Genomic DNA, 116,742 nt, shown 5'->3' on the forward strand with positions numbered 1-116,742 from the left:
TTTGAAATGTCGAACTACAAAGGGAAGACATAAACAAAAATTCCATGTTTATTGAAATGGCTTTATGCTCATATGCTCCAAAGAACTAAGCCTTCAATAACAGACTAAGTTATTTTTAAATCAGCAGGTAGATTTGGGGGGGTCCCCATTCTCTTAGTTTCTTTTCACCACTAGAGAAAACTCAATTTCACTGACTACTATTCTACACACCTATCTCCCAGCAACAAATCCCTTCAGACTACATAGAGACCAACATACTATGCAAATTTTCCTCTACAATCTAAAGTGTCATTTTTTTCCATTCACACAATACCCACTGAGATAAAGGGAGAGTGAGGTAATCAAATAATAATAAAAAAACCAGAGATTGCCAAAAGGAAAGAAAAAGAAAAACAAGGCCTACCAATTCATCTTTGAAGTATAAACTATATACAACTCCTCCTGGGTATCAGTTTAGAACTTAATCATCTTTTTAGGAGCCATCCCTAGTCCTCTCCCTTTGTTTCTTTTTTCCTATCTGAATGATTTGTCCTCTCTACTGGTAAGTTTATATTCCAGCAATCTGTACTGTAGATTTAGCCTGTTTTGAAGTGTTTAAGAAGAAAGGAAAGAAGACTGCAGTTCACCTAAGTAGCACAAATTCTTCCCTGAGTAATAATAACAATTATAATACTTGTTAAGCACTCATTATGTGCCAAGCACTGTTCTAAGCACTAGGGAAGTACAAGTTAATCAGGTGGCACACAGTCTCTGTCCCACACTGGGCTCAAATTAACACCCATTTTTTAAAGATAAGGTAACTGAGGTGCAGGGATGTTAAGTGACTTGCCCAAGGTCACACAGCAGACATGTGGCAGAGCTGGGATAAGAACCCTTGACCTCCTGGCTCCCAGGCCTGTGAAGTTGAAAAAACATTATCATAGCTGTGGAGCAAGCTTCTGCTTCTGCAGAAGACTCAGAATGATAATACCACTCCTCAATTAGTTGATGTTGTGATGTTCAACTTTGAATAATTTGACTAGTTTTAACAATGCCTTATTGACATTTATCATTACAGTGCCTCTTACTTTCTAGAGGTTTGGGAACAGATCCTAATTCATAACACGAAAGTCTTTGGAAAACATAACACAATATTTAGTCATTCACAATATAACCCCATTTTCAAGGACTGTAATGCTGCTTTATTGTGAGGTACGCCCATACTGTATCAGAACTGTGACAGTGACTACGTGTATCCAAAGAAAACCTAAAATGAGAATCCATCACACAAGGGTATTTGTGGAATGCTATCTGTGCTCATCCTCAAGACTCTAAGCTCACTGTGGGCAGGGAATATGTCTGTTTATTGTTATACCATGCTCTCTCAAGCACTTAGTACAGTGCTCTGCACACAAAGTGCTCAATAAATACAAATGAATGAAATGTGCAGAAAACTGGGAAAGTACAACAGAGTTGGTAGATGCAATCCCTGCCCATAAGGGGCTTAAAGAATACAGGAGGAGACAGACCTTAAAATAGATTACAGATAGGTGGAATAGTGGAATATAAGGATACTTACATAAGTGCTGTATGGCTGGGATGACTATATCAAATAGGTTAATGGGTACAAAACCTAGTGCATAGTCAACTGAGATGGAGAGGGAGAATAGGGGAAATGAGGGCTTTCTCAGGGAGGGTGTCTTGGAGGAGATATGATTTTAGGAGGTTTTTGAAGGTGGGGAGAATGGTGGACTGTCAGAATAAAGGCCAAGGGAGTTCCAGGCCTAGGGAAGACATGGCCAAAGAGTCAGCAGCAGAATAAGCAAGATCAAGGTACAGAGACTCGACTGGTGTTAGAGGAGTGGAGCATGTGGGTTGGGTTGCAGTAGGTGATCAGTGTGAGGTAAGGTAGGAAGGAGAGAGCTGATGGGTGCCATAAAACAGATGGTAATGTATTCCTTTTTGATGCGGAAGTGGTTGGGTAACCACTGGAGGTTCTTGAGGAGTGGAGAGAAATGGGCTGAACTTTTTTTTAGAAGAATATTCTGGACTGGAGAAGGGAGAGACAGGAGGTAGGGAGGTCAAAGAGGAGATTGATGGAGTAGTCAAGGCAAGAAATGATAAGTAGCAGTAGTAGTAGGTAGGATTGACAGGAAAGGACAGATCCTGGAGCTGTTGTGAGTCAAAGATAATGCCAATGTTACCAGGTTTTGAGATGGGAGGATGGTGTTGCTGTCTACAGTGATAGGAAAGATGGGGGAGAACAGGGTTTGCTTGGGAAAATGTCAAATTCTATTTTTGAAGTGTTAAGTTTGAGGTGTCTGCGGGATATCCAAGTAGAAATGTTCTGAAGGCAGGAAAAAATGAAAGGCTTCAGTAAAGGACAAAGGTCAAGGCTGGAGAGGTAGATTTAGCCACGTAGAAATAGTAATTGAAACCATAGAAGCAAATGAGTTCTCCAAGGGAGTGGGTGCAGGTGGATAGAAGAGAACCAAGACTTGAGACTTGAAGTACCACCACAGTTAGAGAGTGGAAGACAGGAAAAGCCTGTGAAGGAGACTGAGAAGAATCAGTCAGAGATAGGAGGAGAACCAGGAGAAGACAATGTGAGCAAAGCCAAGGTTAGATAATATTTCTAGGAGAAGGTGGTGGTCCAGTGTCAAAGGCAGCTGAGAGCCTGAGGAGGATTAGGTTGAAGTAGTTATTCAAGAAGGAAGAAGGAAGTTATTGGTGACCTTTGAGAGGACAGTTTCTGAGGAATGAAGGGGGTGGAGGCCAGATTGCAGGGGCTAGAGGAGAGAGTTTGAGGAGAAGATGAAGACATTTTTACCAATTCCTTAAGGTTCTTGATAGACCTTGATATCTGACTCTTTAGTTAACATCTTGGAAAACTTTTTAAACAGGAAGTTGTGCAGGCCAAAGAAAAACAGAAGGGTTTGGATAAAATCAAGGACCAGCAGCTTGTAATGGGTTGCTAGAGGAAAAAAGAAGGGCTGTAGAAGGAAGTTCTGCATTAAGTGCTTGGGAGAGCACAATATAACAAGTTGGTGGACACATTCCCTGCCAAGAAGAACTTACAGTCTAGAAGGGGAGACAGACATTACTGATACATACATAGTTCTATGGGGCTGAGGATGGTGTGAAAAAAGGGAACAAATCTAAGTGCAAGGATGATGCAGAAAATATATTAATTACATCAATAATTAATAATAATATTAATAATGATTTTGTTAATGATCTTATATTCTCATTTCCTAAATGGCAGAGAACTACTAGGTGAACTTATGCAGATAGAGATGTGTTTTTTTTGGTGAGAGTAGTGGGGGGAAGTAAGGCAGAAGGGTCTAATAGAAATTATACTTTCCAAGTGCTTAGTACAGTGTTCTGCACACAGTAAGCGCTCAATAAATATGATTGAATGAATGAATGAACAGTCCAGAACATTACATGGGTAAAATGATAAATACCAGTGTATATGCTCCAGAATGAATCAAAATGGATGTTTTGGACTTTTTTCTTCTTTTCAGGAAAAGCAGATTTGGGCCTGATGAAGTACAGACCATGGCACAGATCTGGGGTGCAGTGTGCCATTCAGCCAATGGCTCTAATATAAGCCATTGGACCACCAGCAGCAACGACCACTTCTGCTGCTATGAACAAGCTTGGCATGGTTGATAGTCCGTGGCAAGCATGTGGGGACAATAACGGCATCTACTGAGCTCCCAGATGGGATGAGGAGGCTCAGGGAATTGGCTGAAAGTGTTGGGAGCTGCCGGCGGGTTTTATGGGGATCAAGCATCCAAAGGAATGTGGGCTGGCCTCTGGATGTGTAATGTTGGCTGAGGATGCAGGGTTGATTTGTGCATGTTGTTTGCCCATCTCACCTCCTCCAACAATTTTCCCTGATTAATTTCCTAGCTCCTTCAGCCATATCATCCCTTCAGCCAACTCTTAGATACTTAAGGACAAAAGTATGTACATCACTTATGGACACATATGCATCCTCCTCAGGATCCATGTCTGCTTTATTTATTAATATTGAACACTGAAATACTTTTATGTTGGCTTTCTCTATGTTGAGTGTAAGCTCCCCGAGGGCAGGGAACATGAAAATTTTTAATCTATATTTACAAGGGTCTAATACAATGGGGTATGCCAAGCAGGTGCTCAGTTATAGTACTATAATTATAATACTATTATAATTCTACTAGTTTTTTCTACCATGGCCACCCTTGGTCCAGCCTGTCCTCTCAGCCACCACCTTGACGTCCAACTGACTGTTCAGGTCCTGACTCATTGCCTGTCCCTGCCCCCTGACCTGCTTTGATCCTGTCCACTGGTCCATTGTACTGCTTCTAGGGAAAAGGAGCCAATGGTGGCCTATTCCCTCCCTCCTCTTCTCCATCAACAGCTGCTAGTTTATGCAGGACAGAATCATGTGTAGCACAGTGGTGGGGAAAGGGTGTTACAGAGAGGAGGCAATCGGAGAGCACAATCCCCATTCTATCATCTTGGCACCTATAGTTAGCTTTGCCGTGAGGAGATTCAGGCCAAAGAAGGAATTTCCTTTTGGAAAATTCTTTTCAATATACTCTGCCGAGAAGACCAGTGACTAATTTCTTCCTGACACATTGATTTTGCTGAAAAATTCTGAAGACAAATTACTTTGTTTTAGTCAAACTTGAAAATATTCTGATAAATTAAATTAGGTATAAATGGCAAGTCTCCATCAATCAATGTTAACTGATTGGAATCAGAGCTCAAATGCATTAAGGGTATATGGGGCCTTAGATTTAGAAGAGGTTTTTCTTTGCTTTTTTCATTTGTTTGTTTTATAATCCAACAACTTCCCAGAAAGGCAAGGAGGAATGAATTGGTTAGTTATCCCCTACTTTAATTTTTACCGTGAAACAATAAATAGCCTCTCACAGCTTTCATAACAAACTATAGGAAAGAATAAATAAAAACTAAATTGAACTTCAAATAAGAAACTACAGGAGTATGCTTGTCCATTTTAATAATGGATTTTTATAAGGTAAAATAGGGGAGCAATACTTTTTGATGACTGTACTGGCCAGGTTCTGAAACTTGCTCCAATACTCTGTCAAATTGCAAGCTGTCATTCTGCTTAAGTCTCTCCATTCCTTAAACACCTCCAGGTGTTGCCCATTCATGCAGACACTCCTGACCAATGAATGGGTTTAAGAAAGTTTATCAGTTCACTCCTTCTTGGGGAACCATCATGGCCTAGTGGAAAGAGCACAGGCTTAGGAGTCTGAGGACCTGGGTTCTAATACTGACTCCACCACTTGCCTGCTATGTGACCGTGAACAAGACATTTAACTTCTCTGTGCCTCAGTTCCCTCACCTGCAAAATAGGGGTTCAATACTTGTTCTCTCTCCTACTTAGAATGTGAGCCCCTGTGGGACCTGATTACCTTGTATCTACCCTAGAGCTTATAATAGCATTTAGCACATAGTAAGTACTTAACAAACATCACAATTATTATTATTACTTATCAATTCTCTTCTCATACTCCAGATCACATTCTTCAATCAATCAGTGGTATTTATTAAGCCCTTACTATACAATAAAATCAAGCCTTCAGGCTAGTGGAGTTTTCCTATGTTCTGTCCAAGAAAATCTTCCACTTCTCACACCTAAAACTGACTGCCAACCTGCCAACCCACATCTCTCTCCATCATCAAAGCCCTTCTCTTCTAGTTCCTGATTAAACGCCACCTTCCCATTTTGTATTGATCCTACAGCTACCCTTAGTGCTAATGTTTATTCTCCTACCCTCAGCCTCATACATATTCTTGGTACACTACACCACATTTATTTATCTATTTCACCTTTCATACTCCTATTAACAGCAGTAGTGTTGTTTCTTCTCCTGCAAATATTTCTAATTGTCTTGACTCTGTCAGTCTTCTCCATTATATTAATATTTCCTTGAGAGCAGGATTGGGTCTAATTCAGCTGTACTAGCTGTACTTTCTCAAACTTAGAGTACAGTGCTCAACAAAAAATAGAATTATCAATTAACTACACTTTTATTTTTGACCTAAACAGCGGAGACAATAATGTCTATATACTACTTCCTTTGGTCAAGCAATGATATGCATTGAGCATTTACTGTGTGCAGGGTACTGTACTAATCACTGGGAGAATGTAAAACAGAGGTGGTAGACATGTTCCCTGACCACAACGAGCCTACAGTCTAGAGGTGGAGACAGATACTAATAAAAATAATTTATAAATACGTTCTTTAAATGGACATTGTGAAGATTAAGGCACATTGTTTAAATGATAGTATAAATTACTGACATCAAGAAATCTGGATTATATTTACAATAATAATAATAATAATAATTTTGATATTTACTAAGCACTTACAATGCTATATTAAGCACTACAATAGATTCAAGATAATCATATTGGATGCAGTCCCTATCCCTCACAGGGCTCGCAGTCTAAGAAGGAGAGGAAACAGATATTGAAACCTCATGTTACAGATCAGGAAGCTGAGGCATGGAAAAAGCTAAGCGAGTTACCCAAGGTCACACATCAGACCTTCCTAGGTAATACTGATTAAGTCAGTTAATTGTTCAATCAATCAGTCATATTTATTGAGTGCTTACTGTGTGCAGAGCACTGTACTAAGTGTTTGGGAGAATATGGTACAACAAAATTGGTAGATATGTTCCCCGCCCACAATGAACTTATAGTCTAGAGGAACTTGCTTTTCAATGTCCTTATCTATGTAACACTACTTCCTCCCCCTCCAGATTATAAATTCTCTGTAAGGAAGGTACGTGACTACCAATCAATCAATCGTACTTACTGTTTACTTTGTGCAGGGCACTATGCAAAGCACTTGGGAGAATACAACACAATCAACACTACCAACTCTGTTATACCCTCCCAAGCCCTTAGTATGTTGCTCTGCAGATAGTAAGCACTTAGTAAATATCACTGAATGATTGATTAGTAAGCACTCAATAAATAACTTTGAATGAGTAATTAGGGAAAATTCATGTAAAATTTCAACATGATCAGCTTGATCTACATTGGATATAGTCAGTCAGTCAGTCAATTGTATTTATTGACTGCTTACTATGTGCAGAGCACTGTACTAAGCGCTTGGGAGAGTACAGTACAACATTAAGCAGGCAGATTCCCTGCCCACAACAAGCTTACAGTCTAGAGATGGGGAGAGAGACATGAATAGAAATAAATTACGTATGTAAGTGCTGTGGGGCTTGGAGGAGGGAAGAGCAAAGAGAACAGATCAGGGTGAAGCAGAAGGGAGTGGGAGATGAGGAAAATGGGGGCTTAGCCTGGGAAAGCCTCCTGATGTGCCTTCAATAAGACTTTGAAGAGGGTGAGAGTAACTGACAGATTTGATGAGGGATGGCATTCCAGGCCACAGGCAGGATAAGGGCTAGGGTTTGGTGGTGAGATAGGCCAGATGGAGGCACAGTGAGAAGGTTAGTGCTAGAGGAGGGAAGATTCCCTGCCCACAACAAGCTTACAGTCTAGAGGGGAAGATGGACATTAATATAAATGAATAAGTTACAGATGCAGAGTCAGTTGTTCCAATAGCGCATAGCATCTATCCAGATAGTGAGTTGTTGGAGGAATCTTCCCTATTTCCGTAGCATCGTTCTTTCCAAAATTAGTAGCCAGAACATTTTATTATGTCTATTATCGATGGATCAATTTTAAATAAAAGGGAGATTAATATAATAATGTTATTTGTTAAGCGCTTACTATGTGCAGAGCACTGTTCTAAGCACTAGGATAGACACAGGGTAATCAGGTTGTCCCACGTGAGGCTCAGTTAATCCCCATTTTACAGATGAGGTAACTGAGGCACCGAAAAGTTAAGTGACTTGCCCACAGTCACACAGCTGACAAGTGGCAGAGCTGGGTTTTGAACCCATGATCTCTGACTCCCAAGCCCGGGCTCTTTCCACTGAGCCACACTGCTTCTCTGATGTAGATCTCCTTTCATCAGAGAGGTTTTAAAAACATTATAAGCATTATTTCTGAGTTCATCACACTCTTTCTTGAGAGTTTTTCTGTCCATCTCATAATTCACAGATTAATACGAGAAAAAAAGAGCAAGTCATATTAACCCTGCTCCTTAGCATAGCAGTACATATTACTTTTTGAACATGGTAAAGCAAAAATTTTAAATTATTGCTAGACCCTCAAAGACAAGAACCTTTTTTTAACTCTGGTGTATGTCCCGAGAATGTAGGATGGTACTCTGTTCATTGCCATGCATAAAAGAACCTCAGTAAATGATGATGATGACAATGATGTAAAAGGAACTATATCAACATAGCAAGTTCGAGTACCAGCTCTGCCACTTGTCTGCTGTGTTTCTTTGGGCAAGTCTTTTCACTTCTCTGTGCCTCAGTTACCTCATCTGTAAAAGGAGATTGAGACTGTGCCCTACGTGGGACAGGGACTGTGTCCTACCCAATGAGCTTGTATCCACCCCAGTGCTTAGTACAGTGCCTGGCACATAGTAAGCTCTTAACAAATACCATAGTTATTATTATTAAGCCTATTTCAAAGCCAGAAATTCCTCCCTTTCATTCCCCTGCTGTATTCCTTAGTTAAATCTTTATTAAGAGAAGCTAAATACTTGGATACATCAAGCTAATTACTAAGCTATGAAAAAATATCATCTAACACAAAGTATTTTGTAGTACTCAAATTAAAAATTAAGACCTACTGGTACCGAAGTCTGAAGTTTATCCAAAACCAACTTAGCCTGAAGCAGGAAGTTTATTGCTAAACTAAGCTGCATTTTATCTTTTTCCTGGGAACAACTACTTCCTAAATCCTGATAGTTTGATAGCTGCTGTTGTTCTTATTCTCCCAATCCCTGAGCTGAAAGGCCTTGAAGATTTAGGGACCCACAGTGGAAATTTGTTTTGGACCCATCCCTACTTCCCCTCCCCTCATTTTCATAATTCAGCATGCTATTTACGAATCATTTTCATTAACACCACGGTATCTCCAAGCTAGTGGGAATCAGGAGTAAATTAGATTCCATCAAAGAGGATGGTGGGTGTGGGGCTGTCATTCTGGGTGGGCAAGCCAATTGTGGACAGGGGCAGAGGGAGAGGGGGTGTCTCTTTTCCAAGGCCTCCCTTCCTCCCCAAGCCCACCAAAGGAGTTTAGAAACTAAATTTAGGAGAAAAAATGAAGTGAAAGAATGACAGAAGAAAATGTGCTTCTGTGGGAAACCTGCAATCAACCACTTTGAGGCTGGGCCGGGGGAGGCCTGTAGTCAGGGGCGAGCCAGGGCCCAGGATTCAAGACCCTTGAGTTCCGTTCCCAGCTCTCCCCAGTAACTCATTGTCTGACCTTGTGGAAGTTACTTAACCTCTCTGCAGGCACCGGTTTACCCATCTGTGAAACAAGTCTAATGCTCCTTACCTACCTCACAGGCGAGCTGTGAGGCGTAATTGGTTCCCTAGTGTTTGTCTGGGGCCTTGGGATTCCTGTGCGAGAGGTGCCAGGCAAGTTGGTAGGCAATGTGGAAAAGAACTTCGGTCTCGGGGGAGGGTAAAACATTTGTTATATGTGCTTCTCTCAAGATGGGGAGGGAGCCGGGAACTGCCTCTTCCCTATATGTGGACAGAAGTCTTCTGGGGTGAGCGTGGAAAGGGGGTGGAAGGGGGAAACAGAGAAAGCAGCAGCAACAAATCTAAACAGGGCAGGAGTTAGCATTCTGAGCACACAGCGTGGCAGAGTATGGGAAAAGGATAGGGGAGCTCAGAGCAGCCCAAAGAGCTGGCGCCACTGACTGACGAGCAGAGCGCAAGTGATAAAGATTTACTGCGAGAGAGGAGGAAACAGTCCGCTGGCCCGATTAGAGCTGTGAATACCGAGTTGTTCAGGGAGGATTTTGCAGCCGACTGATCACAGGCTGTTGGAGCAGGCTCCGGACAACAGCTGCAAGGCTCGCTGGGTTGAGGAAACAAAGGGAGCCTAGCACAGTGCAAAGAAAGAGTTGACAGGTTGTTGTTAGCAGTGGCAAATGTGTGAGGTATGTCACTGTGTGTGAGGGGAGGTGGTGGGGGGTTGGGTGGGTGTTGTGGGGGGGAAAGGGGAGGGAAAGGGGAACAGCATGTGAGGCTATAGGCCTTGTTCATAAAAGAGAAGAGGGAGAGGAAGAGAGAGGGGGAAAGGAGACAGACACACATAGACAGGAAGAGAGAGGGAGAAAGAAGGAAATGAGAGACAGATGTGGAAATAGAGACAGGGAGAGAGGAAGAAAGAGACATGGGGGAAAGGAAAAAGTGGAGAATGGGGCAGAGAGAGAGAGAGAGAGCGTTCCCCCAAAACAAGGCCAGGATTTGAGAGGAGAAAACCATAAAATCTGCTGCCAAGTTGAATTAGTCTATCATTTCACTCAGAGGTGAATCCGGGGGTGGCAGAGAACACATATGACATTTTACTGAGTCTAATTAATTAAGAGATTCCTACAAATCTGGATTAAGATGATCATGGAAGTTCTTGTAGTGTGCACACTTGATTTCCCACCCGCCCCATTCCCTACTCATGCTCTCCCTGTCTCTTCATGATTAACGCTTAATCATCTTCTCCAATGGTTAGAGCTCCAATTAAACCCTCTTTTCCCTGACTTCCTCTCCCTTCTGTGTTGTCTTTGCACTTGGGTATTTGGTATGCATCCCACCCTCAGTTCCACAGCATTTATGTACACCTGTAAATTATTTATTTATATTTGTCTGTCTCCCCCACTAGACTGTAAGCTCGCTGTGGGCAGGTAACATAAGTGCTGACTCTGTTGTATTTTACTCTCCCAGGTGCTTAGTACAATGCTCTGCACATAGGAAGTGCCCACTGATTGATCTGAAGGGTCTCTGCTTTTTGGTCATTTGGAAGAGTTGGATAGAGCACGGGCCCTGGGAGTCAGAAGGTCATGAGTTCTAATCCTATTCTGCCACTTGCTGGCTGTTACCTTGGGCAAGTCACTTCACTTCTCAGGGCCTCAGTTAACTCATCTGTAAAATGGGGATTGAGACTGTGAGCCCCACAAGGGACAGGGACTGTGTCCAACCTGATTTGCTTGTATCTACCCCATCGCTTAGTACAGTGCCTGACACATAGTAAGCACTTAACAAATACCAGTTATTATTATGGATTATTATTAGAAGCTACATGCCGCAGCCAATTATCAGTGCTGTCTTCACTACTGGCCACTCTAGCATTTGTTCTTTGTAACTGAACAAGCCAGTTCTGTACATGACTCTCAAGCAGTTTAATTGTAGTCACTGCTCTGCACACACCAATGTTCCCAATATATATGTCTCCCTCCTATTTTGTGGACATCACTAATCCTTTTTTTCATAAATTACTCTAGCTTAGCACATGGAATGGAAAATAAAAATGGGAAAATCTGCCAAATTAGCTTCTGAGTATTTCTGGGTCTTTTGTTTGGGAATTATGCAACCCTCAAATTATATTCTTATAAAATTGTCCCAAATGCCAGGATTTGGTACAAGTGAGTTCACAGTATGTATGAAATATGCAAAACAATCTAACAAAAATTAAAGTACCTTTAAAATGCATATTTCCTGAGTCCTCCTTTATAAAACCCATCCAGCAATATTTTACGGAGTGATTCATACCTATGACGCATGCTACTCAAACCACTGGGAAAGCAATTTAATTCTGAATTTCCCTTTCGGTGTGTTCATGGGAAGGATGTTATCCCTGACCAACAAGGCTGTGAGGTAACAACAGTGTTCAGAAAGTAAGGGGAACTTAAAAGTGAGAAGCATTTTAACAGTTGAATGCACTGCTTTATTCTCTGTAGATCCCATAAATACCAGTGGGCAGAACACTCCATCTAGGGGCAGAAATTTAATCTGAAATCTACCTTCAACTTTGATTTGGAAACTTTATCCTAATAGGAGAAAAAAGCTGATAAATAACCAAGTACTTCCCGAATGTTTCAATTATTTTCTACTTGAGTTCCATGTGGAATTTTTTTTTAATTTATTTTGATACAAATATATCCCTCCAAAGAGTTTAAGCAGAGAAAGATGCAGAGTTTTCCCTTCAACATTCTTTGGGAACAGAGACAAGGAAAGCCCTTTATCTATTTAATAACAATTGATTACACTTTTAAAACATCCTTCCCGGAACTTGTATCTTATTCACATGGCCAGAATTTGGGCTGGACCAGTTTGGCTAAATATTTCCATTGGAAAGGACAATAAGAATCCTGAAGAACATTTGAGGCCATAATTTGAGGGCATAATATTATCCCAGTCTAGGACTTTTTACTGGACCTCTCTGAACAAGCCTGGGTGAAGAGATTTGACTGAAAATTCAGCCCTGTCCTATCTACATTTAGGATAAGTATATGTTTCATCTGTAAGAAATGACAGGGGGAATTACACATTTGAGGAAAGTGCAGACCACCAGATGGATAGAAAGGTTATGTATTTCAGAGTAGGCTACACATGGGAGAATCAGATGTGGGCCATTTAAATGTCGTATGTTGATAATGAAATAATGCATAATGCCATTATACCCATCCCCCTAAAATGCTTTGGGAGGGAGAAGGAGAATGAATTTTTCCACCTTCATTATGGAAAAGAGCATCCTAAATGCTATTGGGCATGTTGGGAAAGTTGCGCTGAATTTTAAAAGTTCCTTTAAGTTTACCACCTAAAGAACATCTGGAACAAGGAAGAAGTCAGAGTTTGCCCTTTGACATTTTAGCTTTCTATTTGATATCTGCCTCTGTCTTTCTCTTCCTCCTGCACGGTGGAGCTGTCCTGGAGCCCTGATGATATCCTTTACAGTAATCAATTACATCCTAATGCCCTATTCCAAAAACTGCTCTACACAAACAGCCCTTTGCTCCCCCTTGCTCTGTCTTCTCAGCCCGCTTGACGACAAACATTTTACATAAATGCAAAGGTTAGACTTTTCTAGACACCACTTTAATTTTTCAAATAGCAATCCAATTACCCAGCAAATTGGCACCCAGACATAGTTACATAGTGACTTGGCACTGGCCGCCTACACTGCTGGCAGTGATAAATGTGTTCCCCTCAGCCCTCCTCCTCTATCTGCTGCGGCCTCAGAGCCAACACCAGTGACCACATAAGGAGAGCGCCTGGCAGCTGCAAGCCCCAGATGCCAAGATGCAGATTGTATTTTTTTCTAGCAGCAGGATCTGGGTCTGGGGCTGGCTTCCTGGCCGGTCTCTTGTAGGACCTTGTGCGTGACCTTTCGTTCGGCTCTTGCTGAGCCTGAGGGGGAGCCCAAAGGCCTGGTATAAAGTGGGTTACTCGAAGGTTTAATGTGGTTTCCAAAAATGAAATGCATGCCCGTTGCCTTTGGCTTCCCTTGCCCTGTAGGTGGGGCAGATTTGCACGGCTGCTGCACGTCTGCTGCGGTAGGTAATGGGGAACAGCAGTGACTAAGCCATAGGGACCACCTGTGGGCGGAGAGCTTGGAGCACATTTGCTGATCCTGGCGCTGCTGCAGAGTAGAATTATATTGGTTCCGTCAGTGCGGCCTCACCGGGGTCTGTGTCTTTTGCAGAGCCCATCTCAGGGCTGTCAGCTGGAGCTCCGCTGAAGGGCTCACGACCAAGCTGTCCCACTATGGCATCATTTAGGAAAAGATTCTTGTTCTTTCATGTATTGACATAGATACCGGCCACAGAACTCTCTGACAGAATCCATAATAGTAGAGCTCTTATAACATCAATCAGTGGTATTTATTGAGTGTCTACTAAATGCAGAGCATGTACTAAATACTTGAAGGGTACCAAAGGACACTACAGGTAGTGAAGTATTTTTTTCCTTAGTAGTGGTCTGAGAAGTTCAGCAACAGTAGGGCCAACTATGACTTCACTAGAAGTGACATGAGTGTGTCTTACCTGGTTGGCAATCTGGTAAACTCACTTTTTTTTAATGGAATTTATTAAGCATTTACTATGTTCCAGACACTGCACTAAGTGCTGGGGTAGATGCAAGACAATCAGGTTGGACACAGTCCCTGTCCCACATAAAGCACCCAAATCTTAATTCTCATTTTACCGAAAAGGTAACACTGAGGTACAGAGAAGTTAAGTGAATTGCTACAGACAAGTGGAAACCCACATCCTCTCTGTGCTCCCTCTTCCCCTGCCCAGCCACTTCCAACTTTAAACTTTCTTTCCTTCTCTCTCCCCTTCCTCTCCTGCTTTGACAATTTTTTTCCTCTTTCCCCATGACCCCGATGGAGTCTTCAATCACCCTGGATGCCTCAACTCTAATAATAATAATAATGTTGGTATTTGTTAAGCGCTTACTATGTGCAGAGCACTGTTCTAAGCGCTGGGGGAGATACAGGGTCATCAGGTTGTCCCACGTGAGGCTCACAGTTAATCCCCATTTTACAGATGAGGGAAGTGAGGCACAGAGAAGTGAAGTGACTTGCCCACAGTCACACAGCTGACAAGTGGCAGAGCCGGGATTCAAACTCATGACCTCTGACTCCCAAGCCCAGGCAACTCTACCCCTCTGCACCACAGCCTACCCTTGCCTAACACTGCTTTCTTTTCTCCTTGTTTTTCTATAGCGGGCACTGGCCCTTACCTGGCTGCTGACTCAAAGCCAGATGGGATCTAGATGGATGAAGGGAAGGGCAGCTGGAGTCCCTTTGCAGAACCTATCCCCAACTCAATCTGGTCCCCTCAGCTATATCGATCCCAGGAGCTACAGGCAGGGAAGGAGGCTGTCAATGGCAGTGGTGAAGTAAGGGGAAGAAAAGCCCTTGAGAGTGTTGGGGGCTACCACAGGGATGAAGGGGGAGATCTGGGAGGTGTGAGAGTGGAGGAAGTGCATGGGAGCTGCAGGGAAATGGGATAGGGAGTGCCCTGCCTGGTCCCAATATGGTACCAGATGTTTCTATGTTCAATTTTTTTAAAAATCTGGGGTAATTGGATTATTACTGCTGCTAAATTCCACAGTTCAGACACTGCACCAGATTTATGGCCTGGAGTAATTGGGAGCTTCTGGGTATCCCGGAGAAACGCCCTAAATGCAGGCCAGTTAGGGCTAAATTGAGTGGATTTCTGCCAAATGGAAATCATATGATGTCATCATGCCAAGCTGCTTGCTGGCATAGCATGTGTGACATCACGAGCCTGGATGTCATCACTGGCCGCATAGTTGGAAAGAGACAGAGAAAGGGAGACTATTTAAAAAGCTGTGTGGAGAGAGGGGTCAAGGAGGCAGAGTGGGAGAGGCCAGAAGTTGAGGAAAGAGTGAGGAGAAGGTGGGTTTGCCCTGTTGCTAACTAGAGGCACCAAAGTGGAGACTGTTTTACTTCTGGAGGAGGTAAAGTTGTCCCACTGTCTTGAAACTGCCCAAGAGTCATTAGTCATAAATTATCTTCCTAATTCTATTAATTTGGCCCAGAGAGCAACCTCTCTAAAGAAGCAGCATAGCCCCATGGGTAGAGCACGGACCTGGGAGTCAGAAGGACCTAGATTCTAATAACCGGCTAATCCACTATATTCTAATCGGCTAATCCACATGTCTGCTGTGTGATCATGGGGCAAATCACTTCACTTCTCTTGCCCCAGTTACCTCATCTGTAAAATGAGGATTAAGACTGTGAAACCCATGTGGTTCAAGGACAGTGTCCAATCTGATTAGCTTGTTTTTTTCCCAATGCTTAGAACAGTGTTTGCCATATAGAATGTGCTTAATGAATACCATCATTATTATTATTACTATGGCTCAGTTGCCCAACTTGCCTCCAGCTATTTCACAGGATCATGGTATGGATTTTTGAAAAGACATCAAATGTCTGCCTCCAGTGATTCTGTAGAAGCAGTAGGAAATGACTGAGATGGAGAATATGAGTGGAAAATAAGATGGAAGAGTTGGAGTCCAGACTGGGAGACAAAGATGACTTGTGGTATGATTCATGTAGGAAACAGTGTTTTCTCCTGGAATACTCACAAACTCAGAGCAGGCGAAAGAGGAGAAAAGGATGGCGTTGGTCTGGAGGAACAGTTGCTGCCTGAAAGAAAAAGAAATGCAGTGAGAAGAAGGGTAAAAGGCATTCAATATGCTGTTGTGGTGTCTGTTCATACTACTTAATAATAATGATTTTCGTGTTTGTTAAGCACTTTTATGTGCCAAGCACTCAGATAGAGACATGGTTATTAGTTTGGACGCAGTCCCTGCTCCATATGGTGATAACAGTCAAAGAGGGATGAAGAGCAGGAATTTGTGTCCCATTTTACAGATGAGAAAACTGAGGGACAGAACAGTTAAATAACAATAAGAAGAAGAATAGCATTTATTCAGCACTTACTATGTGCCAGGCACTGTTCTAAGCACTAGGGAGATACAAGCAAATCAGGTTGGACACAGTCCCTGTACCACGTTGGGCCTACAGATTCAATCCCCATTTTACAGATGAGGTAACTGAGGCACAGAGAATAATAATAGTAATAATTATTATGGTATTTGTTAAGTGCTTACCATGTGCCAAACACTGTTCTAAACGCTGGGGTAGATACAAGGTCATCAGGTTGTCCCCCATGAGGCTCATAGTCTCAAACCCATTTTACAGATAAGGTAACAGAGGCATAGAGAGGTTAAGTGACTTGCCCAAGATCACACAGCAGACAAGTGATGGAGCAGGGATTAGAACCCACGACCTCTGGCTCCCAAGCCCATGTTCTTGCCACTAGGCCATACTGCTTCTCAACTTGCCCAAGGTCACCCAGCAGACAAGTGGTGGAGCTGGGATTTGAACCCTTCTGACTCCCAGGCCCAAGCTCTATCCACTACGCATGATGTGCCAAAGATCACACAGTGGGCAAGTGGCAAAGTAGTAATAGTATTGATTAAGCTCTTACTAAGTGCAGAGCACATGGTAAAGGCTGGGAAAGATATACAGTGGGGAATTAAACACAGACCCTGTCCCTCAAGGAACTCCCAGTTGATGAATACGGGTGGGGGAAGTAGATAGAACCTAGGTCTCCTGACTCCCAGCCCTGTGCTCTTTCCACTAGATCACCTTGCTTCTAATATTTAGGACTCAAAAAAGAAGGCCAACAGAGAGAAAAATTTACTTGCATAGGGTAACTCAGGGGAAAAGGACATCTTACAGAATCAAAGGATCAACTTGTCAGCAGGAAGGAAGCAAAAGAGAAGTCACTAAGTTCCCCTTGTAGAGATTTATGTAATGGGACCCTGATTTAAAAATCACAGGGAATATCTCAGGGCAATATTTTCATTACGATTTGAATGTCAGAAGGAAGAATGTGAGATAAGTTTTAGGAGTGGGGCAATCTGTGATTTATTCTGGAGGAAATGTATGGAGAAGAGCTGGCTCAATTTTGCAGCAATACTTGTAAGCAGGTCAGGAACTCTGTTTACACATTAAAATACTGTATTTAAAACTGAACACTGCAGGACCTGTAGTCATATGGCTAAAGACACATGCAGATTATAAATGAGCTGTTTAGGATATCCAAAATATCTGGATGTGGAGGATGTAAGGGGAAACATTAAATGGAGCTATGGCTAGCAGAAACCTGGATATAGCCCTTTGCTCAGAATGTTTTGCTTGGGCACAAAGAAAGGTTGCTAAAGATAAATGGAACAGGCACATAGCTAACATAATTATGACTCTAGAAAGTACTTAAGTGAATCATTCAATCGATAGTTTTTACGGAGTGCTTACTGTGGGTAAAGCCCAAGGTCACCAAGCAGACAAATGGTGGAGCTGGGATTAGAACCCATGACCTTCTGACTCCCAGGCCCATGCTCTATCCACTATGCATGATTTGCCAAAGGTCACACAGTGGGCAAGTGACAAAGTAGTAATAGTATTGATTAAGCTCTTACTGTGTGCAGAGTACGTGGTAAAGGCTGGGAAAGGTATACGATGGGGAATTAAACATAGACCCTGTCCCTCAAGGAACTCCCAACTGCTGTATTGTTATAGTGTACTCTCCCAAGTGCTTAGTACAGTGCTCTACACACAGTAAGCGCTCAATAAATACTATTGACTGACTGAAGCTTGAAAACTATATGGGTTCTTTGCTTCCAGTAGATTATAAATTCCTTGAGGGCAGGGATTACATCTACCCACACTATTGTACTTTCCCAAGCACTTAGTACTCTGCATACAGTAAGTGGTCTATAAATATCAGTGATTGATAGATTGATAGATAACATAGGCTTTATTCCAGACCTTTTTATGATGGTATTTGTTAAGCACTTACTATGTGTCAAGCACCATTCTAAGTGCCGGTCAGACACAGTCCCTGTCCCACATGGGACTCACAGTCTAAGTAGGAGGAAGAACAGGTATTGAATCCCCATTTGTACACCTGCAAAAACTGAGGCACAGAGAAGTTATGTGGCATCGAAGGTCACACAGCAGGCAAGTGGTGGAGCTGAGATTAGAACCCAGGTCTTCTGATTCCCAGACCCTTGCTCTTTCCACTAGGCCATGCTGTTTCCATGACCGCAGGGTTAGCCCCACCTACAAAGTCAGGCTAGGGAAAGGTGTGGCATATGGCTCCCCCCATAGCCCCATCTCAGCTGTCCATTGATCCCCAAGGTCCCGCTATGTCCTCTTTCTCTCAAGAATGCCTGCTCTCTGCTACTTGTTACCCCCCCATCCTCACCTCCCTGGGTATGCTGGATCACTTCCAATAATTTTAGTTTGTCGCTCTTCAATTCGTGAGGTTTGGTCATTCCTGGTCTGTGAAAAAGTCTTGTTATATTGCTCCCTGCACTGCTCCTCTATTGTCTTCCTGTAAAGGTCATATTTGTAGTGCCTCATTTTGTTCTGATGTCACTTTAAGATTTATTTACCAAAGACAGGGAAAAGTGAACAACTAAAATCGATGTCAAGATGGGAATAATTAAGGAGTTCTAGAATATTTCTCTCTTTTTTATTTTTCAAAGAAAAGGGAAGCTGATGAGAAAATGGGGGAAGACTTAAAATTTTCCAAGATGCAAGGGATGGAATGTATCTCGCCAAAGAATCATTCAAGAGGTTTTCAGTAGAAAAAGGGGAAATGACAGTTAGTGACACAAAACTATTTTTCATTTTGCTTATGAAAGGAAAATGAAGCAGACCAACAATAAGAGTCCCGTAATATTATTGAAAGCAAGCTCTAAAATGTTTTCAGTCACTGAATTGCAAATACTAAATAAACTCAAGTCTGTGAAGTGATGATGAAGTTAGACTTATTGAGCATTCATTTCAAAGAGCCCTGCACTGTGCTCTATGGTTGATTTGGGTTTGGAATTAATAATAATAATGGTATTTGTTAAGTGCTTACTATGTGCCAAGCACTGTTCTAAGCACTGGAGTAGATACAAGGTAATCACGTTGTCCCACGTGGGGTTCACAGTTTTAAACCCCATTTTACAGATGAGGTAACTGAGGCACAGTGAAGTTAAGTGATTTGCCCAAGGTCACACAGCAGACAAGTGGTGGAGCCAGGATTAGAACCCATGACCTCTGACTCCCAAGCCCATGTTCTTCCCATTGAGCCACGCTGCTAACACACAAATACAAATTGACAAATTCTATGCTACCTAAAAGACAGACTAGAAACATCTGAAGGGATACATATTTAAATAAAGAAATATATACTCTGCAATCTGTAGCAATTGTTGCTGCATGATCATATTTTAACCAACGTACAACTGTTCAAGACTTCTTAGATGAGGAAGAGCACATTTGCTTGGTTGGATTAGGTAGTATGGGTGAGCAGTGAATGAATATGAGTGAGTAAAATAAGTCATCTGGTAGAGGACTACAAAGTTCAAGGCCAGGATTTAGATTAGAATGATTATTAGGAGTAGTCTGATCAATATGATTGGATGATTCCTGCTTCATTATGTAGAAGCTGTTTGAGGGAAGACGGTGCAGAAGTAGGGAGGTCTTCAAAGAGACCTTTGAGCACCCTGTAGCAGCATTCTGGATATGAGTGCCTAGCTTAGGCTATGACTGACAAAAGGAAAGGAAGGATACAGCTGAGAAGCATTTGAGGAACAATCAGTAAGGTTTGCTAATGGAAAGTGCAAACTATGTGCTCTGCACATAGTAAGTGCTCAATAAATACTATTGAATGAGTGGATATGGGGGATTGAAAAAAAGAGAAGAAGGGAAGATAGTTACAAGCAGGTAGAGAGGAGGGAGACAGAGAAAACAAAGATAACTATAAGCATGGCTAAAGAAGCACAGAATGATGATGTGAAATTTTGGAAGAAAGGAGGATTAGGGGAAAATATAATGGAATTTGTATATGGTTGCTTGAGAAAAAAAATACGCTAGACCTTACTGTAACCTATGTGAATGATATCACAGTGGTGGGGTGGTCACTGATCGCAATTGAATATACCAATTGAGATGCACATGACAACACACTAATTAAACAGGGAATGCAGTTCAACACTTGATGGCGTCATTCATGCCATTTTTTGAAAATAAACTATCTTCACCTGACCCTAGAGATTTTTTCCAGGAGTAACCCTGACCCCCCAACTTGCTCCAGAGCAGATGTACTTCTTCCTTGGCCCCTCTGAACACTGTGAATGTGGGCACTGCATCCAAACCATGGAATTTGGTGGCAGGACCCAAAGTGGAGAGCAGTCTGGTGCTTAAAACAGAAATACCAGACATAAAAGGCATCCAACGCTGAGTCTATGCCAAACAGGGGACAGACAGGCTAAAAAAATAGGCTATCCAGTGTAAACCCAAGCACCTGGACACCCTACTTATTGGCTTCTGGAAACAGGAGGAGGAAATCCTTATGCTTTCAATTTTATGACAATCAGAACAATTGGGATCCAAAGTGAGATAGTACACATGCAGGCAGAAAAAGGAAAAAAAGGAATGTAATGGGGAAAGGATCCAGTATGTATTATGTATGTAAGACATATTTATGTAATGCATAATGCAATAAAACAAGGAGTGGCACGGGGTAAAGCATTCTGCTAGTAGCGGACATAATAATACAGCTATCTGTATTGAAAATTTATATGAAAAAAATCCAAAAAAATGACACAGCTGACATTAATTCTCACTGAATCAATTCATTCATTCTATCATATTTATTATGTGCAGAACACTGTACTAAGCACTTGGGAGAGTACACTACAACAATAAACAGATGCATTTCCTGCCCATAACTAGTTTACAGTCTAGAGTGGGGAAGATGGACATCAGCACAAATAAATAAATTACAGATATGTACATAAGTGCTGTGGGGCTGGGAGTGGAGTAGAGCAAAGGGAGCAAGTCCTGGCTACACAGAAAGGAGTGGAAGATGAGGAAAAGCGGGGCTTAGTCTGGGAAGGCATCGAAGTGGGAGAGAGTAATTTGTCAGATTTGAGGAGGGAGGGTGTTCCAGGCCAGAGGCAGGACGTGGGCTGTGGGTTGGTGGCTAGATAGATGAGATAGAGGCACAATGAGGTAAGTGCTAGAGCAGCGAAGTGTCCAGGCTGGGTTGTAGAAGGAGAGAAGTGAGGTGAGGTGAGGTAGGAGAGGGCAAGGTGGTGGAGTGATTTAAAGCCAATGGTGAGGAGTTTTTGTTTGATGCGGAGGTGGCTGGGCAATCACTGGAGTTTTTTGAGGCTCAGCATGATGTGAATCAATAGTTATCAAAATGTGATTTACCCAAAATAAGAGGTGCTTCAAGATAGCATCTCCCAATTTTAAGAGAAGATGGTGGAATGATATGCACATAGTAAGTGTTCAGTAAATGCCACTGATTGATTTACTGAATAATGTGAACTACCTTACAAGTTCCTGAAGTTGGAGTCGGGCTCTTGCCAGCCATTCTTCCATGATCAGTCAATCAGTGGTATTTATTGAGTGCTTCCTGTGTGAAGAGCACTGTACCAAGTGCTTGGGAGACTGCATTACAACAGGGTTAGTGTGTTCCTTGCTCACAACAAGCTTAAAGTCTAGAAAGGGAGAGAGATAATATGCAGAAATTACATTGGTGAGCCATTTTCCAGGCTTAGAGCCCATGAGCTTAAAGCTGCTCTGTGATCCCAATCAAAGGGGATTTCATGAGACAAAAACACCCGAACTTCTCTGTCCCTGCTAGGCTCAGAGTTCATCTGTGTCACTAACTTGTTCCTTTTTTGGAACCCGTAAGCCAGCAAGGACTCCTACCTCCCAACCCCCAACATGCCGAGGACCTACTGGAGAGAATCAAAACCTCATCTGACCAAGAGGACTCTGGCTCGGGCGGGGTCTCAAAAATATTTGTGTGGACTCTGATCCGCACATGTAGAATGCTTTCCAGGGCTCAGTTACTTGGACTTTACCTGGGTTTAAAGTTGTTTGTTACCTCTTGCTGGAGCTTTCTCCACTCCCTCTTCATACCGCTTAGCAGAGACCTGTTGAGAGAGCCCCCAGTTACTTTATCTATATAAGTACTGTGTGATCCATAGATGAAAGGCAATTTCTAGGTGCAAAGTATTGCATTTATTGCTTACAATGTGACAAACTCTTAGCCCTAGCACTATAGCTCTCTGTATCTATGACCACTTAGCTATAAACACACAGAATGGCCTCTAGCATTCAGCCTGAAATCTGATAACTCTGCCATCCCATAGCCCCAGCCCCAAGAGGTCAGGCTTTCTGTGGCTTCCCTGACTGTGGTTAGGTTCCCAGTAACTTTCCCGTGCTGTCAGTTGCCTGTTGCAAGTAGGTTTCGCTGTGTATAATGCCTTGGATTTAGTGTCAGGAAACCTGCTCCCCCAGCTCCCTCCTGTCCCTGGCTCTGCTATTTCTGACTTGCAGGTTGACCTTGGACAAGTCACTTCAGTGTTCCTTCCCTCCTTTTCTACTGCCCATTAAAGGGGAGTTTAATTGGTCCAGTCTCTCTCTTTTCCCTCCTCCCCCACCCCCTCCTCCCTGATGGATTCAATTTGAAAATTCCTATAAAGTTTCTGCGGTAATGACTAAAGGCTGCTCGTCGCTCTAAGATATTGTAGATACATTTGAAAGCTGCATTAACTCTGACCAGTTGGTTACTGGCCTGAAAGAAGAGGGGCAGAAGGAGGAGTTTCCTACGGTTCCAATGTAAGCAGTTCAAGCCCCAAATATGGATCATTACTCATTGAGCACTTACTGTGTATGCTTAGAGGGCTTGGAACTGCCTCCTTCCTCCCTGCCTCCGCCCCCAAGCACCCCGACTTTGTAGTGCACAAACTTCCACAGGCAGAACTCCTGCCCTCTACTGTTGTATTTTACTCTCCCAAGACTTGTGTGCTCTAGAAATAATAAATAACACTGATTGATTGAGGCATTAAGGTCTGGGAGCTTTGGCTTCCTTCCCCAGCTCTCTTTTTCTCTTCCATACTACTCTAAGAGACTCCTCAAAACAAGGAGTCCCTTAAAAACTCAACTTCTGCACCTGCAAAGTGGGTGGAGTGTGTGTGGGGGGGGGGGGGGGGGCACAGGTTGTCTTTTAGTCATTTGTGCAACTTGCAGCTGATTATGGGAAATATAAATTCATATCCATAGGTCAGGCAGAGATCTTCAGACAAAAGCAATACTCATACACACACACATAAACTCAGAGGGTCTATATTCTCATTCCTTCCTGCCAAGATGCAATCACATGACCCAGAGGTGCCAAGCTGGTGAAAGGTATCCCCCCAGCCTTTGGCATCTGACACCCTTGCAAATGCCTCAGCAGGCATGCCAGCAGCTTTTGGGGCTGTCATGTGGCTAAGCTGCTGATGGTGTATCAGGGAGCTGTGTCCTCTAGGCAACATTTCCCCTTGACACACCTTTGATTCAGAGGAATGCGAGTGTGTGTGCTTTTTATTCCTTAAAGGGAAAAAAATAAAGATCTCAACATAAATTCTTCCAGAGAACCCTGGGTGCCTGCTCCCCTCCCTGATGGAAAGCCTCTTGACTACTAAGGCTTTTCTGCAAAGAGAGTTGTGTGCTACTGCCTTTCTAGAGACCCACATCCTGCTATGCATTCCATATGTGCTGGATGTTGCCTTGTGAACCAGGAATAAAATCCAGAGCTTTCTCATGCATAATGAAATCTCATATTTTACTGGGCTTGTATAAGCCATTTCTTTGTGAATTGAGCCTTTTATTTGTGACATTTTAACTACCTACAAATGTTTGGTGCAGATGAAAGGAAATGATTATTTCCAGTTCACCTTTTCAGTAATGCTTCTTGATAGGCTCCATCATTCCAATTAAAGCAAGTTACAGGGTGGGGGAGGGCAGGCGAGAGAAGGAGAGGGGAAGGAATAAACATTTACAAGTACCATTTGTGCAAGAGGAAAAAATAAATCAAACAGATACATCTTTGACCATGAGCCATAAAATGTCAGAGGGAAGGCTAGGTGGCTAGTTAGAGGAATTTGAAACAGGCCTTCACCTCAACTGGCATAGTTAAGAGGCAGCTGCAAAAAGGTATATTCTGGGAAAGGAGAACCTGCATTTCAGAAATCTTAGGTTAGAAATGTAACTCTGATACCTTTTTCTCCTTCATCCTGTAGCCTAACTTTTTTATCTTTTCCCTAGCAAATCCACATCTGCCAGTACCACCCAAAAGCTGGCACAATTGGTAGGTTGGGCTCCGGGCCTTCAATAGCAGGGGTGTGTCCGGAAAAATCACCTGGCATCTTCCTGCACCTGAAACTGTTCCTGGCCAAAGCCAATGTTATCAGTCTCCCTTTGAGCTCTCAAATCCCCTGGTTGGGCCCAAACCAGTAAATCTTTTTAATCCACTCTTCTCAAAAACATGGCTCAAATATCTCTACTGTATGCAGAAAAAAAGTTTAACTGAGTACCTGGCCACTTGAAATGGGAGTACTCCTTAGATGAAGAAACCACCCTGCCCTGAAATGCAATTATCCCAGTGCATTTTATTTTAATTAAAGGCTCATATCAAAGCTTGGTGATCCTCATTATCAGTGAATGGTATTTATCCCTGCTTTGGGACAGAGCTGAGTACTTTAGTAAATTAGCAATCCATCTATGAAATTTATGAGTGCTTACTATGGACAGGACACTGTGTTTATTTTTTGGAAAGAGTACCATAGAGGCAGTAATAATTATAGCAATACTTATTAAACATTTACTATGTGGCACTTATCAAGCTAAGGCCTGGAATAGATGCAAGATGATCAGCTAGACAGTCTCAGTCCCATCTGAGGGACCAAGGGAAAGGTCTAGAGGCAAAAGTCATTTGGACTGAGTTTTACATGCAATGACAAATATGGCACTCGACAGTGAAGCTTGGGAGAAATTTTTGGCAACTCTAGGATACCCCTAATCACAAAGAGGAGTTATATGAAGCTCAAAACACTGGAGAACATTTTATTAAATTTATTCAGTCATATTTACTGAGCGCTTATTGTGTGCAGAGCACTGTACTAAGCACTTAATGCTTTTAAGACTTTTCGTGAACACCATTCTAAAAAAAGTACATTTTGTAGACAAAGATCCTGAAATTCTTGAACAAGCAAAACTGGAATTCTGCATGCTGGGCAGGGGAGACAGTTCAATGGAGAATGAACTAAGAAGAAAGAAGAAGAGAATGAATTAAGACTTTGGGAGAACAGAACAGAATTGTAGACCTGTCCCCTGCCCACAGTGAACTTGCAGTCTAGAAGGAAAGGTCACTGGACTGAGTTTTACATCCATGGCAAATATGGGACTCTATAAGCTTGAGAGAATATTTTGGCAACTCTAGGGTAGTCCTATAATCTTAAAGAAGCTTAAAACATTGGAGAAGTAAGGAAACAAATTACCTTTTTTTAATGCCTTTAAAACTTTCCATGAACACCATTTTTGAAAAAGTTCCTTTTGTAGACAAAGACACGGAAACTCTGGAGAAGCAATACTGCATAGTGTGTAAAGCTATGGGCCTGGGAGTTAGAAGGTCATGGATTCTAATCCTGGCTCTGCAACTTGTCGTTTGGCCTTGGGCAAGTGACTTCATTTCTCTGTGCCTCAGTTCCCTCATCTGTAAATTGGGGATCGAGACTGTGAGCTCCACGTGGGACAAGGACCATGTCCAACCCAATTTACTTGTATCCACCCATAGCACTTAGTACAGTGCCTGGCAAATAGTAGGCACTTAACAAAAACCACAATTATTATTACTATTATCACTGGAATTCTGCATGCTGGGCAAGGGAGACACTTCTAAGGCGATTGAATTGGAAGTCTCAGACCAATATGAGGTGCCAGAATCTTGAAAACAGGATGTGTGGAGAAAAATGTTGGAATGATTATTAAAGGAATTTGAGACTTGTAGCAATTTTAAGGTAGAATGCACACCAAGTTTTCCAAGGAAATGGGTGAATGCCACCTGAACACTGAACAAATGGGAAGACTGGTTTGCTGGGCTCTGCTTTTTCTTGACTGTGATATCTTGAGAACAGAATCATGAATGATACCCTTGGCAAAAAGATAGGAAATAATTTAGTTGCCCTGATCCAGAGGAAATAAAATTAATAGGTTTATAAAATTTGCAAAAATCTGTTCCTTTTTGCCTGAACATGACAACAAAGGAAATAGAGAATTTCTCGCTATTTCCCTTCAATAACTTTGTGCATTACAAGTAAATACAATGGCTATCTAATTAAGAAAACCTTCTGTCAAGAAAACATTTAGTTATGAATGATCCACCCTCACACACACCCAAACCTCCATAAAAGCTGAATCAAAATTCCTTTTTGGTCAGCTGTTAGTTTATCATAATGCCTTTCTTCCTTACTAACATCACTAAATAAATAAAATTCCTTCCTCAGGTTATTTCTTTAGTGGGAACCTGTATTTTTAAACTCAACAAAAACAGGTCACTAGAAGTCTAGTTTCAGTGTATTTCTCAGGCATTTAAAAGGTAAGCAACTGTGAAAACTGATAACCTTTTCTCTCCCTTTTCTTTATTTCCTCACAAGGAATATTGTAGTTATCACATCATGACACACTGGTAAAGCACCATTTGAAAGAGCTGCTGACTTGTGCCAATTTATATGCTAATTCCAGAAATGATTCTTCCGACATTAAAAAAAGCTGAGGAACGTTCCAAAGGTCTGAACGGACTGTACCATTAACAGACAGGGTAAATCAGCATTAATACTGCCTACAGGATATTCCAGCGTGTGAACTTTCTCAGTGCCCTCACTTTGCTAATTTGACTTCCACGTGTTTCTTCAGCTGACTTGCCAAAATTAAACGACTTCAACTTTCAAAGCCTCCAAATGCCCATCTTGACCTTGAACCTGCCTTTTCCATTAAAAAGCTACAAACACAATTGAGCTGATTGGTCTTCATTTAAAGTTGCCAGCAAAGAAGTATGAAATTTGATTACAGGTAGTGGCACATCAAATTCATCTCTGGAGCTGATATATCTTTGACTAAGAAAATAACAGCAGCCTTCACTTTTCTTATAGCAGTCTTCTGAAAAGTCCAAAACCCACCTCTTGGGTGGGCATTTGAGGTGTGTGGGGGAAGCAAAGCTCTCCATCATCTTGCCCCCTCCTACCTCACCTCCCTTCTCTCCTTCTGCAGCCCAGACCACACACTCTGTTCCTCTGGTGCTAACCTTCCCACTGTGCCTTGTTCTTGCCTGTACCAGCGTCTACCCCAGGGTCATGTCCTACCTCTGGTCTGGAATGCCTTCCCTTCTCACATCTGCCAAACTAGCACACTACCCCCCTTCAAAACCCTACTGAAAGCTCACCTCCTCCAAGAGGCCTTCCTAGACTAAGCCCCACTTTTCTTCTGCTCCTCCTCCCCTCCCCATCACCCCGACTCACTTCCTCTCCTCTATCCGCCTCTCCGCCCCACAGCACTTGCATATTTATGTACATATTTATTTTATTAATGATGTGTATATATCTACAATTCTATTTATTTATATTGATGCTATTGATGCCTGTTTGTTTTGCTGTATGTCTCCCTCCTTCTAGACTGTGAGCCTGTTGTTGGGTAGGGATTGTCTCTGTTGCTGAATTGTACTTTCCAAGCAATTAGTTCAGTGCTCTGCACACAGTAAACACTCAATAAATATGATGGAATGAATGAAATGAATGAAACAGCTAGAAATAGAAGTATGTTTGCTGGAGCCATCAATAAAAGGTATTTATTAAATGCTTACTGTGTGCAGAACACTGTACTCAGTGCTAGGGAGAGCACAATGCATTACCAGCTCGGCCCCTGTTCACAAGGCCCCAGGTAGAGGAGGAAGACACTAAAAGGGGAAGACAGACACTGAAACAACTTACAGATATGTCCATAAGTGCTGTGGAGCTGAGGGTGGGGTGATCATGTCTTCAAGGGTGAAGCTTTCTGACAGCATGATGGACAGGCTCAGGAATAATCTTTGAAGTAGCTGGCCTATATCGTTGTGAAGACTGAAGTGGCTACCAAGTCAGCTGTCCTGGAAACTGCCTCTTGGGCTATGATGGGCTCAAAATAAATACCCTTTACTATGGTCATAGCATCAGCACTTAGAACAGTACTCGGCATGTAGTAAGCGCTTAACAAATACCATAATTATTATCATCACATTGTGTTTCAGCTGATCATTTCAGCTGAAAATGGGTTTCCTATGTAAAATTAAAGTGTGTACTTTATAATGCGCTGCACTCCTGCACACCTACACACTTGTTGACTCTGTATCCAGCAGGAACATGACTGACAGGGATGAGAGTGAAATATGCAAAACATTAGCACAATAATCAATTACTTTATGCAGATTCTTGGTCCCAAAGTCTTGACTGGACTAAAGCTTGTCATTTATAGTGAAAGACTAGTCCAACTGATACTCAAACAAGGATTTGATTTGAATTCCCCACCCCAGAAGGTGCTTTTTAAAATATATTAGGAAAGTGGGACTTCACTGGAAAGAAAACAACAAACAGTTTTGTTTTCCCACTGGCAATCACTCCGAATCCAAGTTTGCAATGGATCAAACTTCCATTGTAGGAAAAAGGAATTTAAGCTTGAATAAGGATTGTGGGGTCAAGTCTTTAACTGCTAGGAAATGATCAGAACAGTATACCATATCCGGGATAACATGCTGTTCCACTTTCTTCCTAGCAGCGAATCGTCAAATTACTTTATTTTTTCCTTGAGTTTTAATACTTTCATGGTGAATAATTGAAATAATTGGTTGAATGGGCGGAGCATTTCCTGACAATTAATGACGTGGTGGAAGAATTACAGTTCCAAGACCTGGGCCTCAGTCCCAGCCATTCATTAGCTGCCAGGAAATAACCTTCCTGTCCATCCTTACTGCTTCATTTTCCAGCAAAATGCCACCCAGAACTTTTGCAAGTATATCTTGTGGATCTCACATATTAGATACCCTTTATCCACTAACCAGATTTCTTTTTGAATCAACTTGCCCCATGGTCCCAGAAATATTTCGGCACAATGGCCTTTAAAAGTGATATGTCAAAATGAAGCATATCTTTTACTTTTTAATGGGTGCCTTCTATACAGGCCTGACCAGCCATATTTCCAAATGTCAGCAGCAGTTTATAAGTGCTCTGCAAATGGATTTTAATTCCCTTGCAGTATATGCCTTTCCACCTATAAAATCTCATTTAATAAAGTTCATTAGATGAGAAGCTTGACCCAGGTGTATTAGCTTGGCCTAGTGGAAAGAGCAGAGAACTGTGATTCAAGAGATTCCAGATTCTGGTCCCATCTCAGCCACGGGCCTGCTATGAGACCTTGGACAAGTCCCTGAACCTCTTTAAAGCTCAGTTTTTTCAGCTGTAAAATGGGGACAAAATTTTTCCCTCCCAGCCTCTTTGACTGTGAACGGTGATGAAATTGTTCGTGCTACTGGAAACCTGTTTAAATAACCAAATGACTGAGGTTTATTTGAAAGCTAGGCTTGGCAACATTGAGAGAACAGATTCTACATCAAATTTCACCAGTTAGATCTTCTGGAAATATGGTGAAGGACCTTCTATGGAGCTTCTCTCAATCAATCAATCAATCAATTCGATTTATTGAGCACTTATCATATGCAGTACACTGTACTAAGCACTTGGGAAAGTACAATATAACAGAGATGGTAGACACTCTCCCTGCCCACAATGAGTTTGCAGTTTAAAACTGGAGGCAGACATTATTATAAATATATAGACTACAAGTAGGTACATAAGTACCGTGGAGCTGAGGGAGGGGTGACTAAAGGGTGTAAATCCAAGTTCAAGGATGACACAGAAGGGTATGGGAGAAGGGTAAATAAGGGCTTAGTCAGGAAGGCCTCTTGAAGAAGATGTGCTTTAACTCTTTACACCCGAATATTCCTTATACAATCCTTAAACACCTGAGCTTCCTCCTCTATAAGATGAAAATGTCTGTAACAGATGTACTTAAGAACAATTAGGCCAGCTCTTTTGTCCTTCCTCTCATTCTATGGGAACCTGGAAAGCTGTGGTTTTACATAGAAAAGAAGGATAAATATTCCCCAAGCCTCAGAGTTACCGCCTGTAACAATAATAATTGGGATATTTGTCAAGTGCTTACTATGTGCCAAGCACTGTTCTAAATGCTGGGGTAGATACAAGCTAATCAGATTGTCCCATGTGGGGTTCCCAGTCTTAATCCTCATTTTACAGATAAGGTAACTGAGGCACAGAGAAGTTAAGTGGCTTAACCAAGATCACACAGCAGCCTGGTGGGGGAGAGGTATTAGAACCCACATCCTCTGACTCTCAAGTTCGTGCTCTTTCCACTAAGTCACGCTGCTTGGTGTAGTGGATAGAGCACAGGCCTGAGAATCAGAAGGTCATGGGTTCTAATCCCAGCTCCACCACTTGTCTGTTGTGTGACCTTGGGCAAGTCACTTTACTCCTCTGGGAGCTCCATGAGGGACAGGGACTGTGTCCAACTTGATTTGCTTGTATCCACCCCAGTGCTTTGTACAGTGCCTGGAACATGGTAAGCACATAACAAATACCATAATTAGTATTATTTATAATAACTCCCCATTGAGTCATTATAAAATCACATGATGCCCAGAAAGCTGTGAAATTCCCCACAAAGATTCAACAGATCTAATAATATTAACACTTAGAATTTAGTATACCAGATCTCAAAATGTAATTTTTACTGCCTCTAACCTAAACATGAATTTTTCAGTTTCGGGGTTTGTAGTTCAGTTACAACACACACACAAATTACAGCTTTCAGCTGCACCAACTTCACGTATTGTGGAGGCTAGAACCCAGGACTCCTTAGGCTTCAGTCCATGCCTAAGCTAAAGCAGAATCTCCACCAGCTGTAGTAGAAAAGGTGTCAGTAGTATCAGGCAGCTAGTTAATAGAGGGGAATCACGAAAAGACACAATTCTCTGACCTTAATTCCCTTCAGTCAGTGGTACATATGGGAACACTTCCTAACTAGCCAGGACATTCCAAACATGGATTCTGTGGAAGGCCTTCCAGGTTAAATGAATCTTCCCCAGCTGTCACAGGTCTGTTGGCAGGGATACAGGGCTCAATAAAACTGGCCAGTTTGGTTTTTGCCTTGTGAATCTTGATGAACTGGAAACGCAAAAGGAAGCACAATGTGTACCAACCTGGGCAAACTGGAGGTGCTTCAAAGGACGCAATGTGAACAGAAGCTGGGACGTTTCACACAGCCACGGCCAAATACAATGCTCACACTCATGTCACTCACAAGACTCTTCTCTGTCTATCGAAACAGGCAACCCCCTCCCCGGCTCCCTGCCCAACAGAATGCTCAATTCATAAAGTAAAGGTCTAAGACTCTAGCACAGCAGAAATATCATACACAGACAAGAAAATGCCTTTTTTTTTTTTACATCAGATGCTTTAGTCAAATGAATACTGATAGAGATCAATGATGGTAACTTGGCAGTTCATTCCTGAATCATTTCCAAGTTTACCTTCAAGCTGCAGGAACGATGAGGATATGTGAATGTGATCTTTGGCAAGGGGAAGTATATTGTCTAATAGCTGTGGGAAAATGCTTAATGCTCAAACGTTTCCTTAAAATAAGCTTACAAGGAAACTTAGAGGTAGCATTACTAAAGATAACCAACTTCTCTTACTAGATGGAAAAAAAGGCTAAGCCCACATCCCATCTCCAATCTGAAAAACAGATCAAGGATTTCAAGCCCTCATATGCTATCTAAATGGTGGAGATCAGATATTTATTTGAAGAAAAAAATGTTTTTGTGTTTTGTTTTGCTTTTGCAACTTGTGAAAATTCACAAATAGCATGTTTTTTTTTCCCCTCCAGATGGATCAAGATGTGATTAGCAATATGTGAAATCAGAGTTGTAGTTCTGAGGGAAGTTCCTGCTCTACAGTTAAGGACCATACACATCTTAAACACTGTTTCTGATTGGAGAAAATAGACCTTAAAGGTGGCAAACCCTGAGACTGAAAGAAGTCAGGGATCTGAGTAGCTTGTGGAAAGATCCCGGGCTTGGGAGTCAGAGGTCATGGGTTCGAATCCCGGACTCTGCCACTTGTCAGCTGTGTGACTGTGGGCAAGTCACTTAACTTCTCTGTGCCTCAGTTCCCTCATCTGTAAAACGGTGATGAAGACTGAGCCTCACGTGGGACAGCCTGATTACTCTGTATCTTCCCCAGTGCTTAGCACAGTGCTCAGCACATAGTAAGCGCTTAACAAATACCAACATTATTATTATTCCTCCATTGTCTTGTGGCTTAAGTGGCCTGAATCTGGACCCCAGGGCTGTTAACCATGGGGACTTCACCATGGCAGTTCAACGAACCCCCTGCAATTGAGTATGAGTTGGTAGAAAATCATTTCTCCTTCTAATTTTCAATAGTGACTCATGTAGGAACTGCCCTTTCAAAATTTGATTTGGTCTCATGCCAGACAACAAAGTCTCGAGGCTCCTGGCAAAGGAATGTCATCTGAGGAGATCAAGTGTTTGATCCTTTCTTGAGACAGGGAAACTAAACGGCTTTCTCAGAAGGCAGTGCTTATCTGTGCTAAGTGAATTATTCTTCCAGGTCACAGACTACCATTTAGTGCACTGAAAGAGCTAATTTGGCAAATGGTGGCCTAGTTGGCTGAAGGCTATAGTCACACTTAGGGGTGAATAGTTTCCCCCCAGATAATGTTTTGCAGACCTGATCTACAGTAGGACCAGATTCCAGCTCTTAGTACAGTGCATAGTAAACACTTTACAAATGTTATTATTATTCATGTCATTTTTTATTTATATGTGTCTATTTATTTACACCTATACTGGATGTCCTTCATTGCTGAAGATGACACCACTGACAGTGAAATCCTCTCCACACATGTGAGAGTGGATGAAAAGACCAATGGGTGTCTCTCCCACCTCTGACCTCTTGCTTACATCTTCTGTCCTTCCTGGAACTACCCTCCTAGCGCCCAATCCCTTTCAGCAGACTACTACTCTCCCCATCTTCAAATCCCCTCTCAAATCACTTCTCCTCCACAAGTCCCTCACCTACTGATTAGCTTTTTTGTACAAGAGCACTGGCTTGGGAGTCAGGGGACGTGGGTTCTAATCCCAGCTCTGCATCTTGTCTGCTGTGTGACCTTGGGCAAGCCACTTAATGTCTCTGTGTCTCAGAAAATGGGGATTAAGACTGTGAGCTCCATGTGGGACTACCTGATTGCCTTGTAACTATCCCAGCACTTAGAACAGTGCTTGGCACATAGTAAGAACTTAACAAATACCATTATTATTATTATTATTACTATCTACATTCTCTACTACTTCCTTCTATCTGTATTTTCTGATATAATAGAGTTGTAGACATGCTGCCTGCCCTCAAAGAGTTTATAATCTAGTGAGGGAGAAAGAGAAAAATAATAAAAATGAATTAATAGAAATGAAAATGAATTACAGATAGGGCAAGCAGCCAAGTATAAGGACAGGCACATGAATGCCCTAAGGTTGTGGGATGGAATGGATATCAAATTACTTATAAGGTACAGACCCAAGTGCATAGGGGGGACAGATGAAAATGGGAATAGGATGGGGGTGGTGAGAAATTAGGAAATATTTCTTAGGGAAGTTATGATTTTTAGTAAGGCTTTGAAGGTGGGAAGAGTTGAATAGGAAGGAGTAGGAAGTGCCATGCAGGAGGGAAGATGAGGGCATTGGGTCAGTGGTGAGAGAGACAAGATCAACATACAGTAAGTAAATTGATGCTAGAGGAATGAAGTGGGCTGTATGCTGTGGAGAAGTGGGATTAGGTAATGGTGGGGAACTAGAAGAATGTCTTAAAGCCAAAGGTGAGTTTCCAGTAGTCGTTGAGGTGGATGGGCAACGGTTGAAGGTTTCTGATAATTGTGGAGACATGCCCCTTATCAGACCTCCTCTTTTTTTTCTTTTATGGTATTTGTTTAGTGTACCCTGTGTGCGAGGCATTGTACTTAGCACTGGGGTAGATACAAGTTAATCAAGTTGGACGCAGTCCACGTCCCACATCAGGCTCAAAGTCTTAATCCCATTTTACAGATGAGGTAGCTGATGCTCAAAGAAGTGAAATGGATTGCCCAAAGTCACATAGCAAGAGGATTAGAACCAATTCCTCTGACTCCCAGGTCTGTGCTCTATCCATTAGGCCATGCTGCTCCTCTGCCTCTCACTCTCTGATAGTGGGGATCTCGCAAGACTTAGCTCTGTACCTCCCTCTATTCTCCATCTACATCCACTTCCTTGGAAAACTCATTCACTCCCTTGGCTTCAACTACTATATATATGTGGATTATTCCCAAATCTACATCTCCAGTCCTGACCTCTCTCCTTCCTCTCACATTTCCTCCCATCTTCAGGACATCTTGACCTGGATGTCCCACTTACACTTCAAGAAAACATGTCCAAAAGAGAACACCGTATCTACCCACCCAAGTTCTATCCTCCCCAAGACTTTCTCATCAATGTAGATAATACCACTATCCTCCATATCTCACAAGTCCTTAACCTTGGCATTGTCCTTGACTCATTTATTTCATTCCACCCACATATTCAGTGTCACCAAATCTTGCCAGTTCTACCTTCACAACATTGCTAAAATCTACTCTGTCCTTTCCATCCAAACTGCACTTATCCTACCCCGCCTTGATTATTGTATCTGCCTTCTTGCTGATCCTCCAGCCTCTGTCTCCCCACTCCACTTTGCTCTGCTGTGTAGATTGTTTTTCTAAGAAATGGTCAGTTCATGTCTCTCCTCAAGGACCTCCAAGGGTTGCCCATCCACCTCCAAATCATATAGAAACTCCTTACCACTGGTTTTAAAGCACTCAATCAGCTTGCCCCTCCTACGCTATCTCATTGTTCTCCTACTGTTGCCAAGCCCAGCATACTTTGCTCCTCTACTGCTATCTTACTCACTGTGCCCAGATCTCAATTATCTCACAGTCGACACTTTCCCACGTCCTCCACTAGCCTGGAACTTCTTCTTCCTCCATAAATGCCAGATCACTACTTTCCATACTTTCAGTCTTATTAAGATTACACTTCTTCCAAATGTCCTTCCCCATATGAGCCCTCTTTTCCCCAGTTCCCTCTCCCTTCTGCATCATCCATGCACTTAGATCTGTGACCGTCGGGCATTTGATATTTGCAGTACCTCTCTCAACCCCACAATATTTATATTATGTGAATTATATTATATATGAATTATATTATGTGAATTATATTATAAATTATTTATTTATATTAATGTCTGTCTCTCCCTCTAGCTTACATCTCATTTTGGACAGGGAACGTGTCTACCAACTCTGCTGTACTGCACCTTCCCAAGCACTTATACCAATGATTATGGTGATGATCAGGTCTGCTTTTTTTTTTCAAGCCCATCTCTTTGTATTCTAATCTTCATAAAATCGTTGCTCAAGGAGAGAACTCCTTTTTTGATTGCTACCTACCAGATGGTCTGTCTGTTGGGCTGGCCCTCTAATCACCCATAGCTCTGTTGCATTATTTGCTTTTCATTATACTCTTCATTATGTGCTTAAATTGTTTATTCAGTCTTCTCTGTGTGTCTGTCTCCCCAGCTCTAGATTGTAAACTCATTAAGGACAGGGACCACGTCTGCTAATTTTTCATATCATAGTCTCCCAAGCCCTTAGCACAGTGCTCTGCACATAATAAGCACTCAATAATGCCACTGTGTATATATCCCTTTTAAGGTCAACACAAAGTAGTTCTTTGGATTCACTGCAGTCATCTATTATCCTCACAAGTCCCACCTGGAAGAGCTATGTTATGAGCATTCCTTCAGTGCTGGTGAGCTAACAGCATTCCAGAACCTCACTGGTGATTATCACGTTCTTCTTCTCATTTTGAGAATGGTTCATAGGTGGTGCTAGATGTAAATGAAATAAATTGAAATTTCTATCATCAATGTAGTTGTTTCGAAAGACTCCAGTCAAAAAGTGAATTTTACCTCTCATTTTCAATAGAGAAAAAAATTTTCCCTGGAAATTATAGGACACACCAAATAAAAGTCTTACTGCTGCACTTACTGTAGTCGTCTTACAAATTAGTACATGCCCATGGACTCAAGTCAAGTCTAAAAGTATTCCGGATGAAAGCAATAATTTTTTTAATAAAAAATATGATCCTCTCTCCCTCCATGGCAACTATGAAGACTACGGGTGATAGTAATGGTATTTATTAAGGGCTTGCTGTATGCTCAGCACTGTATAAGAGCTGAGAAAGAATACACATGTGAGAATAGACAGCATCTCTGGCCCTCAGAGGACTCACACTAAGAATAAAGGAGGAAGAAGAGTGGTGCCAGATGCATAAGGAAAAAAGTAAAATTATAAGAACACAAAAACAAAATAAAATATGGGAGCAGGGATAAGTATGCCAATGAAATGAGAGCATTAATGCTTATTTTCCTCCCATTGAGGAAAGTGAGAAGCAGCATGGCCTAGTGGAAAGAACAAGGACCTGGTAGCCAGAGGATCTGGATTCTAATCCCAGCTCTGTCAATTCCTTGCTGTGTGACCTTGGGCAAGTCACTTAACTTCTCTATGCCTCAGTTCTCCTGTTGTCCCTCCTTCTTAGACTATGAGCCACATGTGAGACAGGCACTACATTCAACCTAATTCACTTATATCTACCCTAGCACTTAGAGCAGTGTTTGACACATAGTAAGCGTTAACAAATACTATTTTAAAAAGAAGCTGTGACTGCCTTAAGGACTTGTAAAATAAGTTTCAGGTTGCAAATTTGTCTACAAGCTTGATAGATCGTTTCCATATGAAGCAGAGACTAAGAGATATTCAAAACAGGTTAGCCTAGTGAGAAAACAGAAAAAAAAGAAAAAAAAAAGGTCCCAGAAAATGTGAATCCATCCTATCAGGCCTGCCCTAAGGCCATCAGAGGAAGTGAAAGGGACTGATCCGGGAGCTAATTTACAGTATCAGCTGTGCAGGTCCCAGGAATAATTATTTTCTCCTTCTCTATTAGAGCTCACTCCAGATTTAATAATAATAATAATGTTGGTATTTGTTAAGTACTTACTATGTGCCGAGCACTGTTCTAAGCGCTGGGGTAGACATAGGGGGATCAGGTTGTCCCACGTGGGGCTCACAGTCTTAATCCCCATTTTACAGATGAGGGAACTGAGGCACAGAGAAGTTAAGTGACTTGCCCACAGTCACACAGCCAACAAGTGGCAGAGCTGGGATTCAAACTCATGAGCCCTGACTCCAAAGCCCGTGCTCTTTCCACTGAGCCACGCTGCTTCTCTAATTTGTAAGGTAGCTGCCGACCTGTAACACTACACAACAGATTAAGATCCAACATGGAGATCTTGGGCAACCATTCCTCTTGAAATTTCCCAGGATAGTCACATAAGTAGAATAGAATTACCCAGGAGGCAATTTATCCAGGTCTCCACAGTTAAGTTCAACAGTCACATCCTGCGCCTTAGGTTCTTTGGAAATTGTAAAGTATTAGGACATCAGCTTAGTATCTCTTCTGAAAGAAAAAGTTGACAGGGAAGGATTGCTTACAAATACTTCAGTATTTAACTACAGCAAATATATTTTTTTTTCCTCAGGCTTTCAACTCTCAAGCCCAGGCATCATTTTATTGCTTTGAGTCCTCATGGAAGTTTCTTTTACTACTGGATTTCCTTCAAGGGGACTGATTCTATACCGAGCTATGCAGAACCTATTGTCCCATTACATTGTCTTGTCTTATGCTGTCGAGTCATCTCCAACCCATAGTGACACCATGAACACACCTCTCGCAGAATGCCCCTCCTCCAACTGCAATTGTTCTAGTAGTGAGGCCATAGAGTTTTCTTGGTAAAAATATGGAAGTGGCTTACAATTGCCTCCTTCTGCTCAATAAACTTGAGTCTCCACCCTCTACTCTCTCCCCTGCCTCTGCTGCCCAGCACAGGTGAGCTTTGACTTGCAGCAGATTGCCTTCCACCAGCTAGCCACTGCCAGTTAGGAATGGAATGGATATTCATTCAATTGTATGTGCCTCTACTTGACTCTCCCTCCTGTAGTCGAGACTGGTAGAGAACTGGAAACTCTCTAGATGTGACCCTGTGTGCTCATTTATACCACCTGACCTTTAATTAGTCTGCAAAGAAGCTTCAGAACAGAGATGGCAGGACAATGCACCTTAGTGCCCAGAAATACTGCTTGCATCTCAGAAAAAAATGGTAACAATATGATCCTAATACGACTCTTACTAAAGGGGCTTCTTTGACACTACTTTGGAGGGTCCTTATGAAAAGAGTACACACCTCTTGTTTCTACTGTTTTATCCAAAGCCCTTAGGTCAGTAATCTACATACAGTCCGCTCAAGTAACTACTACTGAGTTAGCTAGGATTGTAAGAGCTAATATTAACATCAATGTTTTCTAAAAAACAAAGTGACAGGCCAAATACCCACTTTTTTCCATGTGGCTTCAAGAAAAGACATTCAACCACCAACCAACTCACAGTGTCAAAGCAGTGAGCTGATTGGTGTGCTACACTGTAAAGACACAGGTAAGCAATAAATTAAAGAAAGGTAGGTAGCAGTCTAAAAAGGATGAATTTACCCCAACCCTGCTTAATTTGAAGTGCTATCTCTTTAAGACTGTCCCACTGTTGCCTTGGAATAGTCTTTGTAATTTAGAATATACAATATTCCAGTGGGCATATAAAGTGATCCTATGAGAGAAACATGGAGACAGCTGGGCTATAGTAGAAGAGGAAACTCTGCCTATAATATAGGAAGATTGGAAGAACTCTGCTTGCCTTGGTAGTCAGGAATAGTAGTAATAGTATTTATTAACTGCCTACTGGACAAAGCACTAGGAAAGAGTACACTGGTGAAAATTGGACGTGGTTCCTGGCCCTGAAAGGGCCCACAATCTAAGGATAAAGGGGCAGAGGGGACTTGCGACAGATCCAAAAAGAAAGGTAAAACTTTAGGACAACATATAAGACAAGGATATAGAAAAACGCAAAAATACCAACAAAAGCCAAAACAGAAACAAAAACAGTGGGGCACAGTAGCCAGAGGAGCTGATTTTCAGGCTCCACACAACATAAGCTCGTTGTGGGCAGGGATCATGTCTACCAACTCTGCTTTACTGTACCCTCCCAAGCACTAGCACTTATGTGCATATCTGTAATTTTATTTGTTTGCTCTTCCCCCTTCCTTGCCCTTTGCTGTTGAGCCCTTTGCTCTTCCCTCTTGCCTTGCCCTTTGCTGTTGAGTCGTCTCCACCACATACTGGAGCCATGGACACCTCTCCCAGAACACCACACCTCCATCTGCAATCATTCTGGTGGTGTATCCATAGAGTTTTCTTGATAAAAATATGGAGGTTGTTTACCATCACCTCCTTCCATGCAATAAACTTGAGTCTCCACCTTCAACTCTCTCCTGTGCTCCTGTTGCACAGCAAAGGTGAGTTTTGACTTGTAGCAGATTGCATTCCACTTGCTAGTCACTGCCCAAGCTAGGAATTAGATGGACATGCCTCTGCTTGACTCTCCCTCCTGTAGTCGAGACTGGTAGAGTACTGGAAACTCTCCAGGTGCCAGCCTGAGAGGGTAAGCATTTAAGTGCATATCTGTAATTTTATTTATTTTTATTGAAGTCTATCATTGTAGACTGGAACTCATGATGGACAAGGAATGTCACTTTTTATTCCTGTATTGTACTTTCCCAAAGGCTTAGTACAGTGCTCTGCACATAGTATGCATTCAATAAATATGATTGAATGAATGAATGTTCTGCCAACGTTTTGTGGTGGCAGAGATGGTTGGGAGAGAGACCTTAAAGACTTACAGGTTTTCTTTGTATGTTATATTGCTATTGATGGAAACTTTCACTAACCAGGATACTTAATAAGTGATCTACCTGACCCGTCTTCCCTTTCCTTAGGCCTTATAATTGGGGAGAAACCTCAGAGGAAATGTAATTCACTAAATATTTTCTACTTGTTACCTTTGAAGGCATTAGAAAGCTTATCTTGGCTGAAAACCAAGTTGAAAGGATGCAGAGCATACCTGAAACCCTTTGGTATCCTTTTCCACAAATATGAATCTGCAGGGTTTTTTCACGGCATCCAAGTTTATAAGGTTTATTTGACTTTCCTAGTTTCAGTGTCCAGACAGGGATATAATTATAAATATAACTGCATCGAGACCAGGATATCAGTTCTGTAAAAAAAAAGTTCAATTTTTACTGAGTACAAAGAGCAAAATTATGGCTACTCTTCACCTGTGGAGAGCTCATTGATGTCAATCAAAGCTTGGCACATGTTTGTTGGGCAGATTGCTAATCGCTTACTATCTTCTGAGGGTCCACCAACCCAAGGATTCCATCATCCCCTAATCTGACTCCTTCTGGACCAACCATTTTGCCAGATGAGTCTACAAAACCTTTTGTTTCTTTAACAATAATAAATGGAGCTTAACAAGATAAAGCCCTGTTGCCTGGTGTTCCCAAGGAACAGTTTTCTTCTCCCTCTAATTCAGGTTTTTATCTCCATTTCGAATCCCCTCTCTCTCCTCCACTCTTAGAGTGTGAGAAAAGAACTCCAATTTTTCAAAAGAGTATTGTGGAAATGCAATACTTTAGGTTCTACCCAGCTTGCCTTTCTATTTCTGGCCCCATTGACTCCCTATTGGGGAAGCAGAGGACCTGGGTTCTAATCCTGGATCTGCCACTTGCCTGCCATGTGACCTTAGGCAAGTTAAGGAAGTACTTGGCTTCGGTGTACCCGTCTCCTCAACTACTGAATAGGGATTCAATAATTGTTCTATCTCCTACTTAGACTGTGAATCCCTTTTGGGAAAGGGACCATGTTTGACCTGATTAATTTCTATCTCCCCCAGTGCTTATCACAGTGCTTGACACATAGTAAGTGCTTATTTACCATAATTATCACATATCCATCCTTGCAAAATTATGTTGCAATAAGGATTGTGTCAAAGCTGACTGACCGTATTCCAGAAATTCACTGCTGGTGATACTATCTTGTTATTTGGTATTAAATATGCCTCACGGGTAACTAAGTGCCCCACTGGAAGCCAAAATACAATTGGCCAATCATCTCTGGGGAAGAGTTCACAAGGACATATCAATGTTGAGCAAGATTAACTCTTTACAAAGTTGCCTTAGCACTCTAAGAAAGCAGACATAACTAGTTCAAGGTGGGCTGGAGTCTGCCAGTGAGACAGGTACCTGGGTCCCAGGCCTACCCTTTAGAAAACTGATGAAAGAGAAAAGGACTCCATTTTTTTCCTAAATAGTCTTGGGGAAATGGGGAAATTTCCCTAATATTCCTGGGAAAATGTGGTGCTTTTCTGCCTGGCATCCTTTTTTTTTATTCTTGGCCCCAGTTATTTGCCCAGTAACTATTAATTGACTGTGTTGATAGTAGAATCAGGATCCTAACCTGATTTCAAATATTCCAGGCAAATTTTTGACAGTTAGGAACCTAAGTGGTTATGGTTTTCTGATACCCTTTGGGCATAGGAAGCCTTCACTTTCTCCCAGTCAGTAACTCATCCTCCTTCATGTTAGGATCAAGATTCTGTACTTCCTTAAATGTCAGTAATTATACCCCAGATGATGATCTACCCAGATTCAGATGCTCATTAAAAATTATACTATTCTCTTTTCTGCTTCTAAGTCAGCAGAGTAGCTAACTATATACAAAGTGATTGGGAAAAGAACTTGCAAAAAAGTGATGTTTAATGGGCACACCTCAATACTAATGATAGAAATGACCACATACAGTATTCTACTATTATTTATTGTTTATTATTCATTGGGGGGAAATGTATTAAGCATTTTCTTTGTTCAAAGACCTATACAAAGAGCTGGAAAAAATGCACAGGTGAATGTTAGACTTGATATCTGGTTCTGAAAATAAGGTGGGGAAACTTTTGATGACTGACACAAAAAGAATGATGAAATGGCATAAATAGAAAATAACGTAAAGCACAAAGTTCAGAGTCTGACAAGTCCAGTGGAGAAGGGCACATATAGTCTTCTCAGAGTGCAGCCAGGACACAATACAATCTTCCCCAAGTTTTAAAATTTGTTGGGTTTGTGAGATGAAGTTGCTCAAATTCTCCACAGCCCTGCCTGCATAGGACCTGGCCAGAGCAAGGGCCCTGGGTGTCATATTGGGGCCCTGGGTGTCATTGGAGAAGCAGCGTGGCTCAGTGGAAAGAGCATGGGCTTGGGAGTCAGGGCTCATGAGTTCGAATCCCAGCTCTGCCACTTGTTGGCTGTGTGACTGTGGGCAAGTCACTTAACTTCTCTGTGCCTCAGTTCCCTCATCTGTAAAATGGGGATTAAGACTGTGAGCCCCACGTGGGAAAACCTGATTCCCCTATGTCTACCCCAGCGCTTAGAAAGGTGCTTGGCACATAGTAAGCGCTTAACAAATACCAACATTATTATATTGCCAAGCTGCTGGGGTTCCTGGTGGTTCCTCTAGGCATAACGTGTATCCCCTCTGCCCTCAAAGATGACAAAAGAAAGGAACGCGGCTGTGATCCTCAAACAAGGGATGATATCTGAATTAATTATCCATTTAATTGTCTCTAGCACAAAGAATACATTTAACATCACTAGCATTAATAATAAAGACAACAAATTGGGAGTTTTGTATACAACACCACACTCCTAAAGATGCTTTGTAAGGACTCTTTGATCAATCAAGTGTTATTTATTGAGAGTTTACTATGTGCAGGCCATTGTACTAAGCACTTGGTAGAATATACAAATAAACTTGGTAGACAAGATCCCTGCCCTCAAGAAATATAAAAATCAAGTGGGAGAAGATAAAGAGTGAAGTAAATTTCCAACAGGGGAAGTAGTAGAGTATAAGAATATGTCCATAAATCATGTGGGGTTAGGGATAGGGCAAATATCAAATGCTCAGGGGGTACAGAGCCAAGTGCATAGGTGATGAAGAAGGGAGGGAAAGTAGGATAGGGTTAGTCAGGGAAAACCTCTGGAAGAGATACAATTTAAGTAGAATTCTGAAGATTGGGAGTGTGTTGGTCTTTCTGATATGAAGGGGAAAGGCCAGAGGGAGGATGTGGAAAGAAACACGAAATTAAAAAAAATCCCTGGGCCACTGAATCACAACTCAGACATTCAGTAATAGGCATGTTTGTGCTCAGGATTTAAAAAGCAGAAAACATGGAGAAAGTTGTAAAACAGCTTTACTTATTGAAAAACCCCACAGTACTCTCCAAAGTGCTTAGTACAGTGTTCTGCACACAGTAAGAATTCCATAAATGTCATTTAATGGCTGACTGATAGGAATAAAACACTGTAGCATGGTAAGAATCAAATGCAAGGGGACTTAGGCAGAGACCATGTATGACACTGTGTTGATAATGATCATTATTAATATTCCTTGGCTATAGCAACTGGTTTCTGACCCCGCCAGATGCTGCCTTTCCTAAAGCTTACTTTCCGATCACAGGATAATCTAGATACATTTCACCAGCTAGGGCATCTTGGCTGTTTCACTATATGAACTTAGGACATTTTAAAAGAAAAGGGTTTCAGAGAACAGAGGGAAAGACTTTTCTTCCCTCACCCAAGCATTTCTTTTATTTAATTCCTTTTCATTTCTCACCACAATTTGGACTCCTCTGTGAAAAGAAAGTATTACCGACTGCCGCCTGAAAGGCTTTGAGGTTAGTTGGACCATTCTGGAGCCTAGAGTCCATGCAGAGACACCAGATGGTGTTACCACCTTAGACGCTTGCTCTGCACTCCCCAACTTCTATGAGGAGAGAAATGAAAAAGAGAGAGAGAGAAACAGAAAGACAAAGAATGGGGTGAGAGAGAGAAGGGGGCATGAGAGAGAGAAGGGATCAAGAGAGAGAGGCAGTCAAGAGAGAAGGCCATATGAGAGAGAAGGGGATGATAGAAACAGGGTGACAGAGAAGGGGGCATGAAAGAGAAGGGGCACGAGAGAGTAGGGGCATGAGAGAGAAGGGGAATGAGAGAGAAGAGGGCAAAAGAGAACGAAGGAGGTGGGGGGAAGAAATAAAGGTGAAGAGAGAAAAGAAGAGAGAAAAGATGGAGAAGGGGAGAGATCGAGAATGGGGATGGGGAGAGATCGAGAATGGGGATGGGGAGAGAGAGGGGACAGAGAGAAGGAGAAAGAGAGGGGGAGAGAAGAGGAGTGAAAGGGGAGAGAGAAGAGGAGATAAAAGAGATAGAGAGAGAGTGGGGACAGAGGAGGGAGAGAGGGAAGGAGTGAGAGAGGGGATGAGAAGGGGTGAGAGAGAAGGAGAAAGAGAAAGAGAAGGGGTGAGATGAGAGAGAGAAGGGCCAAGAGAGAGAGGGTGTGAGAGATAGGAGGTGAGGCTGGGAGAGGAGAAAGAGGGGGAAGAGATGGGTGAAAAGAGAGAAAGAAGAGAGGTGTCTAGTGAACAGAGTTCTGGTTTGGGATTTAGGTAACATGGGGGACTTATGCCCAGATCTGCCTCTGCCTCCCACGACAGATCACTTACCCTCTTAGTATTTCAATTCCCTCATCTGTAAAATGAGGACAACAATATCATATCTACTCTACTCACAGAGATATTGCGAGGATGAAATGAAATAAAGTGCTTTTAACTCCTTAGGGACGTGTACTCAGTTACTGTCGTCATAAGGTTATAACATTACTTAGTTCCCACTGAACGCAAAAGCGTTCAGGGATCTATCCCTAAAATGCAGAATTCATGGTCTCCGACCTCAAGGTGCTAATACTCTAAAGGGAGAAAAACCAAATGCGAATAAAAACATTCAAATACACATATGGACATAGGCACGTATATACACATACACATACAGTGATTAAGGCATGTGAGTTGGCATGGGGTTAATGGCGTGGTAGGATCATGTTCAGTTTAGTTAAGTAAGGATTCATGGAAGAGATGAGTTCTGAAGCTTTTTTTCCCAAGAGTGGATGCTGATTATTATCTGACAAGGTGAAGTAGAGAGAGAGGAAAAAAAAACTCATATCCTTGAAAAGAACCCAGTGAGAGTTTTGGCAGTTCTAATTACTGTGCTATGAAAACAGAATTCAAATTTAGGAAACGAAATAAGAAAAAGCTATTCTCTTAATCAGTCTAAAATCACCCCTACCTGTTAAAAGTCTGCATCTAGAACATTTGTTTCCCCACTACTTTGCATTTGATAAGCAGCAATGCTGCTTTCCTCCCAGTTCACTCCAAGTCACCAACCTGGAAACTTTTTAAACTGAAATCAGCAACGGTGACAGACCTGATGGCTGCTGCACTTTCTCCTTCCCTGACACTCTGTTTGGCCTTCAGGCTTCCAGCTGTTTTGGGATAATCAAAACTATTTCTTCAGGCAAGGGCAAAGATGGCCAACAGCAGGCCTAGCCCCAATGAGCCTTCTCTTGCCCCTCACAGCAGTAGAAGAGTAGAGGCAGAGACAGGAAGTATTCATCGACCACTCCTCTTTAAGGATAGAAGCTTGGACCAGGACCGGTGTGGAATTCTTCTCAACAACCCATGAGGCCTCTCTGACTCAGTTTCCTCATTATCAAAAAGGGATAGAGGCGGGAGGAGACATCAGAAGTAAAAAAAGAAAAAGAAAAATAGTTTAGCGTTCAGAGTCTGAGCTGCATTCATTTGCTTAGGTCCCCAGAGAAACACGACTGTAACTTTTGTTGCAAACAAAATGGTCCTATGTCATTCGAAAGCTTTCTGTTTGCGTTGGAGCGATCGAATTTGTGAGAAACTGAGTCCCTGTGGACAACGATGTGACCTAGTAAATGCTTTGCTGCCATCTCCTGGTTGCCTCGCTTTCTACAGCTTCCTTATCCACCACTGTCGGCTACTGACAAGTCTCTTAAGTTAATTATAAGTCACTGATAACAGCTGGTGGCAATTTACATGCCTTCTCTGACTTTTGACTCGATGGAACATTTTAGCCCTTTCTCACCTGTATGCAAATATCCTCTGCTTTTTTAATCGCTCTGCCAACAGAAGCAAAACTATCTGAATTTCCTGTCACAAAACCCTGTATTGTGCTCTTTCAGTTAATTTTTACTGATTTACAATGCGCTTGCTTACTTAGAAGGCAATGCCAACCCAAGATTCTAACCGCAGGAAACCTTTCACACAGCTGTTATCCTTTTAATTGATCAAAGCATTGATTTTACATTATTATCTCAATACCAGACACACTGATTCCCCGGCTGTTTTCATTTAAGGACCATTCAGTTCCTTCTCAGATTCCTTTACAAAGCCTGGCTTGTTTGAGTTCTTGTTATTACATCTAAATTAAGTTGGCAATGTTAAACAAATACAAGGAGAGGGCCATTTGATTCCAAGAGCAAAGTAAAACCATCACCCACTGCATCCCAGACCGGTCCATCAAGAATACAACTCTATTCACTTTAATGGAAGACCTACCAAACTCTTGGGAAACCTTCAACTTTGTAAATGATTGTTTAAATCCCAATTTATTAAAAATGAATTGCGCTTCCATCTTAGAGCAGATTTTAAGAGCTGTTAGAATTCTGGCAGAGATGTTACATAGAACACTCATAGCATATAGCATAGCAAACAACCTCACAGTTCAAGTAATTCCTCCAAGAATCGTTTTGACATTTCAGGATTAAGGGTAGATTTGTTTGTGAAGTATAAACTGGAAGTTAAGCAGTAAGGACAATTCCCAAGTGAAAATATTTTCATTCAGCATGTACACACAGCCATATATGTGCCACACATCTACGTATCTGCATTACTTGCTTCTAAAAATATGGTAACATTTCTTCCTGGACTTCTGCTTTTTAAAAAGGCTTCCAGAAAAACTTCCAATTTTAATTCTCTCACTAATAGTGTTAAATAGTGCTCATAGAAATGCATCTTGAACCTTTGATTCCAAAGAGGACATATTATCTCATTAACATTAATTGAGTACTAGTGTGTAATAGACATTGTACTCAATGTAAGGTGAGATAGTGCCTGCCCTCAAGGTGTTTACAATTTAAAGCAGACAAGACCCAAATCCAAGAATAAAGACGTTTTGCCAAAGGCTCTTTAAAAATGAGTGAATGGCAGCCATCTACTGGAAAGTCAAGTTCAGAAATAATATTCTTAATGACCACCTTAGAGCTAACATGTCAGCATTAACTACTGGTCAGCCAAATCCAAATATTCAATAGCTCTGGTGAAGTGAAAAGGCCTGAGAAGAAGCCAAAACAGATAGTCAGAGGGTTTGGAATAGAGGGAGGAAAAGGGAAGATGGGACATACAGAAAGAAAACCTACAGAAAAAAAATGGAATTGATACCCAACACTGAAAGGCATAATAACAGTGAAGGCTGCACCAGCAGATTTCAAGACTCTATCCACCCCCAAGCTGATATTTTAATGTGTTATATTGAATATTGTCACTAGAGCTAAGGGCTATGAATTAGTAGCCACTTTCACCAATGGCCTTGTCCCATGAAACAATGCCATCTGCCTTTCTGAACAACACTGTCCCAAACTGTAAAATGGGGTGAATATTTAAAGACAAATGCACATGCTACTGTCATCCTTGAAACACAACAGATTCATGAAAACTGCATCATAAACTGAAACCTAAGTTCTAATCAGTTTGCCCAAAGGAACAGTATTATAAATGAAGATGAGTTTCAGCACTAAGGATAGAAATCCTATTTTTATAAAAAGAAACAAGAATTCTATACTCAACTATATGTGCAGTTGTAGAGGTTTTAAGATAGGGTAGCTGATTTTTACTTTATTGGAAATAAAATGGACCAGCCTAGCAATCCAGTAATTCTCTGGTCCTGTCCATTCTCTGCTGTCGCTGGTTCCACCCCAACCCAACCTCTTTAAACTTTCACTCTCTTCTTCTCTCACAATGGCTTTTATTATTTCCCCATTTCCTTTTGTCTCCTGCATACTGTCCTCCAACCACCTGCATGCCCAGAGGTAGGGATGAAAAGTAATGTAATTTTTTTTAAAAAAATCTTATACGGCCGAGTAAATTTAAGAAAGTAACTGCCATTCATTGTAACTCAAAATGTCAAATCATCGATTCTGTACTTTGCTAAGCAGGATAAATTGGCTTACTCTCAATACAAAATGATTTTCCAAGCTTTCACGAGAATGAAGGAATATATGTTAGTTCAAGAGGTATAATGGTAAAATAGACAAATGTTGGGTGTTTTTGTCTTTTGAAAGGTACAGAATTATCATTTCTTGGTTGTATAGCTGTTTTAGACTAGGCATCTCTCAAACCATTGTAAGCTCCTCGAGGGCAGGGACTGTGTCTATTTATTACATTGTACTCTCTCAAGGGCTTAGTACAGCATTCTGCACACAGTGAGTGCTCAACAAATAGCATTCACTGACCATATGTTTACAAAGAACCTCTGCATTTCAATATTCAAGAAAATTTATACCTGATAACATTTCCAAGGTACTTGCAGATGGCACGGCTCTAGAGTTTCATCACTTTCAACAGTAACATGACAGATTTCAGTTTCTCCCAATCACTCAACTGTTGTTAGAAAACCCATTTATAAGAAAAATCAGACATCACTGGGGACAAGACCTGCAAAATCATTTGTTACAATCTCGTAGCAAAGAGTAAGGCCTTCTAGAAATCTTTCAGAAGTCATAAATTCTCTTTCCCCTCTTTGCAACTATTTTTGTGCTAGATACCAAGCTGGGGGCTCCAGTAATATCTGCTACTGTTGCTGTTCATAGGTGCAGCCCCAGATGAGCACTTCTGTCAGAGTGGCTGATACTTTCAGAATTACAGCCTCATCTCCTGCCTTATCATCATCAATTCTTGAACCCATTTTCTTATCCCAATCAGTGATATTTACTTAGCGAATCCATAGCATATATTCCAGTAAAATGTCACTCAAGAGAGTTTTCCAATTTAGCCTTCCTTGAGGAGAGGGAGAACAAGTAAGAGGAGAGCTAAACAAGTGAACTATTTCTTTTAATGTTTTTTACTATGGAAAAGGAACAAATTCAGTGCTTTGTGCATCTTAGGACAATCCTGGTAGGCATAAAGCACAAACCCATAGCAAAGTACCAGCAATCCAAAACCCTTCAGGTCCCAATCAATCAGTGGTGCTTACTGGGCACTTACTCTGAGCAGAACACTGAACTAAATGCTTGGGAAAGTACAATTCAGCAGAGTTGTTAGTCACATTCCCTGCCCACAACTTCCCAGGACTGATGACCTCAGAATTCATCCCCTACATACCTGAGACGGTCATTCAGGAGAATCTGAAAAACATCATTGAAGGGTGAGGCCCCCAGAACTAAGTCATCTGCATGGTTGGTCTATCCAGTGTAACATTTTGTGGTCCAAATAACTAATTTTACAGCTCTGTGCCGCAGCAGGTAATGACCCCAGCAAAGAATCAAAGGGGTGGGGTAGAGGAGAGCACGAGTCAGTGAGCTTTTGGCCTACTGAGCCTAGAAATCAACTCTAAGTAGGGTTCAGGAAGGAAGCTAATTGAAGCCCAATTCAGTTTTAACTTGAGATAGACATCATCAAGCCAAATGATCTCCTTGTGGTCTCATTTTATTAAATTCTGATACCTTTTGTTCTTCATTTTTGGTATTTTCTTATGATAAAGAGATAAGGCCCAGGACCCCCTTAGGGCAGTAATGAAGTTACAGTTCACCTGGTCGACAGGTGCTGCCACGGCTGCTGGCCTGAGTTGTGGATTAATCAACTGTTGTCAGACTACTAGGTTCTGTCGGTCAAGCCCAAAGTAAAAGAGACAGGTGCTTTTCTCACCGTTCCATCCAGGAACTCTGATTGAATTACCCTAGTAAAGAATAGCTCACTTTTTTGTGAAATTTGATTAGAGAGGGAAAAAAAGAGGTGGCACCTTGCAGAAGGTGGCAAAGTTTAAAGGACAATCTGCTGGTTTTATGGGCCTTCTGCTGGCTACTTTGATCTGAGTTTTATTGTCTGTGTTTAACACCTTCACCTTTAATTTTAAAGAGAAGCTCTTTAGAGGTTTTTTTTTTCCCTATAGCAAGGGATTGTTCTAACCTTTTAATAATAACCATCAATTATCTAGGATGTAGGAAACTAAATACATGCAGTTTTGGTGAAAGAAGATTATTCTCACCTGTATTAAACAGGTAGGAGCCCACATTAAAGACTCAAATCTACTTTCTAAGACCATTGGTTAATATAATACCACTGGCAACAGATCGGTGCATTAGGTTTGGAACCAGTTCAACCCCAAAAGCAGAAAGGAGAGATGTTTGGGACATAGTATAGGACAACAATACAGGTTAAACTGGCTTTCCTGCTCCTGTCAACAGAATCCTTTTCATAAAGAACTATTGCCCTATTGGGGCAGGCCATGAGTTGTGACAGTTTAATGATCCAATGTTACTCACTTTAATTCACCCAGAAACAGAACTCACTGTTCAAAAGTTAGCAGAACAAAGTTGTTGGGCCAGAGTTCTGACCCTTTTCGTTTACCCAGATGAAAATAATTTAGGAATCTGCAGGTATTTTTTTCAATAAAGTTATCTTTAAACCACCAATCTGATGCTCTTCCTTTAAAATCCCTCAGAGGACAATGAAGAGAGTAATATTTCACTTTTGGAAACTCCCTGAAGCATTGTATATTCTGTCAGAAATTTTAGCTCAGTAGAGACAGACACAGAGTAGTGGTGGTTCACAGAATGACTGGCAAATACTAAATTGAAAACATTAATCCATATAGACAGCTAGAGTCCATTTATTATAGAAACCATTGTCTTCCCAGTGATACCTCCAAAAAAACACAAGTGATGCTCCAAACAGAATACTATTTCTCATGATTACTCTTCCTTTCCTGTCAGATGGCGTACACTACAATAAGAAAAGCTTTATGAAAATAAAGTTAGTGGGGTTTGAAATGATTCACAATTAACTACTTGGAAAATTGAGATACAGAGAAGATACAAAGACATCATCTGAAGGTGATCCATGGTGAGGAAGAGCGAGCAATACATTTTCTCCATTTTCTCCTCTTTGGCCCGCAGTGTGAATTGGACAGTGTAGGACCCCAGATCCACCACCTCCTTCCTCAAACCCCAGTATACTGGAGACCAAAGTAGGTCAAGAGGACTAGAAATGCAATCTGGGAAAAACACAGCATATCAGCAAGACAATTCCAGAAAGGGGAGTGACAAAGGATGTCTATGAAAGACTTAGACTCAGGTGTTATTTTATCTTCTATCAGCACTTAGAACAGTGCTTGGCACACAGTAAGCACTTAAATAGCAACATTATTATTATAATCTCACTCTATGAAGTAACTTGGAGCAGTGCCCACTGATTCAATCCCTTTTTATCAATAAATTACAGTTATTGAGTGCTTACTGTTTGCAGGGCATTCTGCACACAGTAAGAGCTAAATAAAAACGGTTGAATGAATAAGTACTTAGGAAAATACAATAGAACAGTTGGGAAAAATGTTCCCTGCCCACAATGAGCTTATAGTCTAGAGGGAATAGGGCTGGGAAGCTTCAGAGACCAGTAAAGGAGGACTCCAACCTAAAGAGAGACCAAGGATTAAAAAGGAGGCAAAGGATTTCCCACACATTTCACTTTTAAAGGGATCAGAGAGAAGGAATCAATGACCGAAAGTAAATCAGTGATTCAGGGAATGGAGAATTAAATTAGGTTCCAAGGAGGCCAGGCATTATTTTGTTCTTCCAAGCATCCTGTTGCTAACCACCAAGAACAGAATAGTAGACTATATAAGCTCAGATGACCCACTAATGGCATTTACGTTCGTAATTAAAAATTGGGTTCATTAGATATTTATTTTTAGTCCTATAGGATTTTTATTGGTTCTATTCCACACAGAGAGCTTTCGATCTGTGGTTCAGTTTAGGCTGGCCCAGCATAGGTTTTTTTTAAAAAAATCTTTATTAAGCCAAGGAAAACTATTGCAGAGAATCACTTGGAAAAAATCATCTTCACATAAACCAGTAACATACTTGAGTACTTCAGTAATCTGCCTCACTGAAATCCCAAAATGGTTATGTCAGTGACAGAGACTAGATGATCCAGGACACAAGTATTGGGAGAAAATATAGATGAAGACCTTTGAACAATCGCTGCTTCAAAATTGCTAGAAAAAATGTAAATTCAAAGGCATTTTCACTACATCAACAAAAAGGCTCTTGTTAAAGTAGTGGAATGAATCACATCAGCTCCAATTTCTGAACTGGTATTTGAAGTCTGAAACACACTACCCTCCCCAAATGATTTTATTTCACTTGAAGAAATAACTTGCTTACTTTGAAAGCTTAAGAAGGTGTGTCCACAAGCTTTCCAACAGCTATAAAGGCAATAAGCAAATAAATGCATTCTCTATTGAAAACAAGTTAAATTTAAGGAATTTTTGTGTGGCATGTGAAGAAATCATGCAGAAAGAGAATGATGCTGTAAATTTTGATAAAAGATTGTTAGGTAAGTCCACAGCCGCCTATACACAAGTCAAATAAAACTACCAATAAAAAGACAGGACCTACCTAAATAATTTAAAACCCAAACCTGCTGCTTGGGAATTAGTGTCATGTAATATTTTCTGGTAACCGTAAAAAAACTAAGAGAAAATATTTTATTAAGAAATAACTACAGCAGAAAGATTGAGTTTTATTATTCAAAAATTTAGTTCCTAAAACCTTTCATCTCTCTAACTGCACTTCTTCCTGTTTCCAACCATGAAGCAGCATGGCCTACTGGATAGAGCCCGGGCCTGGAAGTCAGATGGACTTGGGTTCTAACCCCAGCTTTGCCACTTGTATGTTGTATGACCTTGGGCAAGTCACTTTACTTCTCTGGGCCTCAGTTATCTCATCTGTTAAATGGGGATTAAGACATAGATTGTGTCCCACCTGATTACCCTGTATATACCCCTGTGGTTCGTACAGTTCCTAGCACACAGTAAAGCACTTAAATGCCATTAAAAGGAAAAGGAAAAAAAACCTATGGGAATGAAAGTTCAGTCTGAAGATTCCACAGAGACCTAGTTTCCCTACATCTCTGCCATGGTCCCAGAAAGCTAGTTCCATTTTGAAATCCACCAACTTCAGGACTCCATCAGGCAGAAATCCTTACTTTGGGCACAAAGGCAACAATTTATTCAGCCTCTTGTCCTTAGTTAAGCTAGAGTTCTGCTCTTGCAGGGATCATTTCCAAACACCATTGAAAGGGAGGATCCTTGTTGCAAAACACTTGTTCCTTTGCAGTAAGAATTAACAAGCCAATTTCACGTTGAGGAAGTTGGGAGAAAGACATTCAGACTGAATGTAACACCCTTAACCAAACACACTAGTGTGCTGGTAAACACACCCCAACACAATTCCATCAGGAGGTGGGAGTGGATGTGGTCAGAAGTATAGGGGAGGAAAGAAGTAAAACTCCACAAAACTCATTAGGAGGAAGGAAGTTAGGGGTAACTGTGCCAATATAAGCATTTGTGTCCTCTTTATGAACTCTGAAATCAATAGTACATTAGTAGTACAAATTGGCAGACACCTAAAGGTTGGCTTAGGTAATAATAATAATGGTTTTTTATTAAGTGCTTATTATGTACCTGACACTGTACTAAGCACTTGGGGAGATACAAGCTACTTAAATTGGACACAGTCCACATTCCGCATGGGACTCACAGCATTAATCCCCATTTTTCATCTGCGGTAAATGAGGCACAGAGAAGTTAAGGAAATTGTCCAAACTGCACAATGGCAGTGCCAGGATTAGAACACAGGCCCTTCTGACTGCTAAGCTCATGCTCTAGCCACTAAGCCATGCTGCTCATTCCCCCAGATTGTCAGAAGTCATGTCAGAATTTCCTTTACATTTGTTCTGAAGTTCATTTTTAAAACATTCATTGATGGTCATAAACTGTGTGAAGGAAGCTGCTTAAGTACTGTCCCTAAAGCCAGTCTTACCTTCTTTTCCATCACTTAGGAGATATGAACTGAAAACATTTCCCTTTTGCACTGCAAATTCTTCAACATTCAAGCTCATGGAAATTGAAAAAGGCAACAACAAAAAGGTTCATTACCACTCAGCAATACTTTATTATTTAATGGACAAATATCTAGGGACAAAACACACTTTCACTGTAAAAATCAAAATTCAAAACAACTTGGTAAACATATAGCCTAAGCCAGAAAGAGTGGTGACATTTGTGGAAGTCAGTATTTACTGTGCCTTTATTTCCTGGGAGAAGGTGCTACACAAATCAAGGTAGTAGTATTTTCTTACTGATAGTACATATTTAAAAGCCTAAATGTCATTCCACTTTACTGCCGAGATTCTCTACATGAAGTGAAGCTTTTGGATGTGAAAGTCATTCTAAAAAAAAAAAATTAATTTTTCCCACCCTCAACTGAAATTTGTTGTAATCCTTATTATGCACTTACTTTACATTCTTTAAACAAAGTAATTACCAAAAACAGCAAGGGGTTTAAATATTGAAGGCTCTAGAAACACTTTATTCCTTAAAGTGCTTCATAATCAATTTATTATGAATACCATTTCCCCTTCCTGATTTATTGATTCCCTAACCTACAGGAATCAAATGCTGACAGTGGAAAAGTTCAAATTGGAAATTTGATTTGATATGAGGCAAAGAATAACACTGATCATTGTGAAAAGCTGACGATGATAACAGATTTTTAAAACTGTACACATTTAAAATGGTTATGCACACAATTTAGGTTGTGTAAGGACATCACTTATCTATTACTCTATGCCAGCTACTGTCAAAAATAATTTCTTATTGCACAACCTTGTTAGAGTCTCACCACTAGGTGGTGCTTAGATGTCAAAACTAAGTTTAAAAAGTGGAAATAAATTAAAACCCCAATAGCAACATCAAGAATTTAAACATACAGACATTTACGAATACAATCCAGTTAATACCTAGATCTAGTGTAGAAATCATAATCTCATAATGAAAAGTTGCTGATATTCCCCGAAATATCTAATACTGGAGTGTTTCTTATAAACTCATAAATTACCTGATCCTTTCCCCAAACCACACATCTGAGCAGTCTATGCCAAACATCAGAATTAAAGAATATCAAAATAACTGGAACATGTCTATTTAGGTAACATACTGTTTTGTAATTGCAATTCATATTTGTAGTGAATCATCATCAAATCATATTTATTAAATATCCTTTTGGTCATTTTTGTGCTTATAACCTAGTATGCTCTATACATCTTAAATATACTTCCTGTGATACCTTGGGCATTAAGCATGATTACAATGCCTTTGCTTTTAGCAGCATTCCCTAGGTTTCTCTACTTTACTTCGTATTCTCAATAGTGTATGTATCTCTATGACAAAAAAGGGATTTGAATAACAGTTAGCAGGAAAGATTGAAGGCCCAAGCTGACTTCGCTGGCAAGGAAACATACTGATGAATGCAATTAACTTGCCTATTTCAACTTCCACATTTTTTTCAGTCTCACCAAGAAAGGGCAAGGAATACACATTCTTAGAGTACTATAAAAAGAAGATAGAGTAGACTTGAAGAATCATCCCCCAAGTAAAGTGGTAGATGCCCCATTGAGGACCACAGTACTAAAATACATGGTATAGAGAATCATCAAGAACCATTCCAGAGACAGCATATTTAACAGTCTCTGATGCAATTCTAAGGAAAAGGGAGAAGTTGGAGAGATCCCAACAGAAATCAGAGTTAAGTAGATAGCTAGGACTTAGAAGAGTAAAAGACAAAACAATTTTCAAATAATAAGGTGGACAGAGCAGGAGGAGAAGAATAGGGAGGGTGAATTGAGGAGTGTGAAAGGTACAGCTCCCAGTGGATTGGCCAGCATGCTATTTTTCTCATTTGGATACCTCCCCATGTGAAAATAAATCATTAACCTGACGGCCTCCAATGTTGATGCAAAAGGGCCTAGGTTGGTGCAATAAACTGGGGAACAAATAGATCAATACTGGGTGACAATAGGAAAAGGTGTTTTATTTCATATTAAGACAATACAAATACATACGCTGTACCACTTGGTAAAAAATAATTGTGTGGCAGGGAATGGGGAGGAGGGAGGCAGGGGACTTGGAAAAAGTGTTTTAAATTCAATAAACTAGGGAGATGAGGAAACATTTTGCATTGTTGCATTCTCTTTATACTTGAGTTGCATTTGTCATCCAACTGGTTGGTCTAACCATACCAAGTGAAATGGTAGTCCAAATAATTATCTAGTTGGCTGATTCCAGGCAGATAGTCTATCAAGATCAGACATCAAAATTAATTTTTTGGCCTGAGGTATCCAGGTGACTTTTTATGTAGGGTAAATCAACTGCATAACCACTCAGCCTTCCCTTTACTTGGACTGCACAGACCCTGACCCTGTTTAGTTTCCACAGGGCTGAAAAAACCTGCATTCCCTTTTCAGGGAAAAGAAAAAGCTAAAGAGGCAACAAATAGGTTTTAAAAAGAATGAAAGGATGACAGATATAACAGATGTATGTACCCCATATACACAATGTACACAGTCTGAATCCAGAGTATTTTGAAAGGATGAAAAGGATTTGAAATGGGATAAATCTCCACTAAGTTGAGAACTGCATTCTTGAAGACCCTCAGTAAGTAGTACTAACTAGTAGTGCTTACGCCTTGACACTGTTCACACAATCTGTTCTTCTGACACCACCCCACTTTCTATCCAGACAGATGAACACTGTCTGAAGACCGTCCTTTCAATTCCTCAAGTGTTCTACCCAAAATGAGTGATGAAAATACTCATTACAGAACCACAGTTTCACTGTCCAATGGAGAAATAAGAAGCATAAAATACATTTTTCAAAAATCTACTGAAGTATTAGGAGCATCCCTTCATGACTAACAAAGCCAATGAAGCCAACACAGACAAAATAAGCTCTGACTTTTCAAATGATAGTTGAAGTGGTTTTCTTCTAAAAGGATACACCTATTAAATAACTTCCCCAAACAATGAGAAAACAAAAAGGAAGATTTTTCCCTCAAGAGGTAGAGCCCTTGCAATTATAAATATGACACAATCTCACCAAAAACATAAGTCAACTTTGGCCCCAAAGCCTCACCTATTGCATTATTCAGAAATCACCATCCAATCTAAAGCAACTTTTTATACAAAAATTAAAGCACTATTTATGGGAGGTAAGTAAAGGAAGTATTGCTGGCATTACATCTCAAATTAAAAAAAAAATAAGCTTCCTTTCATATAAAATGTTCCCACACAAATTCATTCATTAGTATTTCAAAACAAATTCATTCATTAGTTTTTCAAGGCACTGTCTGTGGTCACCCAAAATTGCCACCATCTGCGGGTTCACTATTTTTGGGGTGCAGAAAAGCACCCAGCAGAGAGGATTCAAGGTCACTGGTTTCGTGGCTCTTAAAGTGCACTGCAATGCCATTCTCATTTCCTATTTAAAAAAATAAAAGTGTCATCTGGACAGTTTATAAAATTAACAGTGGCATCTGGGGAAAGTCTCTCTTAAAACAACAGGAATTTAAAAAACTAAAAAAAGAGCGACGCTGCTGATTGTTTAAAAAAAGTTCCAATGGACCATTCAGTTTCTGTCTCCCCAACTGCCTGGATGAGGCGAGAGAGGGTGTTTGTCTAAGAATAGCAGATTTGAAGATGATTTCTAGGAGACACCATCCTCCTTCTCAGCATGGCTGCCCTCAGTAATTCTGTTCATGGTCGGAGCTTAGAGAGTAGGAAACAGGCAGGTCCCACCAGACTGTCATCTGCACAAATGAAAGTGTGGGTGTTGGTTTAGCTTTTCCATCAATTCCTCCTCTGTAGGTTCTTCCAGGACATCTCTACAAAGAGAAGACACATGGTTTTCAAAAAGGGAAAGAAAATCCATTCCCCACTGCCACTGGCATCAACTCTTAGATTTCTCTAAGACCATGGAATGCAACTCCCTCATTTCACCATCAGTCCACCAAAGCCTGTTAGATTGAAGAAGCACCTACTAGCTGAACTGCTTCTTAAATGATCCACTTTCCCTTAACATTTTTCTACGTAGAATCACCCTCTGAATTTGTACATTCTTTGATTTATCCATACACTATTATGGAATGTATCTAACACTATTCCTCCTACTTTCACTATATGTACAAAAGACTCTCAGTATTTGTAAGGTATTGGCTTATTGGTTAGAAAAACTCTCCTGAATGAGGTGAAACCACAAATACCATCTGAGCCTGGGGAGGCTGCGTCTAGAGGACTGGATGTTTATTCAACATTCTGGTCATCTGGGCTTGCACGGTGGGAAGAGAAGGCATGGCCAGCCACAGAAGAGGTGGTATTGTGGCTGTTGGTGACCACAGAAACAGCAGACAACAAAAGCTGAGATCCAAGTTGACCATTCCTCCCCCAGCTCCTGTCAGAATGTTAAATATGGATACGGCCAATGGTGAACAGGTGAAACTGCAAAAATCCAAGACTGCCCACGCACTACAGCTTCCAATCTTGTCTGCTTTTCCCCGCCATTTGATTGTAAGAAATTCATGAATGGAGACCATGACTTTAATTTTTACTCTTCCAAGTGCTCCAAACTACACTCTGCACATAGTTGGCACTCAAACACTAATTAATGATTTAATCCATTGGTTTCATCTTCAGGAATAAGCCATTGCCTGCTGGCCCAAATTAAGAACACTACATTTCTTTACATCAGCACACTTTAAGAAGAAAAAAAGTGTCATCACCACTGCACCAGAATCAGGCAGATGCTAGTTTTTTGTGGACACTAGGAAACTAATCAATGAACTACTCCCTAGTAATATTAATTCATAATAATTGTGGTATTAGTTTAGTGATGGCTATGTGCCAAGCACTACAATAAGCACTGGGATAGACACAGGATAATCAGATGGTAGAGAGTCCCTATTCGACCTGGGGCAAACAGTATGAGTGGGAGGGAGAACAGGTATCAAACCCCCATTTTACAAATGACCCACCAGTTATCTCATCTGTAAAATGGGGATTAAGACTGTAAGAATGGGGATTAAGACTGTAAACTCTATTTGGGACAGGGACTGTGTCCAACATGATTATCTTGTTCCTACCACCAAACCCTTACTTAGTACAGTGCCTGGCACGTAGCTACTGCTAAAAAATGATGGAACTGAGGCACATAGAAGTTAAGTGACTTGCTCCAGGTAAACAAAGGCAAGTGGCTGAACAGGAATTAGAACCCAGGTCCTCTGATGCCCAGGCTCTTTCCACTAGGCCACTCTGCTTCTCCGTTGTTGACCCACAACTACTCACCTAAACATGCGCTCCACTGTCATCTGATACTGGGCTTCCTGAGTTCCAGAGAGAGGTTGCTGTTGGCATCGACGGTCCCATTTGTGAATGAAGTTCTAGAGTTTGGAGGGAAAGGAAAAAAACAGTTATTGTCTCAGTGGCCTCTGGAATCAGAATCTTCCTCATCCCACCCACAAATGATGTCATGAAAGCCTCTATAGCAATCTGAAAACAATCAACCCAGGTCACATTCTACTATAATTCAATATGATTTAGCATAGAAAGGTGAAAGGATTTATTGAAAAGCTAATCTCCTGGTGTGGGTTTACATAGGCAAGAGGAAACAGAGCAGGAATAAATAGCTGAGGCACACCAATTCCTCTCTCTCCTGCAGTTTACAAGAACCACATTCTCTGAAAATTTATTCTGGACTTCCACCAAACTTGGATTAATTCCTTGAAAGAACTGAGAGCCACCACATTTAATTTAATGACTCCCCCCAGGAGGATGTGGAAGACACATTTCATAGCCTGGAAGTTCACTCATGTGAAAATGATCATTTAACATATAAAAATGAACATGTGGTGTTCTGTTAAATTCAGCAAAGCATAGGATTTCCCTAGTCTTTTCAAAGTACAGTGAATGAGAAGTTCAAGTTCAATAAGGCACAAGTGTTTTTTCTTACCTCCAGAATCAGGGCCACAAACAGATTAACCCAGATGACAGAGGATACCAACCACCAGGCTACAAAATACAGTTTTGACCACCTGCAGAGGATATTAAATAAACACACTTCAAAAATGTCATGAATACACTGAAGTGATTCCCTTCCAACAAGTCAGTCCTCCTCTAAGCAAAGGATGATATTTCAAGTGAACAGTGACTCTAAAGCATCTAAAATCATTGACAAGTCAGTCGCTTCTTTTCTATCTTAAAATCAACTGAGATTCAGAAGGAAGTTGGTATCTCAGAGGGAGTTTAAAAACCTCTCTCCTCCCTCCAATCCAATACTTTTACATCTCACACCTGGCTGAGGGATTAAATTCCCAAGACAGGATGTGTTAATATACTGGGGAATCTTAATAGATTAAAAGATGAAAGACTAATGAAAAAGCCAAAAGTCATTTTTGTTTCTCTTCAGAAGGAAGTGACTTTTGTCCAGGCCAAAATTCAGCCACAAAGAAGCAGCACTAGGGAATGTCTATTTAGTTTTGAAGGGAGGAAAAAAAAAAACCCCTCTCATAAACGACACTGGAATTCAGTTGCACATCTCACCCAGATTTTATTACTACTTCAATTGCCATCAGATCATTTCTAATCCACAGCCACTCCATGGACACACCTTCTCCAGAACTTCCAATGTTCTGCCATAAAGTCGTTCTGGTATGTGTGCCATAGAGTTTCCTTGGTAAACATAAGGAAGTTACTTACGAACTATAGTATCTCGAATAGGCTTCAAGAAAAACCTGCCAATTGTTCACAACCATCACATCCCAGAGAGTCACCAAAGCAGCCTAAGAAATGAAAATGTTTAAGATGTGGTGATATAGATAAGTGATAAGGAGACTGCTTTCACTTCCTCTAAATCAACTCTCTTCTAGATCTACTATATTCTGATATTCATTTCCCATCACCCCCAACCTCACTTAGACTTCTCTTTCCAAGATTGCCAATGACACCAGTGAAGGGTTCAACTACCATCTCTACCTAATGATTCCCAACTCTACCTCTCCAGCCCCAACTTCTCTCCTCTGCCATCTTGTGTTGCCTCCAGCTTCCAGGTCAGCTCTACATGAATATCCCCTGCAGCATCTCAAAGTCAACATGTACAAACCTAAACTCATCTTCCCTTCTAAATCCTCTCTATCCCCTGACTTTGCCATTACTATTCATAATAACAGCATCCTCCCTCTCTCACAAGCCCACAACTTTGTCATTACCCTTGACTCTTCTTTCAACCTGTCTATTCAGTCACCAAATCCTAACAGAACATGACCCTGCCTCTCCAGCAAACTGTTAGGTCTGCTGATCCAAGCACTTGACTATAGCATCAGCCTCTTCCCACTGGAGTCCATACTTTCTGTTGCCCACATTTTTCTAATTCTAATCCCAGCTCCACCTCTTGTCTGCTGTGCGACCTTGGGAAAGACCTTGGGAAAGTCACTTCACTTCTCTGTGCCTCAGTTCCCTCATCTGTAAAATGGGGATTGAGACTGTGAGCCACAAGTGGGACAGGGACTGAGATCAACCTGATTTGCTTGTATCCACCCTAGCGCTTAGTACTAGGGCCCTTAGTACAATACCTGGCACATAGTAAGTGCTTAACAAGTACCGCAATTATTAATACACATTCTGCACACATTCCTCTATACTTAGACTGTAAGCTCACTGTTGTATTGGTCTCTCCCAAGTACTTACCACAGCGTTCTGCCAAGAGTAAGTGCTCAATAAATATCACTGATTGATTTCCCCATTCCCTAAAGAGCCTTCAATGGTTGCCCAACTTTAAGACATACAATCAGTTCTTCCCCACCTACATAATCTCGCGCCTCTTCCATTACAACTCAGGCTGCACTGTTTGCTCAAGTACCAAAAACTTACCTCTTGCCCATGCTCTCCCTCTCCCTGGAACTCCATCCCCCTCCACATCAGATGGCAGATCACTACTCTGCCCTTCAGAGAAATACTTAAATCACATCTCCAATGGGCCTTCTCTGACTAATCTCTCATCTCCCCATGCTATTTTTCTCCCTACTGAATCATTAGAGCACTTAAATCCTTATCCACAGATTCCCATCTCACCCCTAACAACCACTGCACTTATTTGCATATATTTTTATACTTGACTACTTGAGTGATTTATTGTAAAGGTGGTCTCCCCTGCTAAATTGAAAGTTCTTTTAGGGTGGGGTTTTGTGTCTCTCTCAAGCACTTAGTACAGTGCTCTGTAAGCATTCAATAAATATAATTGATGATATGCTGCTCTCCAGAGACTTTGTATAGTGCACTGCACAGACTAAGCACTCAAATATGTGATTGATCAATTACCTTCTCCTGCGGAATCCCATCTGATGATGCCCTTCAACATCTCATTTTCCCTCCTACATTCATTGATCTCCTAACTTTCCCATCTTTGTTAACAACAACATTCTTCCTGTCACAGAAGTCAGTAACCTTAGATTATTCTTGACCCCTCACTGTCATTCAGCACTGCCAGTTCTTCCACAACAGAGGTAAAGCAGTGTGGTCTAATGGACAGAGTACAGACCTGGTAATCAGAAGGACCTAGGTTCTAATCTCAGCTCCACCAAGTGACCTTGGGCAAATCACTTCGCTTCTGTGCCTCAGTTCCCTCATCTATACAATGGGGATTAAAACTTTGAGCCCCATTTGGGACATAGACTGGGTCCAATCTGATTAGCTTGCATCTATCCCAGTGCCTTGTACAGTGCCTGGCACATAGTAAGTGACTAACAAATACCATTAAAAAAAATTATTTCCTTCTGCCTTCCTTCCTCTACCCCCAAGACATCCGCCCCCTTAGTTTAAACTCTCAGTTTTTCAAAATTAGACTACTCAATCGCCCTCTTCACGGTTTTCCCAATCTCTAGTCTCTCTTTGCTTCAGTATACTACATTCCAGAGTTCATAGTTTTCTCTTTAAATGTTTATTAGCACTTCTCTCCACTCCCCCAAAATCTCCAATGGTATTTACTGACCACTTACTGTATTAAGAGCATGTAGAAAGCACTTGGGAGAGTAGAATACAACAGAGTTGAATCAAACAAAAACTCCTTACCTTTAAATTCAAGACTCTGTCAACTTTTCCCTTCTTATATATTACTTCTCTTTACCCACTTCACCACAGCTTTCACCTTTTATTATTAGCAATAATAATGATGTCATTTATTAGTCATTTACTATGTGCCAAGCATTATGCTGAGAGCTGGGATTGATACAAGATAATCAGATGGGACACAGTCTCTGTCCCATATGGAGCTCACAATCTAAGAGAGAGAGAGAGAGAGAAGTATTTCACTTCTGATTTTACTGTTGAGGAAACTGAGGTACAGAGAAGTTAAATAACTAGTCCAGGGTCACAAAACAGGCAAGTGGTGGAACTGGAACTAGAACCTGGTCTCCCAACACCCAGTCTCGGGCTCTGTCAACTAGACTGGGCTGCCTTCTAGCACTGCTATCATTCCTGAACACATCGTATCTTGATCACCACTTTATCTGTTCCACCCACTTGATTTTGCCATCCCCCTCACCTGGAACTCCCTCTCCTTTCAAATCCAGCAGGCCACAGCTTTCTTCATCTTCCAAGCCCTCCTCAAATATCCATTTCCTTCAGAAAGCCTCCCCAGATTAATTTCCATAACTCCACACTGCGGCAAACAGCTTATTTTGCTATCATTTTCTATCTCTACCACTTATGTACACATTGATTTATATTCTTGGTAAATTTCTAGATTACTACTTATTCACTTATTCATCTAATTCATCCTCCATATTCTTGTTTCTCATCAGTTTTATGTTTGTTCTTTCTCCTACTCTTAAGGCATAGCCGAGAGGAAAGAACATGGGACTGGAGGGTCATTGTTCAGGTTCTAGATCCGGCTCTGACACTGGCCTGCTGGGGGTCTTAGCAAGTCACACCTCTCTGAGTCTCAGTTTCCTAACTGCTAAATGGGGATTAAATGCCTGTTCTCTCTACCTCTTGGGCCGGGAATTCCAAATGGAACAATGACTGTGTCTGATCTGATTATCTTATTTCTACTCCAAAGCTTAGAACATAGTATGTGTTTGATAAAAATGTCATCATTTTGGGGTACCTATCTCTCCCATTAGATTGAAAATTCTTGAGGACAAAGACCACATCTTTTCCTACTGTTGTAATTTCCCGACTACTAATTACAGTCTCTGCACACAGTACGTCCTCAAATACTACTGACTAATTGAAGGAAAAAAAGCTTTAATCTAGCACTTTGCAATTTATTAGTCTTACCGCAAAATCATCGAAGTTATTAGGCCAGTATTCCAACTGTTCAAATGTGCCACATCGGGATGCGTTCTTAGGATAGGTCAGGCTACAAGAACACAATTAAATATTATGGTATTTCTTATAAAGTCTCTGAAGGGGGAAAAATGATCTAGGAGGTAAACTGAATTTCTTAAGGCACCTCAAAGGGCTTAAACATATGCACGCACACACACATGCAAACACACACACAGGTAAAGATATTTATGAACCATTCGTGAAAGCCACTAACAGGAAAAGAAAGGATTAAAGATAAAGATGAACTCCATCAGAGGAAACTCAGTATGAGACTGATTATTTTCTTTATGTTGCCCTCAACCAAAACATCAGGATAGAGGAGAGTCAATTCTGAATAGGAAACGATGAGCATTAAGAGAGCAATAAAGTACAACTACTGAACAAAATTGGAAAAAAACCAGAAATATTTTCATCTTACTGTCCCCAAGCTACCTGTTGTTCACCCCTTTGCTCGCTCCCTTCCTCCTTCCAGCCTGGAACTCTCTCCCCCTTTATACGAGGCAGACCACCATTCTCTCCAACTTCAAAACCCTGCTAAAACACACCCCCTTCAAGCCTGACTAATCTCTCATCTCTCTTCATTCCATTAGGAATTCTCCCTATATCCCTCTCGCTAGTCCCTGTGGTAAGCAAGAGTGACTCCATCTTGTATTACTTGATCCCAGGATCAACAAGGCCAAAGGATGAGTCCATTTTGTATTATTTGATTCCAGGAGCAACAAGGCCAAAGGACGATTTAGAGGAGAAACCGTATTAATTTTCTGAGGAGTTTTGAGGACCTGAATTGATGGAAAGGAAGCAAATTATTTTGCAGAGGGCTTAAGGAGGGGGTAAAGTGCTCTGCTGGGCAGGAAAAAGACTGCTGGGTGGGGCTATGTTCATGGAGGAATAAGCCCGGGGTGAGAAGTCGCCTTCCCCTCTGGTTTATCCATTAATGAGCAGAAGACAGCAAGCAATCCTGAGCAACTCCCCTGCTGCAATCCCCCCAGAACAACGGACAAAAGGGAGAAAAGAACCTGGCCGTTTCAACCAGCATGGAACCACCTAAGCCATGCACTGTGATACCTATGGCTGCCGCGGCCAAGCACCTAAGAATTGAACCTGGATGACCACGAGCTGCAGTCAGTCTGACTCCTTGAAACTCCTCCAACGTGGAATCATCTTCACAAAGACTTGGGGAAAACCAGCTGGATGGGTAACTATAGGTGCTGCATTTCGTGTATTGTGTGTGTGTGTGTGTGTGAGCATGCATATATGCACCTAATCCCTGTTTTAGTATAAACTAAAGCTTCCCGCTGTAACAGCACTGTTTGGTTTTACTTTTGCAACATGTCATTTTAGCACCCGAATTAGAAAGGGACTCAAATCCCTGGTAAAAGGCTCGTAGGTTGAGCACCTGATATTGTGGGGGAGTGATTCCTGGATGGGGCTCATGACAGTCCCCATTACTTACATATACAACTTTATGCTGGACTGCTTTCCACTAATTTATTTTAATGTCTGTTTCCCCACTAGACTGGCTTCTTGAGGGGAGGGATCATGTCTACTTTATTGTAGTCTCCCAAGGGCTTATCATAGTACTCTACACATCACTTTCCCCACCTTCACAAAGCCTGATTAAGGTCACAACTCCTCCAAAGAGCCTTCCCCCAGTAAGTCCTCTTTTCTCCCCGACTCCCTCTCCCTTCTGCACTGTCTACACCCTTAGATATGTGACCTTTGGGCATTTGATATTTGCCCTACCCTCAACTCCACTGCACATATTTATGTTATAAATGAATTGATTATAATAATGTCTGTCTCCCTCTCTAGACAGTAAGCTCATTGTGGGGAGGGAATGTATCTGCCAACTCTGTTGTACTTTCCTAAGCACTTAGTACAGTGCTCTGTACATTGTAAGCACTCAATAAACATCATTAATGATTACGTAGGCACTCAATAAATACAACTGATTGATTGATTGCCATAGGAACCACAAAATCTACTTTAGAATAAAATCTTACCTGTTATTTCCTGGAGGAGACACAATAGAACCTTGAAACAGCCCTATTCCAATTATGGCAAAGACATAATAAACAACCTGAGAAGGAAAATAGCCAGTAGCCAGTTAGAAACATTAAGAAATCCTATTCATTCCATGAAAAAAATTACACACTCAATAATTGACACCTGGGAGTCTTCTCATTTTTATTACCTAATCCTACAAGATAGGGACAAAAACAGATCTGGAACTCACAATTGCAAAGGTTAAAGAGCTTTAGAAAAGTCACTATTTTAAGAAATATTTGATGGCTGCAACCCGACTCATTGCCCCTTATGGTCACAAAAAGTGTCCAGCCAAGGCACTCCACCATGTCATCTGTACTACCACTGAATGACAAAGACCAGAACAGCAATATAGTAATGTGGAATCCTTCATCCTAACTGGTGTGGAAATTTGAGATGAAGAAATCTCAGAGATACTTAAAATTATTTAGTCCACGGAAGAGAAGGCTCAGGCCAGTTTAACAACTCTTTACAGTTTGAACCACAGACAGACCATGAGAAAGTAGGTTTTAATTGCAGTTTAAGGATTTAGATTAGATGTACGGAAATCTCTCAGGGAGGGACATTACATATCCGAATAGATTATAAAATAAAAGTTCCTTCTTTGCTGAAAGCAAGGTAGACTGACCTGGCAAGTAATGAGTTGGGAGTAGGTAAGGATTTGGGAACAGGTAAAGGATGTCAAGATCCCTTTTGGTCTATATGTTCTGCCACATTACACTTGCTATGCAACACACCCAGCAGCCCCCAAGGGAACTGTACTACCAAGCACTGTACTAAGCACTTGGGAGAGTACAAGACAACGGAATTGGTCACGAACTCTGCCCATAAAAAGTTCTTAATCACTTACTATGTACTAGACACTCTACTAACAGCTGAGGTAGATGAGGTAGGTAGACATATTCCCTGTCCCACATGGGGTTCATAGTTACAGACTGAATGACTGTTTTAATAAGGGGAAGAAAACATTGTGATGTCCTTAGCCAAACCCTTCTGATAATAGGAGTCAGGACAAGTAAGTATGTATTAAATAAAACAGGACTAAAATTGTCCTGTAGGGGAGCAATAGTAATATTTTAATTTAAAAAGTAAATGAGAAAATGCTCCATGGACTGTGGCTATATGTAAATTAGGTGCAAATGCATCCTCATTCCTCCTATTTCTTAGTCACCTTGTGAATCAAGGAATGTTCCATACCCTTTCATGTAAAAATATGAAGTCACTAAATTTTATAAAATTTTACAAATTTTATAAAATGCTGTGCAATTTGCAAGAAACAAGATCCCACCCCATATCTATAAGTCTACTAAAACAAAATTCTTAATATTTGCCCTTAAAAAATACCAATATAGAAATTTGCAATACCCACAACATAAAATGACCACTTATTTCTGGCATTAAATCTCATATTTGCCTACTAAATTGCAATCATTCCCAAGAAAAACTACAATTCTTCCATGGCCAGAGAAAGCATCTGTGGTGTGATTGCCCTTCCCTTAACCATACTGGTTCTAATTTTATGAAGATTTTTTTTCCTTCCAGCCAAAATTTTCTAAAGTTTATACCTTTTGCCTTGAGTGGCACCATCACTTTAGTAATGGTAGAATGGCATTTTGGAACACTGAAGATATTTCCCAATTTTTTTCCTCTTTCTTAAATTAAAAGCTGGGGGTGAGGGAATAAGGGGCAGTTTTGAAGGCGTGAGGAGAAAGAAGCAACTTTCTTAGTTCGGCCCCAATCTCTCAAGCCTACACCTTGGGCAGGGAACATATTTACTGTGTTATATTGTACTCTCCCAAGTGTTCAGCATAGTGCTCTGCACACAGTAAGGATTCAATAAAAACAATTGATGGTTTGGCATTATCCTTGACACTTTCCTCTCTTTCACTCCCCTCCACCAACATACTGCCAAACCACAGTTCTGCCTCTACCACATTCCTAAAATATGTCACTTCTCCATCTAGTCTCCATACCGATCCAGGCACTTGTCATATTATAGCTTTATGAATAATTCGGGCTGATCTTCCTGCCTCTAGTACCTTTCTTCTCTTCACCCTGCTGCCTAGATCAGCTTCCTAAAATGTCAGTCTGCATACGTCTTTCCCACTTCTCACAAACCTCCAATGGTTCTCCACATCAAGCAAAAACTCCTGACCATTGGATTTAAAACATTCAATTGTTTCTCTCCCCTCTATCCTTCTCTCCCACTGCACCCAGCTCCAAACCTTCTTTCCTCAAGCTAACATATCTGCCAAGCTTGTTCTCCTCATTTTCACTGCTGTTCCTGCTTTATATCTGATAGACCACCGCTCTCCCAACCTTCAAAGACCTTCTGAAACTACATAGTCTCCAGGAGGCTTTGCCGGATCTTTCCACCTTATATCCTCACCTGCAACATTTCTCCATTCAGCTGCCTAAGTACTTAAAGTCCCTGAAACACTTTCATTCATCTTATATTCTATTTTACTCCCCCTCTACATATATTTGACTGCCTCCCTCACTGTAAGCTACCTGCATATTCTCTCCAAGCTCTTAATACAATGCTCTGCATACAGTAAATGCTTAAGAAAGTACTATTACTGCTAGTAAGCTCTTTGATGGAAGGAATCGTGTCTAACTTTTGTACACTCCCAGGCACTGAAGGCAGTGCTCTATACAAAAAAGGTGACCAATAAATGCTACTGATGGTGATGATATTCTTGAAGCAAAATATTTTCCAAACTTGAATAAAAGCTACATTGGTGAATAGACCAAACCAAGAGGATTATAACAAAGATGACAATCCGAAGTTGGGAAAGCATCAAGCAAATTTTCTGAGCAGCTTCTACAAATCAACACTGAATGGTTATCGTTTTCTGTACTTAGCATGCCCAGGAGAAATGCTAGATGTGAAATGTGTATGATAAGGAATACAGAGCACATATTATTCTTTTGGTCCCAGACACTTCACACTCAGAGGTTATAGTTAAAAAACTTACCACAAGAATCCCAGCAAAGGCTCTTAAATTTTTGACCAAATCCAGTAGAGTACTAGCCACCAAAGACATCAGCTAAAAACAAAAATGTGAAATTCATAATTCTCATTCTTGGGTGTGGTTTTTACAACTTTTCTACCCTGCTGTAATAACTAGGAATGCTCAATTTACCAAATGAAAGGGGGCACAATCAGATCACTCCAAAGACCCTGGTCATTCCTAGGCCAGACCAAGCCAAGAAGACATTTCCAAAATCCTGGGCCACTTTTATCTACTACACTATTTACCGACCTTCTGAGGTAAACTGAGGCACACAGTGGATAAGTGACTTTCTTACTTTCTCACCAGACCATGAGAAAGCAAGAAAACAAACCGAGGAGCTCTTTGTTATATAAACCCCTCTTCTCACACAGAGTTCTTTTTCTTGTGCCAACTGCCACAAAGGGGTGACCCATTTTGAGCAAAGAGCCTTTCTCCCTGAGGTTGGTGGTTTTATTAGTCACAAAACAGAGAAAGAATCTGGGGTTTCAAGAAGGACTTGATGAACTAATGACTCGCTCACCTTCATATTTGGGATAATCCGCAAGAACCGGAACACAATGAACATGTTCACCAGTCGGGCCATATCCCACAGGGAAAGCAAGCCCAACATTTCAGGTTTCCTGCGATGGACACATTAATAGAGCTTCCCATTAGAACAGAGACAAAATGATTAAGGTAAATCTGCATGCGTACTTAGTAAAAGAACTACAGTTGCCTAAATAAACATGAGTTTTCCAACTGTAAGAGATCATCAGGTTCAATGTGAAACAGTTCCTTATCTAACAGCTAAAGAGTGCAATAGCAACAGAGTTCTATGTCAAGAAAAGTTACACTATGATCATGAGAGTTATATGAAGAACCATGAGGAGGGTAAGGAATTTTAAGGTTTTACCCAACTTCACCTGATTTCTACACCCTACAAACAACCTGAAATATTCCCAGTTTTTTTTTTAAGTTTTTATCATTGTATTATCACTGCAAAGAAATTCACAACCATTTATAAATCTATCATAATTCTGCCACATTTAACTTGCCAATTCATATTTGGGTGAGGAACTGTCACTATTTCCACTGTTCACAGAATCAACATGCATTTTGTGGTTATAAAATGCACCGTAAATGCTCATTTTCTGAGGAATTTCTGTTCTTCCAAGTCTAAAAAGTCTGAGTAATAGAAACCCACTGTCACTTTTCACTTTTCTTACTGGAGTGCTATCATTCGCCTCTTTCCACTTGAGATTCCACATTTTAAAAAATCAAGACTTGGGATGTTGAATAAATGCTCTAGTTTAATACCCTAAATTTTGCAAAATGGCTAAAATGTTATGTCTCCAAACGTTGTTGCGATACTAACAATCTCCTTATCCATTTGCATCACATTGTTACAAAAGGACAATAAAATGAAAAGAAAAACACCCAAATTTATACCTTATTTTTATTCTACTAAAAATCATTTTACACATATTTTAAAGTCTGAAAAATCCATATCCCAGCCATTAGTAAAGAGATGTGTTAGTGTTGGGCCATAATACATTAGCCTAAGACTCCAACTCCAGAAAAAAGTAAAACAAAATCCATTTACACAGGGGTCCATGTTTTAACCCCATGCCTGAACAATAACCCCTCAAAACTCTCAAAAGCAAATATGACTGGTTTAAGACTTCTTGTCTGGATAATGTTAATATAGGGGGTATGTCCTCAGAGTATTCTAGACTGTGAGCCTGTTGTGGGCAGAGATTGCCTCTATTTTCTGCTGAACTGTACTTACTAAGTGCTTAGTATAGTGCTCTGCACACAGTAAGCGCTCAATAAATAAGACTGAATGAATGAATGAAGGCCAAGAAAAGTAATAATAATAATAATAATGTTGGTATTGGTTAAGCGCTTACTATGTGCCGAGCACTGTTCTAAGCGCTGGGGTAGACATAGGGGAATCAGGTTGTCCCACGTGGGGCTCACATTTCCCCATTTTACAGATGAGGGAACTGAGGCACAGAGAAGTTAAGTGACTTGCCCACAGTCACACAGCCGACAAGTGGCAGAGCTGGGATTCGAACTCATGAGCCCTGACTCCAAAGCCCGTGCTCCACGAAAAGTATGCCTGATAGAGCTTGGGCCTATTTCAACTCAACATCAAGACACTGTTCATTGGACAGGGGGATCCTCATTGCCCTTTTTGAAGCTGCCCCAGAAATTTGAGGAGCCAATTTAACCTGACTTGCTGAGCCAAGAGAAACGACAACAACAAATGGAGTCTCCAGGATTGAAAATTCAAGCAAGGAAACCATTTTCAAGGATTTACTTTATCATTTAGAAGCAGTATTACCGAATAGATTATTATGGGCTTTGGAGTCACAGAACCCAGCTCTGTCCCTTGCCTATTGTGAGACTTTGGACAAGTCAATGAACTTCTTTGTGCGCCAGTGCCCTCATCTGTAATATTAAAAACTTGTTCTCCCTCCTATTTAGACAGTGAGCCCCAAGAGTCTATCCAATCTGATTTTATTTATCTCCCCCAGTGCTTAGTACAGTGGTTGGAAAGTAGTAAATGCTTAATACCAGAGTTATTATAAACATTTTTCATTCTCTCCCTCTAGTCATCCTCTGTTTGAAAAACTACCCCATATCAAGACTGCTTAAAAGTTCAAGTGAAACAGACCAGCTCTAGAATATCAGTGAGAACCTGGAAGCTGAAGCACTCCCATATCTGTATGTGCATATTCCCAACCAGCTCATCTCCCATGCATTTAAGATGAACAGTGCACTCTAGCTCTGTGGGATCTCTCAACACAGCTATAACCTTATGACCATGGAACACATGGCCTGCTCGTTGAGGGCAGGGAACGTGTCTATCAACTCTGTTATATTGTACTCTCCCAAGTGCTGAATAGAGTGTTCTGCACACAATAAATGCTCAATAAATATCATCGACTGACCTTTTGGACACAACATTATAGCAATTCAGTCTATAAACATTGCAATTGGTCATTTTTTTGTGGCATTTGTTAAGCAGTTATTGTATATCAAGCATTGTGCTAAGCACTGGGGTAAATACAAGTTAATTAAGATGGACACAGCCCCTGACCCACATGGGACTCAGAGTCTAAGTAAGAGAGCGAACAGGAGATTTGAGGCATAGATGTTTAGTGACTTGCCCAAGATCACAGCGCAAGCAATCGACAGAGCTGGGATAGCTGGGATTAGAACCCAGTCCTCTGACTCCCAGGTCCTCTGACTCACTAGGACATGATGCTTCTCTACTCAATTTGCACACAGTAAGCACTCAAATATTAATAGTGATAATTCTCTCTATTAAAAAAAGTGGCAATAAGATATCCAAATTTATGATAAATTCAGGTTTTGAAGCCAATTAGTTTCAAACCTAAAAGGGTTGAGTAAAAAATATTTGGAATTTAGTTTTGAAATAGAGAAGATATCGAAAGTAAATGATTGGTTTAAAACCATGAAGTCTTCGAGGCATGTAAGCAAGCCATGTGTTTGAGGCTAAGACAGACCAACACAGCCACTGCATAACCCCTCCACCAAAAACCACCTCCTCCAAGAGGCCTTCCCAGACTGAGCTCCTCTTCTCCCTCTACTCCCTCTGCCACCCCCCCTTTACCTCTCCGCAGCTAAACCCTCTTTTTCCCCTTTTCCCTCTGCTCCTCCACCTCTCCCTTCCCATCCCCACAGCACTGTACTCGTCCGCTCAACTGTATATATTTTCATTACCCTATTTATTTTGTTAATGAATTGTACATCGCCTTGATTCTATTTAGTTGCCATCGGTTTTTACGAGATGTTCTTCCCCTTGACTCTATTTATTGCCATTGTTCTTGTCTGTCCATCTCCCCCAATTAGACTGTAAGCCCGTCAAACGGCAGGGACTGTCTCTATCTGTTGCCGACTTGTTCATCCCAAGCACTTAGTACAGTGCTCTGCACATAGTAAGCGCTCAATAAATACTATTGAATGAATGAAAAACCAGTAAACATAAAATACCTGGACAACCAAAATGCAAATATAAACAAGCTTTCAAAACCTCAAAGGAATTACTAGGCAACATATTTGCTACTGCTAGTATTATCAAATCACACTCTTACTCTCATTTTCTAGAGTATTGGCATTTTAAAAAGGCAGGTTAGTATGCTTTTAAAAAATCTCTCTCCAAATTACCTCATAATAACAGACAGCCTACAATTTAGTTACAGCAGCAAGGGAAAATTCTGAATTATTTCCACGTTATCTGAAGCAAAATAGTTTTAGTTTAGAAATTTTAACAGACCCTCACAAGTGCACCAATAACACCCTCTTTGTGTTGACCCCTAGTGTTCTTTCAGGCTAAGTCACTTGTAGGATGAGATAAGGTGGGGAATCGGACATGACCTTCCTTGTACTGGAGTTTTATTCAGAGAACCTACCAGCCTGGATGAGGAAATCGGTACACAGCAAGAGTTGAGATCTCCAAAACCTTTAATTACAAAAGAAAAGAAGGCACAGCAATACTAATCTGGGATATTGTGATTGAAAAATATTTCGACTGCGAATGGTTTTTAAAAAAGGAACTTCGTTAGAGATTATCACTGCTACCAGATGCCAAATGATTCCTTCTTCACATTTTTAAATGAAATAAAATGTAATTAGGTATTAGGGTGTGTATGTGAAGATCATTTCTTCACACTGGAGGACAAATGGTCTATTGTTTTTAAAATGAAGGTGCACTGGAAAAATTAAAAAGTGCACACACACTTTCACTGATAGCCCCAGGCCCACTTTATACACCATTTTCACTACTTATGTGTTAATCAGTTTAAACACTGAAAATATTCCCTCTACTCACCATTTCTACTCAACAAAATACATAGAACCCTTTCGAGGGGACCCAACAGTGTCTCTCAATGACCATAGGCCATCTGTGCCTGGCTAAAGCTTAGTGGTATTAGAAGAAGCCTTGTCAGTGACATTAGGAGCACAGGTGCTGAATTAGTTGGTTTGAAGTCCAGGAGCTCCAGGTAGCATACATACTGTATATCACGTTAGACTGACAAAGAGCTTCTCTCCCATCCACCATTCCACAAAGCTCAACTACGAAAGAGCCCCATGGATTCTGGAGTTTGCTCAGCTTTCAAACACCTGACACTCCCATCTAAATCCCCAGCCCCAGTGCTATTTCATGGAGAAAAATAAATCTGTTTCTCATTTCAGTTAAGAGTACACAGATGCATATCCTTCCTTTCTCTCGCAAGGCATCTAAATTCTAACACACAAGGTTGTGGAAATCTCCTGGAAACTGCACACATGCTGCCCTGAATTTTTTTTACTTAAAAGGTTACCAGCAAGATTCCAGTGAGCAATCCATCAAACACATTGCTGGGGAATGATAAGTATCCTTTCAATCCCAGAGCAAATATCTTCATCACTGTTTCTAGTAAATAGTACAAGATGAAGAAGAAATTTAGGACCTGGAAAAACAGAAAATGAAAACAGCATTAGCTATTGTTAGTCTCCCCTCCCTGACCACTTCACCTTTAGCCTTTGTTCTTTAGCTAGATGAGATTTTAAAACATTAGCATCATTTTTACTCAGTTTCCACATTTCATCTTAGTGAAACACACTTTCAAAATACATTTTTGAATAACAAAAGACCCAGTACCCAATAAACTCTGGCCAGCTTAGACAGTAGTATGTGGAAGAATAACCATCCATCTGTTTTTTCAGGCACATAGGTCATCCCTATGTTATGACTATCTACAAACTTCCTGTTAGAGAAAAACACACTCTACGCCTTGGGCCCACAGAATCACTCTCTTCTTTAGGCAATTCTAACATGTGAAACCTAACATGGATCCTTCATGACATTAATACACAGTGTCTCACCCCTAAGACAAAGTCATCACGGTCCTGGGGCAGCTGGTCAGCATCCATCACCATGAATACCTGTGGGGACAAAGAACCACCTTAGAGTCCAGCCATCCCTAGGCATCTTGATGGCACCCAATAAAGAAACCCCACTAGATAGCTTCCCAAATCAAAAAGTCAGTAATTTAGGAATCATCAAACAAAGGTGGCCTAGGGGTTTCAGAGCCCTGGACAAGAGACTGATTTGAAGCTATTTGAAGGCTTAATTTAATGACCTTCAAACAAATCAGACATTTTCAAACTCAATGTGATATATGGAGTTTCAAAACAAAATTCTTACTGAATTGGAGAAAGTAGTTTTTTTCCTTAAACACTGAATGAGAAACAAGGTTTACTGACCCAAAAGTGTAACTCTCTGGCATTTGCTCACCTAGTTGACCTTCTCAAAGACCACTATTGAAACAAGACTAAATATGCCTTAATGGAGCCTTGAAAGGGAAACTCACAAATAAAATGGCATGGGATTATATCAATCCCAGCATTTAGAAGAATGCTTTGGGCACAGTAAGTACTTAAATACCATATTTATTATCTTGCTCAGGTCTGGGACTAAACTGGTACTCACACAGATAGAGATAATATTGCTGAGTGCTACCAAGTTTCCTAAGTAATTAAAATAGCGGTGACTGATGATTAACTGGGCACTCTGCAGAAATGGAGATTGGTATTCTGGTCGAGGAGGATGCTGAAAAGAAAAATACAGATGCTAGCAAATCCATTTTGAAAAATAAAGCTTTCCCCCTCCTCACCCCCACAAGGTAAGTGTTGATTCTTTGAATTGCAAGAAAAAGTGAGAGGAAAAATTTAAATATGTCACTTTGGGGCAAATTGATAGGATCGAAAAGCTGGAAAGAAGCTCAAGAGGTCATCTGCTCCAACCCCCTGCCTCCAATCAGCTGTATGGGCTTCCACTGAAGCACAGTCCCTTGACTGGTTTACATTTCTAAAACAGATTTCCAAGTTAGAGCTTTTACCTGTAGATTCTGACCAAAAGACATTTGTAGGAAATGTGTGTATGTAAAATACAGTGTCTACTATAAGCAGCATGGCCTAGTGGAAAGAGTATGGGTCTGGAGTCAGATGACGTGGATTCTAATTCCAGCTCTGCCAACTGCTTGCTGTATGACTTTAGGCAAGTTGCTTAACTTCTCTGTGCCTCAGTTCTCCTGTTCTCCCACCTATTTAGGACTGTGAGTGAGTCATATAAGGGACAGGGACAGTGTCCAACCATATACATTTGGATCTACCCCAGCACTTAGAATACATAGTAAGCTCTTAAATATCATAAAAATATTCATCCTTCCTTTTTATTCACATGCATACTTCCAACCGTAACAGAGATTTCTTTTTACATTTAATCTTGGACAAGATCCAAATCCTTCTTTGCTACCAGCTTCCCAAACTGAGAGACGGTTGAACTACTCTATGGTAATGAATAGGCTTCCACAAAGCAGTGCAAGGCAATGCATCCTAAAAGACATTAAATGGGAACTGGAAGAGCATTTTAAATGAGACTGGAGAAAATGTGGCTGTTACAGATGACCCCATCAGCCTGGCTTAATCTAAGATGTAGCAAAACACTGGTTCTCAAAAGGGGTCCTGAGCTGTAGGATGCAGGAGAAAATTCACTGGAATTGGTTGTTAGGGATCCTTTTCATATAGTGGATAATGTACATAGCTAACTATTCCTCTCACTGGAATCTGCTAGTCACTTATTTTGATGCCTCCTTGTATTCTTAAAAATGAATACTATAGTTATCATATGCAAGTGTTGGGACAGAAGAGCTAAACTATGGAACAGTGTCGCTGAGCAGAGATGAATAAGAAGGGATAAATGATGAAATCATTTCAACTGCTCTCTACTACTGAGTAAACCTGTTGCTACATTGAACAAGAGTAAGAAACAAAACATTAGTGCAGCATTTTTGTCCAAAAAAAAGGAAATACCAATGTATTTTCAGGTTATGTGATTACACCACATCATATACAAAACTGGATTACAATGGACAGAAAAATAACTGGTTTACTGGAGATTTTAATTATATTTCAGAAGAGAGGGGATTATGAAAATATAAAGAGTGGGTACAATGTCTACAGTTAGTTCGGGGATGCACTAACCAAAGAGATAGCTTCCTGCTAGACATGAGTCACAGAAGACAGAACATATTGTTCACACCAAGACCATACTCAAAGTGTGATTTCAGATGACATTTGAAAGAGCTTTAGATATCCCATGCATTAACAGTTGGATCAAATCAGATACACTACCTCCTTAACTGCATCTTTGTCAAGTTCATCGAAAATTTTCTGAAACTGATCAGCCGACATCACGCCAGTAGAGCTGGATCCAATCGTCTTCAAATGAAAGAAATTATGAACGCTAAGATCAGCATCCTTATATAAAATTCCAGATGTCCAGGTAGTGTTGAGTGTCTTGAAGTAGCTTCCACAAAGAGAGTGAGCTAAAGAAAAAGTTCCAGCTGGCAGGCTAGCTGGAGCTAAACTGTGAAATGGATTTAAAATTAAACACACCCTCTGTCTTTGGGAAACTGTTATGTGATTAAATCCATCTGAGGGAGAGAAACAGCCATAACTGAAATGTCTACACGTTCTCTATGAAAACTCTCTCTCAGTTCTGGTGAAGCACATAATTTCACATCTTGGACAGACAGTACTTTTAAACTTTCTCTTCACATACTAACTAAAGCCCAGGTCCTTTTCAAGTGCGCTAAAACAACTGCCTCTCCACAAATGCTCCTAGTTTTTAAGAGGAATTATTGAAACTTGATTAGACTAAACCTCTATGAAATCCACAAGTCATCTCCCTCTGCCCTCAGAAGATGCCCCTCTAGGTTAAGCCTGCATATAGAGGCAAGCCTAGAGAAGCCACAATCTTTAGTCAGAATGTGATCACCTTTGGGCTGGGCCACTTGTAAACTGGAATTAGCTGGGGAGTGAAACTAAATTTCTACCTGCATGATGGCCTGTTTGCAGTATTGATCCATTTTAATTCTCTGCAGAACTTGTAAAAAGGTTCCGACACTAACACCAGTTCTGTAAAAACCACACAAAACAGAGAAAACAAGGTGATGCACACTTCTCAGACTTTTTTGGAAATGAAACAATTCCAGTCAACTCCCTACTTATCCCACCACCACCGAGCTCACTGCAAGTCATTCCTGCAACTGACATGAGCCATGAAGAGAGAAAGACAAGTCATCTACAGATAAAAATAAGAAATGTGGTCAGTTCCACTGAAGCTGATGGTAACCAAGTCAGTAGCCTCACTTACGCTTGGTGATGGGAATGTGTTCTTTTCAGTGAGCAAAGGACTTCAAATGCAGCACGGATCCCCAACCGTCGCCTCAAAAGGGAGGATTGAATTGATTTCTGTGAATTTTATGGAAGGAAAATTACTTCCTAGTTAACAAGGAGGTGCTGCTCTACACTGAGAACCAAACATAAGACACAAAGACTGCTCTCAGCAGGAAAACCAAACCAAAAAGAAACCCTAAAATCCAGAGAAGACTCTGACTTTAGCTGGAAGGTTAGTGATAAGGGAAGGTATCACAGTCTCCTTCCTTGCCAGACTTCACCAAGATCCCTCAAATGTGTGAAGCAAGAAGTTTTCCTAAGAAAAGGTGGGATGGAGAAAAGGGGAATTTGTCTAACAAGTGGGAACTTCAAGGATAACAAAACAGTGCCATATTCAAGGTCTGAAAAACATACTCATGGAAATGACTCTAGGGAAAATGTCTGAATGAAGAATATTCTTAAAATATTGCCTTTTCTCTCTGTATATATGTGACTAACTCCATCCACAGTATTTACTTAATGCCTGTGGGCAAAGAGCTGTATTGGAGGTTTGGGGATTAAACAAATATAGAAGTCTTCTAAGGCGATTAAGACATTAGAAGTAGTTCTTCCCAAAGTTTGCAATTTAACCAAATCATTGTCAACATGCTCGAGATTTTACTCACCAAAAGATAACCCCTAAACTGATTGTATATTATGGCAGTCAACAAGTTCATCAGAAATAAGCTTCCTTTAAGGAAGAAAGAGAAAAAAAAGTTAATATGGTTTTCTCCCATTTAATCTAATTCCTGCCTGTTTTCCTATTTCGACCTCCTCTCAATAGAATTACCCATATTACCTTTTCCAGGACACTATGTCCCCATTTTTTCCCACCTCCCTCCCTCCCTCGCTCTGCTGACCCAGTTCTAGGGACAATCCAGGGGAGTACAAAACAAAGAAGCCATTGAAAAACTTGCCTATTACGGTGAATAATATGAAGAAAATAGAATAGGCCCGGTTCTTGGAATAAGCAGGGATCATCACTAAGAGGAAAAGAAATCAAATACAAGTGCAATTGAAAAAGGTTAACTTTGAAATTTTCCATTTCCTATACAGTTCACAAAGACTAGGCATTGCTCTATTCTAGCATATCTTTTAAAAAGGGATTCAAAATGGCATTTAAATATGTTAAACATCAATTTATTCAAAATGTCAACCCAACTTTTTTGTCCCTGAACAGAGGATGATTTAAGTCCATGAAGGAGTCTTCCACATATATGTGGAGGGGAGAAGTGCCTCTCCTTGTACTGAGAAGTGCCTCTCCTTGTACTCGATCTAAGATTATTGTATTTCTGTGTCACTGTGCCTCTGAAGATGCACAATCCTCTAACAAGTGCTGGTGATTATTCTACCTGATGGTGGTTGCAGCTTTCTCTTTCTTTTTTTTATTGGTATTTTGTTAAGTACTTACTATGTGTCAAACACTTTTTAAGCGCTGGGGTAGATACAAGTTAATTAGGTTGAACACAGTCCCTGTCCCACATGAGGCTCACAGTCTAAGTACTGATCACTTATCATGTGCAGAGCACCAAACTATGCAAGACAACAGAGTTCTCTACCCACAAGGAGCAAGAGTCTAAGAGCCTTCCCTTCAGTGGCCATGGAACTGAAGGTATTTTCTGAGCCCCCGCTGGGTACATCACACTGTGCTTAGCACTTGGGAGAGCCAAACAGAAGCCTGAACTACAATGACCTCTGGCCCACCCCATGAGCAGCTGTATTATTTAGAAGAGAGTGGAAATGGTGAGGGCAGTAGCAATTACAGTAATGTTTTTATTGAACATTTTTTGAATGCAATGCCCTGTATGTACATAGTGCTTGGAAAAGTACAGCAGAAGTAAAATACGCATTCCCTGACAGAAATTCTGTAAGGAGGCACAAGCTGCTTTTAAAGGAGACAGGCAAAAGGGCTTGATTTACCCTATGCAGCTTCCAAGGGTGCACTGCTCTGCCCTCAGTAGCTGCAAGCAGGATAGCCAGGCTCAAACATCAATACACGATCTCACAAAATTTCAAGGGGAAAGCAGAAAGTTGGTCAATGAAAGGAAACATTAGTAAGGGGATAGTCTCTATCCATCTGCAAGGTCCTCTATATTAGGAATTCAGATAAGTTTACAATGGGAAATAGCTTTATTTCCAGATGAGCATTTGAGTAGATTTAAACCATATATGAGGCAAATCTGAACCACGCCCCCTCACTGCCAAGATGATGGTCTACAAGGTGGGTTGGCACAACTCTCTTTTAGAGAGAACAGGTCATTAGTCCAGGCTTCCAGCCAGCCTCAGGAATCAATCAATTGGTATTATTAAACAAACACTGTGTTAATAACTTTTGGGGGAGTGCATTAGAGTTAGAAGGCATGATCCCTGCTCTCAACAAGTTTACAGTCTAGTGAGGAAGGAAGAGCCGAAAATAACTGACAGATCAAAGATGATAAAGGATAACTGGATATGTGGAGGAACAAGTGCTTAAATAGTGGAGTATTTTGATATGCATAGAGGGTCAAGGGTTGGTGTGAGTGCAAAATTGTGGAGTTGGCACAGAAAAGCTGGAAGGAGTCAGAGAAATGGTCCGTAGAAGGCAGCAAATGAATCAAGGAAGGTCTCCTGGAAGAGATGGAGTTTCTGGGAATCCTGTTGTCACCCCAACACCTTAGCTGACAAAGCATTTCAGACTTTTCCAAGCTCTTACTCCCATCCACCAACCCTAATGAAACTGTGGGTGGGCTAAGGGCAGTGTCCAGAGTGTAGGAAGGCTATTTACAGACAGTCAGTCAATCGTATTTACTGAGCACATACTGTGTGCAGAGACTGTCCTAAGTGCTTGGGAGAGTACAGTATAAAAGACACATTCCCTGTCCACATTGAGTTTATATTCTAAAGGGGGAGACAGACATTAATATAAATAAATTACAAATATGTACATAAAGTGCTGTGGGGCTGGGAGGGGGGATTAATAAAGGGAGCAAGTCAGGATGATATAGAAGAGAGTGGGAGAAGAGGAAAGGAGGACTTAGTAACGGCAGGCCTCTTGGAGATGAACCTTCAATAGGCTTTGAAAGTGGACAAGAATAATTGCTTATTATTCTGAATAAAAAACTCAGGAACTTATTCCTGGATGCAGGGTCAGGAGGGTTGGCATATGAAAAATTGCTTACTCACCATCAGGGTTGTTTGCAGTAGTCAGCAGCACCAGCAAGGAAGTCAGCGAATCAGGCAAGTTGCGAAAATACTCCAATCTCTCCTGGTCCTGTCGGCTATCCTAATCACAGAGTCATTCAGATTTAATGAGCCCAGAAAGGGCCTTGGGGCAGTCTCGATTTTGCACAGAAGAATCCATTAGGATCAAATGGAAACCTACTGCCTTGGATTACACCAAATGCACCATAAGCTATATGTATCTGGGGGCTCTCTCTTGACCAAGCAAGGTGGGATACGGAAAGAGACGATTGATAGATTCTAATCAAATAGCCTTTTTTGCCTCTTATGTAGCCAGTGCAAGTCAAGTGCCATTACATCCACACTTCACTGCTTGACAAGCTAGGAGCAGCCAAATTTACTAACAAGACCTAAAAGAGCCACAACGTGAACAGATCCAGACAGACGTACGCAACTGACAATTCAATCACTTACGCTTTCTAGTGCCCTTCCTGCTGACTTCTGACTGCTTTGCAATCATTGAAATGAAAAAAGAATATACAGTTAAAAGAATACACAAGCCTTCGGATTGGCTCAACACCATCCCAAGTGTTTAGTACAGTGTCCTGCACAAAACAAACACTCAATAAATACCACTGATTGATTGGCTCAGTACACACAGGAGGGTAGAGAGTAGAATAAATTACTGACTACCCATCTAGTGCAGTGCACAGTACAAGGTATCTGGGAAGTAAAAACTGACATACAAAGACAAGAGAGAATCTCATGAGCTCTCTAACTAAAAAAATGCTGTGAGGAAAAGCAAACAGCATAACTTCAGAGTGTCACAAGAGAACTCAACCTAGAGTTTAAGAGTTGAAGAACAACTGCAAGACTGAAAACATCGCTGGGTTAGCAGGGAATAAACCATTCAATCTGGTGCTTCCCATGTGACGAGTGGAGAACACTTCATGGAAGCATAAGGGCCCAGAAATAATGGGCCCGCTAGCCAAGACAGTACAAGTTGCAAGCAACATTCTGACAAACACAAAAGGAGCAAACCTTACTTATATAAGCTTGGGTCATACCAAGCTGGTAGTGCTTCTTTCTACTCTCCTTTTCTAGCAGACTCCTCAGGACAAAGCATCTTTTTTAAATGAATCTTCCATTCTATTACTGCCCCAACTAGCGATGCCCTAACTTGTTTTGACTTTTAGCGGCTCCATCACCATTTTGGGTCTGCTCCTTTTATTACAGACAGTGGATTTTTCCCTCAAATCTATTCTAAAACAGGAAAATTAGAATAGGGTCCAAAAAACTGCACTGGGTCTAAAAGAAATTAGGCTGTGGGACTGATGATATAATGCAGTCAATCATATTTATATAGCACTTACTGTGTGCAGGGCACTGTACTAAGCACTTAGAGTACAATAGAGTTGGAAGACACAATCCCTGCCTTCAAGGGAGATAGACAAAAAAAATTACATGAATGGGAAGGAACAGAGTATTAGGATATGTATATAATTGCTGTTGGGGAAGGGTGAGTATCAAAGTGCTCAACACTTAACATTGGTGTTGATACTGTAGTCATCAGCTAACAGCCATCAGATTCATTATTGCAACGACGCTTATAAGTGTGGCCAGGAATGGTAAAAAAATGTTACTGAGCAAATTTTCTGGACCAATCTGCAAAGCTTCCTATGCAAACCTTCCTCTCTAACAGAAAATATAGACTGCCTCCTTCCCCCCCAAAGAATGGAGATCACACACAAATTATGACCATGAGTCTCATACAGCACAGAGTATCCACTCTATTATATTATTATAATAATAAAAAAAAATTATGGTATTTGTTAAGCAATTACTATGTGCCAGGCACTGTACTAAGTTCTGGGTTAGCTACAAGCAAATTGGGTTGGACACAGTCCCTGTCCTACTTGGGGCTCACAGACTTACTCCCTACATTACAGATGAGGTAAATGAGGCACAGACAAGTTGAGAAGCAGCGTGGCTCAGTGGAAAGAGCCCGGGCTTTGGAGTCAGAGGTCATGGGTTCAAATCCCGTCTCGGCCACTTGTCAGCTGTGTGACTGTGGGCAAGTCACTTAACTTCTCGGTGCCTCAGTTCCCTCATCTGTAAAATGGGGATTAAGACTGTGAGCCCCACGTGGGACAACCTGATTCCCCTGTGTCTACCCCAGCGCTTAGAACAGTGCTCGGCACCTAGTAAGCGCTTAACAAATACCAACATTATTAAGTTAAGTTCCTTGCCCAAGATCACACAGCAGACAAATGGTGGAATCATGACATTTCTGACTCCCAGGCCTGTGTTCTATCCACTATGCCATGAAGCTTGTAGGAATCGCTAGTTCAGATGCATTAAGTTGCCTCCACAGTTCACTTTACCTAAGATGGTAAGCTCATCTGGCTCATAAGTAGCTAGAATTGAACTCATTAGGAAGGAAAAGAAAATTATTGAAATGCCTAAACTTATAATAATGTTGGTATTTGTTAAGCGCTTACTATGTGCCGAGCACTGTTCTAAGCGCTGGGGTAGACATAGGGGAATCAGGTTGTCCCACGTGGGGCTCACAGTCTTAATCCCCATTTTACAGATGAGGGAACTGAGGCACAGAGAAGTTAAGTGACTTGCCCACAGTCACACAGCCGACAAGTGGTAGAGCTGGGATTCGAACTCATGAGCCCTGACTCCAAAGCCCGTGCTCTTTCCACTGAGCCACGGTTCCTTCTCCAAACTTATCTTTCGTAATCAAAAACTGAAAATCTTTGCTGGCTTTATATACATTGTAATAACAGCAAGAATATACAAGTTGGTTATCTGGAAAAATACACATAGTTCCATTGGTAAAAGAACATAATCTAGAAGATATAGCCAGATCTTCTATTCAGTGTATTAGATAATTACTTAAAGTACCATTCAGTTAAGGCCCCTTTTCTCTCTCCGACTTCAGTTCCTGTCCTCTGTATTCGGGTATTTTCAGGCTCCCTTCTTTGTGTCTATGGCATCAAAATGTCTTGAGCCAACTCAGCCAAAAGACCTTCACCAAAGAAGGCCTTCCTCCTGTGTCCTCTTGCAAACAACTGACCAGGTAATAAATAATAGGGACGCTTGGTTCTTAACTCTAGCCACCCAGGTATTTAAGCTTAAAACATTATCTGTATTCAAGGTCATCTTTTGGTGTATGTAATTATCGGGAATTGAGGCCTATTTACTAGGATTTGAAATGCAGTATACAGCAAGACATTTTCCATTAAGACTGGATTCCTTTCATTAGCCAGAGAAAGCATTTCAATGAATGGTCCCCTCTTGCCTTGACCTAAGATAACAATTTATCATTTCAACCCAAGGTCTCCATCAAGCAGGAACTAAAGCAAAAATCATATCACAATATTAACTCCAGGAAGTTACTATAGTTCTTAATATGTATTTAATTCAATTTGGAGCCTGGACACAAGCAGCTGGTGACTACTCTATCATTACTATTCTGCAATATTGTCTTAGAACTTCTCCCCATTCTCTCTGCTACATATCACATCATTACCCTTGTGAAACCTTCCACGTCATTAGCAAAAAACAATTTAAGCTCAAATTGTTGGGGAAAAATCAAAGTGTTGGCATCATCATTTGGCTAGGTAGAGATTTGGGAAGTACCAGTCCAAGGCATATGGGAAAGTTGCCATTGTGGGCTGTGAAAATTGTTTAGTTTCTGAAAATTTCCTTGGTAGTATTACTTGAATGAGAATAATTCTGATGCTGCTCTCATCTCTCTACCTAGGTAAAACAGCCAGCAGATACAATGCTCACTCATGAACTCCTCAACCCAGGCCAACAAAACTCAGGGGTATTGTCCCAACCCCGAAATTACCTTTTCTCGAGCAAACAGTAGCATCCCAAACATGGTGAAGAGACATAGATGAAGTGTCAACAGCAGCACAACACTATCAGAAAGAACACACATGCACATCTACATCAATCCTTAAAAAAAGTCCAGTTAAAACCTTTAACCCCATGACTTTTAGCAACACTGTTCTCTGACTCAGTTTATCCACTGAAAAATGTGTGGGATTAATATTAATAATAATAATAGTCTTGTTATACCCTTATGTGCCAAACCCTGGGGTAATAATAATAATAATGGTATTTGTTAAGCACTTACTATGTGCCAAGCACTTCTCTAAGCACTGGGGTAGATACGAGTTAATCATGTTGTCCCACATGGGGCTTACAGTCTTAATTCCCATTTTACAGACGAGATAACTGAGACAAAGAGAAATTAAGTGACTTGCCCAAAGTCACACAGCTGATAAGTGGAAGAGCCAGCATCAGAACCCATGACCTCTGACTCCCAAGCCCAGGCTCTTTCCACTAAGCCATGCTGCTTCTTGGTAGATCCCATACAATCAGATCTGACACTGTGTCTGTCCCACATGAAGCCCACAGACTCTAGGGAGAGGGAATACAGGTACTTAATCCCATTTTGCAGAGAGGAAACTGAGGCATGGAGAAGTGAAGTGACTTGTCCCAACTCACAAAGTGGTTGAGCTGACAATAAAATAAAATCTTCTGACTCCCAGTCCTCTGTTTTTTTCATTATGCCATTATGCAGGGTTAAGTTTCAGAATAATAATCATTGTGGTATTTGTAAAGCACTATTTCGCACCGAGCACTGTGCTAAATGCTGATGTAGAAATGATCAGATTAGACAGCCTCTCTCCCATATGGTGGAGTTCCCAGGCTAAAGGAAAGGAAGAACAATTTGCAAATGAGTCAGACTTTAATTGTATTTATTGTGCAGAGCACTGTACTAAGCACTTGGGAGAGTACAATATAACAATGTAACAGACACATTCCCTGCCCGCACTGAGTTTATAATCTAGAGGGAAGATCCTGCAGCTTAGGCACAGAGAAATTGAGTCATTTACCCAAACAGAGCAGGCAGGTGTCCGAGCTGGGATTAGTCCTAAGTCTCCTGAATCTCACACCTGTGTTTTTTTCTGTTATACCACACTACTTTGCATCAAGTACTTGAGATCCTAAGGAGGGCACGTCTAAAGGACAAAAATACCAGGCATCAGAGGGCTACCTGTGGGCTACCTGTGGGAGGCACGGCTTCCCCAGAATCATGACCTGATTTTTTTTGGCATTGTCTTCTTTGAAAACAGAAGCTATGAGTACCCAATGTATCACATGAAAACTCCAAGAATATAATAATAATAATAATGTTGGTATTTGTTAAGTGCTTACTATGTGCAGAGCACTGTTCTAAGCGTTGGGGTAGACACAGGGGAATCAGGTTGTCCCATGTGGGGCTCACGGTCTTCATCCCCATTTTACAAATGAGGTAACTGAGGCACAGATAAGTTAAGTGACTTGCCCACAGTCACACAGCTGACAAGTGGCAGAGCTGGGATTAGAACCCATGACCTCTGACTCCAAAGCCCAAGGTCACTCACCTGGCCATTTCAGGCAATGTTCGCTTGATGCACTTCAATGTCTTTTTCATCATCGAAGAATTCTGGAGAAGGAAGAATGGCCGAAGAAGGCGCCGTACTCTAATCGTCTGGAAACAAACACCAAAAAAAAAAAAAGCCATTACATCCACACTTCACTGCTTGACAAGCTAGGAGCAGCCAAGTTTACTAACAAGACCTAAAAGAGCTTTGGTTCTCCTTTTCTATAAGTGGCTTTGAAATGGAAAACAGGTCAAAGAACCTTAATCCATGATCTATATCTTTTGGGATCTACCTGTGCTTTGAAAAACTTTTCAGTGAATATTTGCTGGATAAAATTTTAGGCTGAATCCCTGTTCCACAGGAGGTATTTTAGCAAGATGTGTCATCTTAACATAAATACCCTATCCATGATTATTGGCTCATCGGGTGATGGTTTATTAAGAGCGGTTCCCAAGGCCAAATGTTTTAACGGATCAATGGATTATACAAAAAGAGGACATGTACTCCAAAATATCTAAATTCTCTCTCTCGGACAATTAGATTCAGGCAATTTAGAAGCAACTTCAAGCTGTTTTCTAAAATTTTTCCCTCAGTAGCAGATTTAATACAATGCCCTACACACTGTAAATGCTACTGATGCAATTTCAGATGATTTTGATCAATTGCCCCCACCTAAATGGAATATTACAAGGGAACCCCAAGAGTTGTCTTCCACACATTAAGCAGGATTTTGTCCTAAATTACTGTTCCCTTGGCTTCAAATGCTGTGCCCATTTTTCCGTTTATGAAGAGGAAAATTCATTCATTCATGAAAATAGAAAATGAATGAAAATGAAATGCTAATGGAAATGAAAGACTTCAAATGCTGTGTCCATTTTTCCATTTATGAAGGGGGATATTCATTCGTTCATTCATGAAAATGGATGAAAATAAAATGAAATGAAAATCAATGAAAACGGAATATGGCAAATAATTTTGATAATTTAGCACTTACTATGTGCCAAGCACTGCATTAAACACTGGGGTAGACACAAAATGATATGGTCAGATATAGTCCCTTTCCCACACAGGACTCACATTCCATGCAGGAAAGTGACTTGGTCAAGGCTACATAGCAGCACAATGGGAGATCTGGTATTAGAAACCAGGTCTTCTGACTCCTAGGCATGTGCTCTTTCCACTAGCCAATGCTGAAAATCTCCCCTAAATTCTCACACTGAAATTACCTCTAATCTCTTACTCTGGAGAAAGATTAGGAAGTAATAGTCTCCACTTTGGTCTAGACATGGTTCACATGGTTCAAATTCTTTAGTACATTAATTTTCACAATGGTTCAGTTAAGATATGTTAAGGCATAAACCATTGGCTCTATGATAGATCTCATTACCAGTACTGATTATTATAACAGTTACATCATGTTTAAATGATTCCAGATTCTCAATTATTTTCTCTAATAAGGAGTTTAACTAATTTTCCTTTACCCTTTTTCACAAAACACACACAAATACATGCACACACAAGTTCCAATTGCAGCAAATTCTTTCTCAGATTTTGCTTTCTGGAGTCCTATATTCCTTACCTCCTCACAAGCATAGCTCAGGGACACAGTCCAATCAGTCAAGGAAACCACCAGGACCAGGATATAAGCCAGCAGCCATTTGGTTTTCAGAAACTCATCCCAACCTATTAAATAGCTCTGGAAAACAAAACAGACCAGGTGAAGTTGCCATGTCAAAGAGATGTATACGAATGACTGAGCTAAAGGACATTTTTTATATGGTGGGAATTGGTGTGACCTAATAGAAAAAACACAGACCTGAAAGTCAGAGTCTTGGGTCCTAATTCTGGCTTTTTTTTTTTTTAAACAGTTATCTGTTAAATGCTGACTGTGTGTCAAACACAGTTCTAAGCACTGGGATAGGTACAAATTAATTATATCGGGCACAGTTTCTGTCCCTCATGGGGCTCACTGTTTACTGTTTCTCTGTTCATTCATTCATTCAATTGTATTTACTGAGCTCTTATTCTGCGACTCAGTTCCCTCAATATAAAATGGGGATTCAATACCTGTTCTCCCTCTTACTTAGACTGTAAGCTCCATGTGAGAAAGGGAGTCTGTCTTACTCGATTAACTTGTAATTACCTCAGCTTTTGGAACAGTGTTTGACATGTAGTAAGCACTTAACTTGTCAGCTGTGTGACTTCGGGCAAGTCACTTAACTTCCCTGTGCCTCAGTTACCTCATCTGTAAAATGGGGATTAAAACTGTGAATCCCATGTGGGACAACCTGATTACCTTGTATCTCTCCCAGCACTTAGAACAGTGCTTGGCACATAGTAAGTACTTAACAAATACCGTTATTATTATTATTAATAACAAATACCATAATTATTATACTTATCTCCTTTTTAATGCATTGCTTATGTGTTAAATGATTTCTTTTTATCTGGTCTCCACCTACATTGTGAACTTTAGGACAGAGATCGTAAGCCTTACAGTTCATTTTGCTCACCACACAGCACTTAGCAAAGCAGTCAGCAGACATGGTCACTGAGTGGCTGGGTCAGTCAGGCTCAAGGAAACTGGAGGATGACTGAACAACTGAGGATTCAAGGTGGATTGATGCCCCAAATTATCCAGTTGTGCTACCTACCTGCAGCAAATCACTCAAGTAATTGCATCCTCCTTTAGTACCTTTGAGCTGAAAACATTTAATCCACAAACACTGACTGAAAAATCATTACTTCTACAATGGATTTTCTGGGATCTTATGGAATGGTAGAAAAAAAATCACTTTATCAGTAATGTTTAGAAGTAGGAGGAAACAGGAATATTAACCATCACAATGCGATGCTCCCCTACACCAAAGTAGAGTTGGCGATCAAGAGATAGAAAAGAAAATTCAGAAGAAAAGTAAAATCCTCATGCCCACTCATTCCAGTCAGTAGCTCTTATCTTTCCTGTGGCACAGAACAATCTTCTTCTACCTGCCTCACTTGCTTATTATCAGGGAAAAAGCACAGCGCATGCTAACTCCTACTATGCAAAAGCAAACAAAAAAAAACCAAACAATAAACTCCCCAGCCATTTATTCTAGATTTTTCAAGAAAAGTTTGTGTAATTTTTTTCTTACGGGTTTCAGACAAATCTGATCTGAATCTCATTTCGGGGTTTTAACAATTTTAAAACAGACAGAAGACCACAGGGTTCCTTCCTCAAACCAACTGACAGCATATTTCTCAATTCTCTCCAAACCCACCGCAATTACCAACTATTAAATAAACATCTGTGACATGTTCTCTTATCTCTATTGCACTTCTGTACTTTTTCAAGTAATTTTTTATTCATGACCCTCTTTTCTGAGATCAAGGACATTTTGAGTTCTTACTTTCATTCTACTAGCCTCACAACACTCTTGGAAAAGAACAAATTTCCAAAAGACAGTAACAAATAACATAATTCTTCTCTCCTTATCATTGGATGTTTTTATTCTCTCTCTAATGGATATTTTTATCTCTTTGTCCCTCATATGATCAAAGAAGTTTTCATTTCCTTCCTCTTCTAGGAGATTTCTCAGAGAAATAGACATTATAAGAAATGAGAGACAAGTTTGCCAAAATGTTTAATCCTCAGTTCTATTTAACAACAGCAAATCCTCTTAATTAAACTAATGTTTTAAGAAAGATGCATCCACCAGCCCACTACCCAGACTTTAACTGCAGGCTAATAAATGAATCTCAACCACATTCAAATTTGTTCAACTTGAAGGCACAACCAAGATGACTTGCCCTGCACCACCTTTTCAGAGACAAACAAGCAGTCCAAGGTGGAAGATTTGGGGGAAAAAAAAAAGGTTACCTAACAATGTTCCCTTTTGAGGCCAAGATCTTGTAATGTTGAGACATTCTGTCTAAATTTTTAACGCATTTCGTATTAAAATCACAAAGTCCCAAGTCCCTGAACAAGTCCAGAAAAAATATTTCCAAAACGGAAGCTGACTAAATTTCACAGTAAGAAGTGAAAATAGTGGCTGAAGATGAAATCTCTCCAGTCTTTCCTTCTCTACAGTTTGCTAAGGGGATATGCTGCTCCTTGACAATCAATCAAATTTACTGAGTGCTTACTGTGTATATAGCATTGTATTAAGCGCTTGGGAGAGCACCATATAATAGAGTTGGCAGTGCTGTTTCCTGCCAGGAGTTTTCAGTCTAGAGGGGAAGACAGACATTAATATAAATTACAGATATGTACATAACTGTCTGCCAGTGGCCACAGTCCAGTTGTACCAACTTTACTAATTGCTAAAGCATGAGATTACAGAGCTTTCCTCCCATATCAGCTCTCTCCCTTTCTTCAAAGGCTTACTAAAATCATATCTCCTCCAAGAAACCTTCCCTAACTAAACCTTCCTTCCCACACTCTTCACCCTTCCCTCTGCATCACCTGTATACTTCGATACTTACCACACAGAACTTATGTATCTTTGTACTCTGTTGCTTACTTTAGCTATAATTTATTTTAATGTCTGTCTTCCCCACTAGATTGTAAACTCCTTGAGGACAGCAATTGTATCTTCCAACTCCTATGTGTTGTACTCTCAATCAATCAATGGTATCTATTGAGTGATTACTGTGTACAGAGCACTGTACTAACCACACACTTGGGAGAGTCCAATGGAACAGAATTGGAAGACACAATCCCTGCCCACAAAGAGCTAGGCCTAGAGGAGGAGTTTGTGCTTAATACAGCGCTCTGCAAACAGTAGGATTCAATAAATACTATGATTGATTAACCAATACACCTAAGTTCATGTTCCTTCACACACTCTCTCTTGACCCGTCTCCTCCTCTAAGACCCCGTTGAGATGCAAGCTTTCTAATCTTACCTTCATGGAGACATCAGCTATAAATATTAGGAAGCAAAACATTTCAAAGCTTTCGGTCAAGCCACAAGGAGGTTCCCAGGGGGGCCGTCTGTAGCGTACGTCAGAAGTAACAGTCAGAGATGAGGGTGTCTCAATGAATGCCAGTGCCAAGATGAGGAAAATATTGAAACTTGATATCCTTTAAGACAAATGAAAGGCAGATTAGAATGCGGGACTTTCATCCACATTTCAAGCCAGGCAACCATAAAATTATCTTAATTTAGATTAAACTATTTCTATTGTCATTGCTTCCAACTCTGGTAATGCAGTTTTATCAAAAATTCTGAAATGAATTCACTTATCCTTTATTCCCAATTCACTTTCATAAAATTTTGCATTTTAATTCAAAATAGCAGTTACTCTTTTCACATGCAGAATACTGCTGGCTCTCCTTTAATGCAGGGGTTACATTCTTGATGAGACTCACAAAAGAGAAAATTCATGTTGTAGCAATTACGCCTCATTCAACACTTTGACACACACACACACACACACACACACACACACACAACCATTTTTTCCACCACTGCATGCATCTCATTATACCCAGAGAGATGGTCACTGTTTAAAGAACATTTTCTAATGTTGTGTTAGATTCAAAAAACATAGTGAAAACACAATACTATGGGAGAACTGGATTTGTCATCTCTGTTTTTAGTGTTCTTGTTTGCCTTTGTCTGTTGCCAACCACCTCATTCGGTCCTACGTTGTGAGCCTTTTGGGAGCCAGGGACCATGTCTATACCTCATACATTAACTGCTTTTCCAGTGCTTTGCACAGTTAGTGCTAAAAGTAAATATTATAAATGCTTCTATTATTACTATTACTAGTGTCTGTCCAGAGTCACAACTGGTCACTCCAGGAGGAGTTGTCAACCATTGGTTTAGTCTCTCCATCAGCCTCTCATCAGACCCCAGCAGGCCAAGACAGCTATTTGTCTCACCTAACAGCCATTTTCCAGGGCCCTCTCCCTTATCTTTCCCTTTCTGCAACCTCTGGCATATCACTCTGCTAAGGGGAAAAGAAGTCAGAGAATTTCCTATAGTCCTTTTTATCACATGACTGACCATTCAAGGAAGCAGCTATGTGCTCAGAAACCTGATATCATTCCAGAACAACTCTTCTGCTGGAGAAGAACCCTTGGTGCCAATTAGCTGATGAATACTGAACAGAGGGAACTATGCCTCAGTTCTTGTTAACTGAAAAAGATCCATAGGTGATGGTGTGAATGCTCCACTCAGGCTAAATCCTACCCTAACCAGCATCGAGATGGAACCAAAAGACAATCATGCAGATCAGTGATTATTCTAACCTTAATGTAACTAATCTATTCCATTGTTAATAACATTAAGATTGCCAAATTAGGGAAAGGCATATTAGAAATCTTAAATCCAACTCCATTGCTAAATTAGTAAATTCTCACCATTGGCAAATGCTTGAGTAATACCATCGATAGAGCCACAGCGAGTTAGAGTCCATGCGGTGATTAATAGAACGATACTGGAAGCAAGAAGTTAAAATAAGTGAAACAATCGCAGACACTGCATCTACTTTCACAGGACAAGCTGCTTCATAACAAAATGACAAGCTGGAATACTTTAGGCTTGATTCAATTTTGAGTCTTTTTTCAATATAATGTTGGGAGAGGCATTCAGATCTAAAGGAAAGAGATGGGAATCTGGATTCCTGGATCCCAAGCCGAACTCCACTGTTGATAGGCTAAGTGACCTTGGGTAATTTACAACCTATCGGTGTTTATATAATCCCTACCTCACAGTAAGTTGTGAGGACAAATTGAGAAAACTCTGTATCTATCCCAGCATTTAATACAGTATCTGGCACATAGTAAGCGCTTAACAAATATCATTGAAAAAAAATAGCCCTACAACATAGATCGGGTTCAATTGTTTCCTTTGCTTGAATACATGGGTAATAATATATGTTTAGAAGAAGAAACCAGCCAGTCACACACTCTTCTCTTCAGTATCTGTCAGGCTCAGATTACTCTTTCCACAGCTCAGAGACTTCATCCACAAAATGGCCATCAAGCTGGAACATGAAACTACTTGGGTTGACATCAACCCACAACTCCATCTTAAAGAGCTGTTTCTGCCCCCTTTTAAAGTTAGAGATAGTGGAAAAGGAGTTTGAATTGTTTGGAAGGTTGTATATAATAATGATGTTGGTATTTGTTAAGCGCTTACTATGTGCCGAGCACTGTTCTAAGCGCTGGGGTAGACACAGGGGAATCAGGATGTCCCACGTGGGGCTCACAGTCTTAATCCCCATTTTACAGATGAGGTAACTGAGGCACAGAGAAGTTAAGTGACTTGCCCAGTCACACAGCTGACAAGTGGCAGAGCTGGGATTCAAACTCATGACCTCTGACTCCAAAGCCCATGCTCTTTCCACTGAGCCACGCTGCTTCTCTATATCCAGACTAGGCACAATCACAAAGGGCTTTTCACCTACTAGCGAAGGATGGAAACGTCAACTTCATGTAAATGCACTAAATTCTCCTCTTACCCCAGAAAAATATGAGAATCACCATGTTTGAAAATGCAGTGAACAGCCTTGTTGGAAGCAGTGATGTCATCCCTCATTTTGAGAGACTGGGGAGGCTGACTTTTTTTCTTTAGACATTCAAATTGTAGGTGTCCAAGACACTGAAAAATAGTTCAACACCCAGCTGGACTGACCCAGGTTGTAGTGGAAAAATATCACAATCTCAGGCCTTGAGCTTGGGAGTGACAGGAACTGTTTGATCTGATTATCTTATAGCTACTGTAGCATTTAGCATATGGTAAGTTCTTAATATATACCTTGACTAACTAAATCCACATTGTACTCTAAGCAGTTTTTTACCTGTTCAGGGTAAGCAAGAAGCTTCTCAAAGTAAGTAAAGAGAATGAAGGATGGAAGAAACATAACTTCCTCTCCTCAAATCCCTCCTGGTTAACCCCAACAATAACCCAACCATATTTGTTCTTCATAATAATAATAATACTATCTTTTAAGTTCTATGTGCCAACTACTGTACTAAAGTGCAAAGGCAGATACAAGATAATCAGGTAGGATATAATCCCTCTCCCTATTTAGGAAGGCGAATAGGTATTGAATCCTCATTCTACAAGTGAAGAAACTGAGGCAGAGAGAACTTAAGTGACCTGCCTAAGGTCACACAGCAGGCCAGGTGCAGAGCTGGGAATGAGAACATAGGTCCTCTGACTTCCAGGCACCCACTCCTTCCACTAGGCCACACAAGCTCCTGCTGGAATTATTTCAGAGTCAGTTTGAATTAAACTCTTTTCTTTGGGATGAGAAAACAATCCCAAAGAAAGAGTGCTTCCACTCTGGGGCAGCAAAGCATTAGAAAACTTATAAAGGTCATGCAGAGTTGCTTATTTCAGGATTGATATGATGCATTATTAAACCTATGATGTATTAAAATAGTTGCAATATTCACTTTACAGGAACTTTAGGAATTTTAATTATTTAATTACCTATAAAATAAATAATACTCCTAAAATTTAATTTAGTTTGGTCTTGTTTCAGCATCCCAAATTAGGGAAGCAAAATAGAACACTGAAATTAAACAAACTACTTCCAATACCTGTATTGCATCTTCAATAAATACTACAGCTTGGCTGATACAGAGCTCATGTTCAGCAGTAACTGCAAAAAAGAAAAAAAAAATTGCTGTTAAATTCTCTACCTTTAGGAGCTTTGTTTTTTCACTTAAGGAAAAAGTAGAGTCTTAGTTTTAAAAATAAAATGTGAATTCTTAAGGTACAAACCAAGATTAGCCTCTAAAGATATTTGCAGACAGGATGATGAAGAGGCTAACACCCAACTTCACTTCACCCAATACTGCCACTTTCCAATAAAAGCAATCAACCCTCAGTAGAAAAATAGTCAGTTTTCCTATTGTGCCTGTGATGAACACATTTACCTAACCAAGGGAATACTGGCATTCATAATCAAATCATTTGGGCTTCAAAGATATCAAGCAAGGACCTAAGAAATATTCCTATGAAAATTTACATAACTCCGTAAATGTTACTCTCCATTTTTTCTTCAGACTCACTGATCCATTTTTTGTATCCTCATGTATTTATCTGCAGTTTATAAATGTGATATTCAAATGACTATCCCAGTCAATTTCTCAGTCACAGAATGCAAAAGACACATGAGTGTGACCATTTTTAAAGAATGATATTCATCAAGGACTTACTATGTGACTGTTCTAAGTGCTGGGGTAGATACAAGCTAGATCTGCAATCCAGGCACAGATTGCTGTTTTTGTTTGGGTTAGTATAAAGTTGCTTACACTAGTCATAATGACTGCTATATGTCAATATGAATATTGCATTTTGTTTTTTGTTTGGTTAATGTAAAGTTGTGTACACTGATAATACCAGCAGTCATTATGACCAATGTCAATACTCCATTTTGTTGTTTTTGTTTGGCTTAGTGTAAAGTTGCTTATACTAGTCATAATGACTGCTATTTGCCAATATCAATAGTCCATTAGCTGCCAGACTACACTGCCCTTTGAGAGTAATTCTGTGGGTTCAGGTTTACACTCCTTTCAACCTACATGTTGAGAGGTGTTAAGCCTAGCCAAGTCCCCAGGGTCAACAATTGGCTGCCTCAGGTCACCAGACTGGGCCACCTACTGAGTGACTGAGAACTTCCAGACAATGGTGTCTCTAGTTTCATTGGAACTTGGGAAGAAGAGGTTTTCTAGAGCCAACCCAGATGTCCTCAAAATAAAGGAAGATGGGTCCAACACAAGTAGAAAGGTTGCCCAGTGGCTGACTTGCTCTCATATGCCAGGGATCTATCCCCTCAAAAGAGCTGAATGCTAATTCAGTAAGTCATCATGCCCCCCTTGAACAGTGGGGGAATTTGAGTAGCCATGTTGGAAGGCTGTTTCTGGCATTCAAATAAAGTTCCCATTATCAAAGGCTACATCTTGGTCCTTTAGAGGAAGAAGATGCATAAAACCCCAGAGCTGAACATAGTGGGCTTCATAGATGGGAGGACTAGGTCACCTAGTGAGAGTCCAATTTTCATTAGGTGTATGACTTGGATATTATTTTGAATCTAAGGACTATTGAACTTGGGCTCATTCAAAACTTTTACCGAACTACACTATTAGATGAAGAGAAAACTAGGGATTTTTTTGCCAAGAAATGACCTCTTTGGTGAAGAAAAAATTGGCTGTGGCTTTAAGGAATGCTACAGTGTTATGTAGGTCACACTTCTTAGAGATTAGGTTCATAAGTGAAGTTCTAACCAGGCAGAACCTTCTCGCTGCACTGGTCTGTATTGAGTTTGTTATTCAAATAAGTCAGTGGCATTTTAGTGCTTACTGTTCTGGTAAGCACAACCATGTGCCAAAGCCATGATCCCTGCTGTGGGCATAGCAGGGTAGCAGAAATCAATCATGTAGGTAGAGCAGGCGCAAAAACAAGGATTATAGTGGTTAATAATATCAGTATATTGGGATGAAGTGACCAGATGACTAATTGAATATATGTATGTGTTAATGTTGAGGGTGAATGGCAAAAGCAAGGGCTTGGGAGTCAAAGGACATGGGTTCTAATCCTGACTCCACCACTTGTCTGCTGTGTGACCTTGGACAAGCACTTAACTTCTCTGTGCAAGTTACCTCATCTGCAAAATGGGGATTGAGACTTTGAGCCCCTTGTGGGACAGAGACTGTATCCAACCTGGTATCTACCCCAGTGCTTAGAACAGTGCTTGGCACATAGTGCTTAACAAATACCATTATTATGATTAATCAGGTTAGACACAGTCCACGTCCCACAAGGAGCTCACAGTCTAAATCTCCATTTTAGAGATGAGGTAACTGAGGCAGAGAAGTTAAGTGACTTGCTCAAGGTCATACAGTAGAGAAGTGGCAGAGCTGGGATTGGAACCCAGGTCTTTCTAACTCCCAGGCTGGTGCTATATCCACATGGCTACACTGCTTCTTGTGTGGTTAATACAAGCACTCTGCACACACTAAGCACTCAAATACCACTGAAGCTCAAGAAATGCCATTGATTGATTGATTGAACAGAGGTGAAATGGTTCAGAAAGGAGCCAGTTCTATAGTACTTTCCTCTTACTTAATGATACCCACTGCCAGAGGACATGCCTATACCTGTGTCCAGAGCTTGGGGTAACATTGCTCCTCCACGCCTGAAACCGCAGCTGAATAGAGCCCTCAAATGACCGAGGACTTGCTTTGAAAGTAGAAACAATCCATATGGCAAGCAGTACAAGTCTCCATGCAAAGACAAGTGCAAGTCTTTTTTTTTTAAGATTATCTTGTCAGAGAGAATATTTTAAAGCAGCTACAAATCCTAAGATGTCATGGTTCTAATACCTTAATTTAAGCACTGTACTCTCTCCCATGGTCCATGCACCCTGCATCAAAGGGGGGTACAGTTTTGTTAGTTGCAAAGAAAAATAAAGGTTAAGTTCAAGGCTATGGAAAAATTATTAAAGGATTAAGTCCCTCAATTTCCCTGCAAATTCAGATGAAAGGTCAAATAGGCAGCATATCTGGAAAAGGGACAGTTTTCATAACCCAAGTTATGAGCCTGCCATTACTAAATTGCTACTAAACTACTTAACTACTTTCCAGTCCATTAATTCAAAAACTCAGGGTTTTGAAATGAGGTTAATGTTCTAATAGTAGATGAGGTTAAATATTTTGTTTTTATGTCCACCTACAGCATGTCGGATGTCAGCTATTGCAAAACCCCACAAGAGGCTTCCAAAATCAAATGAGTTGTATATAACTGAGCTTAAAGTACAGTTCCAAGCCAGTATAAGCTAATACTCACAAAGCCATGAAATGATTTCTTAGCTCCACCAGCATAGAAAGGAGCAGAGTTGGAGCAGGAGCCCACATTATTTTCAAATTGTCATGTTCATCCTGTCAGGTTGAGACACTGGGCATGGCAAAGTCTACACCCTATTACTCCACTCTGAATTCCGGTTGTATTTTAGGGGAGCTTTTCATTCATTCATTCATTCAATAGTATTTATTGAGCGCTTACTATGTGCAGAGCACTGTACTAAGCGCTTGGAATGAACAAGTCGGCAACAGATAGAGACAGTCCCTGCCGTTTGACGGGCTTACGGTCTAATCGGGGGAGACGGACAGACAAGAACAATGGCAATAAATAGAGTCAAGGGGAAGAACAACTCGTAAAAACAATGGCAACTAAATAGAATCAAGGCGATGTACATTTCATTAACAAAATAAATAGGGTAATGAAAATATATACGGTTGAGCGGACGAGTACAGTGCTGAGGGGATGGGAAGGGAGAGGGGGAGGAGCAGAGGGAAATGGGGGGAGAAGAGGGTTAAGCTGCAGAGAGGTGAAGGGGGGTTGTAGAGGGAGTAGAGGGAGAAGAGGAGCTCAGTCTGGGAAGGCCTCTTGGAGGAGGTGAGTTTTAAGTAGGGTTTTGAAGAGGGGAAGAGAATCAGTTTGGCGGAGGTGAGGAGGGAGGGCGTTCCAGGACCGCGGGAGGACATGGCCCGGGGGTCGACGGCGGGATGGGCGAGACTGAGGGACGGTGAGGAGGTGGGCGGTGGAGGAGCGGAGCGTGCGGGGTGGGCGGTAGAAAGAGAGAAGGGAGGAGAGGTAGGAAGGGGCAAGGTGATGGAGAGCCTTGAAGCCTAGAGTGAGGAGTTTTTGTTTGGAGCGGAGGTTGATAGGCAACCACTGGAGGTGTTTAAGAAGGCGAGTGACATGCCCAGATCGTTTCTGCAGGAAGATGAGCCGGGCAGCAGAGTGAAGAATAGACCGGAGTGGGGCGAGAGAGGAGGAAGGGAGGTCAGAGAGAAGGCTGACACAGTAGTCTAGCCGGGATATAACGAGAGCCCGTAACAGTAAGGTAGCCGTTTGGGTGGAGAGGAAAGGGCGGATCTTGGCGATATTGTAGAGGTGAAACCGGCAGGTCTCGGTAATGGATAGGATGCGTGGGGTGAACGAGAGAGACGAGTCAAGGATGACACCGAGATCGCGGGCCCGAGAGAAGGGAAGGATGGTCGTGCCATCCACAGTGATAGGGAAGTCTGGAAGAGGACGGGTTTGGGAGGGAAGATGAGGAGCTCAGTCTTGCTCATGTTGAGTTTTAGGTGGCGGGCCGACATCCAGGTGGAGACGTCCTGGAGGCAGGAGGAGATGCGAGCCTGAAGGGAAGGGGAGAGGACAGGGGCGGAGATGTAGATCTGCGTGTCATCTGCATAGAGATGGTAGTCAAAGCCATGGGAGCTGGGTGCTGTGCTGTTATGGAGCCCATTTTTCTGGGCTGACTTGGCTCTAGAGGCACCCTGTTAGACATCTTCAATCCCCAGCAACAAGGACCTTATCCCTGAGCAACAAAACTTTAGCTTCTCAGCGTAAAACACGGATCCCAGGCCACCCATATCCAACCAGAGTGCTCCTTTCCTGTTCTAGTCCACCGAAGGGGACTGAATCAGTTTCTGTGTTCCCTTCTCCCTTCCCACCCCCGCCAAACATTCTTCACAGTGATTCCAGAGGGGTATCAATGGAATAGGGACCTCCCCCAAAAGTCCTCAAGAAGAGACTGGCCCCTCCATTCTCTTCCAGAGTCTTTCCTGACCTGGGAACTGTCAGTCCTAAGAATCCCACCAACCCCTCCTACTATGACAGCTGACTCCTCTGGATAACTGTGAAGGTTCCCAAAACTATCTCCTCTATTACCAGAACCATTCTTAGCTTTCCTATATATATATTTTAAAGCTACACTTCAGGTGTTAGTACAGTGCTCTGCACACAGCAAGCACTCACTAAATACACTGAATGAACAAATGAATGAGGCTCTTCTGGCCTGCATGCTACCACCTTGGCTGGCCAGTGTTTCTCTTGACTATGGAGATGGACTGCCAAAACTGACCACTCACTTCTTGCTGTAGTTTACTGGAATGAATACAGTGGGATAAGAATAAGAGCAACAAGTGCCATGTCCGCAGTATTAGAATCCTGAGAGGCTTAAAGACTTCCATTAATGGGGTCCATCTGGCTCCACAATGCTCTGGAGAACATTGATGGCCCAATGGGTTTGAAAGGCGATAATGCTTTCCTGCAAAAGCAAAAGTGGTACCAAAACATGGATGGCCAATGCTAAAGAACAGCAATTTTTGAGGATTAGTGGCAATTTCCACATTTCCAATCCTATCTGAAAAGTCTCCACTCTCTCAAATGCCATAAAGCTCCTTTCTCTGCTCCACATATTCTGTGCCTGACTTTTAAAAAATTAGCACACCACCTTAAAAACAAAACAGGGGGTTTAGGGAAACGTTAGACTTTTACAGCCAAGGCTGACCTGAAATAGAAACATTTATTTAGGCGGGAGCAGGGGGAGAGTTACACTTAGTTAAGAGGCTTAAATTTCCATGAGATGGCTTTTCTCTGAAAGCATCATGTACTTCAAAAGTGTAATTCACTGTCCAATTCATCATATTCATTACAGCACTTCAGACAGGTAATCAGTAATTAAATCATCAATAAGCAGATGGAGAGTTTCTCAAAAGAAGAGTGCCAGTATGTGGGAAGTAAACACTGTAAGCCTCTTGCTCAAGGTCATGCGAGGAAATAGTGGCAAACCCAGGATTAACATGCTCTGCCCTTTGCTCTCACATGATTGCCCATATGGATTACACTACTTGTCTGTCTGATTATTCTTCCCGGACTATATTAACAAGCACCGAATGAGCACAGACTTGCCAATCACTGTAAAGAGAAGTGATCACCAATGGTCCCTTCTGAAAGCGTTCACACTTTCCTTGAAGCTTCTCCCCTGGTAAAAAGGGTCACCATCTACCTGCAACTGTACAATAACGCTGTAACGGCCATGTCTACTCATTGTACTACAAGAGAGAGGGTGGAAAATTTTAATATGCCCATGGCACTTCTTTTCCTCCTTACAACACCTCTAATAATAATGAGTGGTATTTGTTGAGCAGTCGCTGTGTGCCAAGCATAGTACTAAATGTTGCATAGATACAAGATAAGATCCCCTCTAGACTGTGAGTTGTGGGCAGGAATGTGTCTGTGTGTTGTTATACTGTACTCTCTCAAGTGCTTAGTAAAGTGCCCCGCACACAGTAAGCACTCAATAAATAAAACTGAATACAGTCCCTGTCCTATGTAGGACTCACGGTCTAAGTAGGAGGGAGAATAAGTATTGAATCTTCATTGTATAGATAAGGAAACTGGCGCACAGAGAAGTTGAGGTTTGTCCAAGGTCATACAAAAGGCAAACGGCAGAGCTGGTATTGGAACCCAAATCCTCTGACTCTCAAGCCCATTCTCTTTCCATAAGGTCACACTGCTTTTTTATCAGAGGAGCATTAAGCTCAAATCATCTGTATTAGAACTGCCCAGAATTGAACCTGTGAAGCCTGGGGAACAGGAATACTTGGGCATGTACATGTGTAAAACCAGAACCTAGAAATAATAAAGCAACCTGACTAAATACGATCAAGGAAGCCCCTATTCATCTTGAATTTTACGGGTTTTAAGATATTCAGTCAGCTCCCCTTACATATCCTTACTTTCCTACTCCTACAAACCCAGTCAATCATATTTATTGAGCACTTACTGCGAGCAAAGCACATACTAAGCACTTAGAAGAATACAACAGTTGATATACTTGCTTCCTGCCCTCAAAGAACTTATAGTCTAGAGGGAGAGACAGACATTAAAATAAATAAATATGTACATAAGAGCTGTGGGGCTGAGGGTGGAGTAGATAACGGGGACAAGGCCAAGTGCAGGGGCGATGCAGAAGGGAGAGAGATTGGGGAAAATGAGGATTTAGTCAGGGATGATCTCTTGGAGGACATGTGATTTAAAGAAGGGGAGACTGATGGTCTGTACGTTATGAAAAGGGAGGGAATTGCAGGCCTGAGAGAGGACATGGGTGAGGTGTTGGAGGCAAGGTAGACAGGATCGAGGTACAATGAGTAGGTTGGTGTTAGAGGAGCATAGTGAGGGTGATGAGTTGTAGTAGAAAACAAACAAGGTAAAATAGGAGGGAGAGGCCCACTTGGTTCCTCTAATACCAACTAAGTCCCTTTGCCTTTTTCTTGTTTCTCACCAACAACTTGCCCACACACCCTTCCTCTTCATATCCAACAGACCATCTCCCCATCTTTAAAGTCCCACTAAAAAGCCCATCTCCAACAGGAAGCCTTCTCTCTCCAATTTCTCTACCCTATTTTCCCTCCCCTGAGACACCTATCCACTTGAATCTATAAAGTCTAAGCACTTTGAAACTGCCCTCCCCCCCACACACACACACTTTAAGGGCAGGGTCATGTCTACTTTGTCTCTCCCAAGTACTTAATACATTGCTTTCCTCCCAGTAAAGCAATAAATACCTTTGATTGACTGACTGATTGAATCTGACCTTGCTTAGCCATACTGCTTGACTTTAGTCCAAATAGCTTAACTTGGGAGGCTAGCTACCTGATTTACACAAGGTTCTTTTTAAGTTTCTTCCCAATATTGGTAGGAGATCACTTGGCTTAAAATCAAAAACCAAATTTCACCTGATTGAAGCAAAGGACATATGCAAATCTGTTTATATAATACCTCTGCAGTCCCAGGGTTGAGTGCATTTACAGTTGCAGTTTGAAGACTTTACAATTTAAACTCTTAAATTAAGACTGATTTGAGCTTTGTACTCTCTTCTGTAACAGATGATGCAGCAAACGCTCTGGAGAGCAGCGTGGCTTATTGGAAAGAGCAACCGCCTGGGGTCACAGGACCTGGGTTTTCATCCTGGCTCTGCCACTTGCCTGCTACGTGACCTTGGGCAAGGCACTTAACTTCTCTTTCCCTCGGTTTCCTCATTTTTTTTTATGGTAGAGCCCATTATTGGGCAGGGATTGTCTTTGTTGCCGAACTGTACATTCCAAGCACTTAGTACAGTGCTGTGCACATAGTAAGCGCTCAATAAATACAGTTGAACGGATGAAACACTTACTATGTGTTAGGCATTGTACTAAATAATAATAATAATAATTTTGGTATTTGTTAAGCGCTTACTATGTGCAGAGCACTGTTCTAAGCGCTGGGGTAGACACACGGGAATCAGGTTGTCCCACGTGGGGCTCACAGTCTTAATCCCCATTTTACAGATGAGGTAACTGAGGCACAGAGAAGTTAAGTGACTTGCCCACAGTCACACAACTGACAAGTGGCCGAGCCGGAATTCGAACCCATGACCTCTGACTCCAGAGCCCATGCTCTTTCTACTGACCACGCTGTTTCTCTTATATTGGTAATTGTTAAGCACTTACTATGTGCAGAGCACTGTTCTAAGTGCTGGGGTAGATACATGATAATCAGTTTGGACACAGTCCATGTCCCACATGGGGCTCACAGTCTTAATGCCTATTTTACAGATGAAGTAACTGAAGCAAAGAGACGTGAAGTGATTTGCCCAAACTCACACAGCAGACAAATTGTGGGGCAGGGATTATAGAACCCAAATCCTCTGACTCCCAGGCCTGGGCTTTATCCACTAAGCCAAGCTACTTCTCATCTGCAGAATGGGGATTCGATACCTGTTCTCCCTCCTATTTAGACTGTGAACCCCATGTGGGTCTGTGATTGGGTCCTACCTAATTAAATTGTATTTACCCCCAGCGTGGATTATTAATAATATTAATAATGTTGGTATTTGTTAAGCGCTTACTATGTGCAGAGCACTGTTCTAAGCGCTGGGGTAGACACAGGGGAAATCAGGTTGTCCCACGTGGGGCTCACAGTCTTAATCCCCATTTTACAGATGAGGTAACTGAGGCACAGAGAAGTGAAGAGCCTTGCCCACAGTCACACAACTGACAAGTGGCAGAGCCGGGATTCGAACTCATGACCTCTGACTCCAAAGCCCATGCTCTTTCCACTGAACCATGCTGCTTCTCTAATAATAGCAGCATTGGTGATTGCTGGAGGCCCTTTCTAGGTTAGATTCCTATGTATAGAGTTGTCCTTCGTGCTGGAACTTGACGTCACAGATGCTGAATTCACCTCTACGAGCATTTGCGGCAGAATAGGACAATGCGAGACCCCAGGGACGGACAGAGCTAAGACTGCTTGGGCTCCGAGTCTGGGTGTAGAGTCAGGGAAAAACAGGCACACGGGGGAAGCTCTGGCAGGGCGATGGCTGAGAAAGGCATGCAGATGGGAGAAAAGGGACTGGGGACAGGCAGAAGGGAGAAGGGGGGGACAGGCAGAAGGGAGAAAAAGGATGGGGGGCAGGCAGAAAAGAGAAAAGGGACAGGCAGATGGGAGAAAAGGGATGGAGGGTATGCAGAAGGGAAAAAAGGGACGTGGGGCATGCAGAAGGAGGGAAAGGGTCAGGGAGCATGCAAAAGGGAGGAAAGGGACAGGGACGGAGGGCAGGCAGAAGGGAGGAAAGGGATGGGGGGGCGGGCAGAAGGGAAGGAAGAGGACAGGGGCATGCAGAAGGGAGAAAAGGGACAGAGGGCAGGCAAAAGGGAGAAGAGGGACAGGGTTCCTGGAAGCAGTCACAAGGGGAGAGAAGGGGAGAGAAGCAGCGTGACTCAGTGGAAAGAGCCTGGGCTTAGGAGTCAGAGGTCATGGGTTCGAATCCTGACCGCGACTTGTCAGCTGTGTGACTGTGGGCAAATCACTTCACTTCTCTCTGCCTCAGTGACCTCATTGGTAAAAGGGGGATTAAAACTGTGAGCCCCATGTGGGACAACCTGATGACCCTGTATCTCCCCCAGCACTTAGAACAGTGCTCTGCACATAGTAAGCGCTTAACAAATACCAACGTCATCATTATTTTTAACTTCTCTCTGCCTCAGTTAGCTCATTGGTAAAATGGGCACAAAAACTGTAAACCCTACGTGGGACTACCTGATGACCCTGTATCTTCCCCAGCGCTTAGAACAGTGGTCTGCACATAGTAAGCGCTTAACAAATACCAACCTTATTATTAACTTCTCTGTGCCTCAGTTACCTCATCTGTATAATGGGGATGAAGGCTGAGCGAAGACGGATGTGCTCTGCATATAGTAAGCACAAATGTCAACATTATTAACTTCTCTGTGCCTCAGTTAGCTCATCTGTATAATGGGGACGAAGGCTGAGCGAAGCCAGATGTGCTCTGCACATAGTAAGCGCTTACCAAACACCAACATTATTATTATTATTATCAATACCACCATTATTATTATTAATTTCTCTGTGCCTCAGTTAGCTCATCCGTATAATGGGGATGAAGGCTGAGCGAGGCCAGATGTGCTCTGCACATAGTAAGCGCTTAACCAACACCAACATTATTATTATTATTATTAATACCAACATTATTAACTTCTCTGTGCCTCAGTTAGCTCATCTGTATAATGGGGATGAAGGCTGAGCGAAGCCAGATGTGCTCTGTACATAGTAAGCGCTTAATAAACACCAACATTATTATTATTCTTAATACCAACATTATTAACTTCTCTGTGCCTCAGTCAGCTCATCCGTATAATGGGGGTGAAGGCTGAGCGAAGCCAGATGTGCTCTGCACATAGTAAGCGCTTAATAGAGAAGCAGCGTGGCTCAGTGGAAAGAGCATGGGCTTTGGAGTCAGAGGTCATGAGTTCGAATCCCAGCTCTGCCACTTGTCAGCTGTGTGACTGTGGGCAAGTCACTTCACTTCTCTGGGCCTCAGTTACCTCATCTGTAAAATGGGGATTAAGATTGTGAGCCCCATGTGGGACAACCTGATTCCCCCGTGTCTCCCCCAGCGCTTAGAACAGTGCTCTGCACATAGTAAGCGCTTAACAAATACCAACATTATTATTAACCAACATCAACATTATTATTATTAATACCACCATTATTATTACTAACTTCTCTGTACCTCAGTCAGCTCCTCCGTATAATGGGGATGAAAGCTGAGCGAAGCCAGAGGTGCTCTGCACACAGCAAGCACAAACACCACCATTATTATGATTAACTTCTCTGTGCCTCACTCAGCTCATCGGTATAATGGGGATGAAGGCTGAGCGAAGCCAGAGGTGCTCTGCACAAGGTAAGCGCTTAACCAACACCAACATTATTATTATTAATACCAACATTATTATCTTCTCTGTGCCTCAGTCGGCTCATCGGTATAATGGGGATGAAGGCTGAGCGAAGCCAGAGGTGCTCTGCACACAGCAAGCACAAACACCACCATTATTATGATTAACTTCTCTGTGCCTCACTCAGCTCATCGGTATAATGGGGATGAAGGCTGAGCGAAGCCAGAGGTGCTCTGCACATAGTAAGCGCTTAACCAACACCAACATTATTATTCTTCTTAATACCAACATTATTATCTTCTCTGTGCCTCAGTCGGCTCATCGGTATAATGGGGATGAAGGCTGAGCGAAGCCAGAGGTGCTCTGCACATAGTAAGCGCTTAACCAACACCAACATTATTATTATTAATACCAACATTATTATCTTCTCTGTGCCTCAGTCGGCTCATCGGTATAATGGGGATGAAGGCTGAGCGAAGCCAGAGGTGCTCTGCACACAGCAAGCACAAACACCACCATTATTATGATTAACTTCTCTGTGCCTCACTCAGCTCATCGGTATAATGGGGATGAAGGCTGAGCGAAGCCAGAGGTGCTCTGCACAAAGTAAGCGCTTAACCAACACCAACATTATTATTCTTCTTAATACCAACATTATTATCTTCTCTGTGCCTCAGTCGGCTCATCGGTATAATGGGGATGAAGGCTGAGCGAAGCCAGAGGTGCTCTGCACATAGTAAGCGCTTAACAAATACCAACATTATTATTATTAATACCAACATTATTATCTTCTCTGTGCCTCAGTCGGCTCATCGGTATAATGGGGATGAAGGCCGAGCGAAGCCAGAGGTGCTCTGCACACAGCAAGCACAAACACCACCATTATTATGATTAACTTCTCTGTGCCTCACTCGGCTCATCGGTATAATGGGGATGAAGGCTGAGCGAAGCCAGAGGTGCTCTGCACACAGCAAGCACAAACACCCCTATTCTTCTTCTTCTTCTTCTTCATACCAACATTGTTAACTTCTCTGTGGCTCAGTCGGCTCATCGGTATAATGGGGATGAAGGCTGAGCGAAGCCAGAGGTGGTCCGCACACCGCAAGCAGAACTACAGCGTGGCTCAGTGGAAAGAGCACGGGCTTTGGAGTCAGGGCTCATGAGTTCGAATCCCAGCTCTGCCACTTGTCGGCTGTGTGACTGTGGGCGAGTCACTTCACTTCTCTGTGCCTCAGTCCCCTCATCTGTAAAATGGGGATTAAGACTGTGAGCCCCACGTGGGACAACCTGATTCCCCTATGTCTACCCCAGCGCTTAGAACAGTGCTCGGCACCTAGTAAGCGCTTAACAAATACCAAAATTATTGGAGAAGCAGCGTGGCTCAGTGGAAAGAGCATGGGCTTTGGAGTCAGAGGTCATGAGTTCGAATCCCAGCTCGGCCACTTGTCAGTTGTGTGACTGTGGGCAAGTCACTTCACTTCTCTGGGCCTCAGTTCCCTCATCTGGAAAATGGGGATGAAGACTGGGAGCCCCACGTGGGACAACCTGATTCCCCTGTGTCTACCCCAGCGCTTAGAACAGTGCTCGGCACCTAGTAAGCGCTTAACAAATACCAAAATTATTGGAGAAGCAGCGTGGCTCAGTGGAAAGAGCATGGGCTTTGGAGTCAGAGGTCATGAGTTCGAATCCCAGCTCGGCCACTTGTCAGTTGTGTGACTGTGGGCAAGTCACTTCACTTCTCTGGGCCTCAGTTCCTTCATCTGTAAAATGGGGATGAAGACTGTGAGCCCCACGTGGGACAACCTGATTTCCCCTGTGTCTCCCCCAGCGCTTAGAACAGTGCTCGGCACCTAGTAAGCGCTTAACAAATACCAAAATTATTGGAGAAGCAGCGTGGCTCAGTGGAAAGAGCATGGGCTTTGGAGTCAGAGGTCATGAGTTCGAATCCCGGCTCGGCCACTTGTCAGTTGTGTGACTGGGGGCAAGTCACTTCACTTCTCTGGGCCTCAGTTCCCTCATCTGGAAAATGGGGATGAAGACTGTGAGCCCCACGTGGGACAACCTGATTCCCCTGGGTCTCCCCCAGCGCTTAGAACAGTGCTCGGCACCTAGTAAGCGCTTAACAAATACCAACATTATCATTACCAGCATTATTAGGAGTAGTAAGGGAGGCGCTGTGGGCCGCTCGGGGGTCTCGTGCGCGCCCTGAGGGGGCCGGGGGGGGGGGGGATGGGGGGAGGGCTCGCTCACCAGGCTGGGCCTCGATGGTGTAGGAGGCGGCGGGGGCGCGGGGCTCGGCGGACGAGGAGCGGCTGCGGCCCGGGCCCGGACCCGCCCTGCCGCCGCCGCCGCCGCCGCTGGCGCTCCGCTGGCGGGCGAGCAACGGGTCGGTCTCCGCCATGGAGCCGGAGGGGCAGCGCGGCCTCCGCCGCCCCCGCCGCGCTGGGTTGCCCGCTCGGCCGCCGGCCCCGGGCCCCCTGCTGACGTCACCGGGACTCCCTCCCGCCCGCGGCCAATGAGAAGAGGGCACCCCCGTGACGTCACTGGGGGCGGGCCCTCCCCGCCGCCCGCCCCTTCCACGCAGTCATTCATTCATTCAATAGTATATAATAATAAAAAAAAAAAAAATGTTGGTATTTGTTAAGCGCTTACTCGGTGCCGAGCACTGTTCTAAGCGCTGGGGCAGACCCAGGGGAATCAGGTTGTCCCACGTGGGGCTCCCAGTCTTCAGCCCCATTTTCCAGATGAGGGAACTGAGGCCCAGAGAGGTGAAGTGACTTGCCCACAGTCACACAGCTGACAAGGGGCAGAGCTGGGGTTCGAACTCATGAGCCCTGACTCCAAAGCCCGTGCTCTTTCCACTGCGCCACGCTGCTTCTCTAATAATAATGTTGGCCTTTGTTAAGCGCTTACTAGGTGCCGAGCACTGTTCTAAGCGCTGGGGGAGACCCGGGGGGAATCAGGTTGTAATAATAATAATAATGTTGGTATTTGTTAAGCGCTTACTAGGTGCCGAGCACTGTTCTAAGCGCTGGGGGAGACACGGGGGAATCAGGTTGTAATAATAATAATAATGTTGGTATTTGTTAAGCGCTTACTAGGTGCAGAGCACTGTTCTAAGCGCTGGGGCAGACCCAGGGGAATCAGGTTGTCCCACGTGGGGCTCCCAGTCTTCAGCCCCATTTTCCAGATGAGGGAACTGAGGCCCAGAGAGGTGAAGTGACTTGCCCACAGTCACACAGCTGACAAGGGGCAGAGCTGGGATTCGAACTCATGAGCCCTGACTCCGTGCTCTTTCCACTGCGCCACGCTGCTTCTCTAATAATAATGTTGGCCTTTGTTAAGCGCTTACTAGGTGCCGAGCACTGTTCTAAGCGCTGGGGGAGACCCAGGGGATTCAAGTTGTCCCGCGTGGGGCTCCCAGTCTTCAGCCCCATTTTCCAGATGAGGGAACTGAGGCCCAGAGAAGTGAAGTGACTTGCCCAAAGTCACCCAGCTGACAAGTGGCCGAGCCGGGATTCGAACCCATGACCTCTGACTCCAAAGCCCAGACTCTTTCCACTGAGCCACTATGATTCATTGAGCGCTTACTCTGTGCAGAGCACTGTACTAAGCGCTTGGGATGAACAAGTCGGCAACGGATAGAGACAGTCCCTGCCGTTTGACGGGCTTACAGTCTAATCGGGGGAGATGGACAGACAAGAACCATGGCAATAAATAGAGTCGAGGGGAAGAACATCTCATTCATTCGTTCCTTCATTCCTTCCTTCCTTCATTCCTTCCTTCCTTCATTCCATAGTAATAATAATAATAATAATAACAATGTTAGGATTTGTTAAGCACTTACTATGTGCCGAGCACTGTTCTAAGCGCTGGGAGAGATACAGGGGAATCAGGTCCTCCCACGTGAGGGCTCCCCTGCTTCGAGAAGCAGCGTGGCTCCGTGGAAAGAGCGTGGGCTTTGGAGTCAGAGGTCATGAGTTCGAATCCTGGCTCTACCCACTTGTCAGCTGTGGGACTGTGGGGAAGTCACTTCACTTCTCTGTGCCTCAGTTCCCTCCTCTGGAAAATGGGGATTAAGACTGTGAGCCCCCCCGTGGGACAACTTGATTCCCCTGTGTCTACCCCAGCGCTTAGAACGGTGCTCCGCACATAGTAAGCGCTTAACAAATACCAACATCCCCATTTTACAGATGAGGTCACTGAGGCACAGAAAAGTGAAGTGACTTGCCCACAGTCACACAGCTGACAAGTGGCAGAGCTGGGATTCAAACCCATGACCTCTGGACTGTACTAAGCGCTGGGGTGGAGACCAGCAGATAATAAAAATAATAATAATGGTGGGATTTGTTAAGCGCTTACTATGTGCAAAGCACTGTTCTAAGCATTGGAGGGATACAACGTAATCAGGTTGCCCCACATGGGGCTCACAGTCTTAATCCCCATTTTCCAGATGAGGTAACTGAGGCCCAGAGAAGTGAAGTGACTTGCCCACAGTCACACAGCTGACCAGTGGTGGAACTGGGCTTAGAACCCATGACCTTCCAACTCCCCGGCCCATGCTCTATCCACTAGGCTATCCTGTTTCTCACGGGATAGTAGTGCACATAAATCGCTCAGACCACAATAATAATAATAATAACAGTGCAGTGCTCCTAAGCGCTTAGTACTGCTTTGCACCCAGTAAATGCTCAATAAATACGCACAGTAAATGCTCAATAAATACGATTAAATGAATCAATAGTACTTGTTAAGTGCTTACTATGGGTGGAGAACTGTTCTAAGTGCTGGGATAGATAAACGTCAATCAGGTGTCCCACATGGGGCTCACACTCTTAATCCCCGTTTTACAGATTAGGCAACTGAGGCACAGAGAAGTGAAGTGACTTGTCCAATATCATACAGCAGACAAGCGTGGCTCAGTGAAAAGAGCCCGGGCTTGGGAGTCCGCCGCTTGTCAGCTATGTGACCTTGGGCAAGTCACTTTACTTCTCTGTGCCTCAGTTCCCTCCTCTGTGAAATGGGGATGAAGACTATGAACCCCACGTGGGACAACCTGATCACCCTGTATCCCTCCCCAACCCCCAGCGCTTAGAACAGTGCTTGGCACATAGAAAGCGCTTAACAAATACCAACATTATTAGTAGTAGTAGTAAAGACAGAATTTGAATCCAGGTCTTTTTAATTCCCAGACTCCCTTTAGCATTCCTGCAATTTCCTTGGGATCGATTGTATTGTACTTACTGCTCAATAAGTACAATTGATTGATTGATTTCCCACAAACCTACTTTCTTGCACTGTGCCAACTAAGGTGCCTTTCTGCAATGTTACTGGCCAACTTTGGCAACCTCGAACTCAGATAAGTGAGCAGTTTTAGGTCATTAGCCTTTCACGAAATGTTCCCTTGTCCCTACTCCTACAGCCCTGTATTGACCCTAAAGGACCTTTCAAAGGTACTATCAGGGACCCTTTCTGACCACAGGCAGAACTTGACACTGACCCCCCTTCCCTCCCTTGGTAAGGCCAGTCTTGATGGAATACCTCCTAACGGCAATGTCCCAAACATTTAGCGCAGAGCTCTGCATACCATAAATGCTCAATAGATACAACTGATTGATTTGTACTTTTTTTCCAGGCATGTTTGACTTGAATGACTTTGCTCTCAAATTAGATTCAGGCATGGCACTAGAAATAGATTCACTGTTGCAACCTGGTGACATTGGGTTACAAATTTTATTTGTGATGAGTCCATATCAATGCTGCCCCAAACACCTGCCCCTCCCCTGCCATTCAGGGCCAGTCACACAACTTCATCAAACACTATTCTCTCCCTTTAAGGGGGCTGGTGCACAGGAGAGCTGTTTCTCATCACTTATAATTCTGAGGAAAGAACCCACACCTGGGTGACAGATGCTGTTCTTGTGAGGGTGTTTGCAACAAGAAAAAAAAAGTAGCCTTTATGCAGGCAAGGCACTTCTGAATCTAGTAAAATAAAATAATAATAATGGCATTTGTTAAGCGCTTACTATGTGCCAAGCACTATTCTAAGCACTGGGGTAGATACAAGGTCATCAGGTTGTCCCATGTGGGGCTCACAGTCTTAATCCCCATTTTACAGATGAGGGAACTGAGCCCCAGACAAGCTAAGTGACTTGCCCAAAGTCACACAACTGACAAGTGGCAGAGCCAGGATTAGAACCCCAGACCTCTGACTTCCAAGCCCGGGCTCTTTCCACTAAGTCGCTGCCTCCACTGACCCAATTAAATATATCATTAAATTAAATCCAGATCCTAGAGTTGAGCATATATTCTCCTTTTCACTCACACACATGGTGTCATCCTTGGCTCAGCTCTCTCATTCACCCCATACATCCAATCCGTCACCAACACCTGCCGGTCTCACCTTCCCAATATCGCCATGAACCACCCTTTCCTCTCCATCCAAACGACTATCGTGCTAGTACAAATTCTCATAATATCCCGACTGGATTTCTGTCCCCTCCTCTCTGATCTCCCTTCCTCCTGTCTCTTTCCCTCTCCAGTCTATTCTTCATTCTGCTGCCCGGATCATCTTCCTACAGAAACGCTCTGGACACGTCACTCCTCTCCTCAAAAACCTCCAGTGGTTGCCTATCAACCTCCTCAAGAAACAAAAACTCCTCATTCTTGGCTTCAAGGCTCTCCATCACCTTGCCCCCTCCTACCTCACCTCCCTTCTCTTTCTACTGCCCACCTCATACACTCTGCTCCTCTGCCGCTCACCTTCTCACTGTCCCCCATTCAGGCCTATCCTGCCGTCGACCCCTGACCCAAGTCCTACTGCTGTCCTGGAATGCCCTCCCTCCTCACGTCTGCCAAACTAACTCTACTGAGAGCTCACCTCCTCCAAGTGGCCGTCCCAGACTGAGCCTCCCCTCCCCGCACCCTCTGTTCTTCCCTCTCCCCTCCCCTCAGCACTGTGCTCATTTGTATATACTATTTACTACCCTATTTATTTTGTTAATGAGGTGTATTATGATTGTATTTATCTTGATGATGTTTTTGTTTTGTTCTGTTTTGCTTTGCTGTCTCCGCCATTTAGACTGTAAGCCCATCATTGGGCAGGGATTGTCTCTATTTGTTGGCAAATTTTACATTCCAAGCGCTTAGTACAGTGCTCTGCACATAGTAAGCGCTCAATAAATACTATTGAATGAATATAGACTCACATACAGACATCCACATTTGTACCCTTCTACTGTAATGTTGGGTGAGCAGGGTGGGGGTGGCCAAACCTTCTGGCCCATATTTGCCCATCATTGGCTCTTTCTTGGACTCCTTACCACCAGCTTTAAGGCACTCCTTCCTAGCATCAGTAATCTACTACAACCCAGCCTGCACACTCTTCTCCTCTAAATCCAACCTATTCACTGTATCTTGATCTCATCTGTCTTACTGCTGATTTCTTAACATCCTCTGGCCTGGAATACCATCCCCCTTCATGTCCCACAAACTACCATCCTCAATTTCAAAGCCTTACTGAAATTAGTATCTCCTCCAAGAGGGAAGTCATATAACCTAGTGGATAAAGCATAGGTCTGGGAGTCAGGACCTGGGTTCTAATCCCCACTCTGCCTCTTACCTGTGTGACCGTGGACAACTCACTTAACTTCTCTGTGCCTCAGTTGCCTCATCTGAAAAATGGGGATTAAGACTGTGAGCCCCTCGTGAGACATGGACTGTGTCCACTTGATTAGCTTGTATCTACCCCAGCACTTAGTACTGTGCCTGGAACATAGTAAATGCTTAAAAACCTTTTTTTTCTTAAAGAGGTCTTCCCTAAACCCTCATTTCCCCTATTTGTCCTCCCTTCTGTGTTACCTATTAACTTGAGATTGTCAGGGAAGCAGAATGGTCTAGTGGTGGATAGAGCACAGGCCTGGGAGTGAGAGGACCTGGATTCCAATTCTGACTCTGCCTCTTGCTTGCTGTGTAACCTTGGCAACTTCCTTCTCTGTGCCTCAGCTCCCTGTTCTCCCTCCTACTTAGTAAGTCCCATATGGTAGCTGATTATCTTGCATCGACCCCAGTGCTTAGTACAATCCTTGGCATATAGTAAGTGCTTAACAAAACAACTGTTATTATTACCCCTTAAACACCTTATTCTATAGCACTTAGAATCACTTAAATTCTGTCATTTCTTCTCGTTCTAATTTACTTTTAAGTTGGTCTCCCCCTCTAGAGTGTAAACACCTTGTAGGCAGGTGTTTACAACTTTACTGTACTGCACTATCCCAAGCACTTAGTAAAGGGCTCTACACACATTAAGTATTTAATACATATCAATGATTGATTTCTGCGAAAGAAAGCTATGCCCACCTGTGTGGGTAGAGCTAAGCCTTTATCAGTGAGGGTTCGGGCTCCACAATTTTTCTCAGATGCTGCCTTTTTCTGAATCCCGCCAGCAAAAAGCTTTTGCTCTCAATCTGACTCTAGGGGATGTGTGATGAGTTGTCTTTCTGCCTAAGCAATACCTCTTGTTACACAGGCCAAGAACACAAGGACTTATTTTAACATTTTGGATTCCATCCCTTTTCTGAGTTAAAGCTTTCAAGTGAAGTAGGCCGGTGCTCTGGAGAAGGCTTGGCTCAGTTGCATGGTGACTAGTCCCTACAATCAAAGCATCAGTCTTTGTGTGTGCAACTTTGAATCTGAGTAGGTAACCCTCTGGTCATCGACTGGCCTGGGGACTATTTTGACTAATTCTACCAGCCCTTTTGATAGCCTCCCCTCGATCTTAAACAGACTCTTTACTCCTTTATTTGTCTTTAACCAATCAGTCATTTATTAAGGACTTACCACTTGCAGAACACCGTA

At 41.8% G+C, this 116,742-nt stretch overlaps 1 protein-coding gene across 2 annotated transcripts; it reads right to left on the reverse strand.

Moving 5' to 3' along the window:
- Positions 1–54,625: 54,625 nt before the first annotated feature.
- TPCN2 (two pore segment channel 2) lies at positions 54,626–110,340 on the reverse strand. Of its 2 annotated transcripts, XM_029060224.2 has the most exons (25): positions 110,137–110,340; positions 96,394–96,455; positions 94,204–94,280; positions 92,742–92,919; positions 89,435–89,551; positions 87,856–87,962; positions 86,268–86,340; positions 82,406–82,505; positions 80,161–80,226; positions 79,870–79,934; positions 79,182–79,279; positions 78,862–78,943; positions 78,158–78,244; positions 76,455–76,574; positions 75,848–75,907; positions 75,304–75,432; positions 74,392–74,441; positions 70,491–70,590; positions 69,932–70,003; positions 66,911–66,987; positions 64,857–64,938; positions 61,281–61,363; positions 60,535–60,616; positions 59,871–59,965; positions 54,626–58,414 (listed from the first exon to the last, which is right to left on the reverse strand). In XM_029060224.2, exons 1-25 carry the CDS (start codon positions 110,285–110,287, stop codon positions 58,336–58,338), a joined length of 2,292 nt encoding a protein of 763 aa, XP_028916057.1. In that variant the 5' UTR covers positions 110,288–110,340; the 3' UTR covers positions 54,626–58,335. The 2 variants fall into 2 exon arrangements, with proteins under 2 accessions (XP_028916057.1, XP_028916058.1); XM_029060225.1 differs by lacking the exons at positions 94,204–94,280; positions 110,137–110,340.
- Between the last annotated feature and the right edge of the window lie 6,402 nt (positions 110,341–116,742).

This window comes from Ornithorhynchus anatinus, chromosome 3 (assembly GCF_004115215.2).
Source record: "Ornithorhynchus anatinus isolate Pmale09 chromosome 3, mOrnAna1.pri.v4, whole genome shotgun sequence".
In the NCBI taxonomy this organism is placed as follows: domain Eukaryota; kingdom Metazoa; phylum Chordata; class Mammalia; order Monotremata; family Ornithorhynchidae; genus Ornithorhynchus; species Ornithorhynchus anatinus.

Excerpts from the sequence above, each read along its gene's own strand:
- TPCN2 (XM_029060224.2), bottom strand. The coding sequence starts at position 110,287 with ATGGCGGAGACCGACCCGTTGCTCGCCCGCCAGCGGAGCGCCAGCGGC. Across the intron at positions 92,920-94,203 it reads TACTCAAGCATTTGCCAATG|GATATCAAGTTTCAATATTT; the intron begins GTGAGAATTTAC and ends TTTGTCTTAAAG. Across the intron at positions 79,280-79,869 it reads AGTTTAGGGGTTATCTTTTG|AAATCAATTCAATCCTCCCT; the intron begins GTGAGTAAAATC and ends TAAAATTCACAG.